The sequence below is a fragment of the Hypomesus nipponensis genome, chromosome 20 (assembly GCF_054491055.1).
Source record: "Hypomesus nipponensis isolate SF chromosome 20, ASM5449105v1, whole genome shotgun sequence".
Classification (NCBI taxonomy): Eukaryota; Metazoa; Chordata; class Actinopteri; order Osmeriformes; family Osmeridae; genus Hypomesus; species Hypomesus nipponensis.
The window spans coordinates 5,746,542-5,873,490 of record NC_140380.1 but is presented as its reverse complement, the minus strand read 5'-3'; the positions used below and the strand labels follow the sequence as shown (position 1 = coordinate 5,873,490).

The 126,949-nt window shown below is 46.2% G+C and overlaps 13 protein-coding genes, 1 long non-coding RNA gene and 1 other non-coding gene across 28 annotated transcripts; 7 read left to right on the top strand and 8 right to left on the bottom strand.

The window, feature by feature from the left end:
- Positions 1-2,556: 2,556 nt before the first annotated feature.
- On the bottom strand, positions 2,557-4,269 carry LOC146246059 (uncharacterized). Its single transcript, XR_014734614.1, has 3 exons — positions 3,943-4,269; positions 3,242-3,358; positions 2,557-2,608 (listed from the first exon to the last, which is right to left on the bottom strand). It is a non-coding gene; the product is annotated as an uncharacterized LOC146246059 (long non-coding RNA).
- A 43,807-nt stretch (positions 4,270-48,076) lies between these two features.
- On the top strand, positions 48,077-52,844 carry LOC146246058 (uncharacterized). Its single transcript, XM_084684398.1, has 6 exons — positions 48,077-48,414; positions 48,832-50,064; positions 50,173-50,241; positions 50,328-50,402; positions 50,575-50,673; positions 51,049-52,844. The coding sequence occupies exons 1-6, from the start codon at positions 48,291-48,293 to the stop codon at positions 52,335-52,337; spliced, it is 2,889 nt and encodes a 962-aa protein (XP_084540524.1). The 5' UTR covers positions 48,077-48,290; the 3' UTR covers positions 52,338-52,844.
- A 4,630-nt stretch (positions 52,845-57,474) lies between these two features.
- On the bottom strand, positions 57,475-59,004 carry LOC146246057 (uncharacterized). 2 transcript variants are annotated; one of them, XM_084683891.1, is made up of 2 exons: positions 58,120-59,004; positions 57,475-58,035 (listed from the first exon to the last, which is right to left on the bottom strand). In XM_084683891.1, exons 1-2 carry the CDS (start codon positions 59,002-59,004, stop codon positions 57,475-57,477), a joined length of 1,446 nt encoding a protein of 481 aa, XP_084540017.1. The 2 variants fall into 2 exon arrangements, with proteins under 2 accessions (XP_084540017.1, XP_084540016.1); XM_084683890.1 differs by having other exon boundaries at positions 57,475-59,004.
- A 2,695-nt stretch (positions 59,005-61,699) lies between these two features.
- Positions 61,700-71,736, bottom strand: rps6ka3a (ribosomal protein S6 kinase A3a). Its single transcript, XM_084683814.1, has 22 exons — positions 71,243-71,736; positions 70,873-70,911; positions 69,942-70,058; positions 69,615-69,696; positions 69,446-69,526; positions 69,240-69,319; positions 69,012-69,118; positions 68,610-68,647; positions 67,834-67,976; positions 67,548-67,618; positions 67,364-67,452; positions 66,933-66,997; positions 66,713-66,815; positions 66,444-66,565; positions 66,223-66,348; positions 66,024-66,113; positions 64,188-64,346; positions 63,613-63,774; positions 63,282-63,358; positions 63,079-63,196; positions 62,744-62,884; positions 61,700-62,508 (listed from the first exon to the last, which is right to left on the bottom strand). Exons 1-22 carry the CDS (start codon positions 71,303-71,305, stop codon positions 62,386-62,388), a joined length of 2,196 nt encoding a protein of 731 aa, XP_084539940.1. The 5' UTR covers positions 71,306-71,736; the 3' UTR covers positions 61,700-62,385.
- Positions 71,737-72,605: 869 nt separating this feature from the next.
- pdha1a (pyruvate dehydrogenase E1 subunit alpha 1a) lies at positions 72,606-79,913 on the bottom strand. Of its 3 annotated transcripts, none has more exons than XM_084684364.1 (12): positions 79,805-79,913; positions 79,082-79,102; positions 76,562-76,630; positions 76,166-76,339; positions 75,605-75,731; positions 75,371-75,462; positions 75,049-75,141; positions 74,759-74,914; positions 74,388-74,459; positions 74,224-74,291; positions 73,862-73,970; positions 73,250-73,546 (listed from the first exon to the last, which is right to left on the bottom strand). In XM_084684364.1, the coding sequence occupies exons 1-12, from the start codon at positions 79,859-79,861 to the stop codon at positions 73,382-73,384; spliced, it is 1,203 nt and encodes a 400-aa protein (XP_084540490.1). In that variant the 5' UTR covers positions 79,862-79,913; the 3' UTR covers positions 73,250-73,381. The 3 variants fall into 3 exon arrangements, with proteins under 3 accessions (XP_084540491.1, XP_084540490.1, XP_084540489.1); XM_084684363.1 differs by lacking the exon at positions 79,082-79,102 and adding an exon at positions 77,325-78,197 and having other exon boundaries at positions 79,805-79,911; XM_084684365.1 differs by lacking the exon at positions 79,082-79,102 and having other exon boundaries at positions 72,606-73,546; positions 79,805-79,911.
- Positions 79,914-79,982: 69 nt separating this feature from the next.
- prdx4 (peroxiredoxin 4) lies at positions 79,983-83,195 on the top strand. Its single transcript, XM_084684366.1, has 7 exons — positions 79,983-80,261; positions 80,991-81,108; positions 81,233-81,349; positions 81,451-81,573; positions 81,738-81,868; positions 82,116-82,150; positions 83,063-83,195. The coding sequence occupies exons 1-7, from the start codon at positions 80,051-80,053 to the stop codon at positions 83,111-83,113; spliced, it is 786 nt and encodes a 261-aa protein (XP_084540492.1). The 5' UTR covers positions 79,983-80,050; the 3' UTR covers positions 83,114-83,195.
- A 736-nt stretch (positions 83,196-83,931) lies between these two features.
- On the top strand, positions 83,932-85,692 carry LOC146246053 (diamine acetyltransferase 1-like). Its single transcript, XM_084683534.1, has 6 exons — positions 83,932-84,184; positions 84,304-84,355; positions 84,477-84,560; positions 84,958-85,059; positions 85,262-85,302; positions 85,415-85,692. The coding sequence occupies exons 1-6, from the start codon at positions 84,119-84,121 to the stop codon at positions 85,580-85,582; spliced, it is 513 nt and encodes a 170-aa protein (XP_084539660.1). The 5' UTR covers positions 83,932-84,118; the 3' UTR covers positions 85,583-85,692.
- Positions 85,693-85,836: 144 nt separating this feature from the next.
- Positions 85,837-90,148, bottom strand: apooa (apolipoprotein O, a). Of its 6 annotated transcripts, none has more exons than XR_014734531.1 (11): positions 89,916-90,147; positions 89,034-89,129; positions 88,813-88,932; positions 88,078-88,110; positions 87,363-87,417; positions 87,160-87,255; positions 86,876-86,967; positions 86,569-86,661; positions 86,414-86,467; positions 86,198-86,258; positions 85,837-85,905 (listed from the first exon to the last, which is right to left on the bottom strand). XR_014734531.1 is itself a non-coding variant. In XM_084683531.1 (11 exons), exons 3-10 carry the CDS (start codon positions 89,100-89,102, stop codon positions 86,414-86,416), a joined length of 612 nt encoding a protein of 203 aa, XP_084539657.1. In that variant the 5' UTR covers positions 89,103-89,129; positions 89,419-89,556; positions 89,916-90,148; the 3' UTR covers positions 85,837-86,258. The 6 variants fall into 6 exon arrangements, 5 of the variants coding, with proteins under 5 accessions (XP_084539657.1, XP_084539656.1, XP_084539654.1 ...); XM_084683531.1 differs by adding an exon at positions 89,419-89,556 and having other exon boundaries at positions 85,837-86,258; positions 89,916-90,148; XM_084683530.1 differs by adding an exon at positions 89,434-89,556 and having other exon boundaries at positions 85,837-86,258; positions 89,916-90,148.
- c20hxorf58 (chromosome 20 CXorf58 homolog) lies at positions 90,134-92,450 on the top strand. 5 transcript variants are annotated; one of them, XR_014734529.1, is made up of 8 exons: positions 90,134-90,274; positions 90,368-90,473; positions 90,561-90,669; positions 90,888-90,993; positions 91,157-91,288; positions 91,374-91,543; positions 91,748-91,895; positions 92,086-92,450. XR_014734529.1 is itself a non-coding variant. In XM_084683526.1 (8 exons), the coding sequence occupies exons 1-8, from the start codon at positions 90,264-90,266 to the stop codon at positions 92,326-92,328; spliced, it is 1,011 nt and encodes a 336-aa protein (XP_084539652.1). In that variant the 5' UTR covers positions 90,140-90,263; the 3' UTR covers positions 92,329-92,450. The 5 variants fall into 5 exon arrangements, 2 of the variants coding, with proteins under 2 accessions (XP_084539652.1, XP_084539653.1); XR_014734528.1 differs by having other exon boundaries at positions 90,368-90,477; positions 90,561-90,655; XM_084683526.1 differs by having other exon boundaries at positions 90,140-90,274; positions 90,561-90,655.
- Positions 92,451-92,728: 278 nt separating this feature from the next.
- On the top strand, positions 92,729-99,783 carry LOC146246050 (zinc finger Y-chromosomal protein 1). Of its 2 annotated transcripts, none has more exons than XM_084683524.1 (8): positions 92,729-92,983; positions 94,424-94,520; positions 94,632-94,943; positions 95,361-95,510; positions 95,666-95,794; positions 96,423-96,557; positions 96,733-96,876; positions 97,078-99,783. In XM_084683524.1, exons 2-8 carry the CDS (start codon positions 94,454-94,456, stop codon positions 98,358-98,360), a joined length of 2,220 nt encoding a protein of 739 aa, XP_084539650.1. In that variant the 5' UTR covers positions 92,729-92,983; positions 94,424-94,453; the 3' UTR covers positions 98,361-99,783. The 2 variants fall into 2 exon arrangements, with proteins under 2 accessions (XP_084539650.1, XP_084539651.1); XM_084683525.1 differs by lacking the exon at positions 92,729-92,983 and adding an exon at positions 93,122-93,278.
- Positions 99,784-100,331: 548 nt separating this feature from the next.
- On the bottom strand, positions 100,332-102,106 carry LOC146246049 (lipocalin). Its single transcript, XM_084683870.1, has 6 exons — positions 101,970-102,106; positions 101,457-101,596; positions 101,259-101,338; positions 101,031-101,144; positions 100,603-100,704; positions 100,332-100,521 (listed from the first exon to the last, which is right to left on the bottom strand). Exons 1-6 carry the CDS (start codon positions 102,063-102,065, stop codon positions 100,505-100,507), a joined length of 549 nt encoding a protein of 182 aa, XP_084539996.1. The 5' UTR covers positions 102,066-102,106; the 3' UTR covers positions 100,332-100,504.
- Positions 102,107-104,182: 2,076 nt separating this feature from the next.
- LOC146246048 (thiosulfate:glutathione sulfurtransferase-like) lies at positions 104,183-106,545 on the top strand. The gene is made up of 4 exons (XM_084684278.1): positions 104,183-104,382; positions 105,642-105,764; positions 105,853-106,015; positions 106,199-106,545. The coding sequence occupies exons 1-4, from the start codon at positions 104,238-104,240 to the stop codon at positions 106,251-106,253; spliced, it is 486 nt and encodes a 161-aa protein (XP_084540404.1). The 5' UTR covers positions 104,183-104,237; the 3' UTR covers positions 106,254-106,545.
- A 77-nt stretch (positions 106,546-106,622) lies between these two features.
- LOC146246047 (palmitoyltransferase ZDHHC23-A-like) lies at positions 106,623-114,034 on the bottom strand. Its single transcript, XM_084684277.1, has 5 exons — positions 113,913-114,034; positions 112,114-112,266; positions 111,143-111,802; positions 109,126-109,293; positions 106,623-108,039 (listed from the first exon to the last, which is right to left on the bottom strand). Exons 2-5 carry the CDS (start codon positions 112,230-112,232, stop codon positions 107,769-107,771), a joined length of 1,218 nt encoding a protein of 405 aa, XP_084540403.1. The 5' UTR covers positions 112,233-112,266; positions 113,913-114,034; the 3' UTR covers positions 106,623-107,768.
- A 2,004-nt stretch (positions 114,035-116,038) lies between these two features.
- On the bottom strand, positions 116,039-124,846 carry LOC146246045 (V-type proton ATPase catalytic subunit A). Its single transcript, XM_084683845.1, has 15 exons — positions 124,711-124,846; positions 123,945-124,042; positions 123,656-123,784; positions 123,164-123,378; positions 122,915-123,052; positions 122,634-122,785; positions 122,304-122,466; positions 121,632-121,740; positions 121,382-121,504; positions 121,158-121,272; positions 120,870-120,933; positions 120,562-120,765; positions 117,598-117,692; positions 117,046-117,217; positions 116,039-116,940 (listed from the first exon to the last, which is right to left on the bottom strand). The coding sequence occupies exons 2-15, from the start codon at positions 124,024-124,026 to the stop codon at positions 116,848-116,850; spliced, it is 1,854 nt and encodes a 617-aa protein (XP_084539971.1). The 5' UTR covers positions 124,027-124,042; positions 124,711-124,846; the 3' UTR covers positions 116,039-116,847.
- LOC146246046 (U5 spliceosomal RNA) lies at positions 118,611-118,723 on the top strand. Its single transcript, XR_014735322.1, has one exon. It is a non-coding gene; the product is annotated as a U5 spliceosomal RNA (small nuclear RNA).
- Positions 124,847-126,949: the final 2,103 nt, after the last annotated feature.

Below are 126,949 nucleotides of genomic sequence, written 5' to 3'. Positions count from 1 at the left end.
TATGGGTAGAGCAGCTATGTTGCAGAAGCTCTGCTCTGACCAAGCTAGACACAGTGCAGCCCAGGTCCTAACACTGTGCAGTGGGGCAGTATGTAGTCGGGTGCTTTCTGTGTTTAATGGATGAATACAAATATTCACAGGTGGGTCAAAGGATCCACAGTCTGGTTGAACAGGGCAGCGTTTGTTGTAGCTGATAGGGAGGTCATGGTCTGAAAGTGCTTCTAAGATCACCTGGCTGTATTTACAGTGGAGCTGTTGGTGATTTGACTGGCCTTACAGTGGATGGAGGAGGTTGGAGTGGTTATATGCTCAGACTCTAGTGCAGTTCTGATGAGTGTACAGTCCTTCACATCCCACAGTAGACAGGACCTGCTGTATGAGGTGCTCCGAGGTCACAATGGTGTGAGGAGGATGGGGGTGTGGCTAAAACTGATGTAGGTTCCAGAGTGCACACAGTCTGGCTAAGCAGGCCCTCAGGGAGGAGGGGGGTGAGGTGATGGTGTCTATCAGTAAGGCAGAGGCTGAGGCCCTGATATGGACAGAGGTAGTCTGGTCTGGAGATGGCAGAGAGAATGTGATGGAGGGAGGACAGGCAGACACCTTTACAGGGTTCACAAGTTCAGTAATCAAACCATCGATTGAATAGATAGCTTTGATTGAAGCAGGGCTGGTAGCAGAGCCAAGCCTGATGCAGTGTGGGGGCCTTGCGCCAGTGGAGACGTAGGGGGGATAGTGAGGAAGTCGTCCAGGAGATGGAGGGAACTTCTGGACTGGTTGAGGAGGATCCAGACGAGTGCTCCAAGAAACGGTCAAAGATGCACAGCCTGCCTTTGCATCCAATGCCAGGCGGACTGCAAGCAGTTTGAGTCCTGCCAGTGAACTCCAAGGAAACCCAGCAAGGTGGGTGGACAGGAGGGCCTCGAACGCTGTCCCAAGGCCTGCAGGCCGGCCGGGTGGAGGGAGCGAGAGCGGGTCCTGCTGCAAAAGGAGCACGGAGGCTTCCGGCAGGCAGACAAGGAGTAGCCATCGAAATCCTGATGGACCACCTGGGTCGGGGTTTGCGGGGCCGGACGGGAGGGGCTGCAGGGAGGGGCAGGGAAAGGAGGGCCGGAGGAGGTGAAAGGGGGCCAGGCGGGAGTCAGGACCGGACGGGAAGGAGAGCGGGGGCAGGGCGGACAGCGAAACCTGACAACAGGAGGACACAGAGGAGGACAGGGCCACGACAACAGAGGAGGACAGGGCCACGACAACAGAGGAGGACAGGGCCACGACAACAGAGGAGGACAGGGCCACGACAACAGAGGAGGACAGGGCCACGACAACAGAGGAGGACAGGGCCACGACAACAGAGGAGGACAGGGCCACGACAACAGAGGAGGACAGGGCCATGACAACAGAGGAGGACAGGGCCACGACAACGGTGCAGGGGGCAGCAACCCGGGGCGGGAGGAGAAGGACGGCCAGGTCCACGTAATCACCCGGGGGAAGGCCGCCCGGAGGGAGGCAGACTGTTGCCTTTCTGTTGTCGAGCCGTATCTCCCCTTGGATGCTCTGTTGGAGCATCTAACCCATTGAGAAAGGCCAGAACGTGTATGTCGTATCTCAGAAACAGACCAATGGGAAGAAATAAGATCCAAGATGCTTGGGTGTCAACTCCTGAGCGAGTGATTGAGATACAGGGTCCAACATATACAGTGGAACCTGCAGATGGAGGACCTGTCCTGAACGTAAACAGAGTGGATATTAGACCTTGTGGGAGTCTCCCTGTCCATACTCCATGGAGGAGAAGCAAAGGCTCTGTTTCAGTGTCAGTGACATCACAGGATTCAGAGTCAGATGTTGAGGATTCAGAAGATGAAGTGTTGTTGGAGGAGATTACTCCTAGGCCCAGTCAAACCTCAGACAGTGAAACAGTAGCAGTTCTTATTGGTGAGGTTCCAGTGTCAATTGTAACTGAATATGATCCTGACGATCTTTAGCCTGAACCAGTGGATGAACCGAGTCCAAGGCCTGTCCCTGCTCCCTACAGGAGAACCAGGCGACATGCAGGGCAACATTCATATCCTTATCATGAGCCTGGGTCTGCTTTGGATGCTGTGTCAATTAGTCCAGTGGCAGTTTGTCAAATACTATCCAGTTTAGGGACAGTTTTCTTTTGAGAAGTTTTGAAAGAGATGAAGAACTCTCTTTCAGTCACTGAGGACAGTAACTTAATGAGGGGAGAGTGTTACCAGGTGGATCTGGGGAAGTAGTTTGGGAAAGCGTTTAATGCTTTTGTCTCTTTTAAATCAGTCCGAGGCAGTGACGTAAATTCCTAGCAGGAAGTTAGATCGGCGAGTCCCTGAATGTGGCGCGGTAGGCGTTGTGGTGCGAAGGAATATAACCGTGAGCAGACTTTTGGATTTGTCGTGTTCGAAGTTGAACCATTGAAGTGCTACTACCGTATTTTGATCTGTGATCTATTGGGTTAATTTTCTTTTTAAGAGTTTAGTAACACATAAACAGTGATTGAATAATGGTCTGCTTTTATTGAAGTAGGGCTGGTAGCAGAGCCAAGCCTGAGTAGTGGAGGAGGCTGGTAGAAGAGCCTGATGCAGGTTGGTGGAGACTGTGGAAGAAATTGGGATTTCCTGTGTGCTTACATTATTCACTTATCAATAGAACTAGTCGTTGGATACTAGTTAGTACGTTCTCCTGTGAGCTTGCTATTAATAAGAGTAGATTGTGTCTATGTGTCAGGGTTAATAGATATTCTGGGTCAGGAGAAAGTACTGGGTTAACATTCCTTGTCATGATTACAAGGAGAGCTCCACCAACAAACTCTCTATTCTGAGAGTTGTCATGTGTTGGGAGCAGTGAATCTCTTTCTCTGAGACTGTTGTAACGTCATTACTACCTGACTGTCACAATCTATGTTTACATTCTTGAGCCCTATAAAAGATGGTCCTCCGGCCTTCAGAGCGCAGAGAGAGACATGATTGAGACCTAAGCCTGGTGTTGTGTTGTCATTTATTGTCAGAGGTCTGGTTTTCTCTCCCAATTTGCAGATTGATAAATACTTATTAAATTCCAGAACTCGACTGAATTTAGTCAGTCTGTTTATGAAGAGACGGACAAAACACTTTCTTCATCAAGGCTGGTAGCAGAGCCGAGCCTGGGGCCTTAAGAGGACGAGAGTGTGTGCTGGGATGTGCAGAATGAATGATGATGATGATGATGTGAAGGGTGCATGCATAGTTACCAGGCATTGAACTCTGGGTGTGGCAGAGAGTCCTAGTGGGTCACGGCCAGGGGCGGTTTTAGGCACGGCTCCATGAAGAGACGAGCGGCATTTTCCGCAATTTGTGTTTGGCGCCCTCTGTTGGCATAAAAAAGGTGTTGTAATTGTGTTTTTGCCATTCGTTCTGTGTACTTGGTAGGGGCGGCCGGCGGGGGAGGGGGGGCGGCAGTGGTTAAACGTCGTCCCGGGGGGGGGGGGGGGGGTGTAAGGGAAAAACTTGCCTGGGGCGCCAAATGTGTTAGGACCGCCACTGGTCACGACTGAAGGCCAGGAGGAACCTGGACTCTAGGGTGGAATCGGTGGAAGTGGAAGAGTAGCCAGTGCGCAGTGTGTGTATGCAGGCGGCTAGCAGGTCGGCAGTGAGGGGGAGCCGTGCGGAAGGAGAGCGGGGATCTAGGCGCTTAAGGCCTTTCATAAGGAGTGGAGGTCTGACTGTGGGAGATGGCTGTGCAGGGGGAACCGGAGAGCAACTTGCAAAAGAAGTTGATGCCACTGAGGTCCACGTGGATGGTGGAAGTATGGATGGAGAGGTGCGTGTGAGCGTAGGAGATGAAGCTGCTGATGGAAAGGAGGTGGAATGAGGGGAAGGTGGTGAGCAGTGTGGAAGGACTTGAAGCACTTCCAGGCTGTCCAGTAGGTGGAGAGTGTACGGGGGGACAGACCTTGGAGGATGGCATCTTGGGTGTGGAGGTAAAGGTCGTGGAGGGGTGCCGTCATGGGAAGGTTGTACAGGAAAACGGAGGGACCGGAGTGGGAAGGGGGTCCACCTCTGGGGCCAAGAGTCTGAATGTGTGGAGGGAGAGACGGGAGTCAGCAATGGTGTTGTGGTGACCGGGGATGTGAGCGGCTCTGATGATGAACTGATGTGTGACTGAAAGACAAGTGAGGCGGAGGATGAAGGGCATGGCGGTGATGGAGTCTGATCGGCCTTTATTGATCCAGGAGACGACGGCAGTGTTATCAGAGTGGATGAGGATGGATTGGCTTGATCATTCATGGCCACAGAGGAGGGCGGCGATGATGAAGGGTTAGACCTGGTGAAGATGAGGGGGTCAGTGAGGGAGGAGGGCAGGAAGGGAACTTGGAAGGCCATGGGGAAAAGAACCAGCAGCTGTTGTAGTAGCAGCCGAAACCAGAGGAGGGGGAATCACCCTCCCCTTCTGCAGCAGGATGGGACGGCCCCGGTGGTCGGTGGCCGCAGGGCCGGACAGGAGGGGCTGTGGGGTGATGGGGTGGGCAGGGGGGTGGGAGGAGGTGAAAGCTGTCGGCGGGGGGCCGGGCTCAGGGGCCGGGCGGGCCGCGACTGTGCACTCCAGGGACGGGTGGGAAGGAGCGCCACACAGGGAGCAGGGCAGGGCGGACCAGGCAGCCAAGACAGCACAATAGATTTCATTGTCCAGCGAGCCCCAGTAGGTGGCCTCATTGAATTGCTGGAGCGGCCCCGCGGCCTCGGAAGAGAACCGGACGTGATACGTGTAAAACCTGGAGCCCCTGAACCGTAGGGGGAGCTGCAGGATGAGGGAGAGATAGTCGTCCAGCTCCGCCCGGTGCCCAGGAAAGGAGGAACAGACGACGTCCTGGAACAGGGAGAACGTGGAAGAGAACTCTGCTGCCGTGAGCTCCCGTTGCCGGGCTGGTTCAGGGTGGAGGAGCAGGACGGGACCACAGGACCTGATAATGGTGCGGGGGCCAGAGACCTGGGACGGGAGGAGAAGGTGGGCCAGGTCCACGTAATCACCCTGGAGGATGGCTGGAGGGAGGGAGGTAGACACGGGGGAAGGTCTGGAGTCAGAGGGGGCCGTGGGGCGGGCAGGGGGAGGAACCCTGGCCAGTGTGAAGGTGGAGGCAGGGGCGGGCAGGGTCCTGACGGGAAGGGTAGCAGCCGGGGCGGGCATTATGTCCAGAGTGGAGACACCTGCAGGAGGGAAGGCACAGGGCAAGGTTAGAGGGGCGCAGCCCGGAGGAGGCAGGGCCAGTCCAGAGCAAGCAGGGGCAGGGCAGGGACCCGGTGGAGAGCCCATGGAGGTGATGAACACCGCGGACAGGGCAGGAAGGTCGGGGAGGGCAGGAGCCGAAGCCAGGGCAGGAGGAGCAGGGAGGGAGGAGGGGGAACAGAGGGGGAGGGGCGGGGGGCTGAAGAGGCAGGAACCGGCCAGATACTGCCCAGCGCCCAGCAGTGGGAGAGGCGGGGCGGTAGTGGGAGTGGGGAGGCGTGCCGGCCCGCAGAGTCTCCCCGAGCCTGGAGGAGGCGCTGCAGGCCGGCAACGGTCTAGTCAGACAGCTACGCTGGTAGGTCCGAAGCGTGGGACCGCAGAGTGGGTGGGGCCAGGAGATGGAAATCAACGTGAAGGGCTGGAGGAGGAAGAGAATCGGGGACACCCGGGGCCAGCCGCTGAGCCCGGGAGCAATCCCGAGCATAAGTCCCGGGAGGCGGAGACTTCGGAGGACGGCAAAACCGACGCCCGGGAACAGAAAGTGGAGCCGTGGGACCCAGGGAGGCGGAGGAGCCCCGAGCAGCACCACACGGGGAGCGACCGTGGGTCTCGGGGACGCAGCCAGAACGCCGGGGACGGGACCGGTTATCCAGCCGGGAGGGGAACTCGTCGTCCGACGGGAACAGGTCCAGAACGTCCATTCCTCCGTAGACGTCAGGGCCGGGAGAAGATCTGCGGGAGCCAGGAGACGAGGAGAAGAGCCGACAAGTTGAAACAGCAACGGGAGCAGCAGACACACAAACACACAGCAGAGAATACAGAGAGGCAATGAGATGTACGCCAAACAGTAACATGCTAGCACAAGGACCAGAGGAACGGAACAGACTTCATGCAGAACTCGTAATTGAAAACTGGGAGTTGGGTTTGGTTGCATTCCTCTGTGCTTTAACTGGGCTGATGCGTATCAGTTGATTGGAATGAAGGAGGAGTCTTGGTGTGCTATCTTCCTCCCGAACTTCAGTTAATCTAACTCCATAAAAAAACAAATATCATGTTCTGATCAGTTTAGAAATAACTTTGATCAAGCTGTAGTTTGATGGACAGAGTGTATTAGCCTGTATAAGAATGGGCAGGTGATAGAGGGGAGGGGCTATGAGGGCAGAGTGAGTCTGGTCACCCAGGAGCTGGAGAGAGGCAACGTGTCTCTGAGGCTGAGAGACTACAGCAGGTCAGATAGAGGAGGGGACATTTGTCAGGTCATCTACATGTGAGTTTGGTCCGGAGGGACATTTTTCTGAAAGTAAAGAACATAATTACGAACATCTCTACATTAACTATGATGACACAGTCTCTCTGCATGTACAAATACAATTATACTTTAACATTTATTAGGCGTCAAAGAGTATTCAATGTTTTTTGACACATCTCGTTATGCTGCCTACTCTAACCAGTCTGTACTCTCAGCTTGTTTAAATCCACAGTGTTTGAACAGACAGGCTCACACCACTTAGCAGTTATACATATTAGTGAAGAATATGTTGAACTAACATGACACTCCATAGCTTACACTGATGTCACAACCATGCTAGTGGGAGGTGACAAAGAGTCAGACTAGTTGTGGGAATGAGGACGTCAAAAGTATGTATTAAACTAAGTAACTTAAACACCTATGTTTAGTGTGGTAATCAAGGGAATCAGTACTGTATGGAGTGGATTTGTGAATGTTTGCATGTGTAGGGTGGTGTAAGGTGTGAACCAAGATTAAGGGTTGCCACAAACAATGATCAATGTTGTGATGAAGGAGAGAGATCTCCTGGAGAGGTCCAGCTTATATAGGTGCAGCACAGATGTTCCCCATCAGGGATCATGGCTCCTCCCCCTGCCTGCCATCCTGCAACTGAAACAAACACACAGAAACAGCAGACAGGGAGAGGAGACCGTAACACTGATACATGTTGATGCTGATGACTGTTAACATAGAGCAGCTGCATATCATAGAGCAGCATTATATCCTTACTCTCTGTCCATCTGATTACTGACATACATGTTATTCATCATCATTGATGAACAACAACACACACTGATAGTATACTGATATGTTCTGTTGCAATGATGTTTTAACTTTTTATTCTCTATCCTTCAACACAGCTCAATTAAATGGTGAGTAATTTTCCTTGTTTCATGTCATATAACATCATGTTTGTTTTAGACTTCAAAGATGACACTGCTACTGTTTTCTTTCATAATTTATGGTGCCATTGTTTAAATATCACCCAAACATGTAGTTTTAGTTAGTCAAGGTTCAGAGTTCTCAGTTGAAAAGGTAAAGACTGTGTTCTTCACAAGGAGGAAGGTAGTGGAGGAGGTCTGCATGATGCTGTATGGGAATGGTTTGGAAAACGAGCAGACATTCAGGTTTCTGGAGTCTAAGTGGTTGTCACGTGCAGGAAGGTGATCAGTGATGTGTGTTTCCAGGAAGGTGTGGACAGAGGACCCACCAGGGCCTCCATGAAGATGTATGTGGTTCTGGTTAGAGCAGTAATAGATTATGGGTGAAGCAGCTATGTTGCAGCAGCTCTGCTCTGACCAAGCTAGACACAGTGCAGCCCAGGTCCTAACACTGTGCAGTGGGGCAGTATGAGGACAGGGTGGGAGCTGACTTGGCTGAGATGTTCTGTAGTCGGGTGCTTTCTGTGTACAATGGATGACTAGAAATATTCACAAGTGGGTCAAAGGATCCACAGTCTGGTTGAACAGGGCAGTGTTTGTTGTACCTGATAGGGAGACCAATACTTAACCTGTATAAGAATGGCCAGGTGATAGAGGGGAGGGGCTATGAGGGCAGAGTGAGTCTGGTCACCCAGGAGCTGGAGAGAGGCAACTTGTCTCTGAGGCTGAGAGACTACAGGAGGTCAGATAGAGGAGGGGACATTTGTCAGGTCATCTACATGTGAGTTTGGTCCAGGGAGGGACATTTTTCTGAAAGTAAAGAACATAATTATGAACATCTCTATGTTAACTATGATGACACAGTCTCTCTGCATGTACAAATACAATTATACTTTAACATTTATTAGGAGTCAAAGAGTATTCAATGTTTTTTGACACATCTCGTTATGCTGCCTATTCTAACCACTCTGTACTCTCAGCTTGTTCAAATCCACAGTGTTTGAACAGACAGGCTCACACCACTTAGCAGTGATACATATTAGTGAAGAATATGTTGAACTAACATGACACTCCATAGCTTACACTGATGTCACAATAATGCTAGTGGGAGGTGACAAAGAGTCAGACAAGTTGTTGGAATGAGGACGTCAAAAGTATGTATTAAACTAAGTAACTTAAACACCTATGTTTAGTGTGGTAATCAAGGGAATCAGTACTGTACGGAGTGGATTTGTGAATGGTTGCATGTGTAGGGTGGTGTAAGGTGTGAACCAAGATTAAGGGTTGCCACAAACAATGATCAATGTTGTGATGAAGGAGAGAGATCTCCTGGAGAGGTCCAGCTTATATAGGTGCAGCACAGATGTTCCCCATCAGTGATCATGGCTCCTCCCCCTGCCTGCCATCCTGCAACTGAAACAAACACACAGAAACAGCAGACAGGGAGAGCAGACCGTAACACTGATACATGTTGATGCTGATGACTGTTAACATAGAGCAGCTGCATATCATAGAGCAGCATTATATCCTTACTCTCTGTCCATCTGGTTACTGACATCATCATGTTATTCATCATCATTGATTAACAGCAACAACACACACTGATACTTTACTGATATGTTCTGTTGTGATGATGTTTTAACTTTTTATTCTCTATTCTTCATCACAGCTCTACGTGGTGAGTACATTTCCTTGTTTCATGTCATATAACATCATGTTTGTTTTAGACTTCAAAGATGACACTGCTACTGTTTTCTTTCATATTTCATGGTGCCATTGTTTAAATATCACCCAAACATGTAGTTTTAGTTAGTCAAGGTTCAGAGTTCTCAGTTGAAAAGGTAAAGACTGTGTTCTTCACAAGGAGGAAGGTAGTGGAGGAGGTCTGCATGATGCTGTATGGGAATGGTTTGGAAAAGGAGCAGACATTCAGGTTTCTGGAGTCTAAGTGGTTGTCACGTGCAGGAAGGTGATCAGTGATGTGTGTTTCCAGGAAGGTGTGGACAGAGGACCCACCAGGGCCTCCATGAAGATGTATGTGGTTCTGGTTAGAGCAGTAATAGATTATGGGTAGAGCAGCTATGTTGCAGAAGCTCTGCTCTGACCAAGCTAGACACAGTGCAAGCCCAGGTCCTAACACTGTGCAGTGGGGCAGTATGTAGTCGGGTGCTTTCTGTGTTTAATGGATGAATACAAATATTCACAGGTGGGTCAAAGGATCCACAGTCTGGTTGAACAGGGCAGCGTTTGTTGTAGCTGATAGGGAGGTCATGGTCTGAAAGTGCTTCTAAGATCACCTGGCTGTATTTACAGTGGAGCTGTTGGTGATTTGACTGGCCTTACAGTGGATGGAGGAGGTTGGAGTGGTTATATGCTCAGACTCTAGTGCAGTTCTGATGAGTGTACAGTCCTTCACATCCCACAGTAGACAGGACCTGCTGTATGAGGTACTCCGAGGTCACAATGGTGTGAGGAGGATGGGGGTGGGTCAAACTGATGTGGGTTCCAGAGTGCAGATGTCGTGCCTAGCAACCACGCTCAGGTCACTGATCCTCCCAGGTCACAGACAACACCCAGAAACAGGAGTAGACTTCTAAAAGGTTGATTTAACCAAAGGCAGGACTGTGGCACAGAGCAGCTGTATTTGGGACCCCACTAGGTGCTAGGCATAAACCCCCCCATTGGCCTGCTATGCCTTAACCGGAGAGCCCCCACACAACAATATTACCCCACTGCAAGGTACCTGCTAAAGGTGTTACCAATACACAGTATTAAAGCAAAGACCCACAGCAAAGTCACAGCAACACAGCACCCCACAGCAAAGAAGAAAGTTGTCTTAAGCCGGGCAATAACCAACCATGGTGATCTCTGCACACACACCTAGCAGTCCCTGACACAGTCCTGAGCACTCCCCCAACAGCCTGAAGTACTAGCACATACAAGTTGCTACTGGTCGGTCTGTCCCCACCGACCAGTATTAAAATCCATGAACAAGGCCGTCTATACAGTCAGCCCCGCTCTGAATGGCGTAGGCCAGGCGTGCAGTCACTAGCGTCCAGTATGGCAGACAGTCGCCTTCTCCCGTTCAAGCACGGAAACTGATCAGCGCACGTCTGTCCCTTGTGAACACTCCCTCAATAGCACGGCTCCGCCCACCTCGAGGACTTTCCAAACTGTAGGAAACACAATGCAGGACACGAAGGCTTAGGCAAACTCACACGCCATTAAGCAGGCTGATCTAGTGGCACATAAGCAAAGTGGAGTGGAATAACAAACTTCCCTTTTCAAGGCAATCGTAGAGCGTTAAACAGTCAGCCTCGGAACCAGACCATACACCGCGTCCAGAGTAGTAACCAGGGTCCTTGCTCGATCCGTCTTCGCCAGCTGTAACCACAAGGGAGCTGTACACAATATGCCAGTAGGTGAAGCGGCATATCCCCAGGTTCCCACACACAAAGGTAGAAACAAACGAGTCCCTTTCAGGAATACTTAGTAGCGTTCGTTGTGTTACATCCGTTGAGCTGCGATTCCCCATGTCAGTCGTGTGGATCTCAGCCTCTCATTGGTCTCCCGTGTCTTATCCAGCGTCCGTTCTCTCCTGCTCATCACTGGGACTACCCTCTTTATACAGGGAAGGGACCTATCCCCATGAACTACACCACTCCAGTCCTATCAAGCTAGATTAGCAGCAAGCGTTTGCAGTCCAATGTCCATGTCATAACAACGCAACCATAACAGACGTACACCTTACATAAAGGTCCCCAACCGTCAGTCCATGGCATAGTACTATGAACCCCATCCCCCAAGGTCTCAAACAAGCAGTCCAGTTCATAATACACTTGGCATTTACAATCAATCATTACAAAGTACACTTGACACAGACAGTCTGGCTAAGCAGGCCCTCAGGGAGGAGGGGGTGAGGTGATGGTGTCTATCAGTAAGGCAGAGGCTGAGGCCCTGATATGGACAGAGGTAGTCTGGTCTGGAGATGACAGAGAGAATGTGATGGAGGGAGGACAGGCAGACACCTTTACAGGGTTCAGGTAGAAGTCAGACCAGTACTTAACCTGTGTAAGAATGGCCAGGTGATAGAGGGGAGGGGCTATGAGGGCAGAGTGAGTCTGGTCACCCAGGAGCTGGAGAGAGGCAACTTGTCTCTGAGGCTGAGAGACTACAGGAGGTCAGATAGAGGAGGGGACATTTGTCAGGTCATCTATGTATGGGTTTATGACCCATGGAGGGTCATTGTTCTACATCTACAGAACATGATTATGAACATCTCTACATTAACTATGATGACACAGTCTCTCTGCATGTACAAATACAATTATACTTTCACATGTAAGTAGGAGTTGGAGCATTAGTGGTGGTTAGCTGGTTATGCTGCCCATTCTAACCACTCCATACTCTGAGCTTGTGTATATCTACAGTGTTAGATGACACAGACTCACATCACTTAGCAGTGGTGCATAGTGAAGAACATGTTGAAAAAACTCTAATGCATAGCACCATAGATTACACGGATGTATGTTGATGTAGGGCCATTAACATACAGCAGCTGCATCTCATAGAGCATCAAAATCTGGTAACTGACACTACCATGTTATTCATCATCAATGTTTAAGATGAACTCAAACAGTGTACTGATGTGTTCTGTTTTAATGATGTTTAACTTTCTATTTCATATCCGTCTACACAACTTCAGAACTAGGTGAGTAATTTCAAATATCTGATTCAAGACATACAACATTATAGGTTAAGAATGTACCAATATATTTTAGATTTTGAAGATAACACTGCTATTGCTTTCTTTTAAATTTCATGGTGACATTATTTAAATATCTGAAAACTCTCCCTTCATGGTCAAACCTGTGAGCAGAGATACACTCACAGTATTATTCAGATGTATCCCATAATAAGCTTTGCTCCTGAGATCCACGTGAGCCTGGGTCCAGGTCTGATGTTAGTCAAACTTCTGGGTTAAGAAGTTGAAGACTGTGTTCTTCACCAGGAGGAAGGTAGTGGAGGAGGTCTGCATGATGTTGGATGGGGATGATTTGGAGAGGGAGCAGGTACTTAGGGTTCTGGGCTCTATTTTGATGAGAGGTTGACCTGGGCTGATCATATTGAAAAAGTGTAAGAAACGTATGTGAACATGTATGTGGTTCTGGTTAGAGCAGTAATAGATTATGGGTGCAGCAGCTATGTTGCAGCAGCTCTGCTCTGACCAAGCTAGACACAGTGCAGCCCAGGTCCTAACACTGTGCAGTGGGGCAGTATGAGGACAGGGTGGGAGCTGACTTGGCTGAGATGTTCTGTAGTCAGGTGCTTTCTGTGTACAATGGATGACTACAAATATTCACAAGTGGGTCAAAGGATCCACAGTCTGGTTGAACAGGGCAGCGTTTGTTGTACCTGATAGGGAGACCAATACTTAACCTGTATAAGAATGGCCAGGTGATAGAGGGGAGGGGCTATGAGGGCAGAGTGAGTCTGGTCACCCAGGAGCTGGAGAGAGGCAACTTGTCTCTGAGGCTGAGAGACTACAGGAGGTCAGATAGAGGAGGGGACATTTGTCAGGTCATCTACATGTGAGTTTGGTCCAGGGAGGGTCATTGTTCTGCAGCTATAGAACATGATTCTGAACATCTCTACATTAACTATGATGACACAGTCTCTCTGCATGTACAAATACAATTATACTTTCACATGTAAGTAGGAGTTGGAGCATTAGTGGTGGTTAGCTGGTTATGCTGCCCATTCTAACCACTCCATACTCTGAGCTTGTGTATATCTACAGTGTTAGATGACACAGACTCACATCACTTAGCAGTGGTGCATAGTGAAGAACATGTTGAAAAAACATGAAAAACTGAAGATGTAACACTTTTATTCTGTATAAAATGGTACTGTGTTTAACGTTGTGAGCCTAGAGGCCTACCCCTAAATCTGAACTCTGGGTAAAACATACACATGACACTAACATGTTATTCATCATCAATGTTTAAAATGAACTCACACAGTGTACTGATGTGTTCTGTTTTAATGATGTTTTAACTTTCTATTTCATATCCTTCTACAAAACTTCAGAATATGGTGAGTAATTTAATATATCTGTTTCATGACATACAACATCAGGGGTTAATAATGTACCAATATATTTCAGACTTTGAAGATAACACGGCTATTGTTTTCTTTTAAATTTCATGGTTCCATTATTTAAATATCTGAAAACTCTCCCTTCATGGTCAAACCTGTGAGCAGAGATACACTTACAGTATTACTCAGATGTATCCCATAATGAGCTTTGCTCCTGAGATCCACGTGAGCCTGGGTCCAGGTCTGATGTTAGTCAAACTTCTGGGTTAAGAAGTTGAAGACTGTGTTCTTCACCAGGAGGAAGGTAGTGGAGGAGGTCTGCATGATGTTGGATGGGGATGATTTGGAGAGGGAGCAGGTACTCAGGGTTCTGGGCTTTATTTTGATGAGAGGTTGACCTGGGCTGATCACATTGAAAAATGTGGTTCTGGTTAGAGCAGTTATAGATTATGGGTGCAGCAGCTATGTTGCAGCAGCTCTGCTCTGACCAAGCTAGACACAGTGCAGCCCAGGTCCTAACACTGTGCAGTGGGGCAGTATGAGGACAGGGTGGGAGCTGACTTGGCTGAGATGTTCTGTAGTCAGGTGCTTTCTGTGTACAATGGATGACTACAAATATTCACAGGTGGGTCAAAGGATCCACAGTCTGGTTGAACAGGGCAGCGTTTGTTGTACCTGATAGAGAGGTCATGGTCTGAAAGAGCTTCTAAGATCACCTGGCTGTATTTACAGTGTTGCTGTTGGTGATGTGACTGGCCTTACAGTGGATGGAGGGGGTTGGAGTGGTTATATGCTCAGACTCTAGTGCATTTCTGATGAGTGTACAGTCCTTCACATCCCACAGTAGACAGGACCTGCTGGATGAGGTGCTCCGAGGTCACAATGGTGTGAGGAGGATGGGGGTGTGGCTAAAACTGATGTAGGTTCCAGAGTGCAGACAGTCTGGCTAAGCAGGCCCTCAGGGAGGAGGGGGGTGAGGTGATGGTGTCTATCAGTAAGGCAGAGGCTGAGGCCCTGATATGGACAGAGGTAGTCTGGTCTGGAGATGGCAGAGAGAATGTGATGGAGGGAGGACAGGCAGACACCTTTACAGGGTTCACGAGTTCAGTAATCAAACCATCGATTGAATAAATAGCTTTGATTGAAGCAGGGCTGGTAGCAGAGCCAAGCCTGATGCAGTGTGGGGGCCTTGCGCCAGTGGAGACGTAGGGGGGATAGTGAGGAAGTCGTCCAGGAGATGGAGGGGACTTCTGGACTGGTTGAGGAGGATCCAGACGAGTGCTCCAAGAAACGGTCAAAGATGCACAGCCTGCCTTTGCATCCAATGCCAGGCGGACTGCAAGCAGTTTGAGTCCTGCCAGTGAACCCCAAGGAAACCCAGCAAGGTGGGTGGACAGGAGGGCCTCGAACGCTGTCCCAAGGCCTGCAGGCCGGCCGGGTGGAGGGAGCGAGAGCAGGTCCTGCTGCAGAAGGAGCACGGAGGCTTCCGGCAGGCAGACAAGGAGCAGCCATCGAAATCCTGATGGACCACCTGGGTCGGGGTTTGCGGGGCCGGACGGGAGGGGCTGCAGGGAGGGGCAGGGAAAGGAGGGCCGGAGGAGGTGAAAGGGGCCCAGGCGGGAGTCAGGACTGGACGGGAAGGAGAGCGGGGGCAGGGCGGACAGCGAAACCTGACAACAGGAGGACACAGAGGAGGACAGGGCCACGACAACAGAGGAGGACAGGGCCACGACAACAGAGGAGGACAGGGCCACGACAACAGAGGAGGACAGGGCCACGACAACGGTGCAGGGGGCAGCAACCCGGGGCGGGAGGAGAAGGACGGCCAGGTCCACGTAATCACCCGGGGGACGGCCGCCCGGAGGGAGGCAGACACAGGGGGGAGGCCTGGAGACAGAGGGGGCAACAGAGGGGGAAACAGGAGGTGCCATGGGCAGAGCGAAAGCAGGGGCGACAGGGCCCCAACAGGAAAGGCAACAGCCAGGGCCGGGCGGGATGGCCAGAGGGGGCCACCTGCAGGAGGGAAGGCACAGGGCAAGGTCAGAGGGGCGCAGACAGGAGAGAGCAGGGGCAGGAACAGGGCCGGGGCTTGAGGTGACGAACGCCGCAACGGCAGGAAGGTCGGAGAAGGCAGCAGCCGGGGCAGGAGAACGGGGGGCGTGGTCAAAGCAAGAGGCAGGAACCCTCCAAGCACGGCCCAGTGCCCGGCAAGGGGAGAGGCAGGGCAGGAGCGGTTAGGGGGAGGCACCGCAGCCAGCATGAAGGCTGACACAGGAGGGGGCTGGAAGCCTGGAGCGGAGCCTGCCAGCAGGAAGCGGCCCAGAGGGAGGGAGACACGGGGGAAGGCCTGGAAGCAGAGGGGGCCACGGGGCGGACAGGGGGAGGGGCCGGGGCCAGCGTGAAGGCAGGGGCGGGCAGGGCCTGACGGGGAACGTCCGGAGTGGAGCCACCTTCAGGGGAAAAAGCACAGGACAAGGTTATGGCAGGTGCGGGGCAGGGAGGCAGCAGAGAGCCCATGGAGGCCACGGCCGCCAGGGACGAGGAGCAGAATCCGGGGCCAGCACAACGGTCGCCAAGCCCGGGAGTGATGCCCAGAGTGATCCCAGGTAGAAGGACCGGGGGGCGGAGACTGTGGGGGATGGCCAGGTTGATGCACGGGACCGGAGGGCGGAGCTCTCTATGCAAACTGTATGGGGTCAAGAAAAGCTGCACTACATCCTAACACCCAACTGGAAATGCCCAGTGTGAAAGGTTCAACAGAACCCTACATGACCTGCTATGCACCCTCCCTCCAGACAAGAAACACAGATGGCCAGAACATTTGCCTGAGTTGGTACATGCGTACAATATGACACCACATGCAAAAAAGCTGGATATTCTCCACATTTTCTGTTGTCGAGCCGTATCTCCCCTTGGATGCTCTGTTGGAGCATCTAACCCATTGAGAAAGCCCAGAACGTGTATGTCGTATCTCAGAAACAGACCAATGGGAAGAAATAAGATCCAAGATGCTTGGGTGTCAACTCCTGAGCGAGTGATTGAGATACAGGGTCCAACATATACAGTGGAACCTGTAGATGGAGGACCTGTCCTGAACGTAAACAGAGTGGATATTAGACCTTGTGGGAGTCTCCCTGTCCATACTCCATGGAGGAGAAGCAAAGGCTCTGTTTCAGTGTCAGTGACATCACAGGATTCAGAGTCAGATGTTGAGGATTCAGAAGATGAAGTGTTGTTGGAGGAGATTACTCCTAGGCCCAGTCAAACCTCAGACAGTGAAACAGTAGCAGTTCTTGTGGGTCAGGTTCCAGTGTCAATTGTAACTGAATATGATCCTGACGATCTTGAGCCTAAACCAGTGGATGAACCGAGTCCAAGGCCTGTCCCTGCTCCCTACAGGAGAACCAGGCGACATGCAGGGCAACATTCAAATCCTTATCATGAGCCTGGGTCTGCTTTGGATGCTGTGTCAATTAGTCCAGTGGCAGTTTCTCAAATACTATCCAGTTTAGGGACAGTTTTCTTTTGAGAGGTTTTGAAAGAGATGAAGAACTCTCTTTCAGTCACTGAGGACAGTAACTTAATGAGGGGAGAGTGTTACCAGGTGGATCTGAGGAGGTAGTTTGGGAAAGCGTTTAATGCTTTTGTCTCTTTTAAATCAGTCCGAGGCAGTGACGTAAATTCCTAGCAGGAAGTTAGATCGGCGAGTCCCTGAATGTGGCGCGGTAGGCGTTGTGGTGCGAAGGAATATAACCGTGAGCAGACTTTTGGATTTGTCGTGTTCGAAGTTGAACCATTGAAGTGCTACTACCGTATTTTTAACTGTGATCTATTGGGTTAAGTTTCTTTTTAAGAGTTTAGTAACATAAACAGTGATTGAATAATGGTGTGCTTTTATTGAAGTAGGGCTGGTAGCAGAGCCAAGCCTGAGTAGTGGAGGAGGCTGGTAGCAGAGCCTGATGCAGGTTGGTGGAGACTGTGGAAGAAATTGGGATTTCCTGTGTGCTTACATTATTCACTTATCAATAGAACTAGTCGTTGGATACTAGTTAGTACGTTCTCCTGTGAGCTTGCTACTAATAAGAGTAGATTGTGTCTATGTGTCAGGGTTAATAGATGTTCGGGGTCAGGAGAAAGTACTGGGTTAACATCCCTTGTCATGATTACAAGGAGAGCTCCACCAACAAACTCTCTAGTCTGAGAGTTGTCATGTGTTGGGAGCAGTGAATCTCTTTCTCTGATACTGTTGTAACGTCATTACTACCTGACTGTCACAATCTATGTTTACATTCTTGAGCCCTATAAAAGATGGTCCTCCGGCCTTCAGAGCGCAGAGAGAGACATGATTGAGACCTAAGCCTGGTGTTGTGTTGTCATTTATTGTCAGAGGTCTGGTTTTCTCTCCCAATTTGCAGATTGATAAATACTTATTAAAATCCAGAACTCAACTGAATTTAGTCAGTCTGTTTATGAAGAGACGGACAAAACACTTTCTTCATCAAGGCTGGTAGCAGAGCCGAGCCTGGGGCCTTAAGAGGACGAGAGTGTGTGCCGGGATGTGCAGAATGAATGATGATGATGATGATGTGAAGGGTGCATGCATAGTTACCAGGCATTGAACTCTGGGTGTGGCAGAGAGTCCCAGTGGGTCACGGCCAGGGGCGGTTTTAGGCACGGCTCCATGAAGAGACGAGCGGCATTTTCCACAATTTGTGTTTGGCGCCCTCTGTTGGCATAAAAAAGGTGTTGTAATTGTGTTTTTGCCATTCGTTCTGTGTACTTGGTAGGGGCGGCCGGCGGGGGAGGGGGGCGGCAGTGGTTAAACGTCGTCCCGGGGGGGGGGTGTAAGGGAAAAACTTGCCTGGGGCGCCAAATGTGTTAGGACCGCCACTGGTCACGACTGAAGGCCAGGAGGAACCTGGACTCTAGGGTGGAATCTGTCGAAGTGGAAGAGTAGCCAGTGCGCAGTGTGTGTATGCAGGCGGCTAGCAGGTCGGCAGTGAGGGGGAGCCGTGCGAAAGGAGAGCGGGGATCTAGGCGCTTAAGGCCTTTCATAAGGAGGGAGGTCTGACTGTGGGAGATGGCTGTGCAGGGGGAACCGGAGAGCAACTTGCAAAAGAAGTTGATGCCACTGAGGTCCACGTGGATGGTGGAAGTGTGGATGGAGAGGTGCGTGTGAGCGTAGGAGATGAAGCTGCTGATGGAAAGGAGGTGGAATGAGGGGAAGGTGGTGAGCAGTGTGGAAGGACTTGAAGCACTTCCAGGCTGTCCAGTAGGTGGAGAGTGTACGGGGGGACAGACCTTGGAGGATGGCATCTTGGGTGTGGAGGTGAAGGTCGTGGAGGGGTGCCGTCATGGGAAGGTTGTACAGGAAAACGGAGGGACCGGAGTGGGAAGGGGGTCCACCTCTGGGGCCAAGAGTCTGAATGTGTGGAGGGAGAGACGGGAGTCAGCAATGGTGTTGTGGTGACCGGGGATGTGAGCGGCTCTGATGATGAACTGATGTGTGACTGAAAGACAAGTGAGGCGGAGGATGAAGGGCATGGCGGTGATGGAGTCTGATCGGCCTTTATTGATCCAGGAGACGACGGCAGTGTTATCAGAGTGGATGAGGATGGATTGGCTTGATCATTCATGGCCACAGAGGAGGGCGGCGATGATGAAGGGTTAGACCTGGTGAAGATGAGGGGGTCAGTGAGGGAGGAGGGCAGGAAGGGAACTTGGAAGGCCATGGGGAAAAGAACCAGCAGCTGTTGTAGTAGCAGCCGAAACCAGAGGAGGGGGAATCACCCTCCCCTTCTGCAGCAGGATGGGACGGCCCCGGTGGTCGGTGGCCGCAGGGCCGGACAGGAGGGGCTGTGGGGTGATGGGGTGGGAAGGGGCAGGGGGGCGGGAGGAGGTGAAAGCTGTCGGCGGGGGGCCGGGCTCAGGGGCCGGGCGGGCCGCGACTGTGCACTCCAGGGACGGGTGGGAAGGAGCGCCACACAGGGAGCAGGGCAGGGCGGACCAGGCAGCCAAGACAGCACAATAGATTTCATTGTCCAGCGAGCCCCAGTAGGTGGCCTCATTGAATTGCTGGAGCGGCCCCGCGGCCTCGGAAGAGAACCGGACGTGATACGTGTAAAACCTGGAGCCCCTGAACCGTAGGGGGAGCTGCAGGATGAGGGAGAGATAGTCGTCCAGCTCCGCCCGGTGCCCAGGAAAGGAGGAACAGACGACGTCCTGGAACAGGGAGAACGTGGAAGAGAACTCTGCTGCCGTGAGCTCCCGTTGCCGGGCTGGTTCAGGGTGGAGGAGCAGGACGGGACCACAGGACCTGATGATGGTGCGGGGGCCAGAGACCTGGGACGGGAGGAGAAGGTGGGCCAGGTCCACGTAATCACCCTGGAGGATGGCTGGAGGGAGGGAGGTAGACACGGGGGAAGGTCTGGAGTCAGAGGGGGCCGTGGGGCGGGCAGGGGGAGGAACCCTGGCCAGTGTGAAGGTGGAGGCAGGGGCGGGCAGGGTCCTGACGGGAAGGGTAGCAGCCGGGGCGGGCATTATGTCCAGAGTGGAGACACCTGCAGGAGGGAAGGCACAGGGCAAGGTTAGAGGGGCGCAGCCCGGAGGAGGCAGGGCCAGACCAGAGCAAGCAGGGGCAGGGCAGGGACCCGGTGGAGAGCCCAGGACCGCGGACAGGGCAGGAAGGTCGGGGAGGGCAGGAGCCGAAGCCAGGGCAGGAGGAGCAGGGAGGGAGGAGGGGGAACAGAGGGGGAGGGGCGGGGGGCTGAAGAGGCAGGAACCGGCCAGATACTGCCCAGCGCCCAGCAGTGGGAGAGGCGGGGCAGTAGTGGGAGTGGGGAGGCGTGCCGGCCCGCAGAGTCCCCGAAGCAGAGGTGGAAGAGCCGAGCCTTCGGATCCGATCGGGAAAACCGGATCCCCGAGCCTGGAGGAGGCGCTGCAGGCCGGCAACGGTCTAGTCAGACAGCTACGCTGGTAGGTCAGAAGCGTGGGACCGCAGAGTGGGTGGGGCCAGGAGATGGAAATCAACGTGAAGGGCTGGAGGAGGAAGAGAATCGGGGACACCCGGGGCCAGCCGCTGAGCCCGGGAGCAATCCCGAGCATAAGTCCCGGGAGGCGGAGACTACGGAGGACGGCAAAACCGACGCCCGGGAACAGGAAGTGGAGCCGTGGAACCCAGGGAGGCGGAGGAGCCCCGAGCAGCACCACACGGGGGGCGACCGGGGGTCTCGGGGACGCAGCCAGAACGCCGGGGACGGGACCGGTTATCCAGCCGGGAGGGGAACTCGTCGTCCGACGGGAACAGGTCCAGAACGTCCATTCCTCCGTAGACGTCAGGGCCGGGAGAAGATCTGCGGGAGCCAGGAGACGAGGAGAAGAGCCGACAAGTTGAAACAGGAACGGGAGCAGCAGACACACAAACACACAGCAGAGAATACAGAGAGGCAATGAGATGTACGCCAAACAGTAACATGCTAGCACAAGGACCAGAGGAACGGAACAGACTTTATGCAGAACTCGTAATTGAAAACTGGGAGTTGGGTTTGGTTGCATTCCTCTGTGCTTTAACTGGGCTGATGCGTATCAGTTGATTGGAATGAAGGAGGAGTCTTGGTGTGCTATCTTCCTCCCGAACTTCAGTTAATCTAACTCCATAAAAAAACAAATATCATGTTCTGATCAGTTTAGAAAGAACTTTGATCAAGCTGTAGTTTGATGGACAGAGTGTATTAGCCTGTATAAGAATGGGCAGGTGATAGAGGGGAGGGGCTATGAGGGCAGAGTGAGTCTGGTCACCCAGGAGCTGGAGAGAGGCAACGTGTCTCTGAGGCTGAGAGACTACAGGAGGTCAGATAGAGGAGGGGACATTTGTCAGGTCATCTACATGTAAGTTTGGTCCAGGGAGGGTCTTTTTTCTGAAAGTAAAGAACATAATTATGAACATCTCTACGTTAACTATGATGACACAGTCTCTATGCATGTACAAATACAATAATACCTTAACATTTATTAGTAGTGAAAGAGCATTCAATGTTTTTTGACACATCTCGTTATGCTGCCTACTCTAACCAGTCTGTACTCTCAGCTTGTTTAAATCCACAGTGTTTGAACAGACAGGCTCACACCACTTAGCAGTGATACATATTAGTGAAGAATATGTTGAACTAACATGACACTCCATAGCTTACACTGATGTCACAATAATGCTAGTGGGAGGTGACAAAGAGTCAGACAAGTTGTTGGAATGAGGACGTCAAAAGTATGTATTAAACTAAAGGAACTTAAACACCTATGTTTAGTGTGGTAATCAAGGGAATCAGTACCGTGTGGAGTGGATTTGTGAATGTTTGCATGTGTAGGGTGGTGTAAGGTGTGAACCAAGATTAAGGGTTGCCACAAACAATGATCAATGTTGTGATGAAGGAGAGAGATCTCCTGGAGAGGTCCAGCTTATATAGGTGCAGCACAGATGTTCCCCATCAGGGATCATGGCTCCTCCCCCTGCCTGCCATCCTGCAACTGAAACAAACACACAGAAACAGCAGACAGGGAGAGCAGACCGTAACACTGATACATGTTGATGCTGATGGCTGTTAACATAGAGCAGCTGCATATCATAGAGCAGCATTATATCCTTACTTTCTGTCCATCTGGTTACTGACATCATCATGTTATTCATCATCATTGATTAACAACAACACACACTGATACTTTACTGATATGTTCTGTTGTGATGATGTTTTAACTTTTTATTCTCTATTCTTCATCACAGCTCGACGCGGTGAGTACATTTCCTTGTTTCATGTCATATAACATCATGTTTGTTTTAGACTTCACAGATGACACTGCTACTGTTTTCTTTCATATTTCATGGTGCCATTGTTTAAATATCTCCCAAACACGTAGTTTTAGTTAGTCAAGGTTCAGAGTTCTCAGTTGAAAAGGTAAAGACTGTGTTCTTCACAAGGAGGAAGGTAGTGGAGGAGGTCTGCATGATGTTGTATGGGAATGGTTTGGAAAAGGAGCAGACATTCAGGTTTCTGGAGTCTAAGTGGGTGTCACGTGCAGGAAGGTGATCAGTGATGTGTGTTTCCAGGAAGGTGTGGACAGAGGACCCACCAGGGCCTCCATTAAGATGTATGTGGTTCTGGTTAGAGCAGTAATAGATTATGGGTGCAGCAGCTATGTTGCAGAAGCTCTGCTCTGACCAAGCTAGACACAGTGCAGCCCAGGTCCTAACACTGTGCAGTGGGGCAGTATGAGGACAGGGTGGGAGCTGACTTGGCTGAGATGTTCTGTAGTCGGGTGCTTTCTGTGTATAATGGATGACTACAAATATTCACAGGTGGGTCAAAGGATCCACAGTCTGGTTGAACAGAGTAGAGTTTGCTGTACCTGATAGAGAGGTCATTGTCTGAAAGGGCTTCTAAGATCACCTGGCTGAGGTGCTCCGAGGTCACAATGGTGTGAGGAGGATGGGGGTGGGTCAAACTGATATGGGTTCCAGAGTGCAGATGTCGTGCCTAGCAACCACGCTCAGGTCACTGATCCTCCCAGGTCACAGACAACACCCAGAAACAGGAGTAGACTTCTAAAAGGTTGATTTAACCAAAGGCAGGACTGTGGCACAGAGCAGCTGTATTTGGGACCCCACTAGGTGCTAGGCATAAACCCCCCCATTGGCCTGCTATGCCTTAACCGGAGAGCCCCCACACAACAATATTACCCCACTGCAAGGTACCTGCTAAAGGTGTTACCAATACACAGTATTAAAGCAAAGACCCACAGCAAAGTCACAGCAACACAGCACCCCACAGCAAAGAAGAAAGTTGTCTTAAGCCGGGCAATAACCAACCATGGTGATCTCTGCACACACACCTAGCAGTCCCTGACACAGTCCTGAACACTCCCCCAACAGCCTGAAGTACTAGCAAATACAAGTTGCTACTGGTCGGTCTGTCCCCACCGACCAGTATTAAAATCCATGAACAAGGCCGTCTATACAGTCAGCCCCGCTCTGAATGGCGTAGGCCAGGCGTGCAGTCACTAGCGTCCAGTATGGCAGACAGTCGCCTTCTCCCGTTCAAGCACGGAAACTGATCAGCGCACGTCTGTCCCTTGTGAACACTCCCTCAATAGCACGGCTCCGCCCACCTCGAGGACTTTCCAAACTGCAGGAAACACAATGCAGGACACGAAGGCTTAGGCAAACTCACACGCCATTAAGCAGGCTGATCTAGTGGCACATAAGCAAAGGGGAGTGGAATAACAAACTTCCCTTTTCAAGGCAATCGTAGAGCGTTAAACAGTCAGCCTCGGAACCAGACCATACACCGCGTCCAGAGTAGTAACCAGGGTCCTTGCTCGATCCGTCTTCGCCAGCTGTAACCACAAGGGAGCTGTACACAATATGCCAGTAGGTGAAGCTGCATATCCCCAGGTTCCCACACACAAAGGTAGAAACAAACGAGTCCCTTTCAGGAATACTTCGTACTGCGTTCGTTGTGTTAAATCGGTTGAGCTGCGATTTCCCGTGTCAGTCGTGTGGATCTCAGCCTCTCATTGGTCTCCCGTGTCTTATCCAGCGTCCGTTCTCTCCTGCTCATCACTGGGACTACCCTCTTTATACAGGGAAGGGACCTATCCCCATGAACTACACCACTCCAGTCCTATCAAGCTAGATTAGCAGCAAGCGTTTGCAGTCCAATGTCCATGTCATAACAACGCAACCTAACAGACGTACACCTTACATAAAAGTCCCCAACCGTCAGTCCATGGCATAGTACTATGAACCCCATTCCCCAAGGTCTCAAACAAGCAGTCCAGTTCATAATACACTTGGCATTTACAATCAATCATTACAAAGTACACTTGACACAGACAGTCTGGCTAAGCAGGCCCTCAGGGAGGAGGGGGTGAGGTGATGGTGTCTATCAGTAAGGCAGAGGCTGAGGACCTGATATGGACAGAGGTAGTCTGGTCTGGAGATGACAGAGAGAATGTGATGGAGGGAGGACAGGCAGACACCTTGACAGGGTTCAGGTAGAAGTCAGACCAGTACTTAACCTGTATAAGAATGTCCAGGGGATAGAGGGGAGGGGCTATGAGGGCAGAGTGAGTCTGGTCACCCAGGAGCTGGAGAGAGGCAACTTATCTCTGAGGCTGAGAGACTACAGGAGGTCAGATAGAGGAGGGGACATTTGTCAGGTCATCTATGTATGGGTTTATGACCCATGGAGGGTCATTGTTCTACATCTACAGAACATGATTCTGAACATCTCTACATTAACTATGACGACACAGTCTCTCTGCATGTACAAATACAATTATACTTTCACATGTAAGTAGGAGTTGGAGCATTAGAGGTGGTTAGCTGGTTATGCTGCCCATTCTAACCACTCCATACTCTGAGCTTGTGTATATCTACAGTGTTTGATGACACAGACTCACATCACTCAGCAGAGGTGCATAGTGAAGAACATGTTGAAAAAACATGCAACATGCATAGTGCCATAGATTACACGGATGTATGTTGATGTAGGACCATTAACATACAGCAGCTGCATCTCATAGAGTTTACTTGCTTTAAAAAAATCTGGTTACAGACACTACCATGTTATTCATCATCAATGTTTAAGATGAACTCACACAGTATACTGATATATGTTCTGTTTTAATGATGTTTAACTTTCTGTTTTATGTCCTTCTACACAACTTCAATAGAGGGTGAGTATCTGTTTCATGACATACAACATCATGGGTTAATAATGTACCAATATATTTCAGACTTTGAAGATAACACGGCTATTGTTTTCTTTTAAATTTCATGGTGCCATTATTTAAATATCTGAAAACCCTCCCTTCATGTTCAGACCTGTAAGCAGAGATACACTCACAGTATTACTCAGATGTTTCCCATAATAAGCTTTGCTCCTGAGATCCACGTGAGCCTGGGTCCAGGTCTGATGTTAGTCAAACTTCTGGGTTAAGAAGTTGAACACTGTGTTCTTCACCAGGAGGAAGGTAGTGGAGGAGGTCTGCATGATGTTGGATGGGGATGATTTGGAGAGGGAGCAGGTACTCAGGGTTCTGGGCTTTATTTTGATGAGAGGTTGACCTGGGCTGATCACATTGAAAAATGTGGTTCTGGTTAGAGCAGTTATAGATTATGGGTGCAGCAGCTATGTTGCAGCAGCTCTGCTCTGACCAAGCTAGACTCAGTGCAGCCCAGGTCCTAACACTGTGCAGTGGGGCAGTATGAGGACAGGGTGGGAGCTGACTTGGCTGAGATGTTCTGTAGTCGGGTGCTTTCTGTGTACAATGGATGACTACAAATATTCACAAGTGGGTCAAAGGATCCACAGTCTGGTTGAACAGGGCAGCGTTTGTTGTACCTGATAGGGAGGTCATGGTCTGAAAGAGCTTCTAAGATCACCTGGCTGTATTTACAGTGTTGCTGTTGGTGATGTGACTGGCCTTACAGTGGATGGAGGGGGTTGGAGTGGTTATATGCTCAGACTCTAGTGCAGTTCTGATGAGTGTACAGTCCTTCACATCCCACAGTAGACAGGACCTGCTGGATGAGGTGCTCCGAGGTCACAATGGTGTGAGGAGGATGGGGGTGTGGCTAAAACTGATGTAGGTTCCAGAGTGCACACAGTCTGGCTAAGCAGGCCCTCAGGGAGGAGGGGGGTGAGGTGATGGTGTCTATCAGTAAGGCAGAGGCTGAGGCCCTGATATGGACAGAGGTAGTCTGGTCTGGAGATGGCAGAGAGAATGTGATGGAGGGAGGACAGGCAGACACCTTTACAGGGTTCACAAGTTCAGTAATCAAACCATCGATTGAATAGATAGCTTTGATTGAAGCAGGGCTGGTAGCAGAGCCAAGCCTGATGCAGTGTGGGGGCCTTGCGCCAGTGGAGACGTAGGGGGGATAGTGAGGAAGTCGTCCAGGAGATGGAGGGAACTTCTGGACTGGTTGAGGAGGATCCAGACGAGTGCTCCAAGAAACGGTCAAAGATGCACAGCCTGCCTTTGCATCCAATGCCAGGTGGACTGCAAGCAGTTTGAGTCCTGCCAGTGAACTCCAAGGAAACCCAGCAAGGTGGGTGGACAGGAGGGCCTCGAACGCTGTCCCAAGGCCTGCAGGCCGGCCGGGTGGAGGGAGCGAGAGCGGGTCCTGCTGCAAAAGGAGCACGGAGGCTTCCGGCAGGCAGACAAGGAGTAGCCATCGAAATCCTGATGGACCACCTGGGTCGGGGTTTGCGGGGCCGGACGGGAGGGGCTGCAGGGAGGGGCAGGGAAAGGAGGGCCGGAGGAGGTGAAAGGGGGCCAGGCGGGAGTCAGGACCGGACGGGAAGGAGAGCGGGGGCAGGGCGGACAGCGAAACCTGACAACAGGAGGACACAGAGGAGGACAGGGCCACGACAACAGAGGAGGACAGGGCCACGACAACAGAGGAGGACAGGGCCACGACAACAGAGGAGGACAGGGCCACGACAACAGAGGAGGACAGGGCCACGACAACAGAGGAGGACAGGGCCACGACAACAGAGGAGGACAGGGCCACGACAACAGAGGACAGGGCCACGACAACAGAGGAGGACAGGGCCACGACAACGGTGCAGGGGGCAGCAACCCGGGGCGGGAGGAGAAGGACGGCCAGGTCCACGTAATCACCCGGGGGACGGCCGCCCGGAGGGAGGCAGACACAGGGGGGAGGCCTGGAGACAGCGGGGGCAACAGAGGGGGAAACAGGAGGTGCCATGGGCAGAGCGAAAGCAGGGGCGACAGGGCCCCAACAGAAAAGGCAACAGCCAGGGCCGGGCGGGATGGCCAGAGGGGGCCACCTGCAGGAGGGAAGGCACAGGGCAAGGTCAGAGGGGCGCAGACAGGAGAGAGCAGGGGCAGGAACAGGGCCGGGGCTGGAGGTGACGAACGCCGCAACGGCAGGAAGGTCGGAGAAGGCAGCAGCCGGGGCAGGAGAACGGGGGGCGTGGTCAAAGCAAGAGGCAGGAACCCTCCAAGCACGGCCCAGTGCCCGGCAGGGGGAGAGGCAGGGCAGGAGCGGTTAGGGGGAGGCACCGCAGCCAGCATGAAGGCTGACACAGGAGGGGGCTGGAAGCCTGGAGCGGAGCCTGCCAGCAGGAAGCGGCCCAGAGGGAGGGAGACACGGGGGAAGGCCTGGAAGCAGAGGGGGCCACGGGGCGGACAGGGGGAGGGGCCGGGGCCAGCGTGAAGGCAGGGGCGGGCAGGGCCTGACGGGGGAACGTCCGGAGTGGAGCCACCTTCAGGGGAAAAAGCACAGGACAAGGTTATGGCAGGTGCGGGGCAGGGAGGCAGCAGAGAGCCCATGGAGGCCACGGCCACCAGGGACGAGGAGCAGAATCCGGGGCCAGCACAGACGGTCGCCAAGCCCGGCAGCGATGCCCAGAGTGATCCCAGGTAGAAGGACCGGGGGGCGGAGACTGTGGGGGATGGCCAGGTTGATGCACGGGACCGGAGGGCGGAGCTCTCTATGCAAACTGTATGGGGTCAAGAAAAGCTGCACTACATCCTAACACCCAACTGGAAATGCCCAGTGTGAAAGGTTCATCAGAACCCTACATGACCTGCTATGCACCCTCCCTCCAGACAAGAAACACAGATGGACAGAACATTTGCCTGAGTTGGTACATGCGTACAATATGACACCACATGCAAAAAAGCTGGATATTCTCCACATTTCCTGTTGTCGAGCCGTATCTCCCCTTGGATGCTCTGTTGGAGCATCTAACCCATTGAGAAAGGCCAGAACGTGTATCTCGTATCTCAGAAACAGACCAATGGGAAGAAATAAGATTCAAGATGCTTGGGTGTCAACTCCTGAGCGAGTGATTGAGATACAGGGTCCAACATATACAGTGGAACCTGTAGATGGAGGACCTGTCCTGAACGTAAACAGAGTGGATATTAGACCTTGTGGGAGTCTCCCTGTCCATACTCCATGGAGGAGAAGCAAAGGCTCTGTTTCAGTGTCAGTGACATCACAGGATTCAGAGTCAGATGTTGAGGATTCAGAAGATGAAGTGTTGTTGGAGGAGATTACTCCTAGGCCCAGTCAAACCTCAGACAATGAAACAGTAGCAGTTCTTGTGGGTCAGGTTCCAGTGTCAATTGTAACTGAATATGATCCTGACGATCTTGAGCCTAAACCAGTGGATGAACCGAGTCCAAGGCCTGTCCCTGCTCCCTACAGGAGAACCAGGCGACATGCAGGGCAACATTCATATCCTTATCATGAGCCTGGGTCTGCTTTGGATGCTGTGTCAATTAGTCCAGTGGCAGTTTGTCAAATACTAGCCAGTTTAGGGACAGTTTTCTTTTGAGAGGTTTTGAAAGAGATGAAGAACTCTCTTTCAGTCACTGAGGACAGTAACTTAATGAGGGGAGAGTGTTACCAGGTGGATCTGGGGAAGTAGTTTGGGAAAGCGTTTAATGCTTTTGTCTCTTTTAAATCAGTCCGAGGCAGTGACGTAAATTCCTAGCAGGAAGTTAGATCGGCGAGTCCCTGAATGTGGCGCGGTAGGCGTTGTGGTGCGAAGGAATATAACCGTGAGCAGACTTTTGGATTTGTCGTGTTCGAAGTTGAACCATTGAAGTGCTACTACCGTATTTTTAACTGTGATCTATTGGGTTAATTTTCTTTTTAAGAGTTTAGTAACACATAAACAGTGATTGAATAATGGTCTGCTTTTATTGAAGTAGGGCTGGTAGCAGAGCCAAGCCTGAGTAGTGGAGGAGGCTGGTAGCAGAGCCTGATGCAGGTTGGTGGAGACTGTGGAAGAAATTGGGATTTCCTGTGTGCTTACATTATTCACTTATCAATAGAACTAGTCGTTGGATACTAGTTAGTACGTTCTCCTGTGAGCTTGCTACTAATAAGAGTAGATTGTGTCTATGTGTCAGGGTTAATAGATGTTCGGGGTCAGGAGAAAGTACTGGGTTAACATCCCTTGTCATGATTACAAGGAGAGCTCCACCAACAAACTCTCTAGTCTGAGAGTTGTCATGTGTTGGGAGCAGTGAATCTCTTTCTCTGATACTGTTGTAACGTCATTACTACCTGACTGTCTCAATCTATGTTTACATTCTTGAGCCCTATAAAAGATGGTCCTCCGGCCTTCAGAGCGCAGAGAGAGACATGATTGAGACCTAAGCCTGGTGTTGTGTTGTCATTTATTGTCAGAGGTCTGGTTTTCTCTCCCAATTTGCAGATTGATAAATACTTATTAAAATCCAGAACTCAACTGAATTTAGTCAGTCTGTTTATGAAGAGACGGACAAAACACTTTCTTCATCAAGGCTGGTAGCAGAGCCGAGCCTGGGGCCTTAAGAGGACGAGAGTGTGTGCCGGGATGTGCAGAATGAATGATGATGATGATGATGTGAAGGGTGCATGCATAGTTACCAGGCATTGAACTCTGGGTGTGGCAGAGAGTCCCAGTGGGTCACGGCCAGGGGCGGTTTTAGGCACGGCTCCATGAAGAGACGAGCGGCATTTTCCGCAATTTGTGTTTGGCGCCCTCTGTTGGCATAAAAAAGGTGTTGTAATTGTGTTTTTGCCATTCGTTCTGTGTACTTGGTAGGGGCGGCCGGCGGGGGAGGGGGGCGGCAGTGGTTAAACGTCGTCCCGGGGGGGGGGTGTAAGGGAAAAACTTGCCTGGGGCGCCAAATGTGTTAGGACCGCCACTGGTCACGACTGAAGGCCAGGAGGAACCTGGACTCTAGGGTGGAATCGGTCGAAGTGGAAGAGTAGCCAGTGCGCAGTGTGTGTATGCAGGCGGCTAGCAGGTCGGCAGTGAGGGGGAGCCGTGCGGAAGGAGAGCGGGGATCTAGGCGCTTAAGGCCTTTCATAAGGAGGGAGGTCTGACTGTGGGAGATGGCTGTGCAGGGGGAACCGGAGAGCAACTTGCAAAAGAAGTTGATGCCACTGAGGTCCACGTGGATGGTGGAAGTGTGGATGGAGAGGTGCGTGTGAGCGTAGGAGATGAAGCTGCTGATGGAAAGGAGGTGGAATGAGGGGAAGGTGGTGAGCAGTGTGGAAGGACTTGAAGCACTTCCAGGCTGTCCAGTAGGTGGAGAGTGTACGGGGGGACAGACTTTGGAGGATGGCATCTTGGGTGTGGAGGTGAAGGTCGTGGAGGTGCCGTCATGGGAAGGTTGTACAGGAAAACGGAGGGACCGGAGTGGGAAGGGGGTCCACCTCTGGGGCCAAGAGTCTGAATGTGTGGAGGGAGAGACGGGAGAGGGAGTCAGCGATGGTGTTGTGGTGACCGGGGATGTGAGCGGCTCTGATGATGAACTGATGTGTGACTGAAAGACAAGTGAGGCGGAGGATGAAGGGCATGGCGGTGATGGAGTCTGATCGGCCTTTATTGATCCAGGAGACGACGGCAGTGTTATCAGAGTGGATGAGGATGGATTGGCTTGATCATTCATGGCCACAGAGGAGGGCGGCGATGATGAAGGGTTAGACCTGGTGAAGATGAGGGGGTCAGTGAGGGCGGAGGGCAGGAAGGGAACTTGGAAGGCCATGGGGAAAAGAACCAGCAGCTGTTGTAGTAGCAGCCGAAACCAGAGGAGGGGGAATCACCCTCCCCTTCTGCAGCAGGATGGGACGGCCCCGGTGGTCGGTGTCTGCAGGGCCGGACAGGAGGGGCTGTGGGGTGATGGGGTGGGAAGGGGCAGGGGGGCGGGAGGAGGTGAAAGCTGTCGGCGGGGGGCCAGGCTCAGGGGCCAGGCGGGCCGCGACCGTGCACTCCAGGGATGGTGGAAAGGAGCGCCACACAGGGAGCAGGGCAGGGCGGACCAGGCAGCCAAGACAGCACAATAGATTTCATTGTCCAGCGAGCCCCAGTAGGTGGCCTCATTGAATTGCTGGAGCGGCCCCGCGGCCTCGGAGGAGAACCGGACGTGATACGTGTAAAACCTGGAGCCCCCGAACCGTAGGGGGAGCTGCAGGATGAGGGAGAGATAGTCGTCCAGCTCCGCCCGGTGCCCAGGAAAGGAGGAACAGACGACGTCCTGGAACAGGGAGAGCGTGGAAGAGAACTCTGCTGCCGTGGCTGAGGAGGACGGGGCCACAGGACCTGACGATGGAGCGGGGGGCAGAGACCTGGGAAGGGAGGAGAAGGTGGGCCAGGTCCACGTAATCACCCTGGAGGAGGGCTGGAGGGAGGGAGGTAGACACGGGGGAAGGTCTGGAGGCAGAGGGGGCCGTGGGGTGGGCAGGGGGAGGCACCCTGGCCAGTGTGAAGGTGGAGGCAGGGGCGGGCAGGGTCCTGACGGGAAGGGTAGCAGCCGGGGCGGGCATTATGTCCAGAGTGGAGACACCTGCAGGAGGGAAGGCACAGGGCAAGGTTAGAGGGGCGCAGCCCGGAGGAGGCAGGGCCAGACCAGAGCAAGCAGGGGCAGGGCAGAGACCCGGTGGAGAGCCCATGGAGGTGATGAACACCGCGGACAGGGCAGGAAGGTCGGGGAGGGCAGGAGCCGAAGCCAGGGCAGGAGGAGCAGGGAGGGAGGAGGGGGAACAGAGGGGGAGGGGCGGGGGGGTAGTGGGAGTGGGGAGGCGTGCCGGCCCGCAGAGTCCCCGAAGCAGAGGTGGAAGAGCCGAGCCTTCGGATCCGATCGGGAAAACCGGATCCCCGAGCCTGGAGGAGGCGCTGCAGGCCGGCAACGGTCTAGTCGGACAGCTACGCTGGTAGGTCAGAAGCGTGGGACCGCAGAGTGGGTGGGGCCAGGAGATGGAAATCAACGTGAAGGGCTGGAGGAGGAAGAGAATCGGGGACACCCGGGGCCAGCCGCTGAGCCCGGGAGCAATCCCGAGCATAAGTCCCGGGAGGCGGAGACTTCGGAGGACGGCAAAACCGACGCCCGGGAACAGGAAGTGGAGCCGTGGGACCCAGGGAGGCGGAGGAGCCCCGAGCAGCACCACACGGGGAGCGACCGGGGGTCTCGGGGACGCAGCCAGAACGCCGGGGACGGGACCGGTTATCCAGCCGGGAGGGGAACTCGTCGTCCGACGGGAACAGGTCCAGAACGTCCATTCCTCCGTAGACGTCAGGGCCGGGAGAAGATCTGCGGGAGCCAGGAGACGAGGAGAAGAGCCGACGAGTTGAAACAGGAACGGGAGCAGCAGACACACAAACACACAGCAGAGAATACAGAGAGGCAATGAGATGTACGCCAAACAGTAACATGCTAGCACAAGGACCAGAGGAACGGAACAGACTTCATGCAGAACTCGTAATTGAAAACTGGGAGTTGGGTTCGGTTGCATTCCTCTGTGCTTTAACTGGGCTGATGCGTATCAGTTGATTGGAATGAAGGAGGAGTCTTGGTGTGCTATCTTCCTCCCGAACTTCAGTTAATCTAACTCCATAAAAAAACAAATATCATGTTCTGATCAGTTTAGAAAGAACTTTGATCAAGCTGTAGTTTGATGGACAGAGTGTATTAGCCTGTATAAGAATGGGCAGGTGATAGAGGGGAGGGGCTATGAGGGCAGAGTGAGTCTGGTCACCCAGGAGCTGGAGAGAGGCAACGTGTCTCTGAGGCTGAGAGACTACAGCAGGTCAGATAGAGGAGGGGACATTTGTCAGGTCATCTACATGTGAGTTTGGTCCGGAGGGACATTTTTCTGAAAGTAAAGAACATAATTACGAACATCTCTACATTAACTATGATGACACAGTCTCTCTGCATGTACAAATACAATTATACTTTAACATTTATTAGGAGTCAAAGAGTATTCAATGTTTTTTGACACATCTCGTTATGCTGCCTATTCTAACCACTCTGTACTCTCAGCTTGTTTAAATCCACAGTGTTTGAACAGACAGGCTCACACCACTTAGCAGTGATACATATTAGTGAAGAATATGTTGAACTAACATGACACTCCATAGCTTACACTGATGTCACAATAATGCTAGTGGGAGGTGACAAAGAGTCAGACAAGTTGTTGGAATGAGGACGTCAAAAGTATGTATTAAACTAAAGGAACTTAAACACCTATGTTTAGTGTGGTAATCAAGGGAATCAGTACTGTATGGAGTGGATTTGTGAATGTTTGCATGTGTAGGGTGGTGTAAGGTGTGAACCAAGATTAAGGGTTGCCACAAACAATGATCAATGTTGTGATGAAGGAGAGAGATCTCCTGGAGAGGTCCAGCTTATATAGGTGCAGCACAGATGTTCCCCATCAGGGATCATGGCTCCTCCCCCTGCCTGCCATCCTGCAACTGAAACAAACACACAGAAACAGCAGACAGGGAGAGGAGACCGTAACACTGATACATGTTGATGCTGATGACTGTTAACATAGAGCAGCTGCATATCATAGAGCAGCAATATATCCTTACTCTCTGTCCATCTGATTACTGACATCATCATGTTATTCATCATCATTTATTAACAACAATACAAACAGATAGTTTACTGATATGTTCTGTTGTGATGATGTTTTAACTTTTTATTCTCTATTCTTCATCACAGCTCTAGGTGGTGAGTACATTTCCTTGTTTCATGTCATATAACATCATGTTTGTTTTACACTTCAAAGATGACACTGCTACTGTTTTCTTTTATATTTCATGGTGCCATTGTTTAAATACCTCCCAAACACGTAGTTTTAGTTAGTCAAGGTTGAGAGTTCTCAGTTGAAAAGGTAAAGACTGTGTTCTTCACAAGGAGGAAGGTAGTGGAGGAGGTCTGCATGATGTTGTATGGGAATGGTTTGGAAAAGGAGCAGACATTCAGGTTTCTGGAGTCTAAGTGGTTTTCACGTGCAGGAAGGTGATCAGTGATGTGTGTTTCCAGGAAGGTGTGGACAGAGGACCCACCAGGGCCTCCATGAAGATGTATGTGGTTCTGGTTAGAGCAGTAATAGATTATGGGTGCAGCAGCTATGTTGCAGAAGCTCTGCTCTGACCAAGCTAGACACAGTGCAGCCCAGGTCCTAACACTGTGCAGTGGGGCAGTATGAGGACAGGGTGGGAGCTGACTTGGCTGAGATGTTCTGTAGTCGGGTGCTTTCTGTGTATAATGGATGACTACAAATATTCACAGGTGGGTCAAAGGATCCACAGTCTGGTTGAACAGAGTAGAGTTTGCTGTACCTGATAGAGAGGTCATTGTCTGAAAGGGCTTCTAAGATCACCTGGCTGAGGTGCTCCGAGGTCACAATGGTGTGAGGAGGATGGGGGTGGGTCAAACTGATATGGGTTCCAGAGTGCAGATGTCGTGCCTAGCAACCACGCTCAGGTCACTGATCCTCCCAGGTCACAGACAACACCCAGAAACAGGAGTAGACTTCTAAAAGGTTGATTTAACCAAAGGCAGGACTGTGGCACAGAGCAGCTGTATTTTGGACCCCACTAGGTGCTAGGCATAAACCCCCCCATTGGCCTGCTATGCCTTAACCGGAGAGCCCCCACACAACAATATTACCCCACTGCAAGGTACCTGCTAAAGGTGTTACCAATACACAGTATTAAAGCAAAGACCCACAGCAAAGTCACAGCAACACAGCACCCCACAGCAAAGAAGAAAGTTGTCTTAAGCCGGGCAATAACCAACCATGGTGATCTCTGCACACACACCTAGCAGTCCCTGACACAGTCCTGAGCACTCCCCCAACAGCCTGAAGTACTAGCACATACAAGTTGCTACTGGTCGGTCTGTCCCCACCGACCAGTATTAAAATCCATGAACAAGGCCGTCTATACAGTCAGCCCTGCTCTGAATGGCGTAGGCCAGGCGTGCAGTCACTAGCGTCCAGTATGGCAGACAGTCGCCTTCTCCCGTTCAAGCACGGAAACTGATCAGCGCACGTCTGTCCCTTGTGAACACTCCCTCAATAGCACGGCTCCGCCCACCTCGAGGACTTTCCAAACTGCAGGAAACACAATGCAGGACACGAAGGCTTAGGCAAACTCACACGCCATTAAGCAGGCTGATCTAGTGGCACATAAGCAAAGGGGAGTGGAATAACAAACTTCCCTTTTCAAGGCAATCGTAGAGCGTTAAACAGTCAGCCTCGGAACCAGACCATACACCGCGTCCAGAGTAGTAACCAGGGTCCTTGCTCGATCCGTCTTCGCCAGCTGTAACCACAAGGGAGCTGTACACAATATGCCAGTAGGTGAAGCTGCATATCCCCAGGTTCCCACACACAAAGGTAGAAACAAACGAGTCCCTTTCAGGAATACTTCGTACTGCGTTCGTTGTGTTACATCGGTTGAGCTGCGATTTCCCGTGTCAGTCGTGTGGATCTCAGCCTCTCATTGGTCTCCCGTGTCTTATCCAGCGTCCGTTCTCTCCTGCTCATCACTGGGACTACCCTCTTTATACAGGGAAGGGACCTATCCCCATGAACTACACCACTCCAGTCCTATCAAGCTAGATTAGCAGCAAGCGTTTGCAGTCCAATGTCCATGTCATAACAACGCAACCCTAACAGACGTACACCTTACATAAAAGTCCCCAACCGTCAGTCCATGGCATAGTACTATGAACCCCATTCCCCAAGGTCTCAAACAAGCAGTCCAGTTCATAATACACTTGGCATTTACAATCAATCATTACAAAGTACACTTGACACAGACAGTCTGGCTAAGCAGGCCCTCAGGGAGGAGGGGGTGAGGTGATGGTGTCTATCAGTAAGGCAGAGGCTGAGGACCTGATATGGACAGAGGTAGTCTGGTCTGGAGATGACAGAGAGAATGTGATGGAGGGAGGACAGGCAGACACCTTTACAGGGTTCAGGTAGAAGTCAGACCAGTACTTAACCTGTATAAGAATGGCCAGGGGACAGAGGGGAGGGGCTATGAGGGCAGAGTGAGTCTGGTCACCCAGGAGCTGGAGAGAGGCAACTTATCTCTGAGGCTGAGAGACTACAGGAGGTCAGATAGAGGAGGGGACATTTGTCAGGTCATCTACATGTGAGTTTGGTCCAGGGAGGGTCATTGTTCTGCAGCTACAGAACATGATTCTGAACATCTCTACATTAACTATGATGACACAGTCTCTCTGCATGTACAAATACAATTATACTTTCAAATGTAAGTAGGAGTTGGAGCATTAGTGGTGGTTAGCTGGTTATGCTGCCCATTCTAACCACTCCATACTCTGAGCTTGTATATATCTACAGTGTTTGATGACACAGACTCACATCACTCAGCAGTGGTGCATAGTGAAGAACATGTTGAAAAAACATGCAACATGCATAGTGCCATAGATTACACGGATGTATGTTGATGTAGGACCATTAACATACAGCAGCTGCATCTCATAGAGTTTTCTTGCTTTAAAAAAATCTGGTTACTGACACTACCATGTTATTCATCATCAATGTTTAAGATGAACTCACACAGTATACTGATATATGTTCTGTTTTAATGATGTTTAACTTTCTGTTTTATGTCCTTCTACACAACTTCAATAGAGGGTGAGTATCTGTTTCATGACATACAACATCATGGGTTAATAATGTACCAATATATTTCAGACTTTGAAGATAACACGGCTATTGTTTTCTTTTAAATTTCATGGTGCCATTATTTAAATATCTGAAAACCCTCCCTTCATGTTCAGACCTGTAAGCAGAGATACACTCACAGTATTACTCAGATGTTTCCCATAATAAGCTTTGCTCCTGAGATCCACGTGAGCCTGGGTCCAGGTCTGATGTTAGTCAAACTTCTGGGTTAAGAAGTTGAAGACTGTGTTCTTCACCAGGAGGAAGGTAGTGGAGGAGGTCTGCATGATGTTGGATGGGGATGATTTGGAGAGGGAGCAGGTACTCAGGGTTCTGGGCTTTATTTTGATGAGAGGTTGACCTGGGCTGATCACATTGAAAAATGTGGTTCTGGTTAGAGCAGTTATAGATTATGGGTGCAGCAGCTATGTTGCAGCAGCTCTGCTCTGACCAAGCTAGACTCAGTGCAGCCCAGGTCCTAACACTGTGCAGTGGGGCAGTGTGAGGACAGGGTGGGAGCTGACTTGGCTGAGATGTTCTGTAGTCGGGTGCTTTCTGTGTACAATGGATGACTACAAATATTCACAAGTGGGTCAAAGGATCCACAGTCTGGTTGAACAGGGCAGCGTTTGTTGTACCTGATAGGGAGGTCATGGTCTGAAAGAGCTTCTAAGATCACCTGGCTGTATTTACAGTGTTGCTGTTGGTGATGTGACTGGCCTTACAGTGGATGGAGGGGGTTGGAGTGGTTATATGCTCAGACTCTAGTGCAGTTCTGATGAGTGTACAGTCCTTCACATCCCACAGTAGACAGGACCTGCTGGATGAGGTGCTCCGAGGTCACAATGGTGTGAGGAGGATGGGGGTGTGGCTAAAACTGATGTAGGTTCCAGAGTGCACACAGTCTGGCTAAGCAGGCCCTCAGGGAGGAGGGGGGTGAGGTGATGGTGTCTATCAGTAAGGCAGAGGCTGAGGCCCTGATATGGACAGAGGTAGTCTGGTCTGGAGATGGCAGAGAGAATGTGATGGAGGGAGGACAGGCAGACACCTTTACAGGGTTCACAAGTTCAGTAATCAAACCATCGATTGAATAGATAGCTTTGATTGAAGCAGGGCTGGTAGCAGAGCCAAGCCTGATGCAGTGTGGGGGCCTTGCGCCAGTGGAGACGTAGGGGGGATAGTGAGGAAGTCGTCCAGGAGATGGAGGGAACTTCTGGACTGGTTGAGGAGGATCCAGACGAGTGCTCCAAGAAACGGTCAAAGATGCACAGCCTGCCTTTGCATCCAATGCCAGGCGGACTGCAAGCAGTTTGAGTCCTGCCAGTGAACTCCAAGGAAACCCAGCAAGGTGGGTGGACAGGAGGGCCTCGAACGCTGTCCCAAGGCCTGCAGGCCGGCCGGGTGGAGGGAGCGAGAGCGGGTCCTGCTGCAAAAGGAGCACGGAGGCTTCCGGCAGGCAGACAAGGAGTAGCCATCGAAATCCTGATGGACCACCTGGGTCGGGGTTTGCGGGGCCGGACGGGAGGGGCTGCAGGGAGGGGCAGGGAAAGGAGGGCCGGAGGAGGTGAAAGGGGGCCAGGCGGGAGTCAGGACCGGACGGGAAGGAGAGCGGGGGCAGGGCGGACAGCGAAACCTGACAACAGGAGGACACAGAGGAGGACAGGGCCACGACAACAGAGGAGGACAGGGCCACGACAACAGAGGAGGACAGGGCCACGACAACAGAGGAGGACAGGGCCACGACAACAGAGGAGGACAGGGCCACGACAACAGAGGAGGACAGGGCCACGACAACAGAGGAGGACAGGGCCACGACAACAGAGGAGGACAGGGCCACGACAACAGAGGAGGACAGGGCCATGACAACAGAGGAGGACAGGGCCACGACAACGGTGCAGGGGGCAGCAACCCGGGGCGGGAGGAGAAGGACGGCCAGGTCCACGTAATCACCCGGGGGAAGGCCGCCCGGAGGGAGGCAGACACAGGGGGGAGGCCTGGAGACAGCGGGGGCAACAGAGGGGGAAACGGGAGGTGCCATGGGCAGAGCGAAAGCAGGGGCGACAGGGCCCCAACAGGAAAGGCAACAGCCAGGGCCGGGCGGGATGGCCAGAGGGGGCCACCTGCAGGAGGGAAGGCACAGGGCAAGGTCAGAGGGGCGCAGACAGGAGAGAGCAGGGGCAGGAACAGGGCTGGGGCTGGAGGTGACGAACGCCGCAACGGCAGGAAGGTCGGAGAAGGCAGCAGCCGGGGCAGGAGAACGGGGGGCGTGGTCAAAGCAAGAGGCAGGAACCCTCCAAGCACGGCCCAGTGCCCGGCAGGGGGAGAGGCAGGGCAGGAGCGGTTAGGGGGAGGCACCGCAGCCAGCATGAAGGCTGACACAGGAGGGGGCTGGAAGCCTGGAGCGGAGCCTGCCAGCAGGAAGCGGCCCAGAGGGAGGGAGACACGGGGGAAGGCCTGGAAGCAGAGGGGGCCACGGGGCGGACAGGGGGAGGGGCCGGGGCCAGCGTGAAGGCAGGGGCGGGCAGGGCCTGACGGGGAACGTCCGGAGTGGAGCCACCTTCAGGGGAAAAAGCACAGGACAAGGTTATGGCAGGTGCGGGGCAGGGAGGCAGCAGAGAGCCCATGGAGGCCACGGCCGCCAGGGACGAGGAGCAGAATCCGGGGCCAGCACAACGGTCGCCAAGCCCGGGAGCGATGCCCAGAGTGATCCCAGGTAGAAGGACCGGGGGGCGGAGACTGTGGGGGATGGCCAGGTTGATGCACGGGACCGGAGGGCGGAGCTCTCTATGCAAACTGTATGGGGTCAAGAAAAGCTGCACTACACCCTACCATCCAACTGGAAATGCCCAGTGTGAAAGGTTCAACAGAACCCTACATGAGCTGCTACGCACCCTCCCTCCAGACAAGAAACACAGATGGACAGATCATTTGCCTGAGTTGGTACATGAGTACAATATGACACCACACGCAAAAAAGCTGGATATTCTCCACATTTTCTGTTGTTGAGCCGTATCTCCCCTTGGATGCTCTGTTGGAGCATCTAACCCATTGAGAAAGGCCAGAACGTGTATCTTGTATCTCAAGAACAGACCAATGGGAAGAAATAAGATCCAAGATGCTTGGGTGTCAACTCCTGAGCGAGTGATTGAGATACAGGGTCCAACATATACAGTGGAACCTGTAGATGGAGGACCTGTCCTGAACGTAAACAGAGTGGATATTAGACCTTGTGGGAGTCTCCCTCTCCATACTCCATGGAGGAGAAGCAAAGGCTCTGTTTCAGTGTCAGTGACATCACAGGATTCAGAGTCAGATGTTGAGGATTCAGAAGATGGAGTGTTGTTGGAGGAGATTACTCCTAGGCCCAGTCAAACCTCAGACAGTGAAACAGTAGCAGTTCTTATTGGTGAGGTTCCAGTGTCAATTGTAACTGAATATGATCCTGACGATCTTTAGCCTGAACCAGTGGATGAACCGAGTCCAAGGCCTGTCCCTGCTCCCTACAGGAGAACCAAGTGACATGCAGGGCAACATTCAAATCCTTATCATGAGCCTGGGTCTGCTTTGGATGCTGTGTCAATTAGTCCAGTGGCAGTTTCTCAAATACTATCCAGTTTAGGGACAGTTTTCTTTTGAGAGGTTTTGAAAGAGATGAAGAACTCTCTTTCAGTCACTGAGGACAGTAACTTAATGAGGGGAGAGTGTTACCAGGTGGATCTGAGGAGGTAGTTTGGGAAAGCGTTTAATGCTTTTGTCTCTTTTAAATCAGTCCGAGGCAGTGACGTAAATTCCTAGCAGGAAGTTAGATCGGCGAGTCCCTGAATGTGGCGCGGTAGGCGTTGTGGTGCGAAGGAATATAACCGTGAGCAGACTTTTGGATTTGTCGTGTTCGAAGTTGAACCATTGAAGTGCTACTACCGTATTTTGATCTGTGATCTATTGGGTTAATTTTCTTTTTAAGAGTTTAGTAACACATAAACAGTGATTGAATAATGGTCTGCTTTTATTGAAGTAGGGCTGGTAGCAGAGCCAAGCCTGAGTAGTGGAGGAGGCTGGTAGCAGAGCCTGATGCAGGTTGGTGGAGACTGTGGAAGAAATTGGGATTTCCTGTGTGCTTACATTATTCACTTATCAATAGAACTAGTCGTTGGATACTAGTTAGTACGTTCTCCTGTGAGCTTGCTACTAATAAGAGTAGATTGTGTCTATGTGTCAGGGTTAATAGATGTTCGGGGTCAGGAGAAAGTACTGGGTTAACATCCCTTGTCATGATTACAAGGAGAGCTCCACCAACAAACTCTCTAGTCTGAGAGTTGTCATGTGTTGGGAGCAGTGAATCTCTTTCTCTGATACTGTTGTAACGTCATTACTACCTGACTGTCACAATCTATGTTTACATTCTTGAGCCCTATAAAAGATGGTCCTCCGGCCTTCAGAGCGCAGAGAGAGACATGATTGAGACCTAAGCCTGGTGTTGTGTTGTCATTTATTGTCAGAGGTCTGGTTTTCTCTCCCAATTTGCAGATTGATAAATACTTATTAAAATCCAGAACTCAACTGAATTTAGTCAGTCTGTTTATGAAGAGACGGACAAAACACTTTCTTCATCAAGGCTGATAGCAGAGCCGAGCCTGGGGCCTTAAGAGGACGAGAGTGTGTGCCGGGATGTGCAGAATGAATGATGATGATGATGATGTGAAGGGTGCATGCATAGTTACCAGGCATTGAACTCTGGGTGTGGCAGAGAGTCCCAGTGGGTCACGGCCAGGGGCGGTTTTAGGCACGGCTCCATGAAGAGACGAGCGGCATTTTCCACAATTTGTGTTTGGCGCCCTCTGTTGGCATAAAAAAGGTGTTGTAATTGTGTTTTTGCCATTCGTTCTGTGTACTTGGTAGGGGCGGCCGGCGGGGGAGGGGGGCGGCAGTGGTTAAACGTCGTCCCGGGGGGGGGTGTAAGGGAAAAACTTGCCTGGGGCGCCAAATGTGTTAGGACCGCCACTGGTCACGACTGAAGGCCAGGAGGAACCTGGACTCTAGGGTGGAATCTGTCGAAGTGGAAGAGTAGCCAGTGCGCAGTGTGTGTATGCAGGCGGCTAGCAGGTCGGCAGTGAGGGGGAGCCGTGCGGAAGGAGAGCGGGGATCTAGGCGCTTAAGGCCTTTCATAAGGAGGGAGGTCTGACTGTGGGAGATGGCTGTGCAGGGGGAACCGGAGAGCAACTTGCAAAAGAAGTTGATGCCACTGAGGTCCACGTGGATGGTGGAAGTGTGGATGGAGAGGTGCGTGTGAGCGTAGGAGATGAAGCTGCTGATGGAAAGGAGGTAGAATGAGGGGAAGGTGGTGAGCAGTGTGGAAGGACTTGAAGCACTTCCAGGCTGTCCAGTAGGTGGAGAGTGTACGGGGGGACAGATCTTGGAGGATGGCATCTTGGGTGTGGAGGTGAAGGTCGTGGAGGTTCCGTCATGGGAAGGTTGTACAGGAAAACGGAGGGACCGGAGTGGGAAGGGGGTCCACCTCTGGGGCCAAGAGTCTGAATGTGTGGAGGGAGAGACGGGAGAGGGAGTCAGCAATGGTGTTGTGGTGACCGGGGATGTGAGCGGCTCTGATGATGAACTGATGTGTGACTGAAAGACAAGTGAGGCGGAGGATGAAGGGCATGGCGGTGATGGAGTCTGATCGGCCTTTATTGATCCAAGAGACGACGGCAGTGTTATCAGAGTGGATGAGGATGGATTGGCTTGACCATTCATGGTCCCAGTGGAGGGCGGCGATGATGAAGGGTTAGACCTGGTGAAGATGAGGGGGTCAGTGAGGGAGGAGGGCAGGAAGGGAACTTGGAAGGCCATGGGGAAAAGAACCAGCAGCTGTTGTAGTAGCAGCCGAAACCAGAGGAGGGGGAATCACCCTCCCCTTCTGCAGCAGGATGGGACGGCCCCGGTGGTCGGTGTCTGCAGGGCCGGACAGGAGGGGCTGTGGGGTGATGGGGTGGGAAGGGGCAGGGGGGCGGGAGGAGGTGAAAGCTGTCGGCGGGGGGCCAGGCTCAGGGGCCAGGCGGGCCGCGACCGTGCACTCCAGGGACGGTGGAAAGGAGCGCCACACAGGGAGCAGGGCAGGGCGGACCAGGCAGCCAAGACAGCACAATAGATTTCATTGTCCAGCGAGCCCCAGTAGGTGGCCTCATTGAATTGCTGGAGCCGCCCCGCGGCCTCGGAGGAGAACCGGACGTGATACGTGTAAAACCTGGAGCCCCCGAACCGTAGGGGGAGCTGCAGGATGAGGGAGAGATAGTCGTCCAGCTCCGCCCGGTGCCCAGGAAAGGAGGAACAGACGACGTCCTGGAACAGGGAGAGCGTGGAAGAGAACTCTGCTGCCGTGGCTGAGGAGGACGGGGCCACAGGACCTGACGATGGAGCGGGGGGCAGAGACCTGGGAAGGGAGGAGAAGGTGGGCCAGGTCCACGTAATCACCCTGGAGGAGGGCTGGAGGGAGGGAGGTAGACACGGGGGAAGGTCTGGAGGCAGAGGGGGCCGTGGGGTGGGCAGGGGGAGGCACCCTGGCCAGTGTGAAGGTGGAGGCAGGGGCGGGCAGGGTCCTGACGGGAAGGGTAGCAGCCGGGGCGGGCATTATGTCCAGAGTGGAGACACCTGCAGGAGGGAAGGCACAGGGCAAGGTTAGAGGGGCGCAGCCCGGAGGAGGCAGGGCCAGACCAGAGCAAGCAGGGGCAGGGCAGAGACCCGGTGGAGAGCCCATGGAGGTGATGAACACCGCGGACAGGGCAGGAAGGTCGGGGAGGGCAGGAGCCGAAGCCAGGGCAGGAGGAGCAGGGAGGGAGGAGGGGGAACAGAGGGGGAGGGGCGGGGGGGTAGTGGGAGTGGGGAGGCGTGCCGGCCCGCAGAGTCCCCGAAGCAGAGGTGGAAGAGCCGAGCCTTCGGATCCGATCGGGAAAACCGGATCCCCGAGCCTAGAGGAGGCGCTGCAGGCCGGCAACGGTCTAGTCGGACAGCTACGCTGGTAGGTCCGAAGCGTGGGACCGCAGAGTGGGTGGGGCCAGGAGATGGAAATCAACGTGAAAGGCTGGAGGAGGAAGAGAATCAGGGCCGCCCGGGGCCAGCCGCTGAGCCCGGGAGCAATCCCGAGCATAAGTCCCGGGAGGCGGAGACTTCGGAGGACGGCAAAACCGACGCCCGGGAACAGGAAGTGGAGCCGTGGGACCCAGGGAGGCGGAGGAGCCCCGAGCAGCACCACACGGGGAGCGACCGGGGGTCTCGGGGACGCAGCCAGAACGCCGGGGACGGGACCGGTTATCCAGCCGGGAGGGGAACTCGTCGTCCGACGGGAACAGGTCCAGAACGTCCATTCCTCCGTAGACGTCAGGGCCGGGAGAAGATCTGCGGGAGCCAGGAGACGAGGAGAAGAGCCGACAAGTTGAAACAGCAACGGGAGCAGCAGACACACAAACACACAGCAGAGAAGACAGAGAGGCAATGAGATGTACGCACGCCAAACAATAACATGCTAGCACAAGGACCAGAGGAACGGAACAGACTTCATGCAGAACTCGTAATTGAAAACAGGGAGTTGGGTTTGGTCGCATTCCTCTGTGCTTTAACTGGGCTGATGCGTATCAGTTGATTGGAGTGAAGGAGGAGTCTTGGTGCGCTATCTTCCTCCCGAACTTCAGTTAATCTAACTCCATTAAAACATACTATCATGTTCTGATCAGTTTAGAGGGAACTTTGATCAAGCTGTAGTTTGATGAACAGAGCGTATTAACCTGTATAAGAATGGCCAGGTGATAGATGGGAGGGGCTATGAGGGCAGAGTGAGTCTGGTCACCCAGGAGCTGGAGAGAGGCAACTTGTCTCTGAGGCTGAGAGACTACAGGAGGTCAGATAGAGGAGGGGACATTTGTCAGGTCATCTCTGTGTGGGTTTATGGTCCAGTGAGGCCCATTGTTCTGCAGCTAGAGAACATGATCTACATTGACTATGACTTCACAGTCTCTCTGCATGTACAAATACAATAATACTTTCAAATGTAAGTAGGAGTTGGAGCATTAGTGGTGGTTAGCTGGTTATGCTGCCCTTTCTAAGCACTCCATACTCTGAGCTTGTATATATCTACAGTGTTTGATAAGACAGGCTCACTTAGCAGAGGTGCATAGTGAAGAACATGTTGAAAAAACATGTAACATGCATAGTGCCATAGGTTACACGGATGTATGTTGATGTAGGACCATTAACATACAACAGCTGCATCTCAGAGAGCATCCTTGCTTTCCAAAAATCTGGTTACTGACACTACCATGTTATTCATCATCAATGTTTAAGATGAACTCACACAGTATATTGATGTGTTCTGTTTAAATGATGTTTAACTTTCTGTTTTATGTCCTTCTACACAACTTCAATAGAGGGTGAGTAATTTAATATATCTGTTTCATGACATACAACATCATGGGTTACTAATGTACCAATATATTTCAGACTTTGAAGGTAACACTGCTATTGTTTTCTTTTACATTTCATTGGTGCCATTAGGTGCGTTCGACTTCATGCAGCACCGGCATCGCCTGCAGCCCGGCTGCCTTGAAGCAGCCAATGGCATTCTCAGCTTCAAGGCAGCCTGGCTGCTGCATGAAGTCAAACGCACCTGTTATTTAAATATCTGAAAACCCTCCCTTCATGGTCAAACCTGTGAGCAGAGACACACTCACAGTATTATTTACATTTAGTCATTTAGCAGACGCTCTTAAACCTTGACGCACTTGAACCTGCTCCCAGGTAAATAACCACATAGAGAAAGACTCTAATAAGGAGTGAATACAACTTGGAAGTCAGGTGGCTGAATGGTGAGGGAATCGGGCTAGTAATCTGAAGGTTGCCAGATCGATTCCCCGCCGTGTCAAAAGACATTGTGTCCTTGGGCAAGGCTCTTCACCCTACTTGCCTTGGGGGGGAATGTCCCTGTACTTACTGTAAGTCGCTCTGGATAAGAGCGTCTGTTAAAATGACTAAATGTAACTCTAAGGATGAATACAAACTCTCACATTTAAGATATTTGGCTAAGTAAGAATGCATTTAGGATAACCTCTAACATAAATTAAAACATATTATCATGTTATGATCAGTTTAGAGGGAACTTTAATCTAGCTGTAGTTTGATGAACAGAGTGTATTAACCTGTGTAAGAATGGCCAGGTGATAGAGGGGAGGGGCTATGAGGGCAGAGTGAGTCTGGTCACCCAGGAGCTGGAGAGAGGCAACTTGTCTCTGAGGCTGAGAGACTACAGGAGGTCAGATAGAGGAGGGGACATTTGTCAGGTCATCTACATGTGAGTTTGGTCCAGGGAGGGTCATTGTTCTAGCTAGAGAACATGATTCTGAACATCTCTACATTAACTATGATGACACAGTCTCTCTGCATGTACAAATACAATAATACTTTCAAATGTAAGTAGGAGTTGGAGCATTAGTGGTGGTTAGCTGGTTATGCTGCCCATTCTAACCACTCCATACTCTGAGCTTGTGTATATCTACAGTGTTAGATGACACAGACTCACATCACTTAGCAGTGGTGCATAGTGAAGAACATGTTGAAAAAACATGAAAAACTGAAGATGTAACACTTTTATTCTGTATAAAATGGTACTGTGTTTAACGTTGTGAGCCTTGAGGCCTACCCCTAAATCTGAACTCTGGGTAAAACATACACATGACACTAACATGTTATTCATCATCAATGTTTATGATGAACTCACACAGTATACTGATGTGTTCTGTTTTAATGATGTTTTAACTTTCTATTTCATATCCTTCTACAAAACTTCAGAATATGGTGAGTAATTTAATATATCTGTTTCATGACATACAACATCAGGGGTTAATAATGTACCAATATATTTCAGACTTTGAAGATAACACGGCTATTGTTTTCTTTTAAATTTCATGGTTCCATTATTTAAATATCTGAAAACTCTCCCTTCATGGTCAAACCTGTGAGCAGAGATACACTTACAGTATTACTCAGATGTATCCCATAATGAGCTTTGCTCCTGAGATCCACGTGAGCCTGGGTCCAGGTCTGATGTTAGTCAAACTTCTGGGTTAAGAAGTTGAAGACTGTGTTCTTCACCAGGAGGAAGGTAGTGGAGGAGGTCTGCATGATGTTGGATGGGGATGATTTGGAGAGGGAGCAGGTACTTAGGGTTCTGGGCTCTATTTTGATGAGAGGTTGACCTGGGCTAATCATATTGAAAAAGTGTAAGAAGTGTATGTGAACATGTATGTGGTTCTGGTTAGAGCAGTTATAGATTATGGGTGCAGCAGCTATGTTGCAGCAGCTCTGCTCTGACCAAGCTAGACACAGTGCAGCCCAGGTCCTAACACTGTGCAGTGGGGCAGTATGAGGACAGGGTGGGAGCTGACTTGGCTGAGATGTTCTGTAGTCAGGTGCTTTCTGTGTATAATGGATGACTACAAATATTCACAAGTGGGTCAAAGGATCCACAGTCTGGTTGAACAGGGCAGCGTTTGTTGTACCTGATAGGGAGGTCATGGTCTGAAAGAGCTTCTAAGATCACCTGGCTGTATTTACAGTGTTGCTGTTGGTGATGTGACTGGCCTTACAGTGGATGGAGGGGGTTGGAGTGGTTATATGCTCAGACTCTAGTGCAGTTCTGATGAGTGTACAGTCCTTCACATCCCACAGTAGACAGGACCTGCTGGATGAGGTGCTCCGAGGTCACAATGGTGTGAGGAGGATGGGGGTGTGGCTAAAACTGATGTAGGTTCCAGAGTGCAGACAGTCTGGCTAAGCAGGCCCTCAGGGAGGAGGGGGGTGAGGTGATGGTGTCTATCAGTAAGGCAGAGGCTGAGGCCTTGGTATGGACAGAAAGGGGAAAAGGGAAAGGGAGAGGTTAAAGGTGAGTCTGAGGGGCTCAGGGTATTACAAGACTGACAGTGGAGGCCTTGTTGTGGTATTGTACAAGCAGAGAGATCTTCACTGGTCCTTTTCTAAGAGAAGAATATGTTTTTCAAACTACATGTCTGAAAGGATGCACTTCACTGCCTGACCTGTGAAACAGAAGAAACATTCTTGTTGTAAAACATCAACACAGGATAAACTGTCAGGAATATACATTCAATACATGTTTGTTGTATTTGGTTTTGAAATGGAACATCAATTCTAATTCATGCAATTATATTTTATTAAAAGTATTTCAACACAATTTGCTGCGCTGATGGTATTAGAAGTTGAACTGTATATGTTCCAAGTAGCTTGACAGAGAATGTATTACTGCAGTGTAATATATCTAACATGTCAGTTCTCCATCATTGTTTCAGCTGAACAGTATTTACAAAGGGAGAGCCCAGAGGACAAGAGGAGAAGAGAGGAATCTGCTTGTTTCCTTGGTGAGTATAAAACACTGTTTAAAAGACATATACAGAACAGTGTAGTGAACATGATAACACTAATGAGAAATGTAAAATGTAAATGAAAATGTAGAACAGAACACCACAGCAATCAACAAGACAGGAGAAGACAGTGACACAGAGACACAGGGAAACACCAGGGCAGGAGAAGACAGTGACACAGAGACACAGGAACAAATAATCGAATCTAGCGTCAAATCTAGCAACTTTTAACGACTTCTGGTGAGATTTCTTGGGCACTGTGCTTGTGCTTGTCAGCATCCAACTCAGTTTAATGTGTCAGGTAGTCAGACTTACAGTATTGCTGGATTTAAAATGTCTACAAATGATCAGCCTGCTAAGTCAGGGATGTATACATCTACTGCTCTAATACTAAAGTCTTCTCATCCCCTCTAGAGAATCAGATGTACAGTAAACTAGTAGACGAGAAAAACCAACTACTAAAAGACAAACAAAAGGAACTAGAGAGAGAGATCAATGAAAAGAAGGAGTTGGAGAAACATCTGGAATGCTTCAGACATGAGAAGAGGGAGCTGGAAGAGAAGCACAAGGAAACAGGGAAAAAGAGGGATGAATTTGAAGCAGAGTTACAGGCATCTAAAGTACAATTAATAGAGAGAGACAAACGACTGGACAGACTAGAGAGTGAAGGTAGAGAAAGAGAGACGAGTCTGGATAAGAAGAACAAAGAACTACAAGAGAGAGATGAACTGCTGAAGGAGAGAGACGACAAGCTAAAGAGGAGGCAGGAGGAACTGGGAGAGAAAGACAAACAACTAGGAGAGAGAGACCAACGACTGGAGAGACTAGAGAGTGAAGGTAAAGAGACACAGAAGAGACTGCAAGAGAAGGAGAAACAACTAGGAGAGAGAGATGAACTTCTAGAGGACAGGAACCAGAAGCTGGAGGAAAAGGACAGACACCTGGAGGAGGTGAACAAGACACTGAGGGAGAGTGAAAAGAGGATAGAAGAGAAGGATTCACTCCTGGAGGAGAGGAATAAACAACTAAAGGACACAGAGAGCAGACTGGAGGAAACCACAACACAACTGAAGGAGAAGAACCAACACCTTCAGGAGAAAGAGACACAACTGGATGACATGACCCAGCAGGTGAGAGAGAAGGAGAGACAACAGGAGGAGCTTAGAAAAGACCTGCAGGACAAGAACAACCAAGTAGAGAAGCTCACTGTCCAACTGCAGGAGAAAGACTCTGATCTGGAGGAGAGGAACCAGAGACTGAAAGAGAAGGAGGGAGAATTAGAAGAGAGAGACCAACGATTGGAGAGACTTGAGAGTGAATGTAAAGAGAGAGAGAAGAGTCTGGAAGAGAATGAAAAACAACTACGAGAGAGAGATGAACTGCTGAAGGAGAGAGATAAAGTGTGTGAAGAGAAAGACAAGCAGCTGAAGGAGAAAGATGATGAACTAAAGAGGAGTCAGGAGGAACTGGGAGAGAAATACAAACAACTAGAAGAGAGAGACCAACGACTGGAGAGACTAGAGAGTGAAGGTAAAGAGAAAGAGAAGAGGCTGGAAGAGAAGGACAAACAACTAGGAGAGAGAGATGAACTGCTGAAGGAGAGAGACAGACATGTGGAAGATTTCAAAAATGAAAACAGTAAACTTGGTAAGATTTCATGGCGTAACTTGCATTTCATATAATTTCTGTGATACATTTGAAGTGTTTTGTATTTGGAAATGGTATGTTTATGTTTTTTATTTGCAATTATTTCAGCACAGCAGATATGTGACCTTAACACTGCGGTAGAGCGACAGAGAATTGAGTTATCGGTTAAAACCACTGGTGAGTGTTATAATGTGAAGTTTTAGTTTGAATATTTCACTCTAAATATGATGCCCTCTGAATGGTTGTTTCATCTTGTGTGTTAGAGAGAGGAGAGATCTCAGAAGCAGAACCCAAACTACCAATCAGGAGGAGAGACAGCATGGAGCCTCCTCCAAACAGTGAGTCCTCAACTCTCCATTCTCTATCCACTGGTCATGCACCTACAGGATCCTGTCTAACTCTGGGTTCAGTATCATAGTCAGATGACTCTGTTGAGGTGGACATCTGGTATGAATGTCCTGGGTGACCCTCACGTCAGTAGTTTGAGCTGTGTCCTGTGTTGTGTTGCAGTGGGAGGAGAGACCCCAGATACAGACCCTCCACGACCACAGGATGAAGGTTCTACTGTGGTCCCTGGAGTCAGGAGGAGAATGGATTACCCTCCAAAGAGTGAGTCATCAACTCTGTCACAGACACCTACAAACACCTGAACATCTAACCCATCCTCTACTGTCCTTACATCTTCTATCCTACTGTGTGTGTCATAGGGATTATAGAGTTCAGGTTTATCATTTAAACATCCTGATACTGCTATGTATACTGCTCTGCAGTGAGGAACTTTTATTATGATTTATTCTGATAGAGATGTTTATTATTACACATTTCTTATTCATGTTATTCTATGTTGTCTGTATTTTTCAAACATTCATCACAGTTTTAAAACACAGCTAATTGAGTAGTTAATATCAGCCTTGATGTACTTTCCTTTCCAACTAGAAACCAACTAGACCAGTGGTGTGACCATGTCCCTGTGTTGTGTTGCAGTGGGGGGAGAGAGCAGCAGTCCAGACCCTCCAGTGTCTCCCAGTGTGTCTGAGCTGAGACTGGTGCTGCTGGGGAGGACTGGGGCTGGGAGGAGGGCAGCAGGAAACACCATCCTGGGCAGAGAGGAGTTTGGGGCCCAGGACAGCCCCTCTGCAGTCACCCAGAGGAGTAGGAGGAGAGAGGGGGACGTGGGTGGGAGACGGCTGGTGCTGGTGGACACTCCAGACTGGTTCTGCCCTGGACTCTCTCTGGAGGAGATGAGACAGGATGTGGGGCTGTGTGTCCGTCTGTCCGCCCCGGGACCCCACGCCTTCCTCCTGGTCCTACCAGTGGAGCCCTCTGAGGGGGAGGAGAGAGGAGCCATGGAGAGAATGGAGGACATGTTTGGAGAGGGTTGTTGGGGACACACTGTCATTCTGTTCACCCATGATGACAGTCTGAGAGAGCAGAGCATGGAGGAGTTTCTCCAAACAGGAAATCAGGACCTCCAGCAGCTTGTAGAGAAATGTGGGAACAGGTACCACGTCCTCAACATGAAGGACAGGACCCATGGCACTCAGGTCCCAGAGCTGCTGCACCAGGTAGAGGAGATGGTGGCAGGAAACAGAGAGAGCTTCTACAGCAGTCAGACCTACCAGGAGGCAGAGGCCCAGGTCAGAGAGATGGAGGGAAAGATTCAGAGGGAGAGAGAGGACAAGATACAGAGGGAGGAGACAGAGAGGAAAGAGAAGTTTGAGACAGAGCTGCAGAACTCTCTGAAGAAGATAGAGGGAGTGATCCAGGAGCACGAGGGAGACATCAGAACACTCAGCCATCGAACATCTGAACTGGAGAGACAGGTGAAGGAAAAGAGGGATGAGGAGAAGAAGAGAGAGCTGGAGAGAGAGCTGAAGAGAGAGACTGACCGGAGAGAGGAGATGGAGAGAAAGCTGGAGAGATTTAGAGAGAAGAGAGAGAATGAAAGGAGGGAGATGGAGGAGAGACACAGGCAGGAGATGGAGGAGTTCAGGGAGGACTGTGAAGGAGAGGCCAGAGTTCAAGCAGAGAGAAACCTGATGAAGGTGGTCCTACCTGAGCTACAGAGGAGCATCATGATCTCACACACTAAGATGCAGAGAGACTTCTGCAGACAGATGCAGGAGAAGGATAGAGAGATCAAGGAGAAGGATAGAGAGATGCAGGAGAAGGATATAGAGATAGAGAAACTGAAGCAACGACTGGTGGATCTCAGTGGTCAGTTTATAGAAGAGGTCAATGAAATCAGTGAATGGAAAAGCCCTCAAACATAGAGGAGGAGAGAGGCGAGGAGGGCAAGAGTGTAGATGAGAGGAGAAGGATGTAGATATAGAGAGACTTAAGAACAAACAGAGAGATCTCAGTGAAGACTTCTTGACAAAGGTCCATGCTGTAAGAGAAGGTAGTAAAAGGAGCTCTCTTTACATGTAGAGAAACAGAGGGAGGAAGTCAGAGACGTCATTCATACAAACATTGTCAGCTGTAATTGTAGAATTTTACTGTGATCTTTATGACATATTTGTGTTAAGATGTCATGCAGCAGATCTCCGCTAATTGATTTGCCTCCCATTTGGGTTAATGGTTTTAAAATGTTTTTTTTGTTTATATCATCAAACCACCTCTAATACTGATCCATCTTTATGCACATTATGAGTATGTCTTGGTCTTAGTCCTGGTATCAGTCCTTTGTTTGGTCATAAAAAGTATACAAAATATTTGTAAAGCATAAATTAAGTTCGATTATATCGTATTTTATGAATTAAATGCAGGTTAAATTCAAACATATTTGAAGCAGTCAATATTGTTACGGGGGTGGTGGTGGTGGACCCAAGTGCACAACACAGACAAACAAAACAATGAGGGATGGTCCACAAAGGGTTTAATGCCTGGGTTATTGCAGAGTGGATGGCAGTGACAAAACAGACGGGACAGGAAGAGTAGGCTGTGCAGGGGTCTGGCAGGGGGGCAGGGTAGGCTGTGCAGGGGTTTGGCAGGGGGTCAGGGTAGGCTGTGCAGGGGTTTGGCAGGGGGGCAGGGTAGGCTGTGCAGGGGTTTGGCAGGGGGGCAGGGTAGGCTGTGCAGGGGTTTGGCAAGGGGGCAGGGTAGGCTGTGCAGGGGTTTGGCAGGGGGGCAGGGTAGGCTGTGCAGGGGTTTGGCAGGGGGGCAGGGTAGGCTGTGCAGGGGTTTGGCAGGGGGGCAGGGTAGGCTGTGCAGGGGTTTGGCAGGGGGGCAGGGTAGGCTGTGCAGGGGTTTGGCAGGGGGGCAGGGTAGGCTGTGCAGGGGTTTGGCAGGGGGTCAGGGTAGGCTGTGCAGGGGTTTGGCAGGGGGGCAGGGTAGGCTGTGCAGGGGTTTGGCAGGGGGGCAGGGTAGGCTGTGCAGGGGTTTGGCAGGGGGGCAGGGTAGGCTGTGCAGGGGTTTGGCAGGGTAGCAGGGTAGGTAGGTTTGCTGGTGATCCTGGAGGCACAGGAAAATGAATAATGATCACACAAAACACGTCTCACTGACTATATTCAGTAAGTAACCGAGAGCATGACTACCAAGGTAGACAAAACTATAATCCGGCGATGAATGATGTGAAAACCAGGGTTGAGATACTGCAGGGCTGATGAGTTGATGGGAGACAGGTGTGGAGACTGAGGCAGTGGGTGTGGGTAACTGGGAACCAGAGACTGTGGCCACACCCACCAAAAACCACCACTAGGGGGCAGAGGTAGAGGGCATGACAAATATTCTGTTTAAAAGATGAGAATGTATCTGTGTTCATATCATGATGAAAAAAACAACTATTCTAACAGTATTTCAGTGGCTCCAATGCTAACAACTTCAATTCAATTACCAACATATTGGAATCCGTTCTGAGATCTTGTAAGAAGCAGGATCTTTCTTCCATAGTGAGTCAGGGAGAACCCAGAGACTGACACTCTCCAGAAGCTGCTAAGCCCCGAGGGGGCGTTTCTTCAATGTTGGGGGGAAAGGGAGACATGAGGCGTGCCCAGGGTTCAGCTGCCCCCCTCCCCCCACTGGACCGGGGCCTGAGCCGTCTGGACCTCACGGGACAGGATGGACCGGGGCCTGGGCATGGGCTGGGGATGGGTCAGACAGGAGCAAGTGAGATCAGAAGGTTGATCCCAGAGACTGGGTCAGGGTACATCCTAACAGGCTCTGTCAGGGTAGCAGGGTATACACAGGTAGCAACACTAGACAAGACTTTGCTAAGTGACTGTGGTGAGAAGGGATCTACATACAGGTGGGGATTGGAAATCAAAATAGGTGTGTCAGAAGTGAACGAAAGGTCTGGCTAGAATTCAGGAGATAAAGCCCTCTGGTGGTGAACAGGTGAAAGTACATAGGGACATGTAGGTGTTACAGTCAGCCCTGAAACTATGATGGTGGAAGTGATTCACAGAGTTACACAGTAACACACCATTATAATCAGTTTTATTTACTGTAAGCAAATAGTTGTTGATGTGCATTTCATTCTTTTAAAAGGACTAAAATCCCAGACGGTATGTTCACAATTGTATTACTTTAAAAACAAAGGTTACCTCTCCACGTAAGACTTTTTCCATAAGTGCATTACCATTTTTGTCTGTGAATAAAATAAGTCATGTTTATTTTATCATCAAAGTCCTTGTGGAGGACGGGGTGACAGTTAGGCAGGCTGTGTGGAACGCGACAGTAACAGAGGGGAAAGTGGGTTTGAATGTGGTTGTACATACCTGCATCGTAGCCACCCAGGGCTTGGCACTGATGTGCTGCTGGGTGCTGCAACATCCAGGAACTCCACACACAGCAGCAGTGGTGGACACATTCATCTGGGAGGCACGGAGGACAGCCACTGCCTGATGGATCTTAGAGAGCAGAGCCTGTGGACACTCCAGCAGGTGGATCACATCAGCGTTGTCCATCTCCAGGAACATTCCGGTGAGCTGTGAGCCAGGCGTGGTTGCACCTTGTGGATGAGGGTGATGAGACACTCAGCATCAGTCTGTGGTAGTGCAGAGGAGTGGAGGCCAGCGTGGAGGCTGTCAGAGGCTCCTTGCCCCATATGTGGACAGCAGGCTGGAGAGAGGCAGGGCACATATCATAGTTCAATACACACAGTTCGATAGATACACTAGACACACAAGGCTATTGCTGCCACCTTGTGTATGACACATTTAAGTTATAAATGTATGTACGGTATATGTCACAGGCTGGACGTAATTTGTCCACTGTATTTACTTGGTTTGCAGTGATTTATAACTTGGTTTGCAGTTACTGTTATTTTTCCTCTGTGTGGTTGTGTATTATTATTTGTCATCAAATGTTATTGTCTTTCTGATGACTTGTGCCCTCTAAACCTAACTAATGAACACTGACCGACAGGGCAAGCAGTCAGAAGGAGATGTGAGTGTCTGCCTGCTGGGCCTATGGGAGTGGGGTGGGGGTAGGACACTTTGCCCCTCAGCAACATAGGTGAAGACTCTTTTAAGACAGCCAATTAGAAACGTCACCAGCAAACCTTGGATAATACTTGAGCCCTGCAAAGGGTGGAGTTGATAGTTGCCTAATTACATCCAAACAAAGATATTCTGCAGTGTTTTTGGCCCAATACAGTTTTTACTTACTGCCACATTCTTCTTTGGCTGTTGAGATGGCTCCTGTTGAGAAGACCGATCAATGATTACTGTCAGAAAGGCTTCACTTTGTCCACATCCAAGTTGGCTAATTAACAGCATTGTACTTATCACTGTTTTTGTCTATAAGACTCCATGGCTAGGCCTACAACTTATGCGCTTAACCAGCCAGCAAGTTTTGCTTTGCAATCTCCCTCGCCCTGTTAATTAAGGCAGTATTGCTCTTTTTGATGATAACTCCAAAAACCTCCCAATGTACCCAAAACTCTTCCACAAAGTTGGTGTTTAACACATCTCTGTTCCACAGTCTTCTTTGTCTCCACACACACAAGAAGGCAGCCAGCCATAAACAGTTGAATAAGAAGAAACATTGTATCCTTAGAGGAACTTGACTTAAATATGAATAGTTTCCACTTCTTTGTGAGTAACTTCTCTCCCAGATGCAAATCGCACATCTTAAGATAACTTTAAGTTTATATTATAGACACATGGCAGGTCATGCGATAGTCTAATAAGAACAAATCTAAACTAAGTTGGAGGGTAAAATACAGTTAGTGTGAGAAGATTCCAGTGAGGTAGGAGAGAAAAGTGTAAACTGCCCTGTTATCAGGCTATCATCTGGTAAATAGGACATTTAACCCCTTTGTTTTATAACCTTTCAGCCTCATGACCCTTGACTTGCAAATGGAAATACAGACTGTGTGTCCATACTCTACAAGAATGGATGAAGATCAGTGTGCATTGGACTGGTCACCAACAACAGTATTCAGGATGTTTGTTTAGGACAAGTAATTATTGAAATAGCCTCTGACTATTTTGGTATCCAATCGAGTAAATCCCTTTCTATGATACTTGAAGGGGAACTCCTTCACATCTACAAGCCCATCTACGTAAGCCTAAATGGCGTGTTACTTTGGATAAAAACTACTTTTTCTGGCCTTCCAATGTTAGGATCCTATCCACTACAGCAACATACATGTACAAAAAGGGATGAAGCACAATATTAAACTTAAGAAAACCAAATTGAGGTGAACTGTCACAAAACAAATCAACCAAGATAGAGAAGGTCAGACAGCTTTATTTGTATGTCACTTTTCAAATCAGTTTTTTACAAAAGGCTTTACATTTACCAACGAAGCTAACAGACTGAATCCAAGTGATAATGAAGTATCGACGTGCAGCAATTCATGTCCATTTAGCGGACACTTTTCTCAAAAGCAACAACTAGTGTATGTAGAAAGAACAGCAGAAAGAAAGTTCATAGAACAACAGGACTTCTATATAGTCAGAGTAAATGTCGACAGTTTCAATATAATCAGTCAATATTGTCTGAAATATATTTCTTATGGTCTGAAAAACCATAGAAAATGATCACTTGGTGAGAGACACAGTAACCCTCTACATCAGAACCACCAAGTCTACTATCACAGGAAATGCTAATACATTTACATGGTGCATTTGGAACAACCCACATGCCCCTCAACACCTCCTATATTTACAACACCAGATCCTTTTAAACAACAACAAAAGATTGTATGTGCTTGAATTCAATTGCTTCAGAGCAGAAAGGTGTCAGCCAGAGTTGACCAGGTTTCTACCCAGTCTGACACAGCTTCCCTCCATCTTTACAGGGGTAGGGTATCATTTCCTGTGTGTGTGCTGACATGTTGGACTGTAGATCTGGTGTTACTGCATGTGCTGTCCAGTAGGTGTAGGCCAGTAGTTCTTCCAGCTGTGGGTCATCCAGAGGTTCTCTAAGGTGGTGAGTGCTGGGACAGCTTGGCCTCAGACATCACTGCTTTGGGTTTTTTCTATTGTGGGTATGCAGGTGACTCTTCAGATTGCCATTTGTTTTACCTGAGTAGTCACAGTGTGGGCAGCTGTAAGGCTTCTCTCCTGTGTGGATCCTACTGTGATTCTTAAAAGAAGCTGAGGTAGAGAAGGCTTTATCACAGCATTCACAAATGTAGGGCTTTTCCCCCGTGTGTATCCTACGGTGAATGTTGAGAGCACTAGCCTGGCTAAAGGTTTTACCACAGAGGTTACAGTTGTAGGGCTTCTCTCCGGTGTGGATCCTGCGGTGAACGTGGAGATTACTAGCCAGTCTAAAGGTTTTACTACAGAGGTCACAGCTGTAGGGCTTCTCTCCGGTGTGGATACTGCGGTGAACTGTGAAATGGACAGCCTTTTTAAAGGTTTTACCACAGAGGTCACAGCTGTAGGGCTTCTCTTCAGTGTGGATGCTGCGGTGAACGTTGAGAGTACTAGCCAGTCTAAAGGTTTTACCACACAGTTCACAGTTGTAGGGCTTCTCTCCAGTGTGGATCCTTCGGTGAACTGTGAGATGGCCAGCCTTTTTAAAGGCTTTATCACTGAGGTCACAGCTGTAGGGCTTCTCTTCAGTGTGGGTCCTGCGGTGATCATTGAGAGTACTAGCCTTTTTAAAGGTTTTACCACAGACGTCACAGCTGTAAGGCTTTTTTTCAGTGTGGGCTTTGCGGTGATCATTGAGAGTACTAGCCAGGCTAAAGGTTTTATGACAGAGGTCACAGCTGTAGGGCTTCTCTTCAGTGTGGGCCATGCAGTGATCATTGAGAGTACTAGCCAGGCTAAAGGTTTTACCACAGATGTCACAGCTGTAAGGCTTCTCTTCAGTGTGGGTCCTGCGGTGATCATTGAGAGTACTAGCCTTTTTAAAGGTTTTACCACAGAGGTCAGAGCTGTAGGGCTTATCTCTGGTGTGGGTCCTGCGGTGAACTGTGAAATGGCCAGCTTTTTTAAAGGTTTTACCACAGACGTCACAGCTGTAGGGCTTCTCTTCCGTGTGGGTCCTGCGGTGATCATTGAGAGTACTAGCCATGCTAAAGGTTTTATCACAGAGGTCACACCTGTAGGGCTTCTCTCCAGTGTGGATCCTTCGGTGAATTGTGAGATGGCCAGCCTTTTTAAAGGTTTTACCACATACGTCACAGCTGTAGGGCTTCTCTCCAGTGTGGATCCTGCGGTGAAGGTTGAGAGTATTGGCCAGGCTAAAGGTTTCATTACAGAGGTCACAGCTGTAGGGCTTCTCTCCAGTGTGGATCCTGCGGTGAGCTTTGAAATTGCCAACCTGGCTAAAGGTTTTATCACAGAGGTCACAGCTGTAGGGCTTCTCTTCAGTGTGGATCCTGCGGTGAACATTGAGAGTACCAGCCTGTCTAAAGGTTTTACCACAGACGTCACAGCTGTAAGGCTTCTCTCCAGTGTGGATTAGCATGTGTTTCTGGAGGCTACTGAATGAGGAAAGGCTCTTTCCACAAGAGTCGCAGTGATGTTTCTCCATAACTCTGGTGTCTCTCTCTTCTCTGTCTAGTCTCTCTGGATCCTGTCTTGTATCTAGTCTCTAGAAGCTTGTTTCTCTCTGTCACTGTTCTTTCTGTTTGATCCTCTCTCTGGGCACTGCTGTCCCTGGGTCAATCTCTCTCTGTAGTCTCTCTGGTGAGTCTCTCTGGAGCCATAAGATGCCTTCTCTGTCTAGTGTCTGCCCACAATCAAGTATGGTTGTCCAATGGGGGATCTGGAGGAAACAGCACCAAGCTAATAAGAAATCAGATTTTACATATATAGGAAATCTTTTGTCTGTCATAATGTTGACTAAGCATATGTAATTGTGATCATTTGGTGAGGTGTATGTTTCTCAGGTTTATTTTGTCTGGTGAAAACATGTAACACTGTGAGAAAAACTTGATCTCTGGCATACAACTCCTCTTTATAGTCTTTATGATTTTCTTCAAAATAATCATTTAGGATTAGTTACTTCACGATAAGCAGTTCATGCAAATCAACAATAAACTTTGGATTTGGAGACTTTGGATTGTAATTGCAAAAAATGAAATCCAGTAATAATATTCTCTATTGCGTGTGTCACAACCTAGAAAACTATTTACTAAAAGTGTTTGAGCACTTACCTTATATTGACACCACTGCAGCAATACAGAACACAGCAAACTATCTTCATGCTGCTCACGAGAGCGGTAAAATAAAAAATCACAAGACAGGACTATGTACCGTAAGACACATAACACTCATTACTAATCTGAAACCCTACCATCAGGCCTTTCTTTAATGGCTGACCATTTGTATCTCTCTTTCTCCTCTCTCACCCTCTCTCTCTCTCTATAACATATTGATTCCCTCCTCTGTAGACTGCAACCCTTGATCTCACTTCTAGCTATCTCCGCCCTCCGACAGGGCTGGCCGGTGTTTTATGGTATGTTTTATGGACCCTACACCATTTGGTCACAGATAAATGCACTGTTCTTTGATCTTTGCACACTGTCCATATAAACAGACCTAGGGTGGAACTGCAAACATTTCAGAACCCAGAAGTTTCCGAGAGTGGCAGTTCTCCGGGAACTTCTCCCCATATTAGACATTCTCTGGTCCTAACGGATAGGACCTAACCTAAAAGTTATCCCCAAATCCTGAATTTCTCTAATGGCTAACCATTTGTATCACTCTTTTTCTCTCTGCAACCCTTGATCTACCTGACTCACTCCTTATTCTGTACCTGTTTATTTTTTATCATTGGAACATAATTTTCAGAATAACGATATCCATGCTTTTCTTGACTTCAGGCACGTATCACCATTGTGGTTGTTTGGTTGTTTCTAGTTCCAGAGTTGCTTCAGAGTTGTCACTAGATGGCATCATAAAATCGACTTAAATGGAGCAAGTGAATAACCAGGACTGCAATCGGACCTGGCGGCTGCTGCACTGTGAGTTAGTAAAAGTGCCTAAATTGTGTGTTATTTTTATAAAAACAACCCTTTTTGGCCTTCCAATGTTAGGATCATATCCACAATTGTATATGTGCAAAGCAATAAAGCACAATATTAAACTTAAGAAACAAGTTAGTTGAGATACGATTTGAATTATTATTACAATCCCGAATATTACACATGCTCATGAGTACAATGGGCATCCAATGCTGTGAATAACATCCTTCTTGGCTCTTATCAATATTGTGAAAGAATGCCTTTTGAGAGAACACTTGGAGAGAAACAAACAACTGAGGAACTGAGGCAGGTGATTTCATCTTAGCACCCCTAAAAATAATAATAATATATATGTTTTTAAATATATTATTGTTTATTATAATTTGATGCTGGTAGTTCATGAAGAAAGGAACATCCTTAGTTTTTTTTTCATTCATTCAATATTTTGCATAATAATACATAAATGTATTAATTGTTATCCAGTGAATTTAAGGATTTATTTAGCAGGAGGGGGTTTAGCACTTTTCCAAGGCACTTTATTCATGCCACATTCTCATTGGGGGCTGAGCACCCCTTAAGGACTGATCATAGAATCGGCCCTGTTAAATACATCAACTAACCATGGGCATCCCCTGTCCTCATAGGGGACCAACTTGAACTTTAGGTATGGGTGACTGATGTGATGATGAGCTCTAATAGTTATATCTGATCTGTTGTGAGTCATATAACCTGAAGTCCCATTAGACCTAATCTAATGTTTTGAAGATCCCACGGGAAAACACACCTGTTTGATCACTGCCACATTGGGGGATTGGCATCTTCCAGGAGGCAAAACTGGTTGTAGTCTCGGCACAGTTCTTGTTCCAAAAGGAGTCAAATAGTTATTTTGATGTTCACTCACTGAGGTCGACTTGGGATGGGAAGGGGACTAGAGAAGTAATGGTAAAGATTCAGGAGAAGTCCCAAGTTTTAACACTTAAACACACCATTTAATTGTGCTTTTTATGCATTTTCAGACCTTTCTATATCACTGTATTTAATGAATTGTGATGACCGTTTCGAAACAAATTCTGAATTAAACTATAAACTTCAATAAAAACGTTTTTCCTAGCTTCATTATTGATTTACAGATTCATAGTCTAATGACAAACTTACTTTAAAGCCCTTTGGCTTTTGATGGGTCAGCAGTTGTCTATATATGAGTACCAGTGGGCTGTTATAAGCCTCTGATCTATTTAAATAAAGTATAGTAGGCTACACTGTCGTTTCATTAGATATTTATTGAATACAAATTACTTTTCAACAAAATAGGCAGAAGTCAGTGTTTGTTCTGTCTTGCATCTCAGCAATCATCAGCTTCTTGGACAGCCCTAACACCTAAGTAAATCATCCCTCAATTGTCTGCATCATGCACACACAAAATAGAAAAATCTAGGTAATGTATATTATAAAAATACATTCTACATTTTCTAAGACAGTCCCACTGGAGAGTAATCATAACAGCTATAAAGTAAACTCTCATTCAAATAATTCCCTTTAGCAATTGAATAATGACCCAATAACATTGTGTTTAGGAGTTTTGTGTGTATCAAAGAAGTATATAACGGAGTTATGCCTGAGCTCCCAACGGTTTCAAGTTTGAAAGGAAAAATGGGAAAGATCTAACAGTGCTTCTTTATCTCTGTTCACACAGACCAGTAGAAAATACACAGTATTGCAGATGTATCACATTTTCATAAAATAAAACTCAGCTCATAACTCTTGATTGGTCAGCAGCAAGGATTGTACAAAGCAAAGATTCGGTTCATTCTCGAATTATTTTTTGGGGGGTTTGACACACTGTTCTACTGACCCGGTTCAAACCAATGAGTCAAACTGGTCTAATGACACGTTATATTATGACATCCGTTACAGATGACATGTCAGGAGGTGCACTGTTGAGGGAGTCAGAGGGCCGTGGAGGTCAGCTTCTTCACTCCTCTCCGCTGTGCTAATGTGGAGCGGCCGACCGGCTCCAACGCCGGGGTCACGTTCCTGTTGATGGCCGAGTAAGTGGCTTCCATTGCGCCCTAGAAAGATAAGCAGTCATTCTGTCAATTGCACAGACGCTTCGGTACATCCAAAGGATATGGATAGATATATAAGGATATAACTAAGAATATATATACAGGGTTTCTTTATTAAAGATAGGAGACGTCGCCCCCGAAATCATCTTTATTTCCTACTGACACAGCTTTGTTTATTCAGTTTCCCTTTCAAGTCCGACGTCAAATTGGAACTGATGTTTTTGTTGGAAGGCAATACCTTGACCAGATGTGGAGCGTCCTGTCTATTGAGCTGATATTTGGGGAGCTGGTCCTTATGGACGATCCAGGGGTGCCTCAGCACTTGAGCGGAGGTGAGCCTTTTATGGGGGTCCACGTGCAGCATCTTAGACACAAGGTCCTAAAGACGGGGTCGAAAAGAGTCAGCCATGCGTCATGTAAGCACCACCTCTCGGGCACGGTCCCTATAAAAGGACTGCGCGAGACTATGAATGCCGTTGATAATTAGAGGACGCTCGGTTCAAATCAAAGAACACGACGGAAAAACCAAACGTCGAAAAGTGCGCTGTAGTGCGACGGATGCTTGGGACCTACCTTGGCTTCTGCCGAGACAGAGTTCCAGTAGCCTCCTGTCAGAGAGAACCTCCCGCTGCCGATACGAACCAAGATCTCCTCTGGGGTGTCCTCTGGTCCGTTGGCAAAGGGGGTGAAACTGGGAAAGGTGGAAGTTCTCCGAATAAGAATCGTTGGCGTCTCTGAGACCTTTCAAAAGAATCGTACGTCACGAGTCCACATACCCAGTTAACATGGTGTACAGGAGCACTCCCAAGCTCCAGATATCGCAGGCTTGATCATAACCCTGTTTCTTGAGCACCTAAAGAACACAGGATGAGAAAGACCAACACCGATTGGCACACGGCGAAATACCTCAAGATATCACGAACGGGACAGAACAAATGATCCTGAAATGGCCAGATGAAGGTGACACAGTCAACACAAAATACCATCAAGCATTACACAGCTGTCTATGGAGGTACAGTGAAGATGAGCAATCAGCTGAAGTTCAACTGAGCCGAAATATAACACATATATGATAAAAACCAAAACACTATTTGAGGGGTGGATCACCTCAGGGGCCACAAAATTAGCAGTGTAGCAAGGAGTCATCAGGAGCCCGTTCTCTGCTCTCAGCTGTTTGGCAAATCCAAAGTCACAGATGCGTATTGACTCTGGGTTGCCAGACTCATCCACATACAAGATGTTACTGGGTTTAAGGTCCCGGTGAACCACCTAGGTAGAATGAACCAGAAATCAATAGAGAATATGGTTTTGGAGGGTGCATTTTTGGATGGCAATGGGACTAAAAGTAAACATTGTTTGATGAACATGTCATAATTCATGAAGTCCCTGTTATCATACTGTACCACAATATTAATTACACAATAATTTAGGCATATATATCTAGGTAAAATAACTTCAAATGGAAACTAGCCTACCATGTATGTCTTATTATTGAATCATTCCCATCTTATTATGGCAAAAATGTCAGCCAAAAGCGACACGTTCTTAGATATATTGGATGTTTACATTGAAGAACCCTAACAGAGGGAAAAAAGGCTAGCAGGTTGGGCAGATGAACCACCTGTGTGGCCTGTCGTAGACGAGTGCAGCAGGGTGGAATGCTCGCATGGTTGGTTCATTACCCCTTGCACATGCAGGTAGTCCACCGTTTTGGTGATGGTGTGAAGAACGGCGCTGGCTTCTCTCTCGGAGAAAAACTTTTGCCTGAGAATCTTATCCAGCAACTCGCCACCCTTCAGCAGCTCTGTCACCAGGTACACCGAACGCCCGTCGTCATACACCTGCCGTCAGCACAGAGGAAACACACATGACTGACAGTGTCAAGGTAAATGAAACACACATGACTGACAGTGTCAAGGTAAATGAAACACACATGACTGACAGTGTCAAGGTAAATGAAACACACGACTGACAGTGTCAAGGTAAATGAAACACACATGACTGACAAGTGTCAAGGTAAATGAAACACACATGACTGACAGTGTCAAGGTAAATGAAACACACATGACTGACAAGTGTCAAGGTAAATGAAACACACATGACTGACAGTGTCAAGGTAAATGAAACACACGACTGACAGTGTCAAGGTAAATGAAACACACATGACTGACAGTGTCAAGGTAAATGAAACACACATGACTGACAGTGTCAAGGTAAATGAAACACACGACTGACAGTGTCAAGGTAAATGAAACACACATGACTGACAGTGTCCAGGTAAATGAAACACACATGACTGACAGTGTCAAGGTAAATGAAACACACATGACTGACAGTGTCCAGGTAAATGAAACACACATGACTGACAGTGTCAAGGTAAATGAAATGTTCCTCCTCATACTATGCCATATAACTCTACTAAAATGGACTATTTAAAGTGGGCGTTGCCGTGCAACCTCCCTTTTTATGTAAAAACGAGCTAAAAGCACTTCAGTGCTGTTTCTGTGCTACCGAGTAAGTAGTATAGTCTTGTGTCTGGAAAAAAAGCTTATAGCATAAAGCTCTAACATGACCTCTTAAACCCAGAGGATGACCCAACACTCAAGGCCCAAAGCCAGATAGTGTGTGACGACCATGACAAGACCAAAATCCGTCTGAACACAAACAAAACACCCAGAGCAAGATATATTATTGCAGCCAGCGTTTTGATATTAAATAGCACTAGAAAGACATGTATTCACTACAAAATCACATGGTTGCTTACTTGAATTGAAAGGATCTCATAAACGAAGAACCCAGAGTTGTCTTGTTTAATCGAGACTTGTTTATAATTCGAGTTTTCATTCTCTTGACAAATAAATATTTGGATTATGGATCATTTAACATATATTTAACAGATCCCACCATGAAGAGAATGTTAGTGCATAACATTTTTTTACGCCACAGTCAACCAACAGAGGGCAGTGCAACAGTACTTATCCATGTGATGGTTAGGTGTCAAGCCATTTGAAACACTGATGAAAGAGTTTCAGGGAAATTCAAATGGAATCTATATCATTTAAGTGTTTAGAAGATAGTGAACAAAAGTTTTGCCAAAACCTTACTTAAATTGACCTAACAAATCAGTTCAATCAATTCACAAATGTAACACTTATTGTTTGGTTAAGTTGATAATTATTGACTGATAGTGGTGAAAAAGCTCAGTGATTAAAATAATCACTTTCCCATTGGGTTAGTGTTGCAAGCATTCAGGATCAGTCAACGTTAAACCAACAACAGGCTTAACCTTCCAGGTTATCTTGCTTAGCCTGCCTGGACCAGGTTGGTTTCCTAGCATAAGTTGCCATAGTAACGGAGCTTGAGCTATGTTGAATTTGCTTTCTGGAACCGAATCAACTGAAAATTAGTCAGACTAATCAAAATAAGCCTGGCATATCGAGTCAACTCGCTTTATGGAACATGGCCTTGGACAGGGAAAACCACATCAAGACATGACAGTGTCGAATGTTTCGACTCACATCTTTCAGGGTGATGATGTTTGGGTGCTGTCCATAACGCAGAAGAATCTCTATTTCATCAGTGGGGTCCCTCTTGATTTTGCTGATGATCTAGAATCAAGTCAAAGTGACATTTACCAACATAACGCTGTTGCGTTCTGTTAATAATAACGCTCGTGCTCACTTTTGTATGAAGTCTTCAGCAATACAGAGTTCTTACTTTGACTGCGTACTCCATAGCGGTGCTTTTCTGAACGCAACGTTTGCAGACAGAGTACGAGCCGATACCGATGTCCTCCTTCACGTCGTACGCGTCGCTGAATTGCATGGTGTTTCGGTGGAGTTGCTGAAGGCAATCAAAAGAGCACACGACAAGTCGGCTTGACACAAACGCCCCCCATGACAGTGCACAGCCTCACGTCGTCCGCGCGGCAACCTTACCTGTACAGACGTCATGTTGGTGCTCTGTGTGAGCTGACTTTCTTCCTCTGAGCTGATGGCTACAAAGCTGAAACCTCGGAACAGCTGGTGGGCATTGGCACTTGGAGGTACACCAGGAGAGTCTAAGGAAAGAAATGTTCAACTTTGGTTTATTTCAGACAAACGACACAATTGAGTTGTCAAACAAAATCATAATTACAGCAGTCTGAACATACTTGTCAATACTGTACTTTAATACATGATCATATACTGTGTTTGTTTGTTTTTACCCCGAGGAGTCTTGGCGGTGAATTCTTGGTCAAAGTACAACGTGTCATCAGGTCTCCCACTTGCTGGTTTAAAGGGGGGGTGAAGTTCTTTCCTAAACAATTTCTGTAAAAGGAGAAAGGGGACAGAATAAGCACAATACCAATAAAATACACAACTTGAGAATCAATATGCTGTAGAAGAAAGAGGAAAAACAAACAGATAAGAAATAGACAAACTAACGTTCCAATCAATCGTGGAGAAAAAGGAATGCCTCTTAATATCTTCCACTCCATCAGGACCAGCACCTGTAAATATAGCAAACAACGAGAGCGCCTGTGGAAAATCTACATTCCCCTTAAAATGGTTCTAAATACATTTTAGATACACGGTAAAACCTTCTGTGATATCTCCCTGTTTTGGATTCATTCTTATTGTATTGTACAAATTCATTGAGAACACCCTGTACTGGAGGGTTGCTATTGCAACAGTAAATGGACTGCATTTATATTTATATACATACATATAAATACAGTAACATATTAATATTTGTGGATGATTGTTTACACTCTCTATCCAACTTCCTAATTTAAGTCAAAACCTACAAATGCTCAGTTCTATCTAGCAGGTAATATCGAATGACATATCATTATCAATTCTGACGACCACTTTACCTAATCGGTTTCCAGGGTTGCGTTTAAATAGGTTGCGTAGGAGAGACTGGGATTCTTGGCTCAGGAACTGTGGCATTCCCAGTTTGGCTCTGGAGGTGAATACAATACAATATTTGTTCTATTCCTTTACATGACCTAAAAACGACAAGAGACAAGCTCAAGAGAAAGGCACATGACGACTTACTTGAGGATCATTGTCATGGTCTCCTTACGATCTTTGCCTTGGAAAGGCAGTGTTCCTGTAAGCATCTCAAACTGGGAAGACAGAAATATCCTTTCTTTTGAGTGACTGCAAAGTCAAAACTTGGACCACTTCGGTGAACATTGTACCATCAGCGTAATATATAAAAGATGCAAGTTGTTATGGTAGTTTCAATAATATTACTCTCACAAGGTACACTGGTATTTTACTCTCTCTCTCTCCCTCCCTCTCCCTCCCTCTCTCCCCCGCTCTCCCCTCTCCCTCTCACCATCAGCACACCGTAAGACCACCAATCAGCACTGTGGGTGTGTCCTCTCCGGTTGACCACTTCTGGTGCCATGTACTCCACTGTCCCGCAGAAGGAGTAGGCCTTGTTCTCATGATCGATGGACTCTTTACTCAAGCCAAAGTCTGTGGAAAACATCAACAACAACAACAACACGCCAAATTTACTTGGCTAACTCTGATTGCATATCGTCATACTTCAAACATTAAACAAAGCTTTGGTGTTTCCAGTTACGTAGCAGGGATCTGATGCGGAACGCTACAATAGGCCAAAAATGCCGTCGGATGTTGTCTTGCATCCAGTAGTATGTTGCAGAATGCCAACCAGAATGTTCTCAAGCGAAACCCAGAATGTTGCCGGTTCGATTCCCGGCCGTGCCAAATGACGTTGTGTCCTTGGGCAAGACACTTCACCCTACTTGCCTCGCGGGAATGTCCCTGTACTTACTGTAAGTCGCTCTGGATAGGAGCGTCTGCTAAATGACTCAATGTCATGTAAATGTGCCCCACTGCACAGCAGAAAATGTGTGAACTTGCGACCGATAAGAACCTTTATGCACTGGTTCGGGGCACACTGATAAGAACAGTAGTCTGTACCAAACCGGTCACATGTAACACACACAAACCACGACACAAAGCAAATCTGCAGTAGTCTGATGACGTCGTTTGATATAAAACGTTGTATCCTTCACAAGTGGAGTGCGAAAGTGGAATGTGAAACATACATATGTAACAGGAGTAGGCTTGACGATTACTCACCAGTGAGCTTAATATGACCTTCCTCATCCAGCAGAATGCTAAAAAGACACAATGTTCTCAATGTCATTCTGGAATACCTTGTCCACCAGAAGCCACATTTAGGATATTGTAAACTCAGACAAGAGGAACTACATAGCACAAAGATTCTCATTAAGATTATCCCTCAATACAGATTAAATATGTAATTGTGTATTTTGATAAAGACAGTAACCTACAGAAACAGTTCTCTGAGATAACATGTTCATTAATAAATGAATCTTTTTACCATAATTTTACCATAATTTATTATGGTAAAACTCTAGTTTTGTGTATGTTGAAGGGCAATCACTGCAATTTGACAGTTTATTTTGACCAGCCTGCTAAATGCCTAAAATGTATAATAAAATGTAACATATAGCCTACTTCTCTGGTTTGAGGTCTCTGTAGATTATTCCCAAACCATGCAGGTGGTCCAGAGCCAGGGCCAGTTCTGCTAGGTAAAACTTCACATCCTCTTCTGTGAACATCACCTGTGTAGGGAAAACGGAACAGAGTCTGTTAGCACAGACACACATCCAGGGGAAAACACTCAATCAGAAGAATGTATTAAGAACACGTTAGCCTTCAGAATAAAAGTTCTCCTTGGCCTACCTCTTTGGAGAGACGCGTGAACAGATCTCCACCACGGAGGAAGTCCAGGATGAGGTAGAGCTTCCCCTCGGTCTGAAATGCTGCGAAGAACCAGATGTGTCACATGGTGTGACTAAATGAAAAATTTCCGTCTGAACTTTGCCAAAAGGGCATGTCAACAAAAGTGCGGTTCTCTATGAAAGACACATGTATATCCGATAACTCACCATAGTGCATTCGGACGATAAATGGATGGTTCACCTCCACAAGAATGTCTCTCTCCATCTTTGTCCGGACTCTGTCCCGCACTAGGGAAATCAAATATACTCTGACAAAGAGCATTTATACGATTCTACACATGGAAATCCATGCCTAAACACAACTGAGAACAATTACCTTTCAATGTGGCTTTTTTAAGCACTTTCATAGCATACAGATGGCCCGAATCTGGACCTGTTATTTTCTTTACCAGGAATACCTGAAGAGATGTAAAGATCAAGGAAGACATCTGCTTAGTATACAAAAATGTAGCTATCATTTGCTGCAATAGCTATAGTTATTCCTCAATGCATTTATATTGTTCTATGTGCATTACATGCATTAATATGTGCATACAATTCATATGTGGCTGTGCAGAATTTTTTGTACATGTGAAATTACATATGATGTTATAAATAAGAGTTGTTTTCTTGTGAGAATATAAATAACTCCAAAATGATTTACCTTTCCGAACGAGCCCTGTCCCAGAACCTTACGAAGCTCAAACTGTCGTGGGTCAGCCTTCTCCGAGCCTTCTTTTACAAGGTGAGTAATGCTGATCTCCTTCACCGACACCTCATCCTGAGGGAAATTGGAGGAGCAACCAAAGCATGTCAACAAAAACAAACAAGCAGGAACGTACAACAGAGATGGGCACTGACACAAAACAAATCCTATCAAAATAGTCTGCACAGACAAGCTCTAATGTAGATGCCCATGAAAAGGGAAAAAGCAGCGTTAAGCTTTGCACATAGTGCTTTCCATAGTGCTCAGACTGGAGAGTCTGTGGGAGGATTGAGAAATAGCCCGAACTCCCTTGCTATACCACCCATACGCACTGCAGCCACAGACCCACGTACAGTCAATACGCTTTCTGGACAGACCACCTCGGACCCCTTTTCTGCCCAAGTGGAGGTCAGATCTCCCATGCCTGCGCCTGTCTTATCCCTCACAGCGGCTGGCAGAAGTGCGAAAGACCATGGGAGGGGACTCCTGACTGGCAGCGAGCGACTGGTTTCCATGCCACCAACACCCCCTCCCACTGCATCAAGGAGCTGTGGAGGAGGATGACTAAAAGACCCAACATGCTCTCCTGCCTTTCACTGTTCCTTTCACAAACCCCTCACATGCCTCTCTAACTATTTCTTTCTACTTTTACTACAGTAGCAACATGGCTCTATCTCAACATGCTTCAGAGGTGCCTATTAAGTACCTATAGAAGTGAGTAGGGTGCATTTAAGTGGAGCACACACCTGGAGACACGTGGTTTGATGCCGTTTTATCTCTCAATACTTTGGATTTATTATTCATCAGCATTTTAGGCACTCATTTGAGAGGGGAGGAGTCACCACACCACATCAGATAAACATGCATGGGTAGTATTCATTAAACTTACACATGCTGGATCATCCTCTCCCATGGAGTCATCCATGACCTGATCAACACAAATAAAATGCGCGTTTAGCTTTTTAAATTGGGAGTGGTTTTCATAGTTTGTTTGTCCAAAAGTAGGGGCAAATGAGAAATGTCAACATGCAATTCATCAGATCGTCATGGTTAGAAATTAAATATTTACATTTGCATACATAACTGTCAGATGTTTTACATAGTTTCCGCAATAAAAGGCTACTGCCCACTGCCACAGCAATTCACTTTGCAAGTCGCGTAGCCTATTCAGTAAAAAAGTTGGAGATGTTTCTGACGTGTATAGAACCTTGACAATCGCTTACACAAAAGTTACCGGTCTGTAATTCTATATTTTATACCTCGGTTTCAGCGGTCCCTAAGGCCATTTTTTGCCATGGGTCTGCGAGCTGTGCCAATGGCATCTTGGACAAAAGTGTTGAAGTCGCTCTTCAAGTGTCTGACGTCCAGGGTGAGATACGAAGTGTTTCAACAACACTATAGGGGAACACACTCTCAGCAGAATTAAGTCACGAAATAAGGTTTCAATGCAATAGAAACTCTAGATATTTACTACTTTTATAACGTAGACAAATGTAGATCTTGTTAAAACTGCATACAAATACTTTTCACCCCCAAAAAATTGCAAATCACTTCCGTCCTTTCAACATGGCGCTGTCGTTTACCTGTTTACCAGAGCGAGGCTGAGGAATGCGTCAGTTCAACGTCATGCATTGAAAGAGATGGGACAGTGACAGCCCCACAGAGCCAGAAACAGACATGGTATCCACTGTAGGTTTTTCGATCACCTTCTCGCAGCCTTTTGCGAATGGTGGGAGTGGAGATGGGCGTATAATGTTTGTCGTTGTTGTGCTAGTTTAGTTTGACTCCATACTGCTGTTGTTAATCCACTAATGCACCAAACGGAGTGCTCGTGCTCTGCGCAGAAATGGTTGTATAATTTAAACTAGGAATGTGATGAAGCCTACATCAACCTAGAATAGCTGACTTAACTAAAATAACTGCATAACTAGGAACTTCACGTAACAGAAGGGTGAACACACATAGATGCCAATATATTCCTCTTGTGAGGGAAATTCGCGTGGAGTTTGTTATTAAAACAACAAAGATTAAATGTCAATTTCTATGCGCTTTCTTTGCCAGGTATTCCATACCTCCATCGAAAAAACTAAATTTAGCTTCTGAAAAGTGTTACTGGACACCGTCCTAGTTAACTCAAACTGTTTATCTGACCATCCGATCCCAGCTGGCAGTGGGGTTGCTGGTGACCGGTCCTGGAGTAGGCTACTCAGGGAACCCTTGTGTTTTCTCATGGTGACTTGGCAGTTCTATAGTCATTTAGACACCATCAAGTCAAAATCACAGACATTGTGTGCCACTGATTTCTAGAAGCTTCAATGGTGCTGTAGATGACAGCTCTGTCTTTGCTGAAACCGTGAATGCACGTTTCAATTCATCAAGTGATTAATGATTAAATACAATCTCTCTGCACTGTGAAGAGGGAAAGCCCAGATATTCAGAGTTTGTGATGAATGACAGGGTGTTTCTTCATTCTAAATAGATTTGGGGTTTAAAACTCAAAAGTGTCGTTTTTTTAGGGGCAGGCAGGCTGCTTCCGCATGTCGTTATTACAAAACATCCTGAACGTTGGAAATTGTGCCATACAAACACAGTTGTGCCACAAACACACAACTAAAACATATGTAGTGTATTACTCATTAAATGAGGTCTTTATTTTGACAGACTGTACAAAGACAATCACAGACATACGTTCCCCTTTCCGTCTTAATGCATCGAAATAAAGCAGAGTCAGCAAGCACAAGTCCCTGCATAGCATACCCCCCACCTGCTATCTATAAAAACTGTAACAGTTTATCACCAAGATTCCCAAACAGAGGGCAATTCCTATTCTTATTGAGGTACAGTATCAGTACTGTTTGTTAGAAAACATTTTCAGAAATAAATATGAAGGACAGATAACAATTGAGAAAACCTAACCTACCCAGATATAACATGTCTATAACCTTTAATCATTTTTTAAACCAGATGGATCTGAGGTGCATGTATGTCTTGGTATAAATGACCTATAAACATAAGGCTTATACCACTTTTGAACGCAAACACCATCCTGCAGGCACAGGTTTGTTTTGGCATAATATATAAATGTATTTAATATACTACCGCCTCTCTCTCTGTATCTTTATATTCAATTTATTGCAAACTGATTGAAACTAAAATGACTTTTACCGGCACTCTTTATGTTTTTATGTGGATTGTGGAAGGGATTTGGGTGTGTTTCGTTAACATAACTTGGTTTAAGCCTAGAAGAGGAAAAATACAAGTCTATAGATGCTTAGAGGGATTGGGAAACTTCAACTAGGTTAAAAGTGTGCGTTGATGGTGGAACATGGTTGTAAGACAGAGGGACAGGGAGAAGGGAAACATGAGGGGGGGGGGGGGGGGTCGTGGGCAGTCATCCTTTAGCTGACAGACTTCAGCTTGATCCATGGGTTGGTGCCGCGCACCTCCATGGGCGGGTCGTTGTAGAAGATATGGTTACAAAGATCGTCCAGTGGAGGCTCGGGGTCCGTGGTGGCAAACTGGGCAGCGTCTTCAATCTCTTTCCTCACCGCCACGTCGATCTCCTTCAATCAAACAGGATCAGGCAGGACAAGGTGTTTAGGGTTAAATCCAGCTCTCTTGCTGTTCGGTGTACAATGTGAGCAAACAGATTCCTAAAATGAACCAGTGAAGCTAATTTGTAGTTCTAGCTACAAGCTAATTTCTAGCTATTCAATTTACAGAATCATGTTTTATAAAATATTTATATTACTAGCATATAAAATTGTATGTTACATGTATATTATTGGTTGGCACTTTGATTGTTATAAAGTTCCAACCAATACTTCCAATGTATATATTAGAGTATAGTTGTGCGAGAGCTAGTTCTTAATATCTACCTTTAGTTCCTCCACACTGGCCATGTTGTTGCTGAGCATGCGGTCTTTCAGCATGGAGATGGGGTCACTCTTGCTGCGGACTTCCTGGATCTCTTCACGTGTGCGGTAGCTGTAACAAGGGAGGGAGAGGCACGGGGGGTGGTGGGGGGGGGGGGGGACAGGGTTGTTAATACCAACAGTGGGTCAAAGAGAGGGGTTTATTACTCAAAGAGAGGGCTTTATTGCAAAGCAGGATGCACTTCACTGGTCAAATCCGTTTTCATATTGCATATTGAGGGTGACCAATATGACCATAATCACAGACCCAACAAGGTCACAGCCTTTGACAAAACAACACCATGGGTTGATGATTGGCTGCATACCTGACCCCGGGGTCACTCATGCTGTGTCCATGGTAACGGTAGGTCTGGAGCTCCATGAGGATAGGGCCCTTGAAGAGGTGGAAAAACAAGTACGCCAACGTTCAGTCGACTCCCGAGTAAAGACAACATAAACATACGGAAGACATCCCAAGCCGCCAAGTCACCTTTCCAGACCGGCAGTGGTCAGCAGCAAACTTGGTGGCCTCTCTGACACACAAGAGGTCCATCCCATCCACCTGGGAAGCAAAAGGTATTGGGAGTCAGGTGGCTGAGCGGTTGAGGAATCGGGCTAGTAATCTGAAGGTTGCCAGTTCGATTCCCGGCTGTGCAAAATGACGTTGTGTCATTGGGCAAGGCACTTCACCCTACTTGCCTCGCGGTGAATGTCCCTGTACTTTCTGAAAGTCGCTCTGGATAAGAGCGTCCGCTAAATGACTAAATGTAATGTATTGTGTGAGGCGAGAGGAGGGGAGAAAGAAATGTAAAGGAAGGCATGTGTGCTGCCTTGCTTGGGGGTGCTTCATAAACAGGTTACCCTGAGTCCAGGGATGAAGTCTCCCCTCTTGTAGTAGTCCGTGCTGGCCGATGATCTCTCCACGGAGGTACCCATCCCATATTTGTTGTTCTCGCAGATGAAGATGATGGGCAACTTCCAGAGAGATGCCATGTTGTAGGTCTCAAAAATCTGACCCTGTCAGATGCAAGTTCAGGTTAAGTGTGGGTAAGTTATCGTCATGCCCTTCGCCAATGGTGGTAATATCTCTGAATGGTAGTGAATGTGTACTTCCGAGATTTCTCTGCTTTTTTATAAGGCAAAATTCATACCTGGTTGGCGGCCCCATCTCCATAGAGGCTGACACACAGCTGATTGTTGCCCTGGTACTTGCAGGCGAGGGCTACCCCCGCTCCCAAGGGTACCTGGGGGAATTTAGAGAGAGACTTGGTTTGTACCACAACTACTGGATGTAAAAGAACAGATGCAGTTGTAATGTTTGTGAAGTTCTGGATGGAAAACGAAGCGCAATTTTGTAAATTCCTACTTAATGACGATACATAGCAGAATGATCAACTTCAACTCAACAAAGAGTTGATACATCATTTATTCTAAAACCTTTCCATTGTAATGCATAATGTAATATAATATTACCTGGGCCCCCACGATACCATTGCCCCCATAGAAGTTTTTCGTGTACATATGCATGGAGCCTCCCTTGCCCTTAGCAATGCCTCCTCTACGCCCTGAAAACAGAGACACAAACACAAGGAAGAAATGGGGGAGAAGAAGGACCAGGGCGGAGCAAAGAACACTTTAGTCCACGTACTGACCCAGTTGATAGAGTGTGCGAGTGGTCATTCATTTGATCCGTGTATGCGTACTCACCAGTAAGCTCAGCCATGATCTCTCTGACTGTGCCACCCCTTGTGAGGGTGTAGCCATGAGCACGATACGCTGTGATCAGGTGGTCCGACAGGTTGATTCCCCCCTCGATGCCTACCGCACAGGCTTCCTAAAGAAACGGTGGACACAAAAGCTATTTTAGGTGGCTGGTGGGTCAAATAAAAGGGTGTTCTACCAAGTATTACTTCTCTGCACTCTGTGTTTTTTACATTTGAGTTCTTTATTGCAGTTTTTAGTGTCCCTGAAGTGCCTTGTTTGATGCTGTACAGTCAGGCAACCTTGAAATAGACACTGGTCACAACTGGACATGCACACATAAACAGTTTATAAATCAAGTATTGTTTTTAAAAAAAAGAAAAAAGCCAGAGCCTGTCATCTGTATATATACAGGAATCTGTGGATTTGTATCCTTATCTGCAATATTAACTGTTCAAGTTCATTTGCCATTTGTAGCACACTGGAAATTCTTAGTCATGGGCCTCTTGACTGCTCTACTGGGCAGCTGGTGCCCAAACAAATAAACGCAAAGATTTGTGTTCCAACCTGGCCGTCATACAGGTGACAGAAGCCTCTGATGATTTTTTGCTTGTAGAGCTGATCGGCCTTGAGCTCCATCCGCCTCATGGTCTGCATGGTGCGGTAGTACTTCAGGCCCTCCTCGCGGGTCAGCACCGCCTGCACGGGCGGGCCCTCCTCCAGACGGTGCACGTCGCATTTCTAAGAAAGGAGAACGCCAAAGAACATCACTGAGCTTCACGGACACAATCCTAGAAGAAGGCAACACCGCGGATGACAACTTTTTAGTTCTTGCCACTGCGCGTGACGAAACCCAAGTGAATTTGAGGTCATAAACAGTCCTCGGAGTAAACTGTATGTATATTCCCATATGAAAACAATGAAAGTTGAATAACGCACGCACGCGTTTGACAAAGCGCTTACCTTTATGTCAAAGGTGGCTTCGGGAGTGAAGTCAGCGTACGTGCGTGACGACACGATTACCCTGGTCCCCTGTAGGAATAAAGAGAACAGTTTTGAATCACAGTCAAACACGGCAGAACCAATCAACAACTACACATCACATCCTTTCACCACAGACCAAGTCCAAAGAGGGAGCCCTAAAGCACCTGAAATGGGACCACCCACAAGTGTAAAAAAAAGGCCAGCCAGAGCCTTTAAAAGAACACTTTTCTAAGGCTTGTTTCACTGCAAGGCCTTTCTTTTTAACTGTATCCAATAATCCAAAGATGACGACCTTCTTTAACATGTATTCGCTACACTGCTAACCAACAAACAGCAACTACAATGGAAGCTCACACAAACAAGCACCTACACTAACAACAGCAGCTTTCTGACTGCTTTCAGGCAACCTTCCGTCATCAGAATCAGAGAAGTGTGAGTGATGAAAAGGGAGGTTGAGATCATGGAAAGTAATTGTATAATATTGATTGTGTGTCGCTGATAGACCGAGGATGATAGTTATTGCGGGCTGGGCGGATTTCCCGAGGCCGCAAATAATACAGGGGCCCTTGACATAATCTCAGAGATGCTGCTGTGACAAATACCGAAAGGGTGAAAGAGAGAGCAGTTGCAGGTCTTTGCATGCACAGTTCTCCCCCAGAACGTCCGGGAGTGAGAGGTGGTGGTGGGGGGGGTGAAGTGAAAGAGGTGAGGTGTAAGATAAGGGAAGTGAGCCAGTACTCACAGCAAGCTGTGGCTCTGGTAAGGGAGTGTCTTCGGTCGGGCCGAGGCTTGTCTCAGGGAGTTGAAGCTCTGTGCTATCGTTAGCCTGGCCCCTCGCTGCCAGCTGAGGCTCTGGCAGCAGTGAGTCAGGGGTCTGTGAGTGTGTATTACTGGGGTCAAGTTCCGTGTTGTGTTGTTCGCAACTGAACGGGCCAGTGTTGAGAGGAGGCTGCTCTGGTTGTGTTGATTCGAGAGTTAGAGGGTTAACGTTTGTTTCTGCCTCACTCGTGGTCTGGTGGTCAGTGATTGGCTGCTGTTCCAAAACAGCAACTGGTGCAACAAGTGGTGATGTGAATTCTGTTGACGACCCTGAAGGGACCACAACTTCAGTCTGCGTGTGTGTGTTTTCTTCTTTGTTATGGTTTATATCATCAAAAGGTTTAGACAGAGTCAATTTAGAAATTTCCGGCCCAATATTCGATAGAGTCTCTAATAAAATGTCAGTCTGTGTTTCTGCTAATTCTTTGATGGAATGAGAAGGGTTCATTTCTGACAGAGGTTGTAGTGAGGTTAGTTGTGTGAGTGACTTGCCAGTTCCAAGATCACTGCAAAAGGCAAGGTTTGCATTAACTATGATCGGTCCATCTGGATCTCCTTCTGCAATTTGCATTCTGGGAACTGTAGGCTCCACGGCAGATAGGGCACCATGGTCTGTCTGTGCGAACGTTAGATCAGTGTTTGGTTTGTGGATGCTCTCCACCGATGGAGCGTGTGAGCCTATATGTGTGTCTGTGCTGCAGGGTAACAGTGCTGGTGCTGGGTCTGGCGGTGAAGTTATATCAGCATACTCGCCCTGGCCCGCCAACAGCTGCAAAACTGCCCTGCGCATGGAGGACTGGGGAGAGAAGAGCCAGGCAGATCAATAAGTCCAAGATCGACAGATCAGGAACCATGTGTCCCCCCCCCCCCAACTCAGGAGTCAGGAGACAACACCAGCTCAAAAGAGGCCACTCAACATTTCCCATCAAAAATAACCGTGGAGCCGATGAGCTCACCTAACCGATTAGTCTCAAAACTGACAACCGAAATAACACATCACTTATTACTAATGCGCACAAGCAGGCCAGCTGAGGTCTTGCCTGGGCCCCGGGACGAGAATCTTAGATGGGGCCCCCCCCCGCGCCCAGATCTCTCTCCTTTTCCCTTGCTCTTCCTCTCCTCTGCTCCAGTTCTGCCCCCCCCCCCCCCTACCCTGAGCCCGGGACAACAGACCCGTTTGTCCCCCCTATCGGCAGGCCTGCTCACAAGTACAGTTTTCAAGAGACGTAGGCCTTCTGAGACAGAAACCTCCAATCACACAGCTTCATGACGTTTAATATCTGCTATCTTCATTGCACCAGTTGTTGATACACCATGTAAAACCACTACGTTGGCTGTATTGTCTATGGCTGTGTGAAAGCATGTGAGAGTAGTATTAATAGTCCTATCAATCAGCTAAATACACTATGTATTAGATTGCAAAGCAGGACAGGCTAATCAGATTATGCAAAATATTAAATTAATTTGATATGATGGGAATAAATGACTAAATCTGAGGCAAAAATAAAATACTTGTTAAAAGGTTGATGGAAGAAAATCTCCAGTGGTCTCAAAATAAAAGGCAGCATGAATGTGCGACACATGCCATCTGAAAACCAATTAAGGGAAAGCCTAAACAGACAGCAAGAGACATGGGCAGAGCTTTTGGTGACTTGTCAATCTATAGTAAGACCATCTTACCTCTGACACTACCTGGGCTCCCTACCAACAAGGCAGCAAATAGGAAAAAGAATTAGACAGAACATGGATAGAGATAAAGTTGTGTTTACCTCTGAAACAGTGGAATGTTTCAACTGTGACATGTGTTTACGACACTGCGACACAAATACACGTGTTTTGTTTGAATTTTGATAGTTCCATCAAACCTGGACTGTCAGTATTTTACTAGACAAATAACCATACTGTGACCTTCCAATAGCAAACACCATATAGCCTTTTCAACAATATGTTATGCTATGTACACCAAAAATACAGAATAAAAATTAAGAAGACTACCTGCAACAACACTTACCGTAAACCAGTTTAAATCCAAGAAAACTATGAGTAAACCTTAAGAATAATACCATAATTTCCTCCACACCACATTAAAATATTTTAGCTAGCCAGCTACCAGCTAACACAATTATTATCTCGGTAGGAATACTCGATCGATAGACTTTTCTTGCCGTGTGTATTCAAAATAACTTGCTTCACATAAGAGAAGGAAGAACAGGTTTATTGAGCTAACAAAACTGTTCAATTTGCCAACTAGCCGGCCAGATGTGGCGATTTAGGCCTTGGTGTCTGCGCAAGGTCAGGGCGGAAACGGGTTTCATGTGGACAAAGATTAAATATAAATCATAATTAAGACGACAATGGTTGTGTATGTCTTCCCCCGATCCTGCACATCAAATCCTTACTTACATTTTTGCCAGCGCTACCCCTCAGCACGTTAGATATAATTGTCAGCATCTTGTGCATGCTCCTTGGCCACCGATCAGTCCTTCTCACTGACAGTGACAAAAACGCAAAACACAAGTCGATGTTTGATGACGTAGCACAGTATCGGGAGGGCGCGCATTTGGCATTCCTTCACGTGTACGCGCCTTCAGTGGATTTGTACTTCTTCCGCTATGCAGGAGTAGAAGCTGACACAATCAAGACGGAAGAATGGATGTCATGAGTTCAGTCAGGATGAGTAATATTTTTAGTGTGTTTTACACATTTTGTGTTTTCACCAAGTTTGCATATGCTGTTCAAGAAAGTACCAATGGAAAGAGCGACCAAGAGTGTCATAACTATGCTGGGGGACACGTATATCCAGGAGAAGCATTCCGTGTTCCCGTGTCAGATCATTCACTGCACCTCAGCAAAGCAAAAAGTGGGTATATCATGCAGACTGTCGTGGTGGATACGCCCAGCTGCACATTTCATCCAAATATCTGGTTCACATGGGTAGTCCCTTTGATACTGTATTATGCTTACGTGCAGCAGATCACACCAGCTAGCTAGCTCTAGCTATTTGAATACTTAACATCGTAGTACTAGGCATAGTAGCTAGCTAGCACGCTGTTTAGTAATTACATACGTGCTGAATGAGTTTAAAATGTGTGTAGGAAACAAGGTTGCACAATGAAATAATGTCCATTGCGGTGTTAAATTCGTGCAAAACAAAAGTGGGATCCCAACTCAACTGCAACGTTAGACTTGTACACGTCATTCCTTCATTCCGCACCTATTGCCTTGAGCGTCACAGCAGCGCATTTCTACTGTTTATGTTTGGGCTTTGTCTGACCCACTCAAGGACATTTAGAGACTAATTTGGGTTGGCGAACCAACTTAAGGAAGAGTATATGCAGTTATCATGGGACCTTATAGACAGGTGTGTGATTTTGTCTGCCTGATGGTCACTTGATGAGGGACCATATGCCCAAATGTTCTAGACAGGCAAGGGTTAATAAAAAGGGTCAAATAAAAAAGGATGACTCAATTATTTAATTTTTTTGTGTGTGTCATTGCAAAGGGTCTGAATACTTTGTTAATACATTTTGTAAACATTCTACAATATCAAGTATTCCTCTAATGAGATCACCATAATTTGTGTTTAAAGTTTCAAAGCCTGCTCCTCACTGGGAGGGGACTGCTGTCATTGATGGAGAGTTCAAGGACCTGAAACTGTCTGACTACAAAGGAAAATATCTCATCTTCTTCTTCTACCCACTGGACTTGTACGTATTTCACCCTAAATATAAAACATTGTACTCAATTGTTAGCTTTTGGTTACTATGCCATGTGAGACATGTAGGATTCCAGCAATAAGCGTCACTTAATTAATGGATGTGCTTCTTACAGCACATTTGTCTGTCCAACTGAGATCATTGCATTCAGTGATCGTGTCCATGAATTCCGTGCCATCAATGCGGATGTGGTCGCATGCTCTGTTGACTCCCAGTTTACCCACCTGGCCTGGTAAGACTAAATGCAATGTAGTCCAAGTACATTTTGTTCTGTGGTATTAAGGTATTCTTATTCTTTCTGTGTCTTCTCTCTGTGTTTGGTACCATGTACAGGATCAACACACCCAGGAATCAAGGTGGACTTGGAACAATGAAAATCCCTCTGCTCTCAGACCTCACACATCAGATAGCCAAGGACTATGGTGTCTTTTTGGAGGACCAAGGTCATACACTCAGGTTGGAAGACAAGTGATCTGTCATAGGGTCATGGCAAGAGTTAAATTATGTTCTCAGACAACTGCAGAGGCTCCAAACTAAATAATGAGATGATGGTGTTAAGGAGAAACAGGAAAAGGTTCCTCGGTTAAAGGGTGAAGCTAGCCTGTTCATCTTTTCTTCAGGGGCCTATTCATCATCGATGACAAGGGCGTTCTGAGGCAAATCACCATGAATGACCTGCCTGTGGGGCGATCTGTAGATGAGACACTGCGGCTAGTTCAAGCCTTCCAGTACACTGACAAACATGGAGAAGGTAATGTCCGCTCATCAACCACTCACAGCCGTTTTGCCACCTAATGAATCATATTAGATATCCTCAGTGAATCACAGCCCTTTATATATTCATTTGCATATTTATCAAAAGCAAATTCACAGAATGAATGTTGCTACTTTTTCTGATTGGAAAGTTATTTTATTTATTTTTTGCGTCTATTTGCTGGGAATTTGTTGGTTGGCAGTCAACATGTGTATTTACTTTGTTTTGTTTGTTTTTGACACAGTGTGCCCAGCAGGATGGAAACCAGGCAGTGACACGGTGAGTCTTCAACTATGTACTTTGGTTTAAATGTGAGATATTACTTGTCTATTAAGTGAATGCATTGTTTTAACAAGCACCCATCCTGGCATTAATGGACGACAGTACAATGGTATTTGGTCATTTCAAGTCAATTCATAGACGGTACACCTGAGCTTGATCAGAATTTAATAAAGCGTGCCCAAAATACATCAACTTGACCGGAATTAGACATTTTTATGTCAATTTTTTGTTCTGACCCAATATATGGCTAGTTATCACCTAATTTGCTTTGATATGAGCTACAAAATTGTTTTTCTTGGTGGGAGGGGGGTTGGCCACAAAAACATGTCAAACAAAAAAGATATTGACAAAATACCTATTAGACATGTCAGAAATGTTTGGGTTCATCCAGGTTCATTAAACAAAAGGTCCAAGATTATGTTTTTCTATCCCTTTGTGTACTGTGATGTGCATGGAGTGGAGTGGAGTGGGGGGGGGGGGGTATGCAATGATGAGCACAGTGTCAGAAATCGCCAGCAAAGATCTCATGTCTTTAAGAACGGCAATGACCACACACTTGAAATGGCACCCAGGAATCGCTCGAGACAAAAAGTTGACCAACAATTATTCCATATCTAACCCAGCAATGCGGTATAGGGTAGGCAAATACTAGAATGATCAATCTCCTCTCCCTGATGCAACGTGGGAATGTACTGAGTCCAACTGCACCCACTTGTCTATTAACGTCAGCCTTTGAAGTGGGCACACCGGGCTGTTAACATATGTTGGACTCCCACTGTTTTTGAGACTGCAGGTTGATGGGTTTAGTTAAGATTTTCTCACTTTGTCAAACTGTTTTTAAACGTAGTTTGGAACTTGGTTTAGGAATGTGTAATGAGAAACTAGAAAATGTGACATTTTTCCCCACAGATAATCCCAGACCCTTCGGGCAAGCTGAAGTATTTTGATAAACTGAATTGAATGACCCAGTTGTCAAGTTTTCAAAAGCAACTGCCTGTTGAACACTTTGGTTGAAGTTCAAAATAAAATAGTTTTGATATTCTGGTGTATCTTTTTGTGATTTGTCTTATGGTTTCTTCCCTTTGGCACTTATTTTTTTGGTTGTTCACAATGTGTGCTTCTTGTTTTGGCTACCCGCAATGCTTTGGGATCTTGTTGTTATTATCAGTTACCTATGTACTTTGTAAAGCTCTCTCTTGGAAGTCACTTTGGATAAAAGCGTCTGCTAAATGAATAAATGTATTTTTATTTTTTACTTAAATTGGTACAACAAGACCAAGTTATTTCACATAAACACACACTGGGGAAATTATACTAAAGAGCTGTAGCCTATGGTAAGAAAGAAACTTAAATATGTTCGATCAGCAGTTTGGACTCCTTTAAAGAATGAACATTTGAACTTGGCTGCAATTAAACTTCTCAACCTGCTTGTGATGAAACTTGTTCTACTTAATCATTCACTTTTGTTTTAATATGTATTTACTAATATACATGTTTTCTTTTTGTAAACTCTAAACAATGTGTATAATTTTTTTAAACTATGGCATATACATTTGGGCTAGGATTTAGCAGTGCCGTTGAGAGGCGGCTCTGATATTTACCACCACAAAAAGTCATGAGAAAAAAAATACGAAAGAAGGCCGAGTGCCTTTTCTATGTGGCGTCCCCTTGTGTCGACCACAAATAACTACAAATTGAAAGGACCTGATGACGTCATTGTTTCCCGGTCGTCAGGCGTGATTGCGACATTTTGTTCAAGTGCGAGTGCTATATAGGTCTATGGTACTTATCCGGAATTTGGTCACTGCGCTGCGAGCGACTAGATGCGAATGTAATTCCGCGTGAGCTGAAAAAGAAACTTTTCTGTGGGGTGAAAACTCCTGTGAAGCGAATGAAGAAACAGATTTTGCTTCTTTTTACATTCAGAGGACTTGTGAGAAAAGGAAAAAAGAGTAAAAAAAGAAAATGGCCAATTTTATATTACGGAAAGCTGAACCCAAGGACGTCTCAAACATATTGCGACTCATAAAGGTAGGCACAGCGTATCGATAAAAGAAAAACAAATCTATCCAATCCTATTACAATGTTTTACAATTTCTAAAACCATGTTAAGAACGTATGAACATTTTAGTAAACCTTTCTCTTTCTAGGAACTTGCTAAATTTGAAGAAATGGAAGAACAAGTCATATTGACCGAGAAAGGTGACGTAGCCTACTTTGAATGTGTCACGTTTTGAAACAAAATAAACACAGTTAATCCTTATGTCTCATAAGAAGGCTTTAGGTAAAAAATCTAATTAGGCCTAGCCTACTTCCCCTTTAGAACTACTTGAGGACGGCTTTGGCGATCATCCATTCTACCACTGCATAGTCGCGGAAGTACCCGAAGAGAAGCAGAGCTCTGATGGTAAACAATACTTGAAGGCTTTTCCACAGAATTATTTTTTTCTGATTTGACTGACACACATGGTCAAACTTGTAAAATGCTATTGCGATGAAAAGGCTGTTACATACCGTTTAACTGCAGCCTAACCGTTGGAAGTTTTTACCCAATTTAAAGTGCATTTCTGGCAATAATGAAACAAGTCATAGGCCTACATCAACTGCTAGTCAAGCATTATAGAGAGCTGTGTTCATCTACTGTCAAGTTAGCCAGTTAAGTGAAATATTGGTTAACCATCAGTATTTAAACTCCATATATTTCCCTTGCTGTCCCATTGGATCACAACCCCCCACATGCAGTGGTGCCCCATAGAAGTAAATGACTGTGGCGAACACTAAAATGGTACGCATTTTCTTTGTAGGATATACTGTGATTGGGTTTGCCATGTACTACTTTACTTATGACCCGTGGATTGGGAAGCTGCTCTACCTAGAGGACTTTTATGTAATGGAGGAGTTCAGGGGTAAGTACCTCATCAAAACATTTCCTGGTGTGCTTACGTTCCATTTTAATAAAGTACATCCCTTACGCAGCACTTAAGTTTTATAATCTCTGCCAAGGCTTACTTTACTTCCTATATATATGTACATATTCATTAAGCACACAATCTTAATTAAACCTAAAACAAGCTTTTCAAAAATAATTTCTACTTTACCCCCATTCAGGTTATGGCATCGGTTCCAAAATAATCAAGGATTTAAGTGAGGTGAGTACATCCAACCTTCCACGTTGACATCTTTCTTTCGGTTTTAGTCTAAATGACGCCTCAGAGCAGCTGCTCCACCTCTGTCTCATCTTGGCCTCCACCTTTTTCCTAGACGGCAGTTAAAACCCGCTGCAGCAGCATGCACTTCATAGTGGCAGAATGGAACAAGCCATCTATCGAGTTCTACAAGCGTCGTGGAGCCTCCGACCTCTCTCTTGAGGAGGGCTGGCGGCTGTTTGCTATTGAAAAGGAAGACCTGCTAAAGATCAATGCCAAGTAGAGCTGTTAACTTATCACTCGTAATTGATTCCAGTGGAAGTTGTCCCCTTGTTTGTTTGATTATACGGACACACACCAATATTTTTAAACAATAAACAGGGTTTTGTCCAATTCTTGTCTCGGTTTGATAGGATGACCTCTTATAAGGTTCACATGGGTAAGGATTGTGAAACTCCCAAGACATTTGATGTGTCATCAGAAAATTGTCTCATGATGTTTTTGGTTTCTGTGAGAGGAAGTATACTTTCATCCGCATTTTTCAAAAGAAGGAATTTAATTTGGATTTTTCAACACAGTCCCAGTTTGGAGGGTCAAATGCTGGCACTATAAGAGAAAAGGAGACAGAGTCTTCGGTTTTACTAGTTAATCCTGGAATTTGAAAGCATAATTCTATCCATTCAGTTTTATTAATGGAGTAAAAATGTTTTGTTTGTTAAATGGGCATGTATAATTATTTTTTAATCATGATGCTTGTAAAACTGGATATAAAATAGATTTTTATTTAGCCTTATATAAATACAATCTTGGTGACAGGCCCTATCTTCTACAGAAAGAGGCTAGTGCAAAAGTGAGTCATGAGAACATCGAAATAAGAACAACTGTGCCCATGACAAACCATGGTGTTCAGTAGGATGGAGTACTAATCTTGAGTACTTTTCATCACGCTGTTGGTAGACCTGTAAAATGGATGTAACTATGTTAGATACCAATATAACATTGGTCAAGGTAATCAGAGTAATTACAATAATAGTTTAGTACTGTGTAAGTTAACCATCACTTTTCATGTGTGGAAGGCAAATAGTGCAGTGTTATCCTACAGTTTTGTATATACCTATTCAGGTTTGGTTTCAGGAGCAAGTGCCTCTGGTTTCTCTTCATTCACCGACTACAGAAGGGGAGGTAAGGAATTTCAAGTAAGCCATAAAGAACAAATTACTGATTTACCTGGTAGGCTATGTATATGTTATTTAATGAACTAAATGTTACCTTCTCTACAGCTAGTTTGCTGGCAGGCTTGAACACATTCTCCATGGCAACATAACCCTGCAGTGCTAAATCATACACGTAGTCCCCGGTTGACTAGAGGAACAAAAAAGCATGTTAACGAACTCAACGGAAGTTTTTACTGCACTATGAAACCCGTAATGGGCGCAATACACAAACAATTTGACTGTTGCTTTGTGGACTTTTGTAACAGTGCTTAGTGTATTATGTGTGTCTCATAGCAGTAAGACTTTTCTTCATTTTTTACAAGTAGGTTACAGTAAACTTGAACTAAGCAGACTGTTTTCACCTTAGCGATTGTTGCAGCAGGCTGTGGGTAGTAAAGAGAGGTGCTAATAGCCATCAGGCCAGTAGGGTAGATTAGTCTCTTCACTCTGGAGCCTGGGAAAGGGGAAAAGATAAACCGTGTAAAGTAGATGTTAAAATGACATCATAGATTTCACTCAGAGAAGAAAGTATCTAACGGGACAGATTTAACCGTGACAAATACCATACACTACCATACATTTAAAGACAACCGGTTTCCCAATGCCCCTAAGTGTTTGTTGCCTCTCTTAATCTGTCTGTGTTTACCTTTTGCCAGAAAGATTCCAAGGAAGCCAGTGAAACCAATGATTCCAGCCCGCGGATAGAATTCAGATGGAGGGTTTTTGAGGTAAGCGTAACTATCTGAAAAGAGTAGACTTATCTGATAACTGCCTTCATGGGTGCAGTCACGTAAGGTGAGTCTGAACAATTTTGAATACGTTTCAGTATTATAAGATTTGTTTTCTCACCAGTTCCAAATTGGATAACGCCTTCCACCTTTGGCTTCACTTTCTCATAGGTACCCTTGTATTTCACAAAAAAAATAAAAAAAATAATCTTAGACACATATGGAAAATGTTTGTATTACATTATGCCAATCCTATGTGTACAAAGCTGTGAATCGAAGTGTCGACTGCATGTTATTTGTTTTCTGTTCATTTGGATAATGGACTGTCCTACACTAAGAGGCATTAGTAACTTGCCTTAAAATAGACTAGAAGAATTAGTAACTGGCCTTAAAATAGACTACAAGAATTGCCTACATTACATAAGTTTATTTCAAAGTTTACAATCCCTTTTTTAAGGTTGCAGTTTTTTTACTGCCCAATGCAATCTGGATTTTGCTCTTCAACTGGAAAAAAGCATCAAACAAACATGATTTACTTTTACTAAGACGTGATCCTGAACCAAAGTACCAGCAAAGCTTTTCAAGGATGTTGTTCATAAATGTTTGACAACGGGAGAGTGCCACAACTGGAGATGTATATAGCTAGCTTAGTAGCAACAAAAGTACAGAATGAACACATAAAAAAACATCCACACTCAAGCAAATCTGAAGCGGGCACTGGCACAGGGGGTTGGATGGTGTGACTGACATATTCATATCTGAACTCTGGACCGTGACAGTGTCCAAAGCAGGATATGACACTTCTTGTGTGCATGCATGTGGTTCTGGTGGAGTACCTGGACCTTTTCCACTGCACTGTGAACTGATTGCTGAAAGGGGAGGATAGCATGTGAGCACCATGGAAAGGCAGAGGAAGCAAGCAGCACAATTTTTAAAATGCACCAATTACAGCAATAAGTCATTACATGACTAACATGTCATTAATAATGCCATGCTGCATGGAATCATAGTGAGTGTCTACTTATATCTATGCGTCACATATTTAACAACTACCGGTTGGTGAGACTCACTAAGCAGGATGAGTCAGAGGAAACATACTCGATGTAGGCTACTGGTCACAGCAGGGATACTAGTTATCGATTGCAGAAACAATTAGCTGCTCTAAGACACAGTGAACATTGGAAGTGCATAACAAATCTATGTGTTTGCCCCCAAAAAATGTGAATGTGACTTGACTTCTAAATCGTGTCAAATCAAATTTCATTTGTAAATCGCTTTTTTCAAGCAATGTCACAGAGGGCTTCACATGTGCCCATAGAACCGCAGATGGAAAAACTCCCAGGAAAATTTCACAAACTTCGGTAATAATTCAGTAATTCGTGTCAAACCATCTGTGATGATAAGGCAAGAAAAATCGGCAACTCTATTAAAACCAAGGTTGTTAGGGTTGACCATCAGCATCATGCAAACTTGTTTCACATCGAGTATTTCTACACATACCCAAGAATTACCAAAGTTGAGAGACAACTGAAAAAGAAACTTTGGAACGTTATTATTAGTTATTCATTTACCTGACACCAAGTTGCATAAGGCTCAACCGTTGTCCTTATGGTGGCCACACCTTGCTCCAACTGGCCAGTCTCTGTCTTCACAAACAAAAGCTTCTGCTTAGGGGTTGTGTAGAGAGACAGCTGTAGAGAACAAATTATATTAGACCTGGATGGGGGTTTTCATTGGCTCTTCTCAGGTATGTAAACTCTGTGAAACATTTGTCAATTGAGCCCATTTATACCTCCTCAATATTTACTACAGTGACATTGGACTTGTCTTTGGTAGCAGCAAACACAATCCCTGACATCATTCCCAGATATATAGGCACAGCAGTCACCTAGAAAGAGTTGGCACTGAGTCAGACAAAGTCATTTTAATTCAAGATTTTTTTATCTTCTTCACTTTATTGATCTTTCACAGAATCCATGGTTCAATAAAATGTTGCTCAATGACACTGTACCTGGAAATTGTTATTTCATTGTTTTTGTTATGAGTCTTATCATTAACATTGCATACTGTTCTCTCAGCTAATCCAACATTATAGTAATTAAAATATATTACTATTAGACATCTACCAAAAATCACGAGACAACAGGCCAAATACGAACATTTGTAAATTTCCTGACCTTTGGAGGTATTACCTAGGCCTACTTTTGTGTGAGCTCATCTGTAGCGAATGAAGTCAATTGAAGAACAACATCGCCATCTGGCGTTTCGAAAGAAGGATAATCCTTTTCACATCCAGACATGTGACTCAAATTTGTCTGCAAGAACCAAATTGCTATAGAAATTGGTGTGACATTTCCCTTAATGTGACTGAAAATCATATGAAATTTTACAAATGTAGCTGGCGTACTAGCCTAGGCCTATCTAGCAAATTCGACACGAGTCTCACATTTGACTTCTAGTACCCTTGCAGTCTGACAGCTCTGTCCTTAAAAGTCCTCTTACAGCTTATTAGCCGAGTAGACCGCATTAGACACACTTTGCAATGAGAATGGTGACACGATCTACATATAATTGTCAGATTACAATATACACATGTCAACATAGGTTAAAGGCTGTAGCTAGATACTGTACTACAGTAGATGTAGGCTACTGTAACAGTGTAAACTAGTCTCACCTTGTATCCAAGTAGGGTAAAGTATCCAAGCTACCTTTGCCACAGTTCCTACGGTGTCTCTGAAAGGACATGCACCGATCTGTTGGGCACTAATGCGAAAAGTCGCTCTTTACCATTTTGCCCACCTTGGTGCAGCTGTTCCAAACGTAGGCTTGTCTATATCTCAACCTATTCAAGGAATACTGAGCAAAAACTCTTGCTGCGACGAATTAGTCTACTTTTGTCACTGGCAGCGGCAGGTGTAAGAGTCGTCTCCCTAGCAACTATAACTCAAAAGACAGTTACAAGCCAATCTTTCGGCGCCCAGTTGCATTCTATTGTGGCCAGTTGTCAACATCACACAATCATATGGAGTATGGGTAAGGTTTGAGATAACGCAAATACACAACGAAGGGCATAGCCTACATACAGTGCGTAGATCAAGTTAACATTCGTGTGCATATATATTACAGAACCGACCAAAAGTGTGTATTTGGCGCAAAGAAGATTCAAGCATACTGGAGGTGTTACCAAGACAGGCGACTATTTCAACTACTGTTGGAGACTGTGCGTGCTGCTGTAGGTGAATATTGTCATCATTCAGAACATCCGAGTTAAAATGGGAGTCCGAATAGGCTAATGGAGTTGTACCGTATGCTTTTATAGGAGAACTGCCTGGCACCTGCTGTTCTCCGCCTAATTAGCCCAATAGAAGCGGATCTGTTAAAAGATCCGAGTATGCATTGCGAGGTCAGATTCAGGTAACCAGTGACAGGTATCTTTACATTTGTCAACATTGATTGTCTCTTCACAGCAAATTACATTAAGCACACAAATGCAGTTGGTTATTAACACAACTTTATTATAAAAGTATCAATAAATCATTAACTACCACTCCACTACCACTAAAAAGGATAGCCTAGAAGTAAAACATTTTTTAATAGCCATTACTTTAGCCTTATCCAAACAATCAGTGATCTGTCTGGATTAAAGATTTTCAGGTTCCAAGTTTCCTCCAGTGATAGTCTTTAAGATTTTCCACATCGGTGGAGGACGACAGTACATTTCTGGAAAAAGAGTGTTTCAGCCCAATAATTTGGTAATTGTTCACTTACCCTCTCAATATGTGGTCAATAATATAATCCATTATTAGATTCATTGTCCATCCTGCTAAAATGCTGACATTCCCTATGGGAATACCTTTATACACAATATACGGAAGCCTATCTCAATTTGTCCTCATGTTCTCTATAATTGTCCAGGGAACAACAGACACTCGCAGAATGATGGGGAGCAGGATTTTCTTAAATCATATCCTGGCTGATGAGATCCAGAGACAAGGCAGAACAGTTGTAGATACATCTGATGTAACATGTATGAGGGACTACATGCAGGTGAGCGAAGGAGTGACAAGGGCAGTTTCTTGTCCACTTTATTTGATAGACCATAGGAATAAAGCCTTTGCCAACGTGTCTACAGTATACAAGTCATGTGGATGAGCTCCCTGCATACCTTGGTGGAAGAGAAAACACGTGGAGATCCCTCTCTCTGAAGGTACTGCCTCAGAGGGGTACTGCGACAGACAGGCTTCAGCAAAAGCGCCTGTTGTCTCTGTGGCGGGATGGGGGGCAGAACCCTCGACTGCAGAGGTCTAAAGAATCCGAGGAAACTGTTATTGCTCTCTGATGTCTCAGTTTCTACATAACAACATAACATTGTCTATTACCAAATTAGATATTAATAACAGTAAAGTACTATTGCGTAGTGCAAAATGTGTTAACAGTGTATTATGATCATCTATTAGGAAATGAGTTATTAATTATGGTTACTTTATGGTCTTCACTTGATGTTAGGTCTCCTGCCACGCCCCCCTCTTCCATTGTTTCAACTAAACGATCAGTCCTCAATCCAACACCAATCTTGCCAATTTGTCACTCCTCCCGAAAGTGCAGCACCACTCACCGCATGAGACAGCTGCACTTGCTACAGGAACAACTCGGGGTGAGTGCTTCAAACAACTACGCTCTTCATGTGTCTCACACCTTTGTGGTACCGATTGGGGCGAGGATGTGACCGAGTGCAAGTCCACCAAGCTATTTAGCAGAGCTTTCACTTCAAATGTGACGATCACTGACTGAATCACTGAACTGTGAGACACCTAGGGCCGTCTTGTTTCTACCATCTTGAATAGGAAGAAGACAACAATGGACAATGGAGAACAATGGAGCAAGATGTAGACAGTCAGGAGAACTTCGGTATTGAAGGACTTGAGGAGTCTGTTTCAACATGTGTGGCTGTGCCTCTGGTGGAGGAGAAAGGCTCCAGTGATGTTTCCTTCTCTGAGTGGGAGGAAGAGGCCGATGAACTTTACACATGGACAAAGCAACTTGATATCTCTGACATTGACACTGTACCCTACCTACAAGACAAGTAATTTCAACTTGGTTTACCCATGTCAGAGGAGAGGAGGCTAAACGGCATCATACATTTGAACTTGAATGTATATAAAGTAATTGCATTTTTTATTTTTTTTACAAATTAAAGAAGGTACAGTAAGCTGTAGGCTATTCATATTTTTATGGTAGGTCATTTTTTACATTGGATACACCCCTGTGAAAATATGTAATTTTTGCATATCCTTACCCCCTTGATATGGTCTCCACTCCCTGCAATATTGCTCTTATAAAATCAATTTGTTCTCCATATCCTATGCAGAATTAAAGTTGCATGCCCAGTATAAGCAAACTAAACATACACTAGGCCCAGGCAGCCAAAGACTGAGGCTCATATCCTGACCATGGCCTGCTTGCTGACTACCGGTAGGATTTCCAGACTTCTTCCGCATTTTCCTACAACTCTAAGGCTGTGACGTGTTGTGCTGACGGCGGCCTTGGTGCTGGCGGAGCTGGGGGCTGTAGCGATTCCGAGTTTCACTGAAGCTCCAAAAGACTACCGGCCCCTCCCTCCCTGCGCCTCGGCGGCCCGCCCAACCGGCTCAAACTCCCGACTGAATCCAGCCCGAGTCTGGGGAAACCTGACGGCCTGGCGAGACAAAAATCAAGACTATCCCGTACCCACCATACACTCAGGTATGCAATCTATTGTGCTCGTATTCATGCATGTGGAAAAAAAAGTAAATTGCCTGGTCCGACCGCTGTGAGATTGCACGGGCATTTTTTTTATTTACGTTTTTCTACCTTCGAAGCTGGGAGGAGGGGAGGATCGTAGGCCCGTTCATTTGGGCCCAGGCCTCAAATGGGCCACAATTAGCTTGTCTTCTCAACGAAGTTAGCTAGCCATTAAGATAAGAAAACAAGCGAATGCATGGATGATCTGGATGATCCGTATGATACACCAATATATTCGTGGTCGTTTTTATGAAACGTAATGTATCTTTGCATATGTGAAATACTTTGTAGCTAACATTTTTGTTCGATAACAGATGTACCAATCTCAAACAAAATGGCGCATGGCTTTGAAACAGACGCAAATGAGCTAACGCTAACGTTAGGGGTTTCTTGTTCGTAGACAAGGGCCGCAGTGGCAGTGGTTGTATACTCAGTAGCTAGCAGGTTTTGTTAAACTGTCATTTGTTTACAACCGCTCGTACGTGGGTGTGATCAGCTGTCTTTAGATGTGTATTTTGTGAAACGTGTTTTCCTGATTATATTGGCAATGGCATGGGTGACACTGTAGTAGGTAAATAAATAGTTAGATATACTACTTAGCAAGACATTCATTGGGAATATCTTCAATGTTAATTAGGTACAATTGATTTGTATGATATGGTTTAAATATAGCTAACATGTATCTTGCAAGTTCCCCAATTTTGCAGCCGCAGAAAGCTAGTATTAGTTATCTGTGAAGCCAACTAACCTTTTGGCAAAATATAAGCCAGTTTTCAATTGAACTGGTAGCTACCTTCCTTGTTTCGTTTTCTTGTGGTACGATTTTTGCAGTTCGTCTAATTACATCATGCGCAGCTGTTTGATATAAGGGTCACAACGAAGCGCCCTCACCGCTGTCAATCGCCACCATAGATTGTGTGTGATCGATGCTTCGCTAGGCTAGCTAATTAAGTGGCACCACGGCTAAATGACAGAAACCTTTGTTTAAGCATCGCAATATGACTGATTATTGATTATAAAACGATATGCATGGTTCAAATGAGTCTCCATATACGGATTTTGTAATGGAAATGTTATGCTTGTATCCTTTATGCAAACAATCTGCAGACGAAATCGTTGCTATAAATATTACTCCTAATGCACCATCCCCTACGCAAAGATACACACACAGAGCACGGTGCAAACATCAATTTATATTTTACCACACTACCATGTGTAATTTATTGACTGTATCCGTGCCTTTGCATATGATTGGAAACCTACAATTTAGACAATAGCTTTCTTTTGTATTTACTTCCTTTGCCTAAACCACAGTTAATCTCCAATAAATGGTAGTCTAATTATTCAAGTGTCTTTTGTTCAGCTTCATTGGACAATAATTTGATGAATGTATGTCTCCAGCTCTCCAGTAACAGATGCAGTGTAAGGACAATGGATGAGGATGAGACAAGGCTTGCACTCAGTTCCCAAGAGCCCAAAATTATATTGCATGGATCAGGTAACGGAGAACAAAATGACATTGTTTATTGGAATACTCTGTAGGATATTCTTGTCCAAACTGTGTTTTGAACCTGTGAACACTCACGTTTTACTTCCCTTTGTGTTGTAGATGACGGAGGTGCTGGCGGAGAGGAGTTTGTGGTGGAACTACAGGAGACCGTTTTGGTGTCTGAGGGCGAGGGCGAGGGAATGGCAGTGCACAGGTTTGCCCCCGAGGAGCTAGTGATTCAGGACGCCGTCGAGGACGTGGTGGCTGAGTATGTGCACTGCGAGGAGGATGAGGATGTTGCCGTGGAGACCTGTGGGATGTCCTTGGAGGGAGAGGAGGAGGGGGTTGCCATGGGAGACATCCCTGAGGAAGATGGATTGGATCCGGAGCAAGAGGACCCAGAGGGTTGTGGTGACTACCTGATGATCTCTTGTAAGTTTTAGCCCTTCGACTTAAAATCAACACCCTTCTGTTAAGGCAAAATCTCTCATCCTATTATCTCAGTCTCGCTTAAATTGAGGTTGTATGGCCTGCGTAATGTTTTCCGGAAAAGTGCACCATCCATCGCTGGCTCTTGTAAAGTGTGAGTGAGGGATGTCTAAAATGTTCTAGAAATCCTACTTTTCCTACTCTTACTAGTTTTATATTTCCAGCACACAATCAGCCTTGTGGTATTAGATATGCACGGACCATAGCTAATAGGAGCTTCTCCAACCAACCAAAGTTGTTGTTTTTTCCAGGGCGGAGGGGGGGAGAGTGTATATACAGCAATACTCCCTTTTGTCTTTTCTCACAATGTTTCATGTCTAACTCTTTCCCTCCTCTCGTCCCTGCTTTGTTTTGCCACAGTGGATGAGGCAGGTAAAATGGTGTCAGATGACGGGACAGAGGTCACAGTGGAGGGGGCAGTGGAGGACCAGGAAGTGGAGAAGGATGAAGATGGCCAGGAGGTCATCAAAGTGTACATTTTCAAGGCCGACTCTGGGGAGGACGACATGGGTAAGAGCTACAACCACTTCCTTCGTAGACACGCTGACTGGAACTTTCTGTGTACGCTTTGTGTACTTGTTTTTATTGGTTGCCTAAATTGACTCAGAGAAGTCCCAAAGTATATGCAGTTTTGTTTAAGTGTTATGCTTGTGCGGTTTGTGTAGGAGAAACGGTGGATGTCAGTGATGGCGAGCCAGAGAGTGTACCCCTGGCGGATACCTCTGGGCGACCCGTCAGAGAGAAGATGGTCTACATGTCTGTGGGAGACTCCCATCACAATCAGGGCAACCATGGTAGGTGTTTCTCTCTCTTTTCTTTGTACAGAGGTAAATCTCAATGAGTGAAATATTCAAGTGTGAGAGCATGCGTGCTTTAAAGATTTCAAAGAGATTCGTTGGTTGTACGCACAGTGTTACACAGGTCATTGTACTAATGTAGTTCTCTGGACAAGGCAACAGCCACGTAAGAAGCAAAGATTAATTACATGTATTAATGTAAAAAGTACATATTAATTTAGTTAACTTAGGACATATGAATACGTTTATATTAAGGGCTGGCAAAAATACCCAAAACAGCGATGGCAATAAAAGTAGCAACAACAATGAAGTTGGAACAGCAATAAAAACAGCCACAGTAATAAGAAAGTACTATGGCAGCAATAAATATAGCAAAAATGCGACAATAAACGCTGTCAGCGAAAATAGGTGTATAGACAGTTATAACGGGGAATAAAATGTAATCAAGATGACGTGAGGGAGTACCAATGGATGTGTACTTTCAGTAGATCAAGTTTGATGATTGTGATTTGTAAATTCCTGGGGGTACGAAACTGTCATGTGCTAGGACTGCGTGGCCATGTGTTCAGCGGATGCGTATGTTCGAATAACAAGTGTTGCGTGCACTTCTCGTGATCCTGTGTAGGAACGTCAAAGGTGTCCGATGACGTGTACATGGAGGTGGTGGTGGGAGGGGAGGAGCCAGTGAGTCACGAGCGCTCGTACGACGGCACGGCTCTCAGCAAGGACTTCATGCCCGTGGCGTGGGCCGCGGCTTACGGTGAGCAGCAGCTTTCAGAAGAAACCCATTTGGAACGGTGCACTTTCAACTCAGTTTTCCACTTTTTGAAGAAGACATAAGTAGTCCCTGTTGGTGTAGAACCGTACTTGTGTTTGGTGTGTCAACACGTGGGTTTGATCACGTGTGCCTGTCGTTTCCTTCATGTTGTGTGCAGGCGCTGAGGACAGTGAAAGTTGCGAGAACCGTAACGGGGCCGCCAGTGCTCTCCTGCACATTGACGAGTCCGACGGAGGCGACAAGCTCAACAGACAGAGGAGCAAAAGCAAAAGACGAGCCGAACCGCGTCAGGTCCAGACAGGTGAGGAACATTCGTCCATGGACCGCTGCATGCTACGTGTCTCATAAGAGTCCCCCTGTGGTGTGTTCAGGTCGATATATACTTTGTTGTATTTGGTGTCGGTGACTTTCCTCCACCGTAAAGCGTAGCTCCGACCGTAAAGGAGTAAGTTCACTTGATTTTCCCCGTGTAATGTCTCTCTTTCTCTCGTTTACCATGTAGCCATCATCATTGGCCCCTATGGCCAGCCTCTGACGGTATACCCCTGCATGCTCTGCGGCAAGAAGTTCAAGTCCCGAGGCTTCCTCAAACGCCACACCAAGAACCACCATCAGGAAGTGTTGACCAGGAAGAAGTACCAGTGCACCGACTGCGAGTTCACCACCAACAAGAAGGCGAGCCTCCACAACCACATGGAAGTCCACACGCTAAGCAACAAGGCCCCGTTCGAGTGCGAGATGTGCGGCAAGGAGTTTCACCAGCAGGCAGCGCTGTTCTCGCATCGCCTCCAGCACCACCACCGGGATCCCAAGAGTGTTCAGGTACCTTCTCAAACCAATAAGATGCACAAGTGTAAGTTCTGTGACTATGAGACGGCCGAACAGGGGCTGCTCAACCGGCACTTGCTGGCCGTCCACAGCAAAAGCTTCCCTCACATCTGTGTCGAGTGCGGCAAAGGCTTCCGGCACCCCTCGGAGCTCAAGAAACACATGCGCACGCACACGGGCGAAAAGCCCTACTCCTGCCTCTACTGCGACTACAAGTCGGCCGATTCCTCCAACCTCAAGACGCACATCAAGACCAAGCATAGCAAGGAGATGCCCTACAAGTGCGAGCGCTGCTTCCAGACCTTCGCCGAGGAGGAGGAGCTGCTGCAACACAGCCTGACCCACGAGGAGGCCAAGACCCACCAGTGCGCTCACTGCGACCACAAGAGCTCCAACTCCAGCGACTTGAAGCGCCACATCATATCCGTGCACACCAAGGACTACCCCCACAAGTGCGCCGTCTGCGGCAAAGGCTTCCACCGGCCCTCGGAACTCAAGAAGCACTCGGCGTCGCACCGTGCCAAGAAGCTGCATCAGTGCCGGCACTGCAACTTCAAGATCGCAGACCCCTTCGTGCTGAGTCGCCACATCCTGTCGGTCCACACGAAAGAACAGCAGGCCTCGCCGGAAAAACCGGAAGCCAAGCGAACCTTTGAGGGGCCGGCCCCCAGCACGGTGGCAAAGAAGGCTGGCTCCGGGGGGGTCAGCTTTGCCAGTATCGCCAGCGTGCCCAACGTGTCCAGTGGGGGCAAGGGGCCGAGGGAGAGGCGGGTGTACCAATGCCAGTACTGTGACTACAGCACTGGGGACGCCTCGGGCTTCAAGCGCCATGTGATTTCCATCCACACAAAAGACTACCCTCACCGCTGCGAGATCTGCTCCAAAGGCTTCCGTAGGCCCTCGGAGAAGAACCAGCATATCCTGCGCCACCACAAGGACCTGGTGCAGGGAGAGTGACCTCCCTCCCCACCCACCCCTCCCCCCTCCCTGGCGTTGGTTCTTTCTTGTGCCACCAACCGACCACAGCAACACTAATGCAGCCACTACCACCACAACATAATCAGTGCAACCTTAGTACTGTGCCTCGCCAATGGAGACCAGTGACATTTGATGTTTGTTTATACGTCTGAATGAGTGTGTGCGTGCATTTTAAACATTAACAAGTAGTCAGCTTTTTTTTTATTTTCCTTCTTTTTTTTAATAATTATTCCATCAACCATATGTATCACCTACACAAAACCAGCTTGCGTATAAGCTCTCTGGTGAAGGGTGACAGAGACTTGTAAAGACTTGCACTTTAACTGCATGTGTCCCATTGCAAGAGACAGTGTGCATGGCAGAGCGTGCAAGAGTCTGGACCCTGTGCTTCTTTTGTAGATACATGTTTGTTTTTTTTTACTCCAGTCACTCCATTTAGTTCTTATAAAAGTTATAAAGATTAGTTTGTAACGTCACATAAAATATTAAATGAATCACTTACAGGATGTTTGTATTTAAACAATGAGATGGACTTTGATTTACCCGACAAAGAAACGCTTAGTCGTTAAAGAGAGGTACTTCTAATAGCACTTGCCAATTGATTGTTTTAATATTATGAATGCAGTTGTGAAGTTCAGAACTATAATTAAGGTTCTGAATGCTGTGTGCTTGAGTCGATTTTGACATACAGACATATGTATCTATTGTGCTTCCTGGTGTTCTGACCCACATTTGTCATCATACATTTGTATTGTAAGGAGAATTGTTATAAAAATGGTTATGTTGCTACCCAGTGTCCAAAGGAGTCAAGACTGCATCTGGCTGCAACCGTCCCACATAGCAGTGAAAATCAACTGGTCCATCTGAGTGGTCTGAATGTCATAGCTCGATAAGTTAGCAGTGAATTGTAGATCATGCCAGTGCAGTAAATATCTCCATACTCTCCAAGTTTACATGGCCCAGTCAAATATTTGGAATGATTAAAGTGGCCATCTGAGTGGACACACTAAGCAGTAGGGAAGGGGTATCTTGTACCACTGATTCAAATGACTATGGACTGAATTACCCATACAGATCTGCTCCTATTGTTGGAAAGGAAATTGTATTTGTTGTACCCTTGGTAGAACTAAAACAGTGAGGGCTGGTGGTATATTTGTGTTCTGGCTTTTTTTGCCTGTTATCATTTCCGTTTTATATTTATTTCATCATGATTTGTTGTATAGTTCAGTGTAACTAGAATTCTATGGGACGTAAATTATTGTTTTGTACACAAATCTGTAAAAAGTGTGTAGATGTAAACATTTGTGAAGGAGAAGGAATCATTTGAACTGTGTTATGGATGTACTTGGTGTATTTGTTAAAAAAAGAAAACGGGAGCAAAATAAAAAGCTAAAGTATTTTACCTGTGGGTCTCTTTATTTATGTGCTCCACCTAAGATATGTAATAAATGTGTCAGCCAGCCAGTAGTGGTTCAAAAGGGGGTTGGATTCAAGTACGCCACAAACAATTAATAGGGTGTTGGAGGAACGGCAGGTGAGCTGGATTGATTCCGGTCGGTGGACAGGGGTCAGGTGTACACCCTCTGTCCATGTTGCAGACGGGTCTTGGGTTTGTATGATGCAAAACAATTGGATATGGTGCATTGCTGGATAGACGGTGCTAGTGTGTGTATGATTCAGTATAAGAGTGCTTCAGGAAGTGTTTTACTGCTCTTGCCATAGTTATTGTGAGTGTTGTTTTGTGGCTTGGTATTTTATATTAGTCTGTCCTGGCATATCAGGGGAAGTTGTTTTGCATGTTTATTTAATTTGTGTGTCTCCCACGCTCGCAGAATGTTGGGGAAGCGCTGGTCCAACGTGGATGCCCGATCTTTCACGAGTATGTATATGATCACTGTGCAGTGTATGCACTATTCATTTCAAAGTTTCAGTCAACATAGAACAACAGAATACTGGAGAATATTTTATTGGAACTTATATTGTTACAAATCCGGGAAGGTAGAAGGTTAGCAGCATCCAGGTGGTATTTGTCAAAAGAATTTGTGGTGAACACAAGCCTCGTCTTGGCCTTTTTACCACCATGTCACAAGGGCCATCAAGAGACTGCTGTTTGTGGGTTGCATTCAGGCACTACACTCACCTAGACAAAGGCAACAAAACATTTGTAAGATTTTTTCACTCACAGTTGGCAAACTATAAAGAGAAACCTTGAGGAGAGTACCATTTTTGGGGAGGATAGCGATGTTCTCTGGCAGGATTCCAACTTCCACGGAGAACTGCCTGAACTTATCCAACAGGTCTGGGCTCAAGTCAGCCGCACGGCCTGAAGATAAAACAGGTCAATGCAAGTCGTTGTCAGGAGAAACATGCCAAGCATTCTCCAAGTCACCACATCCAGACCCAGTATAGAATGACCTCTGGGTGGCCACTGGGCAATCGAAACAGGTTAGGATTGGTCTGTGGCAACTGACAACCAATGAACTGTACGTGATTATACGTGACTTTGTTATGATCAGTTGGATGCGGCCATGTTGCACTACACATACAGTTTGTGTCAAAACTGACAACGGTGGGGCAACGAACAAGGTGTTGATATGGAGGCATGTTCACTATGCCAGGACCTGGAGGAGGATGGGAGAGTGACCTCACCGTAGAGTTTATTGAGAGTGGTAGTAACGCCCCCCTTGGTCTTGATAGTGTGGATGAGGGCGTACTCATCGTACTTCACATCAACCACACGCATGTCGTTTTCATTATTCCAGCCTAAAGTGAGTGGAATGATAAGACAAGGTTTGAAAAAAAACAAGGTTTGGCCAACTCCGAAGTATTGTATTTGTGATGGTGTGTACGCCTCTGTATGCTGTATTTGACACTCACGTTCGCTCTTGAAGATGAACTTTCCATTAACGTCTGTTTTCTGAGCCAGGTGGGACATTCTCCAGCAAGAGCCATCAGAACTGGAATGCACAGTCAAATGGATCCTCACTATCTCCTCTTCCCCCATTACACCCACACACAAGCACAGTCAGTCTCGATGTGTCAACTTATGTCTGTCTCCCTCGTTGGGTCACTTACTTCAGGCTGGCGTATGCCATGTCTAAGTCCCCGTTAGCAGTGGGTGTCAGAATGGCAGTACCCATCTTCATGCTACTCCTGTGGTTCACAAACCACTGGGCATCAGTGGCGAAGCCAATCAGATACCACTTCCCGGCCATCTATAGAGAAGAAAGACGTGATCTAAATGAAGCACACATCACTATCCTATCCACAGAGATGTACTCGGAAGTACGAGGATGGTAAACCTGAGTGCAGTATGAACGCTGCAAAGACATGCAAATATTTCAAGTATCACAGAGCTGGGAAAGCAATGGGGTCCTAACATGTTCCATGGCACAACCTTAAACTGTAAAAAATGGCATTAAACGTATAAGTTCATATTTACTCTTAATGTTGACCAACATTATCATCATTTAAGGCACTGCATCCCTGATTTTCTCAGGATTGTTCCATTCCTCGTCGCTCTATTTTTTTGTTCATTTTGAGTTTGTCTCTCTATAGCACCTGCTATCATTCGACTTGTTTTCTTACCCTTTGCACGTCAAAGTCTCCTTGGGGAATGACCTCCGTTGAGACAGCCAGAGAGCAGAGAAGGACTCCCAGTGCTCCCAGGAGCAAATTTGCCATCGCTAAACAGCTGAGCAGGGTGTCTTGCAGGGACAGAAAGAACTGACTGATTTTTCACTCTGGGGTCTGTCACTCCTATATATACAGTTTGTAAGGCTGATGTAACGTAACTCCACCCCTCCTCTCCTCCCTTTACCCGCCACACCCTCTTTGAAGCACGCACACATATAATAACACACACGCCAGGTGCACACACGCACTCTGGCCGCTGTCTGCAAACACAATGACCTTGCATAATAGACATGAAAATAGAGACAGGGGAAAACAAACTTGGGGAGGGGGGGGGGGGGGGGGGTCTTGGTCCTCTTTCCTTAGTCTCGGAGGTTGGGAGAGATGCCTTCAAAAACATTTACTATCTTCAAAGTTATAAGCATGTATCTTTTTGCATCAGCAACAACCATTTAACAGCGCTGAAAGTGGTTGAACTTGGCAGTAAAGCTTTAGGAAACAAGGATATTACATCCAATAAAGGTTTGTGTTGCTGGTAGAAATTCCATTCCTATATGGAATGGAATAATACTGTATGTGATCACGTGTGCATCAAAAGGGGTCTCAAAGCTCTTGTGTAGGTAGCATTAACGTGACAATTTAGAAGCAGCAGACAGACAATAATCAACAAAACAGTGACTGCCTCTCCAGTTCTTTCTGCGGTCACAGAACAGAATAAAATTCAACTGTCAGCACTTTTGAGTCCTCCACCCCTGTCTAATTCACACACGTGCTGTTACTCTGTGGTGTATGTGTGTGTGTGTTTGTGTGTGTATGTGTGTGTGTACCAAAGGCAAATCACCAAATCAGCCCATCACACTTTGAAAGCATGGTAACACAGGGTAATAAAAATCTATGCTTATATAACACAATTTTTACTTGGTTGTGTAAGTTGACTTGACTGGTATGAAGATGCACAGCTCTCAGATCCCAGATAAGATAACCTGAGCCAGGTCTGAGCATGTTCAAGACGCAGTGACAGCTGCAGCCCACATTTCTTTTTTTGACAGCTTAGACAGGTACTGTGGTTGACCTGAAACCATCAAACATTTAAACGTCTTTATTTAACAGGCACTAAACCGCAATGAATCGATAATGCATGTAAAAAGTGCAGCTGAAAAGGTGATTGTGTGTTCACTTACTAAATGATTGTATATTTATGAAACACAGATGAAAATGTATGAAAGTAATTATTTAATAGATAATAATAGATTAAAAGCATGAAACGTGACATGAAAAGCTATTTACATCAATATTTACAGGAACACAACTTTGAATGATCATTTCTGAGTCTTCCTCAGTTAACCTTCCTCTTCAACTGTTGAGAGCACTCTTCAAAGATGTGTGCTATAGAAGGTGTGACTGTCATTTTACATTACAATCCTTTTGGTGCAAATCAACGACTCTCCCAGACCAATGTCTAAGTGACAAAGAGATTCGATTATTCAGGTCTCTGCCAATACAGCTCTAAAGTCTCATACATATTTGTTTTGTATTATTTTTCTTCTGTTAATTATTGGGTAACCACTGCCTCCCTTTCTTACAGATGTTAGAAACTAAGAATTATATACGAATCACTAAACAAAGTGCACTTTAGAATCAGATTGCATCATGTTGTGTTAGTGGGGATCTAGACATAGGCGGCGTAGAAGTTCCGGGTGCAGACTGCCTTTGATGCTATTCAGACTGGCGACGAGGGGGCATTAGTGGATGAGCAACTTCAGTCTGGTCTTGTCTAGCTCAACTATTACAAGGACAATGTGCCACGCCCACCATTCGCAAAAAAACACTGTCAGGGCATCAATACGCAAACGTCTGATAGTCTTATTCAGGGGCCTTTTATCCTTGAAGACCTGCCCTAAAAGTAACTTCACTGTACATTTTGTTGTAGCTTACTAGTCTTATCGTCCTTGGCCAGTACGCTACAGAGTTCCACTTATTCCAAAACTTTTTTTTTGCCACAGAATCCCCCTTGTGCGAAATTGTATAGCTTTATCAGGGAAAACCTGCCGATGTATTTCATTGACAGGCAGTGTGACAAAAGGCACGTCTGTAGCCTATCATGGAACGATTTAAACGAATTGGGGGGCCGGCAGTTGGTGGGGTGGAGTTGAAAACGTGAACTTTCACACGTACGCATGAATACAAAGCGGACAGTGAAAAGTGGCAAAGACCACACGAAAAATGTTCGTTCTTGGGTTTTGCTCATTTGCCTGCTTGGCGCTATCACTGACTTTAGGTGAAGAGACGCACGGTGGAGGTTGGCAGTGTACCGGTGCGGTCGACAGCCAGTGTTCTAAACCATACGGAGTTGATCTTGGAACCACAGGTAGGCTTTTAGGCTATCGAGTTTTTTTTTTCTCCAATCCTTTAGACGTAGCCCAAGTTTATATATTTACCCCACAGTCACTTCGCTTCGTAGAAGGTGTCTATATCTTAATGTCTCGAAACCGTATAGGTATGTCTGGACTACGTCATGTTATCCCAGTTTGTCCTACATTGCCTGTTCGACTTGCTAACCTATCACACCCATATTATTTCAACTTTAATACTAGCCCCAACCCTAGATTGTTTGAACTGATCATTTCGTGAGATGACCCACTGAAGGGTCAATGACCCTTCAGTCATCTTTGTCATTGGAAGCAATGGTCTCATCCTATAGGGGGAAACCTTTTGAGATGTTTTTTTGTTGGTAAATTTAGTTGATAGACTGTGATAGTTGTCAGACTGTAAGCAACTACCATTTGTCAATATCCCACATTCTATAGGCCTATGTCATTTGTTGTATTTTTTTAAGGTATATTATGTATGCTGACTATTTTCAAACCTTTAGAGCAACTTTTCTAAATCCAGGTTCTTGGGACCTCTGCCCTGCATGTTTGAGATGTTTCGCTCTTCCAACACACCTGGCTGAATGGGTCGTTAGCTCAGCAGAAGCCTGATAACGGATTTAAATCAGGTTGTTGAAAGAGGGAAACAATGAAATGGGGGAGGGGGTCCCAGGGACAAATATTGAGAAAGGCTGCTTTAGAGGTAATGCTGGGGACACACGATACCATTTTATTTTTTATCTTATAAGATTTTTAAACTGTGAGAGACCACAAACATGAGCACAAAAAATCCTAGATTTAGACGTTTAGCTCCTACAGTGTGTGGTCACTCTTGACACACCTCACACCAAGGGAACATCTGATAAAATCTGCGGAACCATCAAGATAATCAGGACATATGTTACCTAGGATTGTCGGAAGGGCCGAAATCGGGATTATCCTGTGGTGTGTCCCCAGCATTAGGTGACCGACCGGTCTTGATGTTAACCCCACATCCTGTTAGCGTGGGGGTAGTTTTGTGGGACTCAAATTTCCATAACATTGTAAAAATGTGAAAACCAAACCAAGGCGATGTCATGTTATGACAGTTGTTTGCAAGCACATTTAAGTTGTCCTACATTGGTAAATAATCGTCTATTGTCTGCTTTCCATCTCTTCATTAGTGGTCATTAAATATGTCTCAGTAGCCCAGAATACTGACCTCATGTCTTAAACCGACTACACTCAAAAAAATCTTCCTTTAATTTATTGCGTACAGATTCCGAGGTGTCTTATGAGCAGCTGAAAGCCATTTTGTCCGGTGGCAACATTCAACTGTTTGATGTCCGTGATCCAGATGAGTTTATTGACGGGAGGATTCCAGGTTCTGTAAACCTCCCACGTGAGTATAATTTACAACGTGTGTGTGTGTGTGTGTGTATATGTGTTTGAATAATTATAACTCTAGTGTAATAATGTTGTCTGTGTAGTTGGAGAACTCCAGGAGGCTTTGAGACTGAGCCCAGATCAGTTTCATCAGATGTTTGGAGTATCACCTCCTCAGAAGGATGACACCAACATTGTGCTCTATTGCCAAAGAGGGCGTCGGAGTGCAAGCGCGCTCAACACAATGTTGTCTCTGGGCTTTAACAGGTAGCTCTGAGATTTACTCAACTTCTGTGTACAATGTAAGATAAGATCATTTATTCATCACCGTACGAGGAAATTGTGCTTTGCTGTCAGTGATTACACAAACATGTTTGTTTAACAGCAGTATTCACTTGGATTATTTGCTGAGAATTAGCATCACTTTATTAATCCTCTATCTTCTCACAGGGTTCGTCATTATGCTGGAGGGTACGCTGATTGGGTCCAGCGCGAACAGCAGTGAAGATCCGCTTGAAAACATCCAGAGAAATCCATCCATGTACTGTGAAATGTACTGAACTACTTGAGACAAATGGATCAGGGATTTAGTTGAAGAAATTACAAATGAGTCAGGGTCATTTTGCAAAGACCAAGTGATATTATTTGATCTCTCAGGGATGAGAAATACTGTAGGCCTGCAAAACAGTCACTGGAAATCTTAATCATGCCTCTTACCCGAAAGGCGTTTGGGTAGGTTAAACAAGGTTCAATACTTTTTCTGCTAACCAATTAAATACCAAGAAGTGATGACAGTATGAGTGGATTTGGATGATTTCATTATTTCTTGTTGAAAAAAATTGAAGCGACTTGCGAAAATGTTATGACAGCAGGGGAAGTTTAATCACTTTTTTTATTCAGATGTTTTTTTCAGTGTACTTGAAAGTTACACACCTTTGTCTTTACAGATCCCAATCTCCATTAAATTGTGCTCATCATAGAGCTTCTTGATAGCTACCATTTTTTTCTGTGACGTCTTCAGAGTTAAGGTATCAAATACATTGTGTCTTGGTTTATTTAAATAATACATAATTAAAAAGAGTTTTACATACTAAAGAGTTCAAGAACAGATTACAGTGGATGGATGTAACTTATATTCAGTTTCTTATAGATAGCAATTTAATTGTGAATATACACAGTACTTCTTTAAGCCTGGGAAGTCACACAAATATTTGATAATCTGGCTGTTGGCATCATGTGTAGAAACAGCCTGCTTTCGGAAGTCAAGTAATGCACATGTGCAGCTATACATTTGATCTGTGGACTGTAAGTACATTTGGGAGTTTGTTGGGAAAAAATGTAGGCTTACGTACATCAACATCTACAGTACACATCTTGCCACCCTTTTTGAATTTGCTTGTCATAAATAAATTGGTACACTTTACATATGTAAGGAGCATGATGTAAGCATTATAGACGTAAAGTGATTGTGTTTGTACAGTAAGTTAAAGTGACCATAGCTAACATTGAGGTGAATAATGGTCAACTGAAATTGGTTGAGAAGCCTGAAAGAAACTGCCAGTGAGTCTGGAAGTCTGTGAACAGATGCTCTTGTACCGTTTGCCACACAGCAGCAGTGAGTGGCTGTAATCCTTTGTGTTTCTCTGTGCGTTCCTGAGGAACCGTGTGTGGTAGGTGCCTTGCAAGTTGGGAAAGTGATTTCCCCCATTGCATGTGGGATTTGACTGATTTGGTTGGTGCTGCGGGGCGGTAGTCATTCAGACAGGTGATGGAAAGTTTCTTCGGTACGGGGACCATGGTTGTCTGTTTGAAGCATGCACATGTTTGGAATTTAGAGTCTAGCCAATCAGGAAGAACTAGACTATGATACCCGAGGATCATTTTCTGAAGGTTTCTCTTTAGGGACAAATAGTAACCCATCATATTTTTTTATATAAGATTATGCACATAGTCTCAATCCACATTTTCAGTACAACTGTCCAGAGAGGGTTGTCTGATGAAGGTAGTGGTCGAATCATGGCTAAACCAGATTTGTGTGTTTGGAGGGGAGTATTGCAGGCTCTCCCATGGTCAGGAACTCTGTCCAGTTACGCAAGAAGCCGCGTGAGTAAACACCCGTGTCCACCACAAGGCCACACAGGCGGCTTTGGCTTGTTCTGTTCCTCAAAGCAATCTGTGCCTCCCGCTCCGTCACGTTGTAGCTGACGTTTACCAGCTGCAGCACGAGTAGGTGTAGCAGTCCTCCAGTGACGATGCTGCTGTACCAGGCACAGGTGAAGCAAAGGGCAGAGCTGTAAATATGCAGAGTATTATCAGTTTAGTTCAGAACCATGGGTATTTTGGGTGGCATTTGGTCATTACCTGGTACCAGGAAGGTTGTCAATTTAAAATTCAGCTTCGGTAAAGGATTGAAATGTAAATCATTTCTTGATACAACGCCTTTTAATCTGCAGACCATTTGTGTCTTCTCATGTCAGCCACAAGGGGGAGTTGAGATGTTTTTTACATGATAGCATTCAGGTGCTTTTTTTGTGGGCTCTAACCATTCCTATTCCAAAATCACGATTAGCCTTTACAACACTTGGACCGCGGGAGCAATCTCCCTGACTGTTCTGAGTTTTCAAAAGCAAATAACTCTGTTTGAATAAATGTTACACGCTGATCAGTCCATTACTTCTGAGAGTGAGGAAAAACAGTCAATGTAATGGAGAGAGAGAAGGACATGCAGGAAATGGCCGGGGCTGAATTCAAACCTGGCCCCCTGAGGAAAGGCCTTAGACCAGGACACTTCAACCCTGTTCCTGGAGAGCTACCTGCCTGTTGGTTTTTGCTCCAACAACACATATTTGACCTGGTTCCTCACAAGTTACCTGATCAACCTGCTAATTATTTGAATCAGGTGTGCTGGATTAGTGTTGAAGCGAAAACCTACAGACAGATAGCTCTCCAGAAACAGGGTTGGAGACCCCTGCCTTAGACCATGGTATGGATACTTAATAGGTGAGCCATCGCAACACCCTCTTTCATATCTACTGTTATACTAGTTTAGAGGGTTTAAAATACAATTGTTTGGGGGGTTTTATTCACATGGAGTAGAGGGTGGTGAATAGGCCATGAGGGATACTGGTATGAGGAATACCTTCTATTCACATCTAAAACCTCAGCCCTGAAACATCCATTCCTCTGCATGACTACTGACTACCCCCATTGAAGCACATATCACCTCCCACTACCAACAAATTCTATTTAATTGTAGCTTACCACAGCTACGACTAAACTTACTGTGCCACAAATGGTCCGCAAATTAAATGACATGAAAACATCTGTAGATTTGACAAACGAGGAAGTGCGACTGTTCTGACGGTATGACAGTGTACCTGTAGTGATTGTAGACACCTGGGCAGTAGAGCAGGGCAGTGAGAAGGTACTGGCGTGGACACACACTACGGAGCACCAGACTGATCCCATATAGACAGGTTAGTAGGAAGACCAGGAGGGTCATCAGGAAACTCCGATGGTTGGCCTGCCCTACACAGCTGTTTATCCTGTCTCCACAGTGACACACACACACACACACACACAAGACACTGTGGCTAAAGTTAAAACATTCCCAAACTCGACCATGTCCGCATGTGAACAATCAAGAGCAAGACCACAGTCCCTTGTCTGGTGTGTGCGTGTCTAAAGGCCAATGGTAACAGATTGTCCTGGTTTGAGCCTGCTTCACCTTGTTGGGGTGGGGGTGAACTCCTGTGGGCTTTGCATATGTCAGCCTGCCTGACTTTGGTGAATCTTCTGCCTGACCATCCTAGTTAAACGATTTGGTAGAGTTTATTGTGCGCTGAGAATTGTAGATATCCGATTAGAGTCAGAGAACTGAAAGTAGCACATGTGTAAACGAAAGAACTGCAAAGGGACACAGAGTCATCTGCTTGGTCAATACTTCTCTATCCACACAATAACCTCCACTACCCAACATCTGTTACTTACTCTTAGATCCATCACTCACTCACGAGTCACGACTGGTATGCTAAAACTAAGTGAACAAGCACTTATCTCTCTGGATAAATGACATTTCATTCAACTGTCTCAATGAGTGTCATGTCTTGCCATTTTGGGACATGACTAATCCTGACCAATTTATAAACCATTTGTAGCGGTATAGTCATAATATAGTTGTTCTTGCCAATCGGAAAGATAATTTCTGCTTCTCCAAATGATATACCCATTTCCACCTTACAACATGTATTCAAAACTTCATGAATACATCGTATTCTTGCCTGCCTACACAAAATACTCTAAATTAACTAAGTGAAAATGTTACGCATGTATTATTAATCAAAGCTGAGCACACTGACTGAAGTAGTTATGTTTAGTTCTTGGCCAAACATTCCTTGCATCCATTGATTTCTTGTCAGTGACCCATCAGCATTATCCAACAGGTGGTATCTCGTTAGTTCTCTTCTAAGCCAACACCAGCGGGCTACAAGTCTGACCAATGCCAGCTTCCAACCACCATCATGCCCTGGCAGCTGAGTCCTGCCAGAAGTGTGAATCACTTCAGTCCTGGTTTCTTACTCTCCTGACTCTTGATGACATATTGCCATTAAGTCAACCAAGAATGCCATACTGTCCAAGAATAATAAACAAAGAGTGTACTCGACAGAGCTGCCATACTTAACCCTTGTGTTCTCCTCGGGTCATTCTGACCCATCAGTCATTGTGACCCACCTTCTTTTGCGACAATTTTACCGCATACAAAAACAAAGTGAAGCATTTTCTTTTAACCGTTGGGCTGTCTCAGACCCCCCACATTGCGAAGGTTAAAATACAATTATTTTTATTTGCCTTTGTATTGGGTAAAATTGGGTAGACACAACGATGGTTCATTATGAACCTTTTGGTCATGTGACCCGAAGGCGGCACAAGGGTTAAGAGACTTAGCATTAGCTTGGACGAGTGTGGTAAAAGTTGAGGAACACAAATGGGTCGCATTCACATGAGTGAATGGTGAACAGGCAAGGACAAAAACCATAGGAACTTTTTTTGAATCCAGATTGTCAGATTGAAAAAGGTAAATCATTTGAAAGAGACCCCAAACTAAACACTTCAGACAACTTAACTGCGTGTCAGGTGTGATTACATCAAATTGTATTACAAAACACTCAAAATAAACACATAAGGCTGGACGTTTCAGTCGATCTACCGGGAGGACTTTGCCAATACAGCCAAATAAGTTGCCATCTTTGGTAACTTTTTGGTGGAAACACATCCACATCCTCCTCGATTGCTAAATATTGTTTCATTCGTAGAAAAGGGGGTGGAAAATCCCCATGCAACTGGGAAAGAAAACAACTGGGCTTCTGGGTAGATTGCAAGCTCACTGGAACCCACCAGACACAGTGATGGTCCAGGCGGAGAACACAGGCACCACAGATGCGACAATGTCCCGCCCTCGGGGGGCGAGTCACTTTGCACACCGGACATCTGCCTCTCTTCCCCGGGACAGCCTCAGCCGGCAGCCTCACAGCTCCAACACTGGTGTCAGACACCTCACACTGGCCGGCTCCATTGACGTGGTGTTCAGAGCCTCTATTGAGCTCTTGGCCGTGAGTGGTGTTCAGACTGTCGGCATCATCGAATGAAGGCTTCACGAATCCAGGCCCTCTCTTGGTATGGATAAGGGAGACCAGGGTGAGAACCACCCCCAGGGTCACAGTTCCCAGCTGCAAGTGACTAACATCCCCACGTGGTACTATTTCTGTGAGGAAGAGGTAGTACATGTACGCCAGGGAGTAGAGTGCCAGGGTGAGGAAGAACAGGGTGCGCCTCTTCTTCTTGTGCGTTGCATAATAGTACCACAGCACCAGGCCGGGCATGGCGGTCAGGATGATGATGCCCAGCAAGAAATGCAAGGCTGCCACGTGCAGAAGGACAGGCAGTAGCATCAGAGCAGGAACCATGGAGATCTCAACGTGCCGGTCATCTGACAGCAGGGGCAGCCTCAGGCGATCCGCCACAGTGGGTGTGATTTGGAGCTTGGCCTTTAGACATCTACAGGATGACAGAGAGATTGAAAGGGATCAATAACTCAGGTAGGATCGAAAGAGAAAGAAATGTATAACAATATATTTCTTTTACATTGAGTCATTTAGCGGACACTCTTATCCAGAGCGACTTACAGTACGTACAGGGACATCCCCCCCCCCCCCGAGGCAAGTAGGGTGAAGTGCCTTGCCCAAGGACACAACGTCATTTGGCACAGCCGGGAATTGAACTGGCAATCTTCTGATTACTAGCCCGATGCCCTCACCGCTCAGCCACCCGACTCTTTTGCCCATTGTCTTCTTCTCCAACCATCTGACCTGTCGCAGGCTTCATCCAGATCCTCACTGTCACAGCAGCATCCGCATGGGTCGATGTCACACTCACAGCAGCACATCGGATCGTCCGGTTCTGGGGGCTTAAACTTCTCCTTTTTCATGGTGACTTATCAGTTATTCTACTGTGTACCGTATCTGTTCAAACGAGGAGCAAAAAGAAGGAATCATAAAGTGGCAAAAGCGACACCACAGGCAGGCCAAGACAACTGAACTGACTACTTAGTTCACAACAAAACCTACCATTCGAGTTAAAAAAGGATAATGGCCTTTATCTACCATTCTGAATGGAGATTAAGTGGGCATTAAGGCTCATAATCCAAGTCAGAAATCTGAAATCTGAAAATCTGAAATCAGAAAGGGATTTATTCGCCATGAAAGTTTGCACAGACAAGGAATTTGCTTTGGCAGAAAGGTGCATACAATAAACATATAGGAATCTTACATTTAAATATGTGGTCTAACTATACTAAGGATACATAAACTAGCAATACTAAGTGGAATTAAATAAAAAATAAAATATACAATAAAATAAGTGTTGGGAAGCAGCCTGAGGTAAGCAGTGTACTTTTACACTGGAGATCAGGGTCGTCATTCTGGCTAGAGCAAGAGTGAAGAAAGGGTGTGATAAATCCACAGACTCCTCCTGGTGCTTTGAGAGCGCAAATGGCGCTACAACTGACCACTCATGCCTCTCGGACAACATCGTCTTCACGCTGAAACGAAGCCTCCTCCACAACGTTCTACCCAGTCAACAGCCACCTCTCCAAACCCCACGCACCCAACCACGAATACATCTTCATCCAACCCACACCTCATCACCAAGACCATCAACATCGTGTCATCTTAATGAGACCTGGCACCACTTTGCAAAATAACTCATTTGTGGAACTTAACCACAATTTACTTTTGTCTTTTCGTAAAATAGCTTTTATACTGTCATACTAGCATCAACTGGCTCCTTGTGTTATAGAGTACTCCATTCAATTGTAGACTATAGTTTGCCCTGGCTGTTCTAATGAACACACAACAGTCTTACTGGAAATCATTTTGGATCAATTTGGAAAAATAAATATCTGTCAGCTCTTAATGAAATTGGCATTTCTATTATATTCAAGATGTGATTCAACCCCAGAGGAATACAACTCATTTCATTTTTAGAAACAAGGCCAATATGTCCACAGGGACAATCTATCTGGGACAAAAAAAGAACAAAGGTCCTCAACGTAGGCATCAATCATGAAGGCAGGATGACATATCTGAATGACTGCCAGTGTTGGCTTTGTTATCGAACACATAACACAAGTTACAATTACTGGCTCTCTTTGACCGAGCCTACGAGTTTGGAAACCCCTTCCCTTTCTTTTTTATTTGGCAATTTCCTATAAAGTCTAGAACTTTGGTGAAAAGAAAAATATTTTTAATAGGCTATTCTGTTTTAGAGGTTAGAATACTAAACAACCTTCCCAGTGATGAGTAGCCTGTTGGTTATAAAGTGGACCACTAAACAGGTGGGATAGTCTTCAGATTAACCTTGTTATTGGATAGATTATTATATAGGTGGGCATTTGAATGTACCTTCTTTTTATGCTTTTAGCCTACCGCATACAAGGTGTTAAAAAACGTAACAACCCTCTTCTAACTGTACTACCCCCAGCATGGCCAAATAGGCTACTTATCGTTTTACGGTTGATTATAGGAAGTCCAAAGCACAACCATGACAACAAGTTAAACATTTCCAAAAATATTCAAAGTGCTTCGCAAGGTATTCGTTCATAACTTACGTTTCAATATTGATGTCCAAAATTGAAATAGTTCTTCTACTATTCGGTTTGATGACAAGAACTAATGAAGTCAGAGTTCTTGGTTTTTGAAGAGAGTCACGTCTGGCTGTGGTGGCGACAGTGGAACAGCGTGTAGAGAGGGTTCGTATTTCAAGGATTCCCAGGCGGACAGCTTCTCCACAGTGCCTCAGCGGTAGGTGCCGTAGAGACATAACGTAGGCTACGTGTAGAAGTGAAAGCAATTAGCCTACAACTGAAAAGCATCTTTTGTCTACGGATATTATAATAATACATGAGTTGGGTATAGCTACTGGACCTAAATTAGGCTACTTTAAATGCCCTTGGTATCAATAAAACGACCCGTGCCCGTTCTCTCTTTAGTCCGCTGTTAGATCTTGTTTAATGGCTTGTACATTTAGTCAGATAATGTATGCCTATTTAGTCGCATTTTGGTTATACTGCTGCAATTTCGGGTAAGTGTTTTTTTCGGTCTCTTTTGTCTCGGATTTGATGTGTCTTGCTGCACGGAACACAGGCCATAGTTATCTCAAACTCATTTGAGATAACCACCAACGTGTTAAAAAAGCTCAGCTACAACTCTGACAGCTCACACTGGATTGAATGACACTAAGTGGGGAAGACGTTATAGGTTACAGGCGGTTATGCAAGGACATTGGTGTCAGGGTATTTGTATGTGAAGCCCCACCCTTTGGCATCATATTTCCTCCAGCCAGCCATTTGAACCTTCCCCCCAGCTCCACATAGAACATTATTCAAGAGGGTTTCTGATACTTCTACTTACTTACATACAGACACACACAGAGACACACACACACACACTCATATTACAAGCAGGGAGATGCAGAGATGGCCGAATCATACTGTCTACTCTGGTGGTCTTCTGTGGATGATCCGGATCAATTCAGAGACTGATGTTCCCTTGGCTTGCTTACCATTAGACAGAAGTAAGGAGTACTGAAAGCTTAAACCACATGCATTAAACAAGAGCAAGAGACTAATCCAATTTTTGCTGAGTAATGCAGTCAGCTGCAGACAGCACACTGTAATAGGTTGAGTCCCATGTGTAAAGCCACGCTCAGGAGTGTATGTCTAGAACTGAAGTCAGGTAAGCACATTGTATGGGGATTTAAAAATAAAGGTTGGGCATTGTACATCTTCATTCAATATGAATTTTCATTTAATTGGAAATATAATATGATTGCATTCATATACAGTATATGTTCATATCATTACTGTATTATCCATGTAGGTTCACACTTCCAAGCTCTAGAAGTAGAGAGCAATTTTCTTATTATTACCCTCAAAGTTGTGGAGTGCTACAAAACATATTTTTATGGGGGTTTTGGGGGAAGTATATTTGATCTATGAGTTTAACACCACAGTGAGAGCTTCGTTCTCGAAAGGTCAGTCCTCAGCACCCTTGTATCATTACCCAGAGACCTACCCCTACCTCATTCTACAGTTCTCTGCCAAGAGAGGGGGCCTTATTGGCACAGCAGACCCCAGAGTCAACTGTAGAAGGGAGGGCACGCGGCCCAATGAAGTGACATTTTCAAACCAGCAGGGAAGGGATGAGACAAAAAACAGATGATACACCCAACTAACCTCAACACAAGTGTATGTGACTAACCCTAACACAACTGTATGTGACTAACCCTAACACAACTGTGTGTGACTAACCCTAACACAAGTGTATGTGACTAACCCTAACACAAGTGTATGTGACTAACCCTAACACAACTGTATGTGACTAACCCTAACACAACTGTATGTGACTAACCCTAACACAACTGTATGTGACTAACCCTAACACAACTGTGTATCGTTTAAACATATTAATTGTCATGTATTCATAGGTGGGGATAGAAGACTAAATCTGTCAGCATAATTGAAATGAGATCAACCCATATTCTGAATGTTTTTACTCTGGTTTATTTAAAATAGAGAAGATATTTGTTTTGAATGTGTTGAATAACACATCTGTATAATTTGTGGGTTAAGGTTGGTTAATCTGGCAGTATATCAGCTAATGCCCGATCATCTGTTTATGTATTCTGTCTTATTGTTCATTCATGTTGACATATGAGATACTGTGGCTGAATGGAAATAGTCATTATCAATTTATTTATCTTTAAAACAAAGTAGAATATTTGTCATAAATATACCACAACATGTTTCCCACAAGAAACCAACAGTTTTACACACGCACACACACACAGAGAGACAAATAACCAACATCAACAACATCAACAACATCAATGTATCCTCAGAGAAAACTAATTCACATCTTTGAAGTAAGGTTGACGACAAGTGTCTCAACATCCTGACAACAAACAGGGTGCGTCCGTCCCTTGACCAAATGTCTCAATTTCAGTCAACAATCTGTCTTGTATACATCCACGTGTCAAATCAACTGACAGTCAGCATTCTGTTGCAGCAGCAAGTTAAGTGCAAGTGTTGAACCCTGATTGGGGCCATAAATGGCTGGCTGCAACAAGGGGGCTGTGAAATAGCTTGTGGTCACTTGCACATCTATGCAAGTAGGGGCAGCAGCAGTCTTATTGCTACAATCAAAACATTTGGTCCTTCTCTCCGTGTCACATTTGGTACCGATGACTTCAAGTTTAAACCCAGAGGAATCCAGTACTGCCTTGTCGACGACAGTAGGGTTTCGTAGGGTTGTACGAAACACATAAGAGCGTAGAGTTGTGATAAGGGACATAAGATTGGAATGTGGATCTGGGTAGCTGAACACCAAGGATAGAAATGAGTTGAAGTGATTGTAGTGAGGTCACAGGCCCAAAGAAGACATTCACAAACAGGGCGCCTCTGGAGCAGCACATTGCGTTTCACTGGGGCATTGGGAGAACTAGCAGGGCTGGGAGAGAAAGGGACGTCGAGAGAAGGACAGAGCTCAGTCCTCCAGGCTGCGAAATGAGTTCTGCATGTCCTCTAGAAGCTGGGCGTAGTCCGCCTTGATCTTAGCCTCCCCGTCTTTCACTGGATCCTGAAACAAGAGTTGATCAGAAAAGGAGGGTTTGGAGTCGAGAGTTCCATTCAAATGAGCAGTTCAAACATCCCTGGATTGTGATGAGTTGGCATCAGAGGCTACCTTGAATTTCATGGAGCTGATCTTGTATAGGACCTCTCCCATGTGCTCGCGGATAATGGACCAGGTGATCTTGTTGTCACTTTGGGCTGTAGTTTCGACCGCGTGCCGGGCCATGTCGTAGAAGGCGATCATGTTGGACAGGATCCCCACGGTCTTGTAGAAGGGGCAGAACCTTCAGGGAGGGGAAAGGGGGAATGTTTGTCGTTCTGAATAATCCTTAAAGCAGCCTCTCTCAATCCTGGTTCTGACTAGGATTGAGAGAGGCTGCGTTTTTGCGGCACTTAACAGACAACAAACTGTTTGTCAAGGTCTACTGTTGAACACACAACGGTCACTCAGATGGATGATGGATACATACACACACACACACACATACATAATATATATATACATTATATATATATATATACATACATATACATTATATATATATACATTATATATATATATATATATATATATATATATATATATATATATATATATATATATATATATGGACAAAAACAGTAGTTGTATCCATCATCCATCTTCAAATGTTGCAATGCTCACCTGTCATAAGGAGTATAACCATTCTGTTGTAGGAAGTCATCTTTGATGAGTTTAGCAACCTCCAATGTAATCTTGTCAGTCTCTGCCAGAGATGCCTGTAATAAAGAAGGCAATAGTATTCCTACAAAACATACCAGTTTTGTCTCTCCACGGAATGTCTGATCGAGCCGTATGGTTAGGACAGTAGGTAACTACACGAATCAGCCACGAATCAGCTGACGGGAACAAGATTATCTGAAGAAAACATTACCATTGTGGCCATACTTTAAATGGAAGATGTGCTCCGAAGATCCAAAATGTAGCAATTCCGCTCCAGTTTCACTTACTGATAGTAATTCTCTTGTTCTCAGTTCCTAATTTAATTTCCGTGACACCTCATCAAAAAAGTATACATTTGTTCCAGGTAGAAATAATAAATATTTTCAGTAGCCTATCATTTTTTATTATTATTAAGACATGACACACAAAAAAATTACTTTCCTTTAAATCACAACAACATTCAACTGAGTATCCAGTTGAGACATGCTTTGTAAGAATATTTTCAAAGGTATAAAAGAGTCGACAAAAAGTAAGACCGTCGGCGAGTGTATTTACTCTGACGGGATCGAGGCCGTGTCTGTAATACATGCACGGCAAAACTCGTACATTTCGATAAACCTTTGCAAAAGTGTTTCTTTTTATGATGTAGGCTAATTATAACAGACTAAAGTATTCGATGAGAGTTTAAATGGGCATCATTCAAAGTATGCAATGTTAAATTGCGGAAATGTTCGTTTTTCTCAACGTAAAGGACTATTTCCCATCATGCTTTTCACGTGTACGCAGACAAAATAACAAGCTGTCTATTACTGGATATACTAACATACGTTACATGTTTATCACTTTAAACAAGTTGTAGCGTACTTTTCAAGTAGCCTACTGGCGTGGGTATCCTGAATAACACCATGTAGAACCATCAAATGCAATGTCATGGCCGAGAATCGGTCAGTAGAGGCTTTCCAACATGTATTTATGAACTCTGGTTTCTCTTCAATCGTATAAGCCTTTCGCCTTTTACTAAAGACTTCCGTGGGGAGGAACATTACGAGTATCAAACAATTTTTTGATGCCCAGCCAACGCAGGGCCACATAATGTGTTTAATTTAAATCTGTATGAGTATAACGTCGGTTATATGGTATTGACGTACAAATGCGTCTTGCACTGGTGTAAGGAGTTTGGGTAATGAACTATCGTATATATCATGGAGAAGTTTGTATGTCGTCTAAATCGAAGGGTTGGAAGGGCGAGTTTACGAAGTCTCGTTTCATAATTCATGTTTTTAAGTGCAGGTATTTGTTTTGTTGCACGGCGTTGGACTTTTTCTATCTCTGTTCTGTCAACCAAGACCTAAACAATCGATTTTTACAGCCCAATTTACCAATGCTTTCACACTGTGTGTCAGAACAGATATCATGTTCAAAACCTAACTTGTTGGTTGAAGTCAAAGTGAACATCCCCTGTATTTTATTCCATTGCTACTTAAAAACAGCTGGTTGAAGTTATGCAATACATCACAGCTGATTCCCATATAGGAAACACTCAGGTTGAGGTTCTTTCAATCGCATGACCGTATGGTATATGAAGAGGACCTCTTTGGGCTGATCTTGTGTGGAAAAATAATAATATAGAGCAACACAAAGAAAGTAAGAATAATGTCTGCACGAGGGAGAGGAAGACAAGTACCAGGACAAGGGAGAGGAAGACAAGCACCAGGACCAGGGAGAGGAAGACAAGCACCAGGACCAGGGAGAGGAATACAAGCACCAGGACCAGGGAGAGGAATACAAGCACCAGGACCAGGGAGAGGAAGGCAAGCACCAGGACCAGGGAGAGGAAGGCAAGCACCAGGACAAGGGAGAGGAGTTAGAATGTGTGGTGGCGCTCAGAGAAGGACCAGAGCTAGGGTAGCTGACAAAATACTGTAAATGACACCTATATTGCATATTTTTGTTAACTTGCAGTAATGTCCTGTTGCAAATGAAGCCTTTACTGCAGCAATTCTCTGTCTTCTTTTTTCATAAACAATACATTCTATAATGCTACTCTGAGATGAGTCATTCATTTTTTTTTTTACTGAATATCTGCAGCAAAAGAAACAAAATGCTGCATTTACTAAACCCAACAAAACAAAAATGTAAAGGCTTCAAAAAACTGCAGTGCAACACACAATCTATGACCAATATACTGTGAAACCTGACAAATAAAAGAATGCAGTTTCTGTAGTTCCATCTAATGTTAGTGTTTTTATGACATTGTGCTATGATTGACTAAATGTTCCAGTTGAAAGGGAACATGTGAGTGTTTTGGTAGACAGTGTATTATTATTGTTATATTATTGTTAGTGTATGATTGTGTTATGAAAATTAGTGTTTGAGATTAGTGTACGATTTTGAGCATGAAATTAAACAATGATGTGTTGCAGGTGTGTTGATGCGTTAAAAGTTGAGGAAAATTGTTAGAAGTATTGTCATGGCGATCGTAAAAAACTGTAAATTGAGGAGGAATATCTGGGGCAATACCGACAACAGGTGGCAGAGGGCTGTACCTTACATAGCCTACTAACTATTAGCCTACATGCGCCACCCCCGCCCTGGTCTCATCTCCCGGATACCTGACAACGTACCCAAATGTTGACAGGTATGGTAATCTCACATCAAACTTTTGATTTGAGAGCCCTGAAAGTAGCCAGGGAAAATGTATACTGTAAACAGTCCAATAGAACAAAGTGACATGTCAAGACCAGAGATGCCTGTAATAAAGAAGACAAGAGGATTCCTACCAAGAATACCGGTTTTGTCTTAAACTCTCCACATACCTCACCTTCATTGAGATCGGGGTTGACAAATACGGACAACATCCAAAAGAATGCAAATCGCGACCCCCACCGCCACGCAACAAAACGATATTTCGAAACCTGGCCTCACCTTGCCGACCAACTGGACGATCTCAGCCAGGTCCTCCTCTTCCTGCAGGATCTCCTTGGCCTTGGTGCGCAGCGGCACAAACTCAGGGAAGTGCTTGTCGTAGTACTCGTCCAGAGCGCGGGTGTACTTGCTGTAGCTGATCAGCCAGTTGACAGAGGGGAAGTGCTTCCGCTGGGCCAGCTTCTTGTCGAGACCCCAAAACACCTGAAGGAAGGGTGCAAAAAGAAAGAGCCCGTTAGGAATAGTGTCATAGTTGACAGCTCTCCCAAATAATTGAATGCCGCTCTGAGGCCATTATATTTTTTTACCTGGACAATACCCAACGTGGCTGAGGTGACAGGGTCTGAGAAGTCTCCACCAGGGGGCGACACACTGGGACAGAATAATAACATGACCTTACGTTCCAGTCGTTTGAGAATAGTTTGCGAGATCTGATGAAATCAGAACCGGTTACCATACCTGTCCTATTATGGCCGCAGTGCTTATGCAAATCAGTTATACTAGATGACAGGATGCTATTTACACAGGAAGAGGTTTGGAGAGCGCTGATTGTAGGTTAACAATGACCCCTGCTGGAAGATAGGTGTACTACTCACGCTCCCACAATGCTGACGCTGCCCTCTCTTTCTGGGTTCCCCAGGCACTTGACTCTCCCGGCACGTTCGTAGAAAGAGGCCAGTCGGGCTCCCAGATAGGCAGGATATCCACTGTCTGTCAACAGCATCCCACAGAAGTGTGATCAGTCCAAACTGAGTCGAGTAACACGACCGACTAGATTTCGAAGGGTCACCATTCGCCGGCACCGGCTCGGTGGACTCACCAGCGGGCATCTCAGCCAATCGCCCTGAGATCTCTCGAAGGGCCTCAGCCCATCGTGAGGTGGAGTCAGCCATCATGCTCACATTGTAGCCCATGTCTCTGAAGTACTCGGACAGGGTGATCCCTAAAACGCAGAATGGAAAGTCCGAGGTGTCACAAAAAGAGTAGGAGTCGTCGTCTCGGCCGTGCTATGTCTTCCCAGCTGAAATGACCTGTTACACTTTGAAACAGTTTGACAGGCTGACAGATACCTGTGTATATGGAGGCCTCCCTGGCAGCCACAGGCATGTTGGAGGTGTTGGCCACTAAGGCTGTTCTTTTCATTATACTCTCAACCTTTCCATCCACTTCCATAGTAAGCTGCCGGATGGAGGGGAGCACAGTAGATTAGATGTAACAAAGGCTGAACATCCTGGTCAATTCTTCATTAAATTGGTATTACATTCTAGCCTGGCTGCCAGCTCAATTTAGCCCCACCCACAAAAAAAAAAGTTGGGTCTGGGGAAGCCCAGTTGGGGAAAAACTATGTCCGAACCGGAGCTGCAATGAAATTGTCAGGGCGGGCTTTATACGATGATGGACAGATGATCAACTGTAACATAATCAACCACGTCACCAAAGAGCACTGGGGTTGAATTTGTTTTCAACAAACAAAATATTACAGTGCTCTGATTTGTTGTAGGTCTATCCAATTGAGCGAAGAGGCATTTATTGTACGAGTTCGGTTGAAACACACCTCAGACTCACAGCCCAACCGAAAGTTAACAGACTCATATTCTGACTAAAATTAGCGTCAGGCTAATTATATTCCTTTAACACCCACATACTGGTCAAATATGTTAGGTATAAATGTATATCGTATTTAACAATGATAAGTAATAATAATTATGTTCAATTAAATCAATTTCCCAAGAGCCACCAACCTCAGGGAAATCTCGCAGTACTTCAGACATCTCATTGCCTCGCTCCCCACAGCCCACGTAGACGATGACGTCACTGTTGGAGTACTTGGACAGGGACTGAGAGATCACAGTCTTCCCACAGCCAAAGGCTCCGGGGATAGCAGTGGTTCCTCCCTGGACACAGCTGTGTACCAAGACAACCATACCAAAACAATGGTTTCTACAGTTTTTAGGATAAACATTGCTAATTCAAAAAGAAAATCCTAGCTAGTATGATGGTTTGAATACAATAACTGTGAAAGGAGGAGGTGTTAAAGAAGAACATTTTGGAGTAATGAGAAGTATATTCACGGGAAAAGGGCGTCCAGAACTCTCTGGCCAGTAAGCAGAGGATGATTGGCAGGTAACTTCTCTGTGACAGGACGAATTTGTCGCACAGGCCAAACTTGCATCATGGTGAACTTGTCCTTTACTCCTTCAAACTCCAGTTCCAGCACTACATCCTGACATACAAACCCATAAAAAGTGCAATTAATCTGACACTATAACACTATCAAACCTGCCTATTCTTTAGGGTCAGCTTTAATCTATGAAATATGAATGTCTGAAATATGTCTGAGTAAACCACTTACAGAAACATCGTAATTTCCAGGTGGGGCCAGGTAAGTGACCGTGCCTCTGTTCCGTGGTGGAAGCATGAGCTTGTGCTTGATCAGGGAGTTCTCAAACACCATGCCATAAATGTCCCCTCCGGTAATGTGACTCCCAACCTGATAGGAAAAAAGTATGGATGCTATAATGTAGATACTTCTTTTTCAAATAAAACCCTATATACAGACCCGCCGTACACAACACATAGGCCTAAATCAAGTTTGTCTTACTCTGAGGCTCTGTCCAGGAGAAAACTCCCATTTAAGGTCTCTGTTAAGGGCTCCAATGTTAACCCCTCTGGGAATGTAGATACTCTGAGTGAGGTCATTGATGTCCTTCAGCGGGCGCTGAATACCGTCAAAGATGGAACCCATAATTCCCGGCCCCAACTCTACAGAAAGAGGTTTTCCTGTCCTGAGGACAGGGTCTCCGACAGACACACCAGCTGACGCAGAAGTTCAGGGAAATATCATGAAACAATACTAGATGAAATACCAAGGAGGGAGGAGAAGTCTGTCAAGTGGAGGTGGATATGAGACTGAGAAGTACGCACTCTAAATCTTAAACAAGTACAGAGACCGTCCAAGAAATGTGGGGTCGACGCTATTCCCGATATGACAGTTACATTTTCTTGACATTCTTTTTTGTTTTCTCATGGGGACAAATTCCCTTTGGGAAACAGCGCAATCATGTACAGTATGGGTGCCATTTTGAAAAGATACAAGTCTCTTCGTAGACTTGAATGGTGGCCATGTCTCCCTCTAAACGGATGATTTCTCCCACCAGCTCACTGTGACCAACACGGACCAGCTCATACATGGCCGCTCCTGCCATGGCCGTTGCTGTAACCACTGTGGGGTGAGAGTTCAAATAATAAGTAGGAATAAATGAACGAAAGTGATTTTCTCATCGAAACAACATGTTATAGAGGCATATAAGAAAACTGTACTACAGATTGACATAACGTATAACATAACATGACTGCTAGACAACTGACAACTGACAACTGACCTGGACCTGAAACCCCATGGACATATCCAAACTCGCTCTCCCGCTCCTCATCACGGATCTTAGGAAGCTTGGAAGTATCCATCTTCAACTTGTGTGACCTTTAAAATACAGAGATAAAGAAAGAGAGGATTATCTAATAAGATAGAAATACATTGATACTGCAAGTTCAATCTCTGTCAGACCAAGCTGACATATTGAAAACCCAGACAGGCATGCTTTAGCGAGTTAAAGAAACACAAGATTGAGAAAAACTATTGGCCTATCTTTGCACAGCCATATGACTTTAACTAGTCTATGCACCACAAGTGAATTTAGAAAAATGTAGTCATGTGTATAGACAAAGAGCTTGCCAGGACTATCCATCTGTCTACACACATACATTAACATAGCCTTAAAATCTACAGGTAGCTTGCTCTTGCTGTCATAATATCCCATACATTTCCGCAATTTACACACTTTGAATGACGCCCTTTAAACTCACGTATAAGGCACAAAAGCCAGCTTCAACTAGCTATATTGTATTTTACCCACCCAAGGGATAAATAGCTAGAACATAAGTTGCAGGCAATGAGTTTGAGTTAGCCACTAATTTACAACAGCTAGCAAGCCTTGCCCTGGCTAACCAGTAAGCTGCTTTTGGTTTAAGTCCACACATGAAGAAGACTAGTTATCATTGTTAGCGAGCTAGTACGATACAGTATTGCGCTGCAGTCTGTGACAAACGCTGAATAATGTTAGTCAAATGTAGCCTAAGTCATGTACCTACCTCTGGAATGCAAATGCGCTGCGTGAATTGCAACTCCGAACGTCTTATCGAGTCGTGTGGTTAGGACAGAAGCGAGGTTAACTACACGGATCAACTGACGGGAACAAGATTATCTGAAGAAAACATAACCCCTGTGGCCCCTATACTTTTAATGGAAGCGATGTGCTCCGAAGATCCAAAATGGAGCAAATCCGGTCCCGTTTCACTTCCTGATAGTAATGCTCTTGTTCTCATTTCCTAATTTAATTTCCGACACCTCTTCGAAAAATGTATACATTTGTTCAAGTTTTCAGTAGGCTAGTCAATTTTTATGACTAATGACCGGTGACATTACACAGAACATTACAATTTCCTTTTTAATCACAACCAACATTCAATTGGGTGTCCAGTTGGGACATGTTTAATTAAGAATATCTTTCACAGGTTGAAATAGGACGACAAAAACAAAGGCCGGCGATTGTGAACACCAGAGCCATAGAAAGTCTTTTTCTATAGATCTGGTATCTCCATCGGGGTCGGGGCCATGTATGCACAGCAAAACTCGTAGCCTAGGCCAACAATCGATAAACCTTTGCAAAAGTGTTTATTTTCATCACGTAGGCTAATTATAACAGAATAAAGTATTCATAAGAGTTTAAAGGGGATCATTCAAAGTATGTAAATTGTGGAAATGTTTTGTTTTTCTCAACGTAAATAACTATTTCCCATCATCCTTTTCGCGTGTATGCAGACCAAATAAAAAGCCGTCTATTAGGCCTACTGGATATACCAACATACGTTACATGTCTGTCACTTCAAACACGTTTTAGCGTACTTTTCAAGTATGCCTACTAGCGTCGGTATCCTGAAAAACACAATGTTGAACCATCAAATACAATGTCTAAGCCAAGAATTGCTAAGTAGAGGCTTTGAACAAGGCAAGGTAACCGAGCTGACATGGCATGCAGATGCTTTTAACCGGGAAATGATAGAATTAATGGCAGAAGGCCCATTAAGGCCAATTAAATGATTATAAGTACAGGTCAAATGAAAAGCTATTATTGGAGGATTTATAAGGCCCAAGTGGTGCGCTAATGCTGTATCTGAAGTCTCTTTCCAGAAATTCAACCTTGGTCATAATTATTGCCACTACGAGTAGTCCCACAGTGGGCTTTCCTCAAAACGCGTTGTTTCCTCGTCTGTAGATTAAAATGCTAAATGAGGAGGAGAGAGGCGGCACCATGCACTATTTTTTACAGTGGATGTATCGCAATGGCTCGTAGACCCGTTGCTGTAAAATGCCTCAAATTTGCCCATTCTCATCTGATAACCCTGTTTTGCAGAGCTGCACACTCAGTCATTTCAATGTGGGGAAAGGTGGATCTCGCGCGCGCCATAACACCAACAGCAGAACGTTATCCACATAACAACGAAGCATACAACACTGCGTTACATAATGTGTATTCACACACATACCCGATGCTATCTACCTTTACATTAGCGACAGTACATCAACTGATAGCTGCAGAGCTAATGTTACTGCCAGATTCTAAGGGTAGCAGCTAGGTAACCAGGGGCGTCGTTAGACCCTTTTTACTGGGGTACGTGCCCCAGTATAAATCTGCTGTGCCCCAGTAAAATCTAAAGTTTGAGTTTTAACAATTTACTTTATTAGTCAGTGCATTAATTTAGGTTGATAAGAACAGTAAGAAAACATTACAAAAAAGTTTCTAAATTATATGCCTACCATACATCTTATTTTTACTAAAACATAAAAACAATATTACATGAAGCAAAACATTTTTTTTACGCTTGCATTAACTATAGATGTCCCTGCCAAAGCTGATTTGCCTCCCTGAACTGGTGTATAGTGGGTTAAGCAAGGTGAGTTTCTATAGCCTAGTAGTGCATTGTGTGCAGCACGCTTGGAAAAAAAAGGGATATGAATAGGGGCCTGTGCCCCAGTACAGTTTTATGTCTAACAATGCCACTGTAGGTAACCATAAGCAACAAAATGATATAGCGTTAGTTGACTTACTTGTCCGAGGTTTGTAGCTGGACTGATCCTAAATTTAATTTCAGAAGGTCAGCAAGGCAACTTTGGATTGGCTCAAGTTAAGGAAACAGTGGTGGCTGAAATGTTTGGCGCAGACATTCGGCAAAGACACACTTTGAGAGGTTGTGTAGGCGCATTTCCAGCAAAAATAAAATTAAGATAGGCTAATCGTTGTGCAGAGGCTCCTTGTGACGTCACAAGAAG

What these genes read in the sequence shown, in the direction of transcription:
- c20hxorf58 (XM_084683526.1), top strand. An exon ending in TGTTTCAGCCCAATAATTTG is followed by an intron (nt 90,994 to 91,156) that starts GTAATTGTTCAC and finishes ATAATTGTCCAG; the next exon opens with GGAACAACAGACACTCGCAG. An exon ending in CAGAACCCTCGACTGCAGAG is followed by an intron (nt 91,544 to 91,747) that starts GTCTAAAGAATC and finishes ACTTGATGTTAG; the next exon opens with GTCTCCTGCCACGCCCCCCT.
- rps6ka3a (XM_084683814.1), bottom strand. Translation starts at nt 71,305, where the DNA reads ATGCCATTGGCACAGCTCGCAGACCCATGGCAAAAAATGGCCTTAGGG. An exon ending in AGGTCATATTAAGCTCACTG is followed by an intron (nt 67,977 to 68,609) that starts GTGAGTAATCGT and finishes TGTTTTCCACAG; the next exon opens with ACTTTGGCTTGAGTAAAGAG. An exon ending in ACTACCTGCATGTGCAAGGG is followed by an intron (nt 63,775 to 64,187) that starts GTAATGAACCAA and finishes CATTCTACCTAG; the next exon opens with GTGGTTCACCGGGACCTTAA.
- pdha1a (XM_084684363.1), bottom strand. Translation starts at nt 79,861, where the DNA reads ATGCACAAGATGCTGACAATTATATCTAACGTGCTGAGGGGTAGCGCT. An exon ending in GAGATGGGGCCGCCAACCAG is followed by an intron (nt 74,915 to 75,048) that starts GTATGAATTTTG and finishes TGCATCTGACAG; the next exon opens with GGTCAGATTTTTGAGACCTA. An exon ending in CCAGTGTGGAGGAACTAAAG is followed by an intron (nt 73,547 to 73,861) that starts GTAGATATTAAG and finishes GTTTGATTGAAG; the next exon opens with GAGATCGACGTGGCGGTGAG.
- LOC146246048 (XM_084684278.1), top strand. Translation starts at nt 104,238, where the DNA reads ATGTTCGTTCTTGGGTTTTGCTCATTTGCCTGCTTGGCGCTATCACTG. An exon ending in AGTTGATCTTGGAACCACAG is followed by an intron (nt 104,383 to 105,641) that starts GTAGGCTTTTAG and finishes TATTGCGTACAG; the next exon opens with ATTCCGAGGTGTCTTATGAG. An exon ending in AGGTTCTGTAAACCTCCCAC is followed by an intron (nt 105,765 to 105,852) that starts GTGAGTATAATT and finishes TTGTCTGTGTAG; the next exon opens with TTGGAGAACTCCAGGAGGCT.
- LOC146246058 (XM_084684398.1), top strand. Translation starts at nt 48,291, where the DNA reads ATGTATTACTGCAGTGTAATATATCTAACATGTCAGTTCTCCATCATT. An exon ending in AAATGAAAACAGTAAACTTG is followed by an intron (nt 50,065 to 50,172) that starts GTAAGATTTCAT and finishes CAATTATTTCAG; the next exon opens with CACAGCAGATATGTGACCTT. An exon ending in AATGGATTACCCTCCAAAGA is followed by an intron (nt 50,674 to 51,048) that starts GTGAGTCATCAA and finishes GTTGTGTTGCAG; the next exon opens with TGGGGGGAGAGAGCAGCAGT.
- LOC146246045 (XM_084683845.1), bottom strand. Translation starts at nt 124,026, where the DNA reads ATGGATACTTCCAAGCTTCCTAAGATCCGTGATGAGGAGCGGGAGAGC. An exon ending in CCATGGGGTTTCAGGTCCAG is followed by an intron (nt 123,785 to 123,944) that starts GTCAGTTGTCAG and finishes CTCACCCCACAG; the next exon opens with TGGTTACAGCAACGGCCATG. An exon ending in CTCCTGGACAGAGCCTCAGA is followed by an intron (nt 123,053 to 123,163) that starts GTAAGACAAACT and finishes TTTTCCTATCAG; the next exon opens with GTTGGGAGTCACATTACCGG.
- LOC146246057 (XM_084683890.1), bottom strand. Translation starts at nt 59,004, where the DNA reads ATGGAGAAACATCACTGCGACTCTTGTGGAAAGAGCCTTTCCTCATTC.
- LOC146246049 (XM_084683870.1), bottom strand. Translation starts at nt 102,065, where the DNA reads ATGGCAAATTTGCTCCTGGGAGCACTGGGAGTCCTTCTCTGCTCTCTG. An exon ending in GAGACTTTGACGTGCAAAGG is followed by an intron (nt 101,597 to 101,969) that starts GTAAGAAAACAA and finishes TCTTCTCTATAG; the next exon opens with ATGGCCGGGAAGTGGTATCT. An exon ending in GTTCATCTTCAAGAGCGAAC is followed by an intron (nt 101,145 to 101,258) that starts GTGAGTGTCAAA and finishes CACTCACTTTAG; the next exon opens with GCTGGAATAATGAAAACGAC.
- LOC146246050 (XM_084683524.1), top strand. Translation starts at nt 94,454, where the DNA reads ATGGATGAGGATGAGACAAGGCTTGCACTCAGTTCCCAAGAGCCCAAA. An exon ending in TGACTACCTGATGATCTCTT is followed by an intron (nt 94,944 to 95,360) that starts GTAAGTTTTAGC and finishes GTTTTGCCACAG; the next exon opens with TGGATGAGGCAGGTAAAATG. An exon ending in GGCGTGGGCCGCGGCTTACG is followed by an intron (nt 96,558 to 96,732) that starts GTGAGCAGCAGC and finishes TGTTGTGTGCAG; the next exon opens with GCGCTGAGGACAGTGAAAGT.
- apooa (XM_084683531.1), bottom strand. Translation starts at nt 89,102, where the DNA reads ATGATGTCAGGGATTGTGTTTGCTGCTACCAAAGACAAGTCCAATGTC. An exon ending in CGTTATCCAATTTGGAACTG is followed by an intron (nt 87,256 to 87,362) that starts GTGAGAAAACAA and finishes TACTCTTTTCAG; the next exon opens with ATAGTTACGCTTACCTCAAA. An exon ending in GCAAACTAGCTGTAGAGAAG is followed by an intron (nt 86,468 to 86,568) that starts GTAACATTTAGT and finishes CCCCTTCTGTAG; the next exon opens with TCGGTGAATGAAGAGAAACC.
- prdx4 (XM_084684366.1), top strand. Translation starts at nt 80,051, where the DNA reads ATGGATGTCATGAGTTCAGTCAGGATGAGTAATATTTTTAGTGTGTTT. An exon ending in CAGTTTACCCACCTGGCCTG is followed by an intron (nt 81,350 to 81,450) that starts GTAAGACTAAAT and finishes TACCATGTACAG; the next exon opens with GATCAACACACCCAGGAATC. An exon ending in GACCAAGGTCATACACTCAG is followed by an intron (nt 81,574 to 81,737) that starts GTTGGAAGACAA and finishes TCTTTTCTTCAG; the next exon opens with GGGCCTATTCATCATCGATG.
- LOC146246047 (XM_084684277.1), bottom strand. Translation starts at nt 112,232, where the DNA reads ATGAAAAAGGAGAAGTTTAAGCCCCCAGAACCGGACGATCCGATGTGC. An exon ending in CTGGACCATCACTGTGTCTG is followed by an intron (nt 109,294 to 111,142) that starts GTGGGTTCCAGT and finishes CTGTGGAGACAG; the next exon opens with GATAAACAGCTGTGTAGGGC. An exon ending in GGTGTCTACAATCACTACAG is followed by an intron (nt 108,040 to 109,125) that starts GTACACTGTCAT and finishes GCATATTTACAG; the next exon opens with CTCTGCCCTTTGCTTCACCT.
- LOC146246053 (XM_084683534.1), top strand. Translation starts at nt 84,119, where the DNA reads ATGGCCAATTTTATATTACGGAAAGCTGAACCCAAGGACGTCTCAAAC. An exon ending in AGAGAAGCAGAGCTCTGATG is followed by an intron (nt 84,561 to 84,957) that starts GTAAACAATACT and finishes TTTTCTTTGTAG; the next exon opens with GATATACTGTGATTGGGTTT. An exon ending in TGTAATGGAGGAGTTCAGGG is followed by an intron (nt 85,060 to 85,261) that starts GTAAGTACCTCA and finishes ACCCCCATTCAG; the next exon opens with GTTATGGCATCGGTTCCAAA.